The sequence below is a fragment of the Zosterops lateralis genome, assembly GCF_965231275.1.
Source record: "Zosterops lateralis genome assembly, chromosome: Z".
NCBI classification, from domain to species: Eukaryota; Metazoa; Chordata; class Aves; order Passeriformes; family Zosteropidae; genus Zosterops; species Zosterops lateralis.
Window position 1 is genome coordinate 37,511,652 of NC_139800.1, and position 126,609 is coordinate 37,638,260.

A 126,609-nucleotide genomic window follows, 5' to 3' on the forward strand; every position below is an offset into this window, starting at 1 on the left:
GAGGAGCTTTTTCTGTGGTAGTTGCACACATTGGCATCTCCATTTTGCAGCTGAAAGTCATGTAGGTATAAACAAGACACAGACCATAAAATTTTAGAATCACAGAATGGTTTGGGTCAGAAGGAACCCTTCAATATCTGTTATGTACTGTCTTGGCAGTCCCACTGGTGCTCAAAGGTGCTCAAAGCCCTGTTCAACCTAACCTTGAACACACTTCAGGGAATGGGACATCCAAAACTTACTGTTATTCAAAACCTATTTCCAACCTGTTTGTTTTCTTAAATTCTATTCAGATTTTTTTGCATTTAAGAGCTTTATATTGTTGGGACTATTTCTGTACATTCAGTCCAATACTGAAGTAGTTTAAAAAAATCCATATTTTCTCAGTTTTAAGAGACGTTCCTTTAAAGCGGCAGTATGACAAGAATGGAGTCCTGTACTTTGTTGTATTTTCTCCTATTACATACAACTGAAATAGGAAATCTGATTCATCACCAGGAAGAAAAGATTTGTTTGTTAATAATTACACGGTACTGTCATTCACCCCAGTGGCTAAGGAAAATTGATTTCTTTCCCTGTTTTCAGTCTGTGTTACCATTGTCTAGACAGTATCTAAAGCAAAATCCAAAAAATTTCCACTAGAAATTAGCACTAACAAAATCCAGTAAAGCAGTATAGAATTATTTAAAATTATTTTATTACTATTTTTATTCACTTCTTAAAGTACACTGAGGAGACTGACAGATTGGGAGTTCTCTGATACTTCAAAAAGTACTTTTACTTGTAATTAGTAAAGACATGAACTTTGTTAACAGCTGTTTTCACTTGAATTCTTCAGAAGCAAGTTCTGCTTCCTCTTGACGAGATAACAACACCAACACTGTTAACTAAAATGAAATTTATCAGCAGATAAATAGCTAAAAGTTACAACTTTTCTGAGTACCTGACATACATAAGCAACATGGTTTTACAGCATCAGCAGCTTGCAGCATGAACATGGTAAAAAGTTATCAGCACCTCACATTTTGCCCTTTCCATTCAAAAAGTTCACCATCTACAGAAACATCAGAGCTACTTGCTTTACTCTCATCTGAGCAGGTGCTGTTAATACAAGGCTCACCGTTCTAACTGGTCATGTATCCTAGTAAGCAGTCTAAAAACAACTGAATCATGACAAAAATGAAATCACTCACATATTGAAAAACAGTCAGCAACTATACTAGTACAACACACAACAGACATTCTACAAATTTAACTGCAAACAGGGATTTTATTATTTCTAAAGCTCAGTAACAAATTATGTTTTTATTGCATTGTATAGCAACACATTTCAGAATGTGCTAAAAAGAAAAATAACCAAATGCAGAGTATTTATTTTAAAACTTACAAATATATGCATTGGAAAAAGTTGGAAATTCAGAGGAGTCTTCTCTCTTCCTCCCACTGCTACAATTTGCCAGGGATAGGGTTTCCCGATATAGATACATATCCTAAACTGCACGCTTCATATATTAGACACAGAATAATCTTTCCAACACTCATTTATAATCCAGTCTCTAGAATATTCATGTTCACAGTTTGATAGTGTATTTTATAGTAACAAATGTGTAGGCTCGTTATCTTGCCTACACAAACGTGTAGGCTCATTATCTTTCCCTATCAGGGAAAGGGCTGAGCCCTAATTCACTCTGGGAGTAGAGGTATCAGCATCTCTCTGTAGGAAGGCATGACACTGAGCAGAAAGAAATAGAAGCATCTGTTCAGAGGAAGAGCCAGTCTTGCTGACCCTTAAAAAGAAACAACAGGCCAAGAAGGCTGTATTGTGCATGTGAGGTATTGTGGTGGCATTGAGAGGTATGAAACAACAGAAGCAGTGATGAAACTGAATCTTCTCTTCTCCTCCACGTGAATAGTTCTGTTGTACATCTGGATTCTGGCAAGAAGGACATGGAACCATTAAAAACTTCTACTAAGAGTTGTTGGTTTTTATTTGTTCAGTTGGTTGGAGGTTTTTTAAGTAAAAGCACAACATGGCAATAGAGACCACTTCTTTTTCCCCTTCAAGTGTGTAAATGCTCTCTTTCAGCTTTCCTAAAGTAAGTAACTGAAAGTGTGGCATTTTCATTGACAATCTCCCCGAAACTTTTAAATCAAATGCATGGCATATAACAAAGCTGTTTGTTACAAGACCATTCAGATGTTTTCAGACAGCAAAATTCCTTTGTCTTAACTATAACAGTTTGAGGTTGTAGATGCTGAAATTATGTTACAATACAAAGAAAACAGAACAAGAATTTAAAGTGCTGGCACGCCACTGCTACAGCTATAAACAAATGTCTCTCATTTGAAATGGGGGTAGAGGTAGAATATATTCCTGAAGAACAGTTAATGCAATAAAATGATGATGTTTTACAGCTATTGGAATAGGTCTGTGTAGTCACCACTCTTCAAATGGTCTACTTACAATTGCATAAGCGATACAAGATAATATGCTTACATTTAGTGAATGACAGTAATTACTCAGATGACTCTCCAAGAAGGCCCTTCAGTTTCTTCTTCAGCTCTCTGCTCGTTTTCTTATAGAAAAATAAATCTTTTTCCAGTTGCTGGATTTTTATTTCATACCCTTTCAGGGTTTCTGTAATATCTTCACTACTGTTTTGTTCTAGGAGAAATAAAACTAGTTTAAGAACTAAATATCTGTGTCAAAAATCAAGGGGCGAACTATACCGAGTATCTTGATGGCATTTTGCTTGCAATGTGCTTGTTTTAACTAACATGAAATAAGATCAAAAAGGCTGTGCCAATCCCACCTTTTAGTTGTAATAGTATTTAGAAGATCAAAGTCAACAGAACCAGCATCTTATGACTTTTCAATATCAGTAAATTCAATATGAAAATACAACAATTCTGATAATGCTTTAAAAAAATATTTCATTTTACATTCATACAGGCACCATGTGTCTATTCCTAGACATCTTACATAGCGATAGAATTAGTGATAGCCAAAATATATCTCTGAACCTTATTCTTTTTTTTCAGATGGAATACAGTATTCCTCTGTTAATAACCAAAGAAAATACTTGGTGTATAATCCCTGCCCAAGATGAAAATACCTTTGAAATGATTCAATATAAACTGTATTTTTTTCTCATGTTCTTGGCGCTGGTGAGTCAGCTGTCTGTCACACTGCAATTTGATGTGTTCAAGTGCAGATTCTAATTCACGCATCATGTTTTTCTGGTGTATGGACTTCATTTCGTGTTCTTCAATCTGCACTTGTAGTTTTCGTTCAGACTCACGTAGGCAAACAATCTTAAAAAGAAACACACTTATTTTGATTTATCAAACCATTTTAAGAAAATATTTTACCCTTCAGCCTAATGGATTAAAACATACAAAACCACTGGATGTCTACAAGTAAGTAAGCTTATCCTGGAAATAGACTTGCCACTACCACAAGCTGGCACTTCAGAACTGGACTGCATACATTTTGATCACATGGACTAGTGGATTTTTTTAATACATTGTGCGAAGTTTAAACTGAAAGAACATTGCTTTCTGGATTCTGAAAAACTTCCAACTTGCATCCCACAGACAACTTTTTTTACAAAATTACCAAAGGTTTACCAAAGGTGACGGACACCATGCCATAATGTATTTAATATTTATGTTTCCAGATGTCAGTATGATTCCTAAACATGTAGCTGCACACATGCAGAGAGTGTATGCAAAATCTGTTTATACTGGTGTTGTGGTTTGACACTGGCTAAAAGTCAGGCACTCATGAAGAACAATTCACTCATTTTCCCCTACTGTAGTTTAGCAGAAGAGGGGGAAAGAAAAACTAAAGGGCTCATGAGTTGAGATAAGGGCCTGGAGGGAAATACTCTAAGGGCAAAACAGGCTCAAATTTAAATGGTATGATGAAAAAAATATTAACATAATTAAAAGAGGATAATGAGAACTAAAACAAAACCTTCAGCACACCCTCTTTCCCTGCCCCCAGCCCCTCCTTCCTTCCCACAGACAGTGCAGGGAGGCAGGGTGTGAGAGCTTTGCTCAGTTTTTTCACTTGAAATCTTTCTTCAGTTCACTTTGAGAGAAGATTTTCTTTTGCTATATGGTGGAGTTCTTCCCACGGGAGACAGTTCTCGCTGAACTTTTCTAGCATGGTTCTAATTTTGACAAGTAGCAGTCCCACCTGACCTACTGTAACGTGAGTCCCTCCCACGGACAACGCAGTCTTCCCAAAACTGCATAGTGTGGGTCATTCGGTTCATGGGGTGTAGTCTTTTAAGGATAAGCTGTTCTAGTTTCGAAGCAAGGGCTCTCCATCTTCTCTCTCTGTTCGAGTTTCCCACTAAATTACAGCTTTTCAGCATCCACTCACTCCAGCATGAGCATGGACACTTTTCTCATGGCCTGTGAGTGGATGTGTGGATCTCTGCCACGGCAGCCATGTGGCTGCCACAGCGCCCTCCCCAGTCCTCGGAAAAGAACGGCACACGATTTTTTTTCCTTCTTAAATATGTCATCATCACAAAGGCATTACAAACTTCTCTAATTGGGCCAGCAACATGTCCATCGTCAGAGCCTTCAGAGATTGGCTCTGCTGTATATAGTAGAAACTTCGAGCAGCTGTCTCTCAGAATCCACTTCGGTGGCTTCCTCCTCCTCCTTCCTCTATTCCTTCCTCCTCCCCCACTAGAAGCTGGGTTGTGTCAAACCAACACAACCAGATTTAGGCAAAAGGCAATAGGAATAGCAGCCTGAGATTTATGAAGCTTTTTGAAAGGCTGCAATTAGGAAGAATTTGAACACAACACCACTATTTAAACATGTTGTTTCTCCAAAAATTAGCAACACAGAGCACTGGAAAGGGGCAAATTTTCAGATTTGCAGCACCCTTCTAGCTAATGACAGCAAAACAAAATATACAAAGTTAACCTGCAAGTGTCCTATTCAAGTTAACATAAAAATAATTTAATAACAGCTATGTAACCTGAAGATATATTTACCAAAAGCTTCTTAAATTTATTTTTATTTCGTGTCGCTATCTCAGTATCTAGAATAGCAATAGCAAATGGAATAAAATATTATTGATTAGCCAAAACAAACCTTGTTGAAATAACTGATGATGATAGCTCTGAGCTCAGCAGCAGACAGGGAAACTAGTTTCCCTATTACATTATGCTTGCTCTGTGAAAGACTCTGAGAAGATGACCTAAGTAAGTGCTGGCGATTATGAATACTTTCATTCTTGTAATCAATTGCAGCTACAAGGGCTTCGATTCCTTCTTCTAGCTGGAAAAGAATATGTTCTTCCTACAGAGAAACACGAGTGAGATCTTAAAAAAAAATCCTCTGAATTAATCTTTCAAGACGTCTTTAACATTATTCTCAAGAACAAACCTAAACTTAATGGTAACATGAACTAGTTGTACCACTGAGAGTGGAGTGGAGAAAATAAGAGGTAGAGTGCAAATCTAGAACATTTGTCTTTTCCTGCTATAGCACTCTTACCACAATACAGAAGTTGATCAAGTGGCTCATCACAAAACTAGAAGTCATGTTTCTCTTTTTATCCTTCCCTCATCCTCACCACAGTTTGACTTCTCTTATTATTATTTTTTTTCTTTTTCAATGTATTAGTTTTCTGTTGGATTAATAAACTAATCAGTAAATAAGGAGTTTGGTGACCATGACTTGTGTAGGGAAGTGGCAGAAATGCCTGGCCTGAAGCACTGCAGATTTTGATGACTGAGGCAAGGGGGGATCTTTCTGGAACATTATCACCTCAGCCATAGTGTCATGTGGCTTCTCAAGACCTGAAAGTAATCTGTGCATTTTATGTGCATTTATCTTCAATATAATGATACTGATCAACTCCAAGTAATGTGCCATCCATGTAATATGACTTATTTTCACTGTAAAAATATCTAGTCTTTCAGGTAAAATTTGCTTTTTCACAAGATTCTACAAAAAAATCAAGGGGCATCACAATGTGAATACATTGCTTGTTCTGTATACTGACATTAAAATACCTGCTTGTGATAAACTGATAAATTTCTAGTTCCCTTACTTCTCATTATATGACTCTTAGACCAACAGTTTGGCAAGGCACTATCTGACTTACGTTCTTCTGATCTTAAACTTCATTCACCAGTACATAATTGATGCTACCATAGCAGTATTCTAAAATTGCTATTTATAAAAGTATCCAACTTCTCTTTATTTCTAGCTTATCTGATATTTGGAGATATTTTAGGTCCTGACTGGAATTCTTTATTATTAAACAATACCTAAAACCTGTATTTATCTCAGAGGTTCTTACTTACTTCAGCTGACAACACGTTACCATCTTTCAGTTTCTCATCCATACTATTTCTCCTTCTGAGCAGTTGATCCCTTTCCATTTGGAGTGCCTGAATTTTTTCCAAAATGTCTGACTTGTCTTCAGTGGTGCTGCTCTGGAGCTGCATACTTTTATCACACAGCTCCTGATCCAGCATACTTAAGCGGGTAGACAATTTCATACTATCTTTGCTTAAAGCCTAAAAAAAACCACCACAGCAACCACAGATATAAAAATGAGATATTCCTTTCCAGTAAGAGAAAAGTAGGTCACACTGTCACATTCTGAAGTGAAAAAATTGCTTGTTTCTTGCAATGAGACCTCATTTACTTTGAGTGGACAGATACCATTAAAAAAAAGCAAACCAAAAATTCTCAATGTGCAGTTTTCTACATAATAAAAATTAAAGGCGCTAGTCATTATACGTAACAATGATACTTTGTTCTCACTCTTTCTACTGAAAAGTAAATATTTCAAGATATTTCCCTGCTGTGTTCTCTATATTGCAGAAGGACTTAGTCATATTCATAAATAATGTATCATAGATATAATATCATTCAGTGCTCTGCAATAACAGAATTCCACAGTTCAGAATTGTTTTGTTGTTGCAATTTTGGGGAGACAAAGTGAATAAAAATTATTGTGTTAATTACATTTTAAATGTCAATTGGTCAAGCTATATAATATCTACATCACAGTGGTATAGGCAGAGGAGGTCCCTTGAGCCCCCTCTGCTATCTTATCTGCCCTCCCCCACCACCAGTCTTTCAGGTAGCCTTTTGACTGTGGTGAGTTTTATGGGTGTTTTTGAATCACCTGGCTGGACCTCAGTTTCTTGATTTCCAGGTAGCTTTTCTCTTGCAATAACGCTTCTTTTTTTGCTACAATGGCTTCTCTTTTCTTTAAATCTTCTTCTAGTTCTGCTAACTGTTTGTGCTGTTGAAGAATTCTTTCCATTTCTTCATCCAGCCACTTCTTCTGCTCTTCTAATTTCTGAAGTTTCCAGAGAGACCCAGAGAGCATTAACCAGAACATTTTGAATCAGAATGTTATGATTATGTTTTACCTTTCTTCGGAATTACTGATAAAACTGTAGAAGACATTAACTTTTCTAATATCAGTATTAATGCTGCAACAGAATCCTTACTCAGAATAAGACAGAAACTGGACTTAAAAGGGGCCTTAGCAATGTTACAGTGCTACATCTCATATAAACAAACTTGTGTCAGATGTAATATCTTTTCTAAAGAATATCTTTTTTAAAACTAGCTATATAAGTAGTATCTACCCAAGCACAGCAACTAAGTTTAGATAGGTTTAGAACCAGGAGAATTCAGCTAGCCTGTCCTCATTGCGTTTTAGTTGCCAAAAAACAGCTCTTTGTGCAAAAACACTAAGTGGCAAGAAATAATGATGTTGTTGAAAGAATAAAAGACACCAAAGACAGCTCTGATCCTGCAAGCATGGTCCATTATAAATTAATTCTGAAGCCAGTTTATCAGTGGATATATTCCTGTTAAGACTAAAATTTTTATTTAACTTTTAAAATTTCTTTTCACCTTTGAAGACTTAGGCTAATTCATATTCCAGTGTCTACATCTGAAATAATGTAGTTGGTACTGCTACACAGGATACATACTTTTCTAACTCTTATCAACAACCAAAACCAGAAACTGCTGTAATTTATGGCAGAGTATAAACCAAAACAAAATTAAAATGCCTGAACAACCCATGGAACACTTAAAACACAGCACATCAAGGTCACCCTCAAACCTACCAGACAACCAAACTTGCTGAAATCACAGACTTCTGAATCAGTATTTTTGATAAATTATAGGAAAAAAAAAAAAAAAAAAAAAAAAAAAATCAACCAACCAACCAAACCCCCCCCCCAAAAAAAAAACCTATGATGGAATTTTCTTTTCCAAACAGTTTACAAAAATAGATGACTAGGGATGAAGAAAGATTTTTTTTTTTTATTTCAGAGGTCATACATATTTGGAACAGATTAACTACCTGTAGTTTCTGTGGCGTTCCCACTGAGTTATTTTTCTTCTTTTTAAAAGCAGCAATTTCTTTATCCTTAAGTTTAAGGATCTTCTGTTGTTGCTCCATCTTAAGTTGAAGTTCCTGTGAACAAACAAAAAGCACCATTCTTCCTACATCAGTTAGTCAAATACATTTCATGTGAGAGGCCCCACAAGCTATAATCTGAAATACTGACCCTTAATTTATTTATAAAACTGCAATTCAGAACTAGACATCAGGTAATAAAATGAAAAGGAAAAAAAAAAGCTGAAAGGTAAAATGAAGATTAATGCAAAATGTTTATAGACAATTTCTTTGGTGCAGTTATCAAGAAATTCATTAAGTCATTATTGAAAATTAGGGAAAGCCTGGTGGTGTAGTTTACTGGGGAGCAGGGGCAAAAATTATTCATCCTAATCTTTGTCATAGGGAAAAAGGAAAAATCCTACTTTAATTTGTTGCTGGTCCTGCTGAAGCTCTGCTTCTAGTTGCTTCTTCTTTTCACTCTCCTCACACAGTCTCTTCTGTATCTGGGATTGCTGATGTTTCATCTGAGCCACTTTCTGCTCAAGTTCTCTTGCTTCTCTCTCACTTTGGTTAGATAATGAAGCCAAATTCTTGGTGTCTTGCTGCTTCTTCTGTAAGGTCTGAATGTTCATGTCGAATTTCAGTTTAAGAGCAGGAAAGCTTGTAACTAATGACTTGTAACTCTATGACTTAGCTTCATTCTTTATTTCACAGAATTCTTAGGGTCAGCAAGATTTACTAACTTCTGCCCAAAAAATCACTTGCTATTGCTGTAATTTCTGAGCTATCTGGTAAAGTTGGCATAGGCAGAATTAAACATGAAAAGGTATGGTTCATGTTTTGCAATACCCTGAAAGTACTAAAACCTAGCAAAAACTCCAGTTCTGGAAAATTTGTAGAGACACAATGTCAGAATGCCGGTGCCAGAATGCTGGTTCTGAGCTCAAGTCAGTAAGCAAACTACCTCTTTCTGTATGGAACTTCTCTGACCTGCCATTCTAGGACTGAGAGGCACAGAGCACCCAAGCTGGCCCTATACAGAATACTAACTTAGATGTAGCAGAACTTAGAAGGTCAGTGTCAAACAAATAAACCTGTGTTGGGCCTCATCTTGGAAAGCATCACAGGGATTTGCTTAGAGCTAGAATTTATATAGTATTTTCATGAAACATGAATTTTATTTCCAGCAGGTAATAAATTTGTAATGCCCTCTCTTGGATAAGTTCATCTATTGGACTATATACAATGATGTATATAGTCTATTGGACTATATACAGTGACAGCTCATATTTCCTAATAATTTTTTAGCTTCTTACATACCAAGAATCTATTTTCTGTATCTAAAGTAGATATTATCCAGTGCTTTAAGTATAATAGTATTAAGTTTCTCACTAGCTACTTCAATCCAACCAGCTTCCAGTGTGTAAAACAGGTAAAAATTTTACAAGCAGAGTGTTAAAGTTCAGACAGTGAGACAGAGATTTGCAAATCTTAATAATCAGATCAGAAATACCTGCACTTTCAGCTTAGCTGCCTCTATCTTCTTCTGGCACTCTTTCTGTAACATGACTTTCTCAGAAATGTCTCTCAGCTCTTTACTGTCCAGCTCCTGAAGCTGCTTTTGTGTTTCAGCCAGTTCTCTTTTGGCCTGCTCAATTTCTTGCTCAAGTTTACTTATCTTCAGAGAATACTGCCTGCTTACAGACTGAGCATCCTTACCTTAAAGACAGCATACATAAATAGTTTAAAACCAACATGATAATCAGTTGAAATATAATACTCATTTTTGGAGTTGAAACATTACTTACTTTGTTCTGACTAAGTCAGTAATTTCTGATACGTTTTCCAACACTAAAGGACCCTGCAGTTCCCTTCTAACTCTGAAATGGAGATAAAGAGAGTCCTAAATCTGAACATTTCAGGAGTCACCTTATGCCACAAAATAAAGTGCCATCTGAATGCCAGAGTTAAATTCTTCTGCCTACTGTAGATTTTGGCAAAATGGGTATCCTGTATTTAATAATTTTGTTTGTTTGGTTTTCTCAGAAGAATATGCCATTTATTTATTACTCAACTTTCAGCTTAATAATTATTAAATGATCTTGGATTGTGTTTCTATTCTGTGACTTGTCCTGTTTGGTCAATCTGGTATGGCACAGAATCTCAGACCACCTCAAGAGAGGGTAAACAAAAAGGAGAAGACAGTGATTGAAGGGGCTGAGGAAAGAGATCCTTCCTGTCATCACAAGGCTAGTTTCTGTATCAGTACAGATGTGTAAGGGATGTGGGCTACCAGAGACACTTGATCTTTTCCTTCATCTACTTCTGACTCCTATTTCTCTACTGTTATAGAATATAGAAGATACAGTGATCTTTTCTCCTATCCCAGACACTATGTCACAAATACATGTCTACAAAGAGATCAGTAGCATGGACCATACATTAGAAATTACACTATTGTTGGATAAAAGCAATAACCAACAAAGTACAAAAAATATTTAACAATTAATTGTCCTATCATAGTAGAGTAGGCTGTAATCAAAATTGTCAGTGCAATCATAGCAAGTAATTAGCAAAATTTATGGATTTTTAGGTTGTTAAAAATATTCTTGTCTAAGACAGTTATGTAAAAACTAAGACATACAGGACTTCAGGTTTTCTGTGCCTTTTCTTTTCTTTCTGAACATCTTCATTCCCTACAGTATCCCATATCCCTACAGCAGCCAGTTACCTGTTCTTACTAATTCCTTAATAAGTTCCTCTTTCTTTTTGATATTAAGTGCAAGTTCTCTTATTTTTTGCTCAGCCTCAGCAAGTCTCAACTCTGAATTCTTTAACTTCTGCATGTTAAAAACATGGATTTTCCGTAGGCTGTCAATCTCTTCACCTTAAAAAAAACAAAGCAAAATAGAGTTATAAAATCTGGAATAGATCCTGTATTCAAAAGGTAGTGCTCTGCGACACTAACTGTCTGCACTTCTTTTATATGAAGTACAAGAATCAAAAGGAGAGAAGAGAGCAGGGTATTTTTCCCTGCCATGTGTCTAAACAGGAAAAAAAGGATAGTATGCACTTGTACTTCAAGACCCTAAGTCTGAAAAATATTCCAGAAACCACTTCAGTATTTCTGGTGAGACAATAGCATCCATTTTCTTTCATTGAAGCAGTACTAAAGATTTATATCTAACTAGCTTTTTGATGAGTGAACTGCTTTCTGGCTAGTAGGTATTACTTAGAGGTTACTAACATCAGTTTCAGAATGGGAAAGAAAAACAGGAACTGGAAAACCTACATTGAATTATAGCCAAAAAATATTTGCAACAAATACACATATTTTTCTGGGAAAACTAATTATGTGTGCTAAAGACATTACTGCATATTCTGACACTGTAGTAAGATTTGCTCTAATGACTTCCATTATACCTGTGGTTGTGTCAGTTTGTAGCGCAGATTTATTGGACAAACCAGACTTGTCTACTTGACATTTCATGTCACTTACATCAGGAAGGAAGCACAGAGAAGTGTGATTTGTTGTCCATGTTTGGTTTATGGAATGCCTATGGAAGAATGATAAACATGCTACTCTGCAAATACATAGGGATTTTTATTTTGTATTTAAGCATGCAAAATAGATGATCTTAACAGAGAAGAATCTCAAACTACCTTCTTTCTCATCCACACCACTTCCACACACATCATCACCCAATGCCCCAATCTTCAAGGTAGATTCTGACCCCCAAGCAAGGATTATGCAATCTTTGCTAAACCTACATATATTAAATTTATTTTGCAGTATGCCCAGTTGGTCCCACAGGTTTACTGTAAGTATCATTACAGATGGTCTCATATCATCGAAGGATTTGGCAGTAATATTACCTTTGCTATACATTTTTCTGCAACAAAAGTCAAAGAACAAAAAATTACTTATATGAGGTTTTCTCTTCACTGCCTGTATTGTCTTCCTCTTCACTCTGATCAAGGAGGTGGTGGTGAAGGACTTTATCTTGATCTTCTAATTTGCTCAGTATAATCTGTCTGCGAGCATGGAATTCTGCCATTATCTGGGCCAGGGATGAGACAGGGGGGCTGGTATACCCCTGTCAAAAAGCACATGAAAATAGTGATGGGTAAAAATACTTGCAACAATTTAGCAATTCGTTACTCGTATTTTAAAAAATATTTCACCACCTGAGCTTGTAAGCAAAATTACATAGGTTTGCTGTAATAACTCTGAATACCTTTGTAACAAAAGGTTTTGCAAGAGCCCAGAGGAGTTGTTCCATATATGAAAGAGGGCACTGTTAGCAATTCATTATCCCTTGTACTCAACATATTGGTAAGAATAATAATTCATTTTTATAATGCTTCATACTTGAAGAAACCTCCAGAAAACCAGCTGGGGGGGTGAAAACATGAGAGCCACAGCATTTGTAAGTGGGAATTTTAAGCCTAAATATTTTGGATAATTGTGGCATAAACAAATGTTACAAAACTAATTTTTCAGAGTCTTCAGTGGGAAGCTAAGCAGCAGTATCTGAGGAAGCCAACCTATGTTGTCATGTTATGTCTAATCATTGGCCTGTAATCATTACAAAGTAGAAGGGGGAAAATTTGGGTAGACCTTACCTTTTGGATCTCTGTCCCTGAAGGCAGGTGAAGGGGGCGTAGCAGGTTTTTTGTGACTGGGACACTGTAGGGCCTCCTAGAAAATGCCATGACAGCTGGCCCATCTTCATAAGCATTTGGGAAATCTAAAGCTTTCACATCCTTAAATTTCTCTAATTTCAGTTTTAACTGATCAATGAGCATTTGCTGTTCCACCATTTTCTCAGTCTCATGGGGAAAAAAAAAAAAGCAAAAGCAAAACTGAACTCTACATCATATTCACTTCCAATTCCTCACAAAGGTCATGAATCTTGTAAATCACCCACTGACCCTAATTTATTTTGCAAGGCAGCAAACTGAGAATTCTATGACATATAGTCAGTCTCAGCACACCACCCCCCAGTCCAGTAAAGTTTAGACACACTTCTTTTCGGAAAGACCTACCCCAGTGTCCTAAGTTACAGAAAGAGTACCAATGTGGGGTGTAACCAAACTTAGTATTTTAGGCCATTTCTGACAACTGTTAATGATTTGTCATTTGCAGTAGATGCCCAGAGAACACCTGGCACCTCAGGCTACAAGCTCAGATGAGATAAAGGAGAAGAACCAAACCGTGTGAGGAGGGGAGTGTTTCTTTTTCTTCATGAATGACTCTGCAGTGCTAACTCCTCATGGAGAAGCACCAGCACAGTCCCACTGATCCTGAGGGGGTAATTTCTGCCAATGGGACCATAATTGCTCAACAGCACCACTATAATGGGCAGCTGTAACAACTTAGACCATCAAAGATTCCAAAAAATATCACATTACTTACAGGATTACATCATTCCCACCGTGCAACTGTGTGCCCTGGGGGAGGTGCTGAATACTCTCTCCTGAACCTCAGCATGTATAACTGGGGACTTGGGACCCCCACCACCCCTGGGTGGATCCAGAGGAGGACCACCACTCTTCACTGCAACCATCACTTCAACAGGACTGCAGTAACCACTTGATAAGACCTACAGGTTTGTAGGTCTAAGCCAGTTTTAACATGTATCATTAGATTTATTTTAACCTTTCTATTAAATCGTAACTCTGACCTGAAATCTCTCTCAAAGTAATTGTGTGGGTTTCATTTTTCCCATTGGTTTGCTTTCAAACCAGCACACCCAGTTTAGTTACATTAGCCTATCTAGGCATCTAGTGAGAAGTGGATGACATAATTAGGAGCTCATGCTTGCTTTATATGTGTGTTTATGGAAAAATAAAATGAGAATTAAACAAATATTTTCAAATAAAACTTATGGTCTGAATCTTATTAATTAAAAATGCATATGGACTTCCTCTTCCACTTTGAACAGTTCTACTTTAAAGATTACTTGTATTAATGAACTAAACATATACGTGATCTCAGGATCACTTGCTGCTTTTTCTTCCATGCAGCCTCAGGTTTATTGATAATGCTAGTTTGGAAACCTTATCTGTTTCTACTACAGCATTCTCCATACATTGTTCAAAATATTTATGTTATCTAAACTGATTCATCCATAAAGCCAAGATTATATCCATTTTCAGCTCACTCTATTGTTTTTGATTCATTTAGAAGTATGGTTAAAAACTGGCCTAGCAACAACAAGGAAGTTGAAAAATAGCTGTTGAAAAATGATACATTCTGCATTCTTCTATTTCAAATGCATGCTTTTATTCACTCTTTGTGTTGTTGTCTTAGATTGCAAGTTCCTTCCAAACAAAAATATACAATGCCTTACAAGTCATTGTAATGTACATTGACATTGTGTTGGAATACAATATATATTATTCGTGTGTCACAGAAAAGAGAATATATGTATGAATATCATATTTGTTATCTTTTTGGAAGAAGCAACAGCCACTTTGAAGCTATTTGTCCCTGATACAATTGCACATACAACTCCACAGTGTAACACCCATTGCATGTGGTATAAACTTTTATATATACATGTGTATAAACTTTTACTACCTCCTACCTCATACCTGCTATTCTAAAAGTCCTTATTCTATAATGTATCATTAAATTATATATTCCTGTGAATATCATGTAAAATGTGTGACAGAAGCACCTGCTTTTCATTATCCTACCTACATTGTATGTTTTTTAATAGAAGCGGCAGTTTAGTGAACTAAATGCCAAAATGGTGCCTGAAAGCTCTCAAGCTTCCTTTCTGTCTCTGATACTGAAATAACCTTCTATCTACACTGTGACAGCTACCTTGTATCCTCCAAAATTTATATAAGCATTATCACAGTGTAAGTTGACGCTATGGTGTGCAGGCTAAAAAAACATCTAGACAGAAATGACATAAAAGAAAGAAAGTGACAGAAAAAAGATCATGACTAGTTTACTTACCTTTCATGTACTGACTCTCCCCAAGCCATTGACAAAGAAAAGGAAAAATGAGAAAAAGTGTAATAAGGAGAAGAGCACTAGCTATCCATGTTTATGCTTTTCTTTTCTTTTTTCAAAATCCATATACTAACTTATCTGTCATCCACGTACCAGGCAACACCAGCAGAATATTAACTATTTTATTTGCAGTCTTCTCAACTGTGAAATGTTATGCACATACTAGCAACCATAATTTCACTAGCAATCTCAAGATCTACAGAAGAAAAGAGGCAAGCAGCCTCTTTGTCACTACCTCACTTTCCATTGTGTCACTCAGTTTCCTCTAATGGCTAATGATCAGAAAGTTAGGATGGAATTCTCTCATATAAAGTCAAAAGGGGACAATACTATAATGCTTAATAAAGCTATAACAAAATAAGTTTCTATACAACTTTTCAATGAAAGTATTCCATAGGATTGGTAAAGAAAGATTGAAAGATTCTAAAGAATCTTTCAAAGGCTTTCAAATCCTAAGCTATTAATTGCCCTGAAACTCCTTAACAATGATACAAATCTGAAAAGAGTGCTATGTGTTATGCTTCAGGAAGCATGGAGAGCATGAATAGTTCACTTCAAATTATGCAGGAGGCTTCTGGCAGAGCTCGGCTCATGCAGTCTCCAAGGAATCACATTACTGTGGTACATCCACTAGATGAACCCAACTCTCTCAGTGAAACAGCTCTAATTAAAACAAAATGTCCCTAATATTCACCAGTAATTATGTAAAAAAAATAATTCTGAGGGACATGTGAATGCATTCACATGGTAGAAGGATGGTTCAATACAGATAAACGTGTACCAGTGGAAAAATACCTGTAATCTTTGTGTTTCTTGAGCCTCCTTTAAAAATTTCTGTTGTTCTTCCTTTTCCCGCAGTAATGTCTTTATCTGATTCTGCAGTATCTGCACTTCATGATTCTTCTGGCTAAATAGTTCTTCATCCATAACTAGTACTTGCTAGATAATAAAAGAAAAGCTCAGCTGGGCAAAAGGGACATTATTATTCCTGCAACTAGAAAATCAAACCTCATTTGTTGTTAAAAGACATGACCATACCTGCAAAGTCTTGAGGTATGTATAGCAAATTATCTAAGTAGTTATAAGCAGCTTCTAGCAGCTATTTCTTCACTTCTGTTTCATCTATTGATTTTGTTCTGACAAGTTTCATTCTTCCAAAGGAGATAATGTACTCACAACCAAACCTAATTTATTGAAGTATATATTAAATTCAATTATTCATTTAGGTATGCTGTTACATGTAGCAACAAGATCACAGCATCTTATGATTAATGCACTTCTCAAATGAAAACAATATGAACAGTTGTCCTCAATCTGCAACTTGGATAACAGTTTAAAGATTAAAGAAGCCATAAGAATGCTTCTTCATATGTTCTTGTGAATGAACTGATACTTATTGATGGAGACTTCCAAATGTTGTTACTCTTCCAGAAAGCCTGAAGAAGCCAAATACAAAGTATTGAAACATGACATCAACCCACAAACCTTCTCATTCCTGCTCTTCCTTTTTTTTTTTTTTTTTTTTTTTCTCTCCAACAGTCCTGGTGGTGGACATATGAATGACTTTGGGGGTTAGCTACAGCCAATCCACTATGCCAATATTTTAATATCATGTAAGACAGCATTATTCAGGCAATAACAGCTGCTAGTGAAGAAATGTGTATCTACAGACAAGAATAGGTCCACTACTAGTTATTAAATCTGTCCATATGCAAACCCTGTTCTAGAGTCTGTAGCGTCTCATTTATCTTAGCCTTTCTCTAACCATCTCTTCCTGGCTGTAGATGGCATACTCACCTGGGGAAGCAAGTTTAAGCTAAGTTAAGTTTAAGCTCAGCTTTTACACTGTTTAGAATCTGTGAAACAGAGGTTTGAAACAAGCCACAGAAGAAAATCAAGAAGGAAGAAAAGAAGCTGATTGTTTGAGAACAAAGAAAAGACAAAATTCCTTTATGCAATTGCCTGATCACAATCTATAAGTTTATCAGTTTGGTTGCAAACTAAAAATGGGTTGATGTTACAAATTTTAACTTATTGGAACACTGCTTCCTTCCACACACAACAAACTCAAATTAGTTTCTCTGAGGTGTTCATCTGGCATCAGAACTTCACTCAGTTTCCAATTAGTGTACAATTGTTTTAAGTCATAAAATTAATTTTGATTTGAGTTTTTCACTGTACAATATTTTCACTGTACAATAATCTGCATTTCTTTTCTTTTGATGTTCACAATCAATATTTTAACTCAGGACATCCAATATATGTACTTCCTAAATTTATATGGGGATGTTTCCAAAAAGAATTATTTATTTGATCATATGTCATTTCTGTTAGGACACATGCTCTCAGAAGGCTGAGCACTTTTCTCCCCATAGATCATCTCTAGGACTATTATCTGCTGTGAGAGAAACAGCTAATCAGCACTACCAATACGACAGGATCCTCATGGGACATCTGCATGCTAAGACTCCCAGATTGTTTTGAAATTTTCACCACATTTGGAAAACCACAAAGAAGTATGATGTCACCAAAAAGCAAATGTTGATGTTTAACATAAAAGCAAATGTTAAAAAGTGGTTAGACAAAGAAATCTGCAAATAGTTTAGAAACTCAGTCACATGAAGGCATGGCAATGGAAAAGGAAATACAGGAGGTTTTGTGAGACCATATCTGAAGAAATACAGTTTATGAAATTGCTAAGAGATAAGAGACAAGACTGTAACTTTGTAATATTAGACATATTACATAGATCGTATTAGATAATATTAGACAAAAGTTGCAAAACTTAGTCCCTGGGTTATCTGTAAATATCTGTCATCTGTATCTTTGAAAATATCTGTATTGTAATTATATCTGTTATGCTTCTGACATATATATTTGCAGGATTCAAAATAATTTCTGGATTCACAGGACAACTGCTGAGGGTATGCAACTAAATACACACTTCCAAGAGAAGAGGAAATTCTCTTTCTCTCTTTTCCTCTTTCTCTTCTTTTTCCCTCAACTAAGTATATTCCCTCACTTCTAAGCCCCCAGTCCCAAGGAAGAGTAAAAGAAAGAAAACTTGTCAGTCAAGACAGAAATTGTTCAGTAAGTGAAGGTGAAGTGAAGGTGAAGGTCAAAGCATCTTAGGCCTAGGTAGTAATGGATAACACTGGGACAGCATTCACAGAAGAGCTAAGCCCAGCAGGTTCAAGGTGGAGGCCACAGCCCCAGGCTTATCTGTTGCCAGGCTTGCACAAACTCCCCCTAAACCAAAGGGTAAGGGAGGAGGGTTTTGGGTGCACGTGATATCCATTGGATACTATGCTTTTGGCAGGGAACCCTCACCACCAAGAAGACCAGAGAGAGAGGATCAATGAGACATCATTAAGATCCATGGAGGGGTGGTATGTTTCTACTTAATCTGTCTCTGTGACTTTTCCTTTTCCTTTTCCTTTTCCTTTTCCTTTTCCTTTTCCTTTTCCTTTTCCTTTTCCTTTTCCTTTTCTTCCCTTCCCTTCCTCCCCCTTCCCTCCCCTTTCTTTCTCTTTGCCTCTTTTACTGTTAAATAAAATATATCAATTTTTTGGTATCAACATATAACCTTATTTGGTTTTAATCTCATTTCAGGGAATAATCAAACCTCAGAGTTCTTTTCATTTTACTCAGAGAGTGTTTTCTTTGCTCCTTTATAGTTAGAGCAGATTGTAACACATGGTAGAAGCATGGGGTTCAAACCCAGAGGGCTGTAAGTCCACTGAATCAGTATCAGAAAGAGGTCAGCTGCATCTCAGGAATTGGTTGGCAGCAACTGGAACAGTAATCTTTCTGGAAGACCCTTTTTAACCACTGCCTCTTCCCCCTTTACGTACAGAATGCCTTATGTGTAAACTTCCAGGACCAAATAGGTGCACTGCCCCACTTCTCATATCTTTTTCACAGTCATGCAGATAAAACTGTAGAGTGAGATTTGTCACTGGCCCATGGTTCCCTTTCCCTTAAGCAGAGGAATTCCTGCTCATGGTAGCCAATATGCTGGCCTGCCCAAGCAAAGAGCTAAAGAGATTATCCACATTATCTTTTGAGTTGTTTGTGTAACAGTCTTTCCACAGCTGAGATGCAGGCCCATAGCAAGGAGAGGGAATAGAGCTTTTGAGTAAATCAGTAGGGCTGGCAAACTGTTCTGTACAAAGCTGGTGCCACAGTCAGCCTAATTCAGCCTTACTAGGTTGCTGTCGTATGATGTCTGTGAGTTCCATACAGACTTCTGCCATTCAGATCATGTGCACTGTATATTGTCTGGGTCTTTTGAGGCCTGATTATTGTCCATGTCACTGAAGACCATCTCCACCACCTCAAACATTAAATATATTTCTCTGTGGCAGTCCACATGCCTCACTGGATGACAATATCTTCCTTAAGAGAGTACTTTGTATTCATGCTCAATAGGAGTCATCTCTGGAACCTGGAGGTTACTGACCCTCTTCCAATCCCTCTGTCAATCCCACAGTCCCTAACAAAGAATCCCACCCGATATGTTCCCCTTCCTCTTAGCCCATTATTCCATGTCTGGAGCAACCAGGTAGCAATTAGCTCATTTTGTCAGGCAAAACCTTTACACATTATCTTGCAACTAGGTCTGGATAGGGACCAGGTAGCTTCCGCCTCATAAAATTTCTGTCTCTTTCCTTTCCTATCCTTCTGTGGAACAGGCTGCCTTTTCTGATTCTTCCTCTCATCTCCTCTGAGCAGGAGCTACTTCTCTTATTAACTTGATCTCTGCTTCAATTGTTTCTTCTTTACTACAAGATCAGCTATTACAGTTGAGAGTTCAGTCTCTGGTTTAGCGTATCTTTGGCCTCAGACCAAGAGACCTTCTCAGTCTCAGACCACCACAATCCTGTTTGTGGGCTTTTACACTAGAAGGTCTTGCATTTCTAAGGGCACTGGATACTGACTTTATAGGCATGGGGCAGATCCAACACAGCTACAGAAGTCACTGTGTTTCACCTTTGCTCCTTCAAATGACATATTAGTTTTTTTGGGTTAACAAGCCTGTTCAGACATGAAATCACAAGTTGTCATAACCCCTGTGCTCCTGCCCAGCTCCTCCCATACATACTGACATCCCAGTGATCAATCACCTTAGAGCATGTTCCTGTGTGGCAACTCCAAACAGCTGTTTAACCTTATGAACAATAATCAAAGCTGGAATCACAACACATCAGTATGAACAGTCTGATTAGCACCAGATTAGGCTGACAGCCAGTGGTTTTGACATAGCTCTCCCAAGCAAAGGAAAACAAAGTGATAAAAAGCAAACAAAACAGCAAAATATGAAAATAGTAATTCATGACTCTTAGAGGCTGCCGTACAGCTAGAAAGGAATCGAGCATCTAAATATTCAAGGACACATACAAATCGGCACCCAAAGCAAATATGCAGCTTCATGACCTGCAACAGTTATTCAACATCTTAACTAAACAGTATTAATAGCTATAAATTTAATCTTGTACATTATAATCAAATTAACATCTTAACTAAACAGTATTAATAGCTATAAATTTAATCTTGTACATTATAATCAAATCTGGTATTATCTTGACAGCCTTGAGCCACAGGCTGAGTTCCAAAAGAGACTGTTGTGGGTTACCCCAGTAGGTAGCGATGGAGCTATGAATTCACACAGAGCTATTGATTCACTTCCCCCCACCCCCATCTCCTAGGAAGACAGAGGAAGAGCAAAGGGAAAGTGAAAGCGAGAAAATTTGCGGGTCAAGATAGATGATCAGTAAGTGACGATGAAGTGGAAGACAGAAAGAAAACAAAACAAAACAGATGATGCAAAAGCTATGGCTCACCACCTTCCAAGGCTGACTAATGCTCAGTTTGCTCAGTTCTGGGCAAAATACAGCTAATCTCCCTAAACTTCCTCCTTTTCCTTTTTATTCCTGAGCATCACATTATGTAGTACAAAATCTCTCTTTGATTAGTTCAGGTCCTCTGCTTTGTTGCATGTTTGTGTCTCTAACTATTCATTCACCTTCCAATCTATTTACTGGGGGGCACAGGCAGAACAACAGAAGGCCTGTCGCTGTATAAAACACTGTTCAGCAAGAGCAAAAACATTACTGTGATATGGTCATAAATCTAAAACACAGCACCCTCAGAGATGCTATACAGAAAACTAACTCCCTCCCAGCCAGATCTAGCATACTAGCATAGCTAAAACCAAAAATCTAACAGACAAAACAGCTCAGCCTCAAAAGTCATCTTGTAACTGAGAAAATATAACATTACATCACTTATCTCTGTTGTCAGTGATTATATATTCAAATACCCATTAAAATAAACTTATGTCCCAGGGATTAGCCAAATTATATTGTACAAAATTGTAAATTGAATTTAATTCTCAAGGTACAGGTGACAATTTTACCCATCTTTCAAAACTGAGTTTAAATTTTGGCAGGTTGCTTTTCCACTTTGTCATTTAAATAAACAGCTTATAATTAAATACCTGGCATTTCTTTAGTTCCCTCTTCAGCTGAAGAATTGTGATGTGATGGGGTACTGGGCTGGCCTCAGTCCCTGTGTCAGTTTCCTGGATGGTGAGAGCTTCCCTCCTTACTTTCTGTACCATAGTGATCCAGCTCTGCAACCTGTCTCTCTGACTTCTTCTTAAGCTGACATCATCATTCAAATCAACCAGAAAGGGGAAGGCTTCATCTACACAATTTCTGTAACTGAAATATTGAACCTGAAGGCGAGTGAGCTGCTCCTCAAGTGAACTGATACGGGCTTTTTCTTCATTTAAGTCATGTAAATGCTGATTACTGACTTGCTGGCTCTGCAAAGCTTCCCGAAGCAATCTGATTTCAAGTTCCATTTCATCAATTCGGTCTTTTTCTGGGTTGTAATTTACTACTGGTTTATTTCTAATGTTTTTGGCTCTGTTGGCATATTTGAGGGAATTTAAAGATTCATCGAAGTCCAGTGAGGATGGACTTATACATGTTATCATAACAGTCTTGGCATTTCCTCCAAGGGAGTCTTTCAGAATACGAGTGATTTTAGCATCCCTGTACGGGATATGTACACTTTTCCTTTTCGGGTCTCCAAGGGCACTGATGACATTTCCCAAGGCCAAGAGACCACTATTGATCTGAACTGATTCTTTGAAACGTTCACCAGTATTTCCAGTCTTCGCTACCCTCTCTGATCCTGCCAAATCCACAAAATGAAACTTTGAAGAGATCCAATCCTGCTCCACATCAGTATTTTTCTGGTACTTTGCAGACTGCTTCTGACAAATACTGATGGTAAAAATGGCATGAGATCGACTAGAGTGCTCATTCTTCTGTGTTGTGCCTGTGTGACGAGCTGCATTGCCACTTTCCAGCAGGCTTATCACTTCATCTGCACATTCTACCTGGAATTCCTTAGCACCGACAATCACTTCAAACACCAAACCAGGTGAAAGTAAGAATAATTTAATTAATTCTAAACTCTTCAGCAAAAGTTTACAGCAATAACTATAAACATACTGTATTAGAGAAACATACAAGCCTGTGTTATTATGAGGTCATACCATATAGCTATAGAAACAGAAGACACAATATGTGAAAAGCATGAGGTATAACACATCTGAAACCTGCAGATATTTAATGTGTGGGTGTATTGTGCCATAACATTTGAAACAATATCTCAGACACAAGACATGACTCATTTACACATTACACACTGCACATTACCTTTACAATGTACAGTGTAGTGCTAGCTAGAAAAAGTATCAGCAAAGTCAGCTCAAAGGATATTTTGCCAGTTAAGAAAAAAATATTAAAACTATAAAGTTTTTTGTAAAAATTATTCCCAGCCTGTACTAAGAAAATAATTTCTATTTTGAATAGTGCAGCTAGTTAGGCTTTGAGACAAGTACCTGTTAGTAATCTACTAAAGTGTAAGTGTACTTCTACAAGTGGTCTTACTAATCATATTGCTTATCATATTTTTCTTTCAATGAGAGATGGAAAATATCCTAGCACAATTTACTGAAGCTGACTCTAACTGTACTGAAGAAAATAAATAATTTAAAATATATTGTGGTTTCCTTTTAAAGCAACTATATTGTCTGTGATATTTGTGCTATACTAGTGCTTTCTCCCAGCTACAGCCAAAAAACCCATGATAGCTTAATATAACAGTATAATAATACTAGAATAAACACAACTATTAGAATATAAAGAAAAAAAAAAAGCCAAACCTAAGACAAATTAGATACTTCCAGAATAAAATACCTCCAATGCAGATTCTTCTAGTGTTTTCATAAGGTGAACAGGATATCTATAGGGCAAGTGTTAATCTTGAAGCCTCTAAAATATCTACTCTCCCTCCTCTGAATGAAGTGGTCCCTTCCACTCATTTCATTGTAAAAGGGGAGCAGGTATTTACCATATAATTGACTTAACAATTACCATTTTGAAGGAAAAAGCAATGGTTTAATCTTAAAATATTTATTCAAGTGAAGAATCACATACTATTTTGTTTCTACACAGAATTTGCAAAAACAATAACTGTGTATTTACCGTTTGTTGCCATTTCCATCCATATAGTTGAACATCTATATTGCTCACAGCCATCTAAAACCCAAACTGTTTCCAAACAGCCAAAACTAGTTTGTATTCTGAAACTAACTTTTTCTCCCCTTTTATTCATTAGTAGTGAATAAGCACTTTCAAGAGAAGGCAAGAATAATTTGGACACAAAATGAAACCCAAAACACCAAGAGAGCTGGAATCCTACCAGTATTTCCCTTCTCATCTTCTCGGATATGTAGTTCTTTTACAGAGGTCTCCAAATCCAACAAATCTCGAAGTTCTTCCTTGTAAACCTCTATATAAGATACCTTCACACAGAAGTTAATATTACGATGTTCAGAAATATGATGAAATAATTCCTGAATAGCCCGTGGGATTATGCCCCTTTCATCCACTGCAACTGATGCTAAAATACAAGCACAAATGCCACACAGACTTGCAGTCATTCTGTCACATAAATTACAAAGACTGAAATTTGAGAGAAGCTTGTGATACTTGGTATGCAACACATTAAGGAATCTGAAGAGCTCATTGTTCACAAGGATTTTTGTAAATTTTTTTGCGTGTGTGTGTCAGAAATATTTGCATCCAATACTAGGATTCAAATTTAAGTTCTAAATTACATAATTTTATCATCATGAAAGTTATGAAAAATATGGATTCTGCTTTAAAACTATACTCCTCAGAGTACAGATTTCTTCTTTATTCCTACTCAATATGGTTAGCAATGATATCTCAAGGGTCTGAGAAACTATAAATTCTAATTATATAAAGCAAAATCATCAGTAAGTTAGAGAGACAAGATTTATGATCAACATTAACAGTAATTTCCTATTTTTTCATAGACATAGAACACTGGTGCCAAACTCTACCTTTTTTTTTTTTTTTTTTTTTTTTAATATTCAGCATAGGACAATGCTTCCATTAATAATCTGTGTTCTTTATCCAAGAATATGGAAGCTGTTTGCCTATGAGACAATACCAAGAACCTTTTTTAACTAATGGGTTGCTCACATCTAACAATTAATTTAGTAAATATATCCATTAAACTAAAAAGTTTTACAATTACAGTTGCAGAACTATGACCAGCCTCAGATTGCTACATCCACTACCAAAACAATTTAGCTAGCAATGGTACTTACAGGAACATTAAGTAACATTAATGAAGGGAACAGAAGTGAAACTACAACAATAGGCAGAAGAGGCCAATGGCATGAGGTTCAACAAAGCTAAGTGTGTGGCCCTGCCCTTGAGTCACCATAGTCCCATTAAGCACTACAGGTTGGCTGGGGGCAGAGTGGCTGGAAAGATGCTCAGCTAGAAAGGACCTGGGGTTGCTGGCTGACAGTGGCTGAACACGAGCTGGCTGTGCCCAGGTGGCCAAGGCCAATCCTTGTAAAAGCCTGTAAATCCATCCTGTAAAAGCCACAGCGTGGGCAGCAGGACCAGGGCAGTGACTGTCCTCTGTGCTGGGCACTGGTGAGGCCTCACTTCAAGTGCTGTGTTCAATTCTGCACCCATCACTGTAAGAAGGACAAGGAGGAGCAGGAGTGTGTCCAGAAAAGGGCAACAGAGCTGGTGAAGGATCTGAAGCACAGGTCCTGTGAGGAGCAGCTGAGGGAGCTGGGGCTGTTTAAGCTGGAGAAAAGCAGACTCAGGACAGACCATATTGCTCTCTATTACCACCTGACAGGAGGGTGTAACCAGGAGGGGTCAGTTCCCTCACCCCAGTAAAAAGTGACAGGACAAGAAGAAATGACCTGAGGTTATATCTGGGAGGTTTAGATTGGATATCAGGAAAAATTTCTTCACTAGTGGTCAACCAATGGAATGGGCTTAGCTGCGGACCTGGAAATGCAGGGTTAACGGTTGGACTATATGATCTTAGGGGTCTTCTCCAACCTAAACAATTCTCTGGTCCTATGATTCTAAATAAAAGTAAGACTACCAAGTCCACTATCTATATCCATTGGAAGAATTAAATCATGAATTTCTTTGATGTCACAGAAATTTCTCTCAAAAGCCCCCAAAAAGCAAACAAATCCAACACAGAATACGCAAGCATACAATTAAGTACCTAATTTTCAAGACAAGATAAACATCTTGAAAAAATTTTCAAAACCACTGCATTTCAGAAAAGTTCTAACATAAGTTGCATATTAAAATGTGGAATGTGAAAGAACACTTAACAAATTGTATTTTTCTTTGATATTTTTGGTATAATTTATGGAGAAGTTTTTAGAACTTTAATTGTCACATAAATTTTGGAAGTTTGGGGGTTTTTTACTACAGGTTTTTTCCTTAGTCCTTAAAATTCTGCAGCATCATCTACTATGTAACAAATATCTAACTTGCACAAATGTACCCTTTATCAATTAAAAAAACCCCAAAAGCCTTTCTATAACCTACCAATATGGTCACCACCGATGGTGTAAGTCTTCCCAGAACCAGTCTGTCCATACGCAAACACCGTAGCATTGTATCCTTCAGTCAGAGACACGAGGAGAGGCTTAATGCAAACAGCATAAACTTCTTCTTGGGTTGAGTTTTTGCCAAATACAAAATCAAAAGTGAAGACATGGTCCTTTCCGATGATAACTTGTTTAGCATTTGGAACTAATCTGACACACGCTTGGTGGTTATGAAGTATTTCTTTGGAAAGCAGAGGTCTGACTCGGACTGCAACTTTAACTGGGATCTCCTCCATGCCAGACTCCACCCTTGTGCTTCCCACTCAGTACTAATATAGTCAAGAAGAAATCTGTTACCACTGCTCTGTTCACCTCATTCAATGTTGTCTGCAACTAAGAAAAAAAGTTTTCCATGTTATATAATACAAAAGAATTAATGTCCTGAAGTGGAAAGTTGAGATTTCCTAAGGAACATATAAGTACCGTTACAACCTTGAAAAGCACCTGATATAAATGCAGCTCTATTAATAACTATATAATCAATTAATAAGTTAATTTTGCATCTATTAATTTCCAAGCTAGCAGACTTAAGTCTGAAAGTTGCCTGATTTCCTATTTGAATATAACACAGTCATACAAAGCAACAATAATGTAAGAACTTCTTAATAAACACTGTTGATAAACCAAAGGCTTACAATGGATCTTCTCATTTTCCTCTTCCTGCATTGATATTGCATAGGCAACACAAATCGGTCACACAAAACCTTTTTCTCCAAAAGTTGCAGAAGTTTCAATACCCTCTTCCCCTTATCAAGCACCAAACACTTCTAACTCAATGAGCACAAAGAAGTATGCTTTTAAATGTATCTATTTACTACATGTAAAGCAGTCCTCTGATTTTGATTTTGAAACTTTAACCACATATGTAATTATTTTTCAGTAATTACAATTTTTAGCATGCACGGCTCCTTATACTGCCTGGTGAATACCCATTCTTACAGCATAAGCATTGCACAGTAGCACACTTGTAAATATTAAGGAATTGCCTTTCTTTAAGGCTATTTTTCACTAGAATTAAAAAAAAATCTGCATGGGATTCCACACACATCTTTTCTGTTGTTGTTGTGGCTAATTCTGAGAAACTTTGTCATGCAAGGTAAAGTTTGCTGAACTTCCTGCTCTCACACACAGTGTCTTCAAGAAAGCTGTATTACTGAACTTGCAGAAATCAGCTAAGCCCCCAAAATTCAAGATTGTTGAAAACTAATAGCTTTAAACAGTGTTGTCTCACAGCTGCAGAGAGAAGAGCTTTTGCATTTCATTTTATTCCTTCTAGTTTGAGGACTTGGCTATCCACAGCTGAAGTTTGAAAACAGAAAAGCTCCATTTTATTGACTGATCATAAGTAAGCAAAGCATGAGAATGATCTAAAACTTGCATCACCAGGGACACGGCAATCAGAAAGAGAGGCATAAACATACTAATAAAAACACATTGCGATTAAAAACACATTTTGATTGGTAACTGAGTGTAGTTACCTGGTTACATTGTTATTTTACCCCCCAGCTGTGGCACTCCTAAGTGCCAACATTTCCTACTCTCTTTTTAAAAGTTATAGACTACACAAACAAACAAATTAACAAATCATGTCCCAGGTATGGGAGGGAAGCCCTGTTTCCTAAGAATCTATTTTGTAAAAGAATGTGGGAATATGGGATATTCCCAAAACGCCAAGGCTAGAGATACTTGTGTGCCGACGCCCGCGGCTGCCATAACGGCGGGGCCAACATACTGGAAACCTTTTCGCTCGCAGGGATGTTGCGAGGGCGGCCCACCAGACTTTCCGTGTTTGCAACGTCTCCAAACCTGAAGAGTAGCCGGGATGGCACCACGCGAGTGTCGGGAGCCGCCGTGTGCCGTGCCCCGGAGCCGCCTGCCCTGTGCCGCGGGCCCGGTCCCCGAGCCGCCCTGTGCCGCGGGCCCGGTCCCGGAGCCGCCCTGTGCCGCGGGCCCGGTCCCCGAGCCGCCCTGTGCCGCGGGCCCGGTCCCGGAGCCGCCCTGTGCCGCGGGCCCGGCTTGGAGCGGGGGCAGCGGCGGGCGGTGTTTGCGGCCCCGCGCCTGGCAACGGCCGCCATGGCCGCCCCACAGCGCCCCCAGCGGCGGGCCGGGCCGGGCCCGCGGGCCCACAGCGCTCCGTCCCGCCCGGCCCGGGTCTCGGCCCCTCGTCCGGCAAGGACAGCGAGGAGCGTTTCCAGAGAAGCGCAACGGAGCTGCGCAAGGGTCTGGAGCACACGTCCTGTGAGGAGAGGCTGAGGAAGCTGCGGGTGTTTAGCCCGAAGGAGGCTCAGGGGGACCTCACTGCTCTCTACAACTGCCTGAAAGGAAGAAGTAGCAAGATGGCGTTTGGCCTCTTCCCACAGGCAACAGGCGCCAGTACAAAAGGAAATAGCCTGAAGCTGTGATAGACAATGTTCAGGTTGGACATCAGGAAAAATTTTTTCACACAGAGAGTGATTAAATATTGGAACAGGCTGCCCAGTCAGGTGGTGGAAACACTGTCCCTGGAGGTACTTAAGGAAAGACTGGATGTGGCACCCAGCGCCATGGTCTAGGTGACAAGGTGGTGTTGAGTCATAGGTTGCTTTCACTCAGTGCCATGGTCTAGTAGACAAAGTCATGTTCAGTCACAGGTTGGATTCGATCTCAAAGATCTTTTCCAACCTAAGTAATTCTGTGGTTCCCCCCCTCCCTTCCTCCCTCCCTCCCTGTGTGGGCTGAGCTCCCCCATCCCACCGCCAGCAGCAGAAACACAGATACACCCCCACGGCAGGTCTGTCACCGCACTGTTTATTGGATGAATGCACAGGTTACACTTCCATCTCTGAGCAGTAAAGCAGCTGCCAAGCACCTGTCACCTCCGTGCAGGTGTGAGAGGGGGACAAACAGAAGCGGGGAGGGGCTGAGGAGGAAGGTACACCACTGGATCTGCACACACATCTGGCTATGCACGTAGGCAGCCATGTACACCAATACAAAAGTCAAAGAGCAGGAGTAACAAACCCTACCTTAGCACAAATTGCCCACAATTAATTCCAATGAGTTAATAGTTAATAATGGATTGCTGTTAATTCCAGACAGGGCAAGCAAATGATTAAAAGATAAGGTAATAAAACAAGGAGGGGAAAAAAGGAATGTTGTTACTAAATCACCAGAAAACAAGCATTTGATTTAACAGTTCCAAATTAGCGCATGATAAACCACCATATGAAAAGCAAAATTTCAGTTCAAAAGATAAGGCAGCAATAAAAGAGCTATCTGACTGGACTTAGTAATATATACACCGTACTCGGTGGAACGGGATATCTTTCATATCTTCCCTGTGATCCCGGGCATAGTCCCAAAGATAATAATCGAGTAAAACCGCATTGATCTTTTCATGCATGTCCTGACCCTTCTTCTGATAGAGCTCCTGCAGGTGCTTACAAATCAATGCACAACACCAAATAGAACAGCCACGGATCTCTACCTCTTCTTTGTCTCCAGATTGGAAAAGTTTGCCTGCAGACATAAGAGACAGCAATCCATTTATATTCAACAGACAGAAGGCCAAGGACTGCCTAAATTTGCTAATTTTTTTCCCCTTCACATTTATTCTGCCACAGGACTCCAGTTCTCATTACTCAGCCTGCAACTGTTAACAATGTTGCTATACATTTTCTAATGGTTACTTTAATTTTACCACATTGCACTTAGAAGCTTCCCTCTCATTCAATTCAAACAACATCCTGTATTCTAAAAAACTGCTTTAGGAGCAGGCTGTACTTCAACTCATATGATCATTTTTTGCTTGTGGAAACAAAAAAGATAGTCCTTTATTGTAGTATACTTTTTAGTATATAATTATTATACTTCATTGTGTATTTTCTGGTGGGATGACTGAAGTAAAAGATTTTAATATTAAAAACAAACAGTACCCCAAAAGAACTGAATGTAAAGAGAAACAGTGGAATTATTTAAATGGGAATGTTCTCATTAGGACTCATGGAAGGATAAAATGTCTGTGAGATCTATTATATATATAGATATGCATAAAGACATAAACACGCACGGCCATTCTTTGAAAATTCATGAGTGACTGCATTTATCTGTTTATCTTCCTGAGTATTTCTAAATTACATAATAGGAGCCCTACATCTAAATACAGTCATTTTACAGTGCAAAAGAGATTGGCTTATTTTTATTCACTAAAATTCATGGTTAGTAAGTATTGGGAAGATGAAACCATGCTTAAAAAATGAGATCCTAGTCATATGCAATTAATTTCATTTAAAGCAATATTTTTTAATAGATGCTTATTATATTACTTTGCTTATTATCTAACAGTTGAGCACAAATATAGAGGAATTGCCATCCTTTTATATCATATTTGAATTAATGACAAAATCATTGTTTCTTTTATATAAACCTCAAAAATCGTAACTATTCTCATGTTGAAAAGTGGTTTTGCAACAGCAGCTTTTCAGAAACCCATTCAGAAACTCAATTTATATTCAAGTCTCTTTAATCCCTCCCTTATCAATGTTTAATCCACAAAACAGTTAGGTCTTTATAAAAAATTAACCTTAATAACTCACTCAAGATCACGGTTAGAGAAAAAGTTCCTTCCTGTTACCTCATCATTACATAAGAAATTCTTGTTCCCTGGAGGAAAAAAACTGACACAAAACCCTTACATGGACAACATATTGCATATTATAACTAGCCTTAGTCTACAATATCAGGCAGTAAGATTACTTGATATTAGCAAGGACAGAACAAACCTTCACGAAGTTTCTTCATTAATTCTTCAGAATACTTCATTGCTTTTAAGTGAACAAGAACTTGTGGAATTCTGTAGTCAGCGAATATTGTCAGACTGGAAATATCATCAAAAGAGCCATCTCCTTTGCCTTCCAAAACACTCCATGTGTCAGCCACAAGTATTTGTGCCCGTTTGTAGAAAGACACCTTCTTTTTCTGAAGAAAGAAATTTACTGATTATTTAAGTGCCTGATCAATAAATATAGCAAATAAAACATCAAGCATATCATACTGTTAAGCAAACACTAGTTAATTAGAATAGAATAAAAGTGCAACACACTTAAAATAACTTTAAAAATATCTTAAAATCTAAACAATATCAAACCACAAACTTGGATTATGTGAATGCTCATAAATAAACTGAAATAAAAGAATAACATAATAAAAGTTATTGCAGCAAATAAAATTGTTTAGAATATGCCTGGATCTCAGAACACATTCATAGCTGTTTACTGCCACTTGGCAAACACTGTAATTGAATGTCCAGCAACATTAATTTTCAGAAATGCTACAGTACATCCAACCTTTTAATTTGACAAGAGAATCATAATAGGCATGTATTGTACTAGACAATTAAAACACTTTGTTAATCCATTTATCTGTACTGCTAAAGAAATAGAATTCTGGTGAAAACTCTAATGAATGCTCCTCTTTGTTTACTGCCAAGATGCTGTAACTATTCCTGACAACAAATTAAATTTTTTGTCCTTGAATGTTATTCTCCAAAAACACTGAGAAGTTCAACTACATTTCAAAGAACAACTTCTGCAAACATCCTCAAAACTCCTGCCTTGCTTGTGCCTTATTCTATATTGATAAAGACGCACAAACTTAGTTCTAGAGAGCATACGTGATTTTGTATGTTAAATAACAAAACACAACACTGAGCATCACACACGGAGTGGTAACACGAAGTAAATAATTCACAGACCAAACTTTATCATAGTTCCTACTGTCCCAAAGCAAGGGTGTCATTCTTTCATAGCATTAATAATTTTCCAGTAGTAAAGAACTCATGTGTCTCTAGCACCACACCATTTCACAAGAGCAGAGGAAGGCAGAATTAGAATGGAACTTTTCATTTCATGCTGCAGTTTAATTACAAAGAAAAACATTGTCTGGGACTCATCACTGAGCAGATAAATTGATCATTTCATTGTTTCAATTGTTAACTTTTATGTTGCACAGAACTTATTAAGTTTATACAAAAATCTCAATATGAAAAAGACTACAAAGCATTTTGAGTAAATTTTCCCACTATTTATCAGAAAGCACTAGGTGGACCTTAAGAACTTTTTTACTGTGCAAGTGACTGCACTGGCACAGATTTTCTAGAGAGGTTGTGGAGTCTCCCTCATGGAATATACTCAGGAACTGTCTGGACGCAATCCAGTGCCATGTGCTCTGGGATGACCCTGCTCGAGCAGGGAGGTTGGAGGGACTATACCTCTTTTGGTATGATCCCTTAAACCCTTACTCAGGCTCTGATCCTGTCTGTTAAAGACAGTAAAAACAGTAAAATTTATCAAAAATTGAACTTTTTTCAACATGGCAATATAATTATATTTCTTTTATCTTTTCTGCAACACCCTGCCTTTCCAGGAAAGAGTACCACATACAGGAACATTTGGATCTTCTCTGCAGTATAATATGCTAATATTAAGAAATATATCTAATTATGACCTACTGACATTAAAACAAAGGAGGAGTATCGTGTTGGCAAAATGCAAAATGTGACAGCACAGTCATTAAAAAAAACAGCAAAGAATAGGATCATGAGAATTTTGCAGCCTCGGTCCCAGGTGACGAATGGTAAGTAAAAGATGAATATATGCAATATATGGGAAGATCAGAAAGAACTTCACTAAGTCTCTGTCAAAACACAAAAACCCTGATATTTGAGTACAATATACTCTAAAACTTCAACTGCTGTTGGGAATCAAATGCAGCACAGCATCTAAATACGAATTATCCACCAAGAAGAAAAAATTGTTTTTGAGATTTTAGTCTTGGTTGTGTTTTCTTTTTCAGAAAAACTAACACTGGCAATTTCTGTGATTACATGTGTAATTAAAAAGTATTTTGTCAATGTATTTGGAAAAACATACAGTCAAATAATTGTGCTAATTTTAGAAGCTTCTCTAGAAGGTCAGCTGTTGCAGTCTGCGATAGTACGATTCTAATGTAGGACTTATCTTATAATCATATATATTCCTCCTTTGGAGAGTTACTGAAAAGCACTGTTTTGCTGCTGGATATTTCACTATCTTTCCATTTCCCTCCTAACCCTTTATAAGCCTTACTTGTGACAGCTCAACCGGCTACCATAAAAATAATGTGATCCTTGTCACCACCTTCAAAATACACATCTTGCTTAGTGAAAGCAGAGAAAAAGCTTCCATATTCATGCAACAGGCTTTATTACTAAGTCAGTGCTTACGGTCTGAGATCATTTTTGGAACACCTTTTCATTCTGTAGTCTGCTGCTGCTTTTAAGGAGGCTTGCTTTATAAAGCACTCATCATCATCTCATGAAAGACATAACGTCAATGAGTACAGTCACTATAAAGATAAGAAAATATCACTTTACTTAGAAAATATTCTCTTTTTGACCATAAAAATTGTCAAAATATTACTTTATATGTTAAAAAGACCCCAAATAAACCCGTAGCTTGAAAGATTAATTCAAAAGAATCTGATTTTTTTATGTAAATATACTTTGCTTCACAGCAGGAGACAAATGAAAATAAAATGACACCTCCTACTGAAGGGCAATAAATGCAATAGATTCAAAGCTTCAGTGACTGGTATTCCAAGAAGCTGAAAAGACTGCACAGACTAGTACTATAGGCTGTGTTGTCACTAAACAAAGTCTTCTGGATTTAATAATTAAACAGCTGAGAGTACTGCACATGCAACTGAGCACAAGAGCTGCTACATAAGTCACAGGTGGTAAATGAAAATCATGGCTGTATAGCTGGAAACTGGGACACAAAAAAACCCCAGATGATCACTGTTTAATTCCCATCAGTTTCTTTCAGGAAAAACTTCAGTATACTGTCAACATTTGTTCATTTGTTACTTCTAATCTGTAATCATTTGAGTAATGTCTGTTGAATCAACAGCCGTTAAAGGGTGGAGTCCCAGTAGCTGTGAATTAATTCTACCAGAGCTTCACTTCCTTCATTAGCTGCAGAGAGCCTCAAAGTAAAAGAAAAAGAAGATGCCAGGAAGAGGTTTGTCAGCAATTCAAGGGAAGCAAAAAAAAAAAAAAAAAAAAAAAAAAAAAAGGCAAAAAAAAAAGAAAAAAGAATTCCCATTTTTCAGGCAGGAATTATCTCAAATATTGCGCATTTTTAAGGAGTACAAAGGAGGTGTGATCTAATTGGGAACTCAGAGTATACCAAAATAAATTACATTAAAGTGATGAAGAGACAGAGTATGAAAACAAAAGGTAGTCAGTCCTCTGGAGGGAAAAAAAAAGTGACTCTTGTCCTGACCAGTTGTAAACTATGAAGAGTCTTTTACTGTTACTAAATAGTAGGAATTTTTTTCAGTGTTTTAGAATTAGCTTACCTCAAATACAGCTTCATCTCTGTAAGAAGGAAAATTTTCCAATATGAGATGTAGCAGTTTCTGAGCACTCTTCTCACACATTTTAACACAGGTGAGGAAAGACCCACCAAACTTCTCTAACAGAATTATTCCACTTTCGTTCAGCACCCGATGTCTTTCTTCAATCAAAGGCAAAGGAACTTCTGTGTCAGAGCGAAATACGTGCCTAACTTGGTCAAGCGTCATAGTGGCAAAATAGGATGCACTGGTGATAGGTATTCCTTGAGAAAAGTGAAAATAAGGTATTTAGGCTATCACATAAACACAGACCTAATACAGTGGTCTGCTAAAGGAAAGCATTTCTATAGGAAGATCTAAGAAATCCATCAACTCTTAACCCCACCTTTGTTTTCATCAATAACTGCACCCACAGAGCTCCTCATAACTAAATTTTTGCGTGTACACGGTGTTTTTCTTCTACAGCAAATTTCCAACATACAACCACAGAACCATTGTTACTTTTTGTATGCAATTTGTATGCAACCGAATGCAATTTTTTGTATGCTGCTTAGTTTTCGTATTTTAAGTGTGATGTTTACATACCACACTGGGAAATATAGTGAGTATATAACTAGTTTAGTCAGAATAGGTCTGTTTTCACATGGATCCTAATCACACTGTGCATTCACAGAAAGTGCCTTAATGCTAATACCATCTTAATTTACAAATAACTACGCAGAAAATTAATTATAACTTTAATCCATACCTACTAACAGTTGGTTTTATGTTTTGGTGGGGGTTTTGTTTGTTTGTTTGTTTGTTTTGGGTTTTTTTGGGGTTTTTTTGAGAACAGCAAAAAGAGTGAGTGCTAAAGTACTGGTCTGAGGAGCATATACCCATATATATTTTCAGACTTACTTCAGACGCCCTGGTATTTGATTACTCCAGAGGACTCTTGGTTTATTTGCCTCATTTTTTCATTTGCCATGTAAATACGCAACGTATCTTAAGAATACATGTGAAATAACCCAAGTCACGAACAGCTGACTACTGGCAATCCTTAAAGTTTTTCGAATCGAAGGGATAACCCAGTTGGAGCCGCGAGTTAGTTTCAGTACAAGGGTATTTTGAAAGCACCTCCAGTTCCCTTCCCCAGGCTCTAAGGAACGCCTGCATATACCGAGCTACCGACACAGCGAGCAGCAGCCCCCGAGAGCGTGTCCCACTTGCCAGGCGCCGCCTTTATTTAATAGGCGACGCTCGGCTTCCGACGGCCCCCGCCCGCAGCCCCGGCCCGGCCCCGCTTCCCCGGCGTTCACTGACCCTCGTCCAGGGCCCTGTTGACGGCGGCGCACAGCGACCAGTAGCCACTGTAGGTTTTATTCTTGTACTTCACAAGGTACTTGCGCTCCTCCTGCTCGGACCAGAAGGAGAAGTTGAGGGTGTCCACCAGGAACACCCAGTCTACAGCCTCCTTGTCGGCGGCCCGGGGATTCAGCTCGTGGAGGCTTTTCCACCCCGCCAGCCCGAACTCCGCCGCCGAGGCTTTGTCGAACAGGCTCTCCGCCACCCGCCGCGCCCCCTCCTCGTCCACGGAGACATCTTTGCTGTGCTCGGCTATGAACTTGGCCGACTCCAGCGGGGACGGGAACACCTCCATGCTTGGCAGGAAACACGCACGCCGCCGCCGAGGCCGCCCCTGCGCCGCGCTGGCCGCGCAGGGGAAAGCGCCCCGCTCCCCCGGCACCGCCCCGCGCCCCGCCCCGCCGGGCCGCCCTGCCCTGCCCTGCCCTGCCCTGCGCGCAGGCGCGGGCGAGCTCAGAGCCCAGGCCCGGGCAGCGCCTGCACGCCTACAGTCATACTGAGTCGCCCCCTCAAACGTTGCCAGGCTTCTCGGCAGTGAAGCTTTCCAGAAGATTCCCATCATTGAGAAAGAGAGGGATAAAAAACCCCGAAAAGGAACGAACAAAAATATGAGCCTGCAGTTGTTGAGCTCTTTTCCCCAATCAAAACAGAAAAGAACCGAACAAGAAAGTCAACAACCTCTTTGCACACATACTCAATTTGGAACTACATAGAAATTCAGCACTTGGTTTAGTTCACCTGCATTTTTCCCAAAACCTTAGCCTCAACTGCAGACCTCTCTAATTTAGATAGTACTCTGCCTTACAACCGACTAGAGAAAACTGACATTTTCTACAGAATTCACTATCGATCTGCCAAGGAGCCAGCCTTGTGCACAATGTTTCAGGCTCCTTGCCTTTAGCGTGCCATTTTAAAGAGCAGCGGCATTAAAAACGCCAAGCTGATGTGCTACAAATCATGGGGGGGATGGGACATGAACCAACCACAAAAATCCACAATAAAAGAATACTCACTTAGTCTGTACCCATCACAGCTGCAGGTGCCACACACCTTTACACTTTTTCATGTTTTTATTCAGGAAGTGAAATTAAAACTTTTAACTATAAATACAAATGCCAAGGTATTACATGAGATATCCAGAGCCTTTATATTTTTTTAAATTTCTCACAAATAATTCTTACGGAACTCAACATACATCTGGGAAAGAAGGTGAAGTTTTGCATACAATGAAAAACAAGTTACATAGTTTTATTGTTGATCTGCCAATTTGCAATTCCTACTTGATACAAACAAAAGCTCAGGAAACAGGTGTAATTTATTCAGTAATGGTAGAGCAACTCTGCATTAAGCAAGCTGTCTAAAACCGGGAGTACTTTACCACTGTTTACTCAGTGACATCACAAAGTTTTAAAATATTTTATTTATATACTGTCACCAATATATATATGTATTGCCATATTGCCAAAGAGGGCCAAACACTTGCAAAAATGTCAAGTTTTACACAACATTTGCGTGAGTATTTTCATCTTTTTCTCACCCAAACAGCAAAGCAGGCATTGTTTTCACACAATCTCTTTAATTTGTCAAAAACCCCCACATAACTTCATCTATATATCAAGGAAACTGAAGAGCAAGCTTAACAGCAACTTTTAATTTATATGGGGAAAAAACAAACTAGGTGTACCCATTTTAGTTATGACCTTATGCAGACCTGAAGAAAAATGACCACCAAGAATAGGTTCACTAAATTTATTTAAAAACCCTAAAATGTTTCTTACAAAAAAGCATTACATTCTGCACACTGCTCTCAAATGCCAGGGACATGTGGCCTACCATATTCTCCCCCTTCAAAGTAAGATACAGTGTACATAAAGCAAGGTGTTCACAACAATTACAGAAAAACAGTACAATTTACCACCAACGATGAACAAAAATAGAATTCACTCTCTCTGCCGCTTCAAAATTTCAATGTTAGTCTCGTGCGCCCTTTTCCCCCCCAAGTATTTGTAAGGAACTAAAACATTACATCTGGTGTACAGCAAAGATTCCACTACACCTCAAATGCAGAACACCTATGAAGCAGAGGAATGTTGGCTTTTTTAACAGAAGCAGATTAAAAAAAAAAAAGGGGTGCAGGACTCCTTCAGTTCTTCACTAGTCTTAGAAAAACTTTCCAGAATACTGCTTCACACTATAAAAAAGAAAAAATAATCTTGCATTAGAATCCTTCAACATCTGCATACTGCTTCACACTATAAAAGAAAAAGAAAAAAGCATGTATTAGAATGATGGACCATACATCTTGCATCAACATTCATAAAGCATATTAAATTACAAATTTCTAACACTTTTTAAAGTACATAATTTAAAAATGTCAATGGCTAACAATTGTATTAGTGTATTTCAGGCACAGTTAAATATTAGTAATCTAATAAAGCCAAACATTCCAGTTAAGACATTAAAATCTGCTATAGCAGCCAGAATATTAATACAGCAAATGCTATCTGTAGCTGTTAGTATTTGGCAGAAAAGGCAAAGAACTGTCAGCAAGGTGTGAAATGCTGCATTAACAGCCCCAAATCGATTTCAACTTGTCCTGTAGAGGCATGGTCTGTGCCATATGGCAGACTGTGATTTGTTGTCAATTTAGTTATCTAAAAACAACAAAATCACTAGTCTTCCACACAGAACTAGGCCAACATCCACTGAAATCTTCTATATTTTCTACAGGCTCTATGTAATTTATTACAAGTAGTTTTTTGCAGCAGTTTTCACCAGAGAAAGGAGAGGACTGCTTGGTTAAGATGTCTTCCAGCAAGATTAGTTTTGAGGGTGTCTTCATTTTAATTAGAATGGAGAACAGAAGAGAATCAAGGCAGAACTACCACTAGAGAAGTTAGGTTCAAATAGTTACTTAAAACCTGCCTTCTTAAAAAATTGCCTCACAGAGGAGAGCAGTTTTATAATATACACGTTAATCTGACAGTAAGGACATAATAAACTTTAACTTGCCTGTTCTGCAGCAAATACTGTGCATTTTGTATCTGGTCCTGTGTTCCTGTAATAGTTATTATCCGATCTTCTGAGCCTTCTAGTGGTTCATCAATTTTGATCGAAGCTCCTGACTCATGACGTATTTGTTTGATTCTCTGGCCTCCCTTTCCAATAATAGATCCTGCCAACTAGGGAGGAAAGCAAAAACATTCATTTCCTGACACAATGGTCTTTCCAAAAAGTTAGAAAATTACAACAGCACTTGAGTAGTTTCCACAAGTTCAGTTTTAAGGGTTGCAATGGGAGCTTATTTCTTTATAGCCTAAAGATACCCCTTGCAGTATTAATTGTATGAACACAGGTGGGATTAAACTGGGAGAACCAGCTCTCATTTGCAAAATATGAGTTACAAGGACCATCTATATTACTGAGTATTAACCACAAGTAAAACTGTTTCATGTGTCTGAAGACAGAAACCAAACAGTCAAACAATACACTGTTGGTGATTTAGAAACACGTTTCATACTTATCAAGCACTTTAAGTACTTCTGATTTACTTAAACAGTCTGAGAAATGGTTGTGACTTTTTGTTTTTACAAGAAAGTATGAGTTGAAAGCAAATCAACTTTACTTACGTCTTTGGGAATCGTTACTTGTGTTGTGATGATGGGTCCACCAAGATCTCCGTATGAACCACGTCCCCCTGCGTAAGAATAATCTGATTTAAGTGTATGCATCAAGTCCTTTAGTAAGTACATAATGAACTACATGCAAAGGTTCTATATGAACACTTACCATAACCAGAGCCACCCTCAAACTGCAAGAGAAAGAAAAAAAACGTTAAAGTGAACAGTCATGCTTCATTAAGACATTTTTATCTTAAACATTATATTGCTAACTTTAAGCCCATTTAATCAAACATCACAACCCTCAACCTGATATAAATACAAGTGTTGTGCCATCAAGAGGCCAAGAGGGAAGACCAGAAACAAAAAGAGCTCTTTAATCTCTGTTCATTTGCATCAGAGGCCACCTTGTGCAGGACCACAAGTTGGATGAGATGATTCTTGTAGGTCCCATCCAACTCCAGATATTCTGTGATTCTCATCCTGCTCTATCAAAACTCTAAGAATAATGCATAGAAGGACAAAGGATTCAGCCATGCCAGTTTACCAAGGCAATCTCTCTATCTCAAGACAGACTCTGGTCTCCAGCTCTGGGGCAAGAAGTCTGTCCAGTAAATCATCCTACTACACCTTTGATTCTGACTGTGCTACAACTCTTTACATCTTTGAATAAACAATCATGACATGAGTTACATAGATTACATTTAAACCACCATATACCAAATGCAAATCACTGCAATGAGCATTCATGGCCCTTTTATTTTTGCCATTTATAAACTTGCATTTGCTATCAAGTTCTTATTTCATATAATGTGTTCTAAGTGTGCAAGACCCCATATTTATACTTTTGTACAGAAGCAGAGGTTACATACATCGTTCTCTCAAATTCAGCTTCTGAACAGACTCCTGGGGTCTGTGAGAGGAGACTGGAGGCTCCTAAGGCTGAAACTGACAGTCAAGCTAGTGCCATCTCAGTCATAGTATTTAAGAGAAGAGTAAAAATTCCCAATGTCTACTGACTAGAGAGTGAGCAAAGATGAAAAAAGTGCTCCAGGCACGGGAATGGAGTCTGCCCTGCAGCCCATGGAGAGAACCACAGTTCACTATACTGTAGGCCATTGAGGGATGCTATCCTGAGGAGAGGCGGATGTGCCCTGAAGGAAGCTGCACAGACAGACACCTGTGGCCTATGAGGGGACCAACACCAAATTAAGTCTGTTCTTGAAGGACTGTACCCCATGAAGAGGACTCACACTGGAACAGTTCTTAAAAACTGCAGTTCACTGGAAAGAGATAATTTGAGCAGTTCACAAACAGCTATATCATCCCATGGACGGTACCCTACACTGGAACAGGGGAACAGTGCAGCAAGAAACGAGCAGCGACAAGTGTGACTTGGAACACGCCACTCCCTAACCCTGCACCATTCATGGCAGTGGAAATAGAAAAGCAACGAATGAAGCAGCAGATGGTGAGAAGAACTGGAAGATGGCTAAAGGTGTTTTCATGTTTCTCACCATGCTATTATAAGTGGCAGTAAACCTACCCCAAGCCAACTCTGTTTTGCCTATGATGTTAATTAGTAAGTGATCTGCCTGTCTTAATCCTGAGCCACAGACATTTCTGTCTTATTTTCTCCTATCGCTCCACTAAGGAACGGGCGTAAGAGCAGCTGGATGCACCTCTGGCAGCCACTCAAGTTCAACCACTCACAATTACTGGCCCAGAGAAGTTACAATGTTACGATTCACCAAAAATATTCCTTACCATCTTTCTTTTTACATCAAAACAGAAGCTATTCAGATCAAACTTTGTTGAGCTTATCCTCTGTCTCTAAGCAACCTGTACTGTCTAACCATGTTACTAAGCAATACATATTGTAAGACAACATAACAGAGCTCACAGTGGAGTCCAAACTACAAGACAAGGAAGGACTCCGCTTAAGGTTTAATTGAAAATTGATCACATAGCATACTGCAGACAGAGATATATTGCTGCTGGTATTTGTCATAGGATTCATTTTTGGCCTAATATATTTTAAAGAAAAAACCTTTCCTTCATTACATCTGCCTCTCCAGACTACAAAACAATAGAATTTGACAGCAGTTGCTGTGCATATAAACTAAGAACTGACTTTTCATATATTAATTTGGTAGCATTTCACCATCATCAAGACATTGCCAACACTTGATGTACTCCATCATTTCTACAATGGAGTGACTAGATCAGTGAACAGGACAAGGGCTACAGGTATTATGTACCTGGACTTCTGTAATGGCTTTGACATAGTCCCCACATCCTTCCCTCCAAACTGGAGAGGGATGGATTCCATGGGTAGCCTGTATATTCAATAGGGATAGCTGCATCCAGAGGGCAGTGTCCATGGCTCAGAGTTTTAATGGACATGAGAAGTGTCCCTCAGGGCTTGGCCTTCACTGGGAACAGTGCTATTCAATATCTTAATTAGTGACACAAACAGATTAGGCGCACCTGCAGCAAGTTTGCAAGCTGTGTGGTGCTGGTGACAGACCTGAAGAACTGGACACCATCCAGAGGAACCTGGACAAGCTCAAAAAGGGAGCCCATGGGTATCTCATTCAATTAACAAGACAAAGAAGAAAGGTGCTGCACTTGAGCTGGTTCAACTCCCAGTATTAACGCAGGCTGGGGGATGAACAGATAGAGGGGTAGCCCTGCCAAGAACAACTTGGGGGTGCTGGTGGGTGGAGCAGGACATGACCAAGCAATGAGCATTGGTAGCCAGAGTGGCAACCACGTCCCAGGCTGCATCAAAAGGTCAAGGGAAGCGATTCTGCCCTGCTAGTCTACTCCTTTGAGACCCTAACATGAATACTGCATCCAGCTCTGGGCCCCCCGACATTAAGAGCATGGACCTACTGGATTACGTCTCCTGGAGGACTATGAAGATTATTAGAGGGATGCAACACGTCTCCTGTAAGAAAGCCTGAGAGCTGGGATTGTTCAACTTGGAGAACAGAAGTGTCCAGGAGGACCTTATTGTAGCCTTACAGCTCCAGAAGGCAGCCTACAAAAAGGCTGGACACAAGTTTTCACACTGACATGTAGAGCAAGGACAAGAGGCAAGAGCATTAAATTGAAAAAGACTGGTTTAGTTTAGGTATTAGAATAAAATTCTTCACTGTGAGGGTGGTGAGGCACTGGAAGAGGTTGCCCAGAAAAGCTGCAGATGCCCAATTACTGCAAGTGTCCAAAGCCAGGTTCAATGGAACCCTGAGCATCCCGGTCTAGTTCAAGGTTCTCTACCCATGGCAGGTTGGAACTAGATGATCTTTAAGTTTACTTCCAACCAAAACTATGATTCTGTGTAACATCCCAAAACCCATCTTACCAAATGATATATTTTCAAATAGACTGATACGTAAATATAGCTTATTCACAAATATAAGCGAGAAGCTACTTTAAATATTTGCTGCTTGAAATAAAATCCACAACATTAAGTAACACAAAATATAAACTGTAAATGAATGCATCTACAATGCATCAGTTATGAAGAAAGTTACCATTTAACAAAATGAAAATAGTGTGTAGAAGAAGCAAAGAAAAGCTCCTCTGTTTTTACCAGGCTGCTGTGTAATTCCACTTTTCTACTAACATTACTTGCCTTCACAGGACACTATTAAGTCTGCCACTAAATTCAAAGTTAGAAAAATGGCTTTATAAATTTTAATAGGTGCAACTTGCCATAGACTACACTCAAGATCTCTTAAAAATTTTGCTTCATCATTTAACCTACTCAGTAAAGCAGTTTTCAAAACACAGGGAGAAAATACTCACCAACTCTGGTGGTTGCATGTCATCACAGGCATCCACATGACACTGCATCATCTTCCAGACGCAACATAAGAGGAAGAAAGGAAATCCAGGTCATACAGACTTTTAGAGACTGTCGCAACCAAACAGAATGCATAGTGGTACAAAGAAACCTTTATACTATTAACGAAGACTTAAAATTATGTGATTTAGACTACTTTCAAGACTCGTTGGGCTTTTAATTTTATTTTCGGACAACTCTAAATGGGCAACTTATGTTTTCTTTCTCTTTCTGTGGTATTAGCAGATTTTTCCCCTAAGAAGCTCAAAAACTAATGGCAAGGCAAAACTTAACCAAGTCTTATTTTTCTTTAAAAAAAAACATTTTTACATGTAAAATATTTTATCAATCTTTTATTTCTGCTAGAAAAAGATTTAGTAAGATTGAAAAAACGTAACTACAAGTAATTATACCAACTGCAGGTTAAGCAGGAAGAAAACTGCTTCTGATATTCTACTATCCAAATACCTCATCTAGCCAGTAAGTAAACTAACAATCTACCACTGCTTAAATACATTATAAATTTAATTTTATTTCTAAACCATATGATATACGGATTTTTTATTTTCAGAATTTTACAATTCCAGCAATTGATGTTTATTTGTGCAAAATGAGTTTTTGAAACAGGGTGTCTTAGCATACATAATGTTTTATACTGCAGACTAATGTGTGCTAGTCACTACTCAGAAGTGGAACAGAAACCAGATGACAAGACAGGCTGGATAAGGCAAAGAGCTAATCTAATAAAAAACTCTGCATGCAGTCCTAACTGATATCAAATTCTTTTGTCGTAAGTTTTTCTGATTTTTAAGAGTGACCTAGGAAAGTGGAATTTTGTTATTTCCTTCTAGCATCTGCATGAATAAATAGCACAGTTGTCATACATTCTCCCTTTACTAATTTTTTACATGCTCCTAAGAATGAGGGTGCTAAAAAATACAGAAAACTCGGGATCTTTCAGATTACAACAGTCATTATGGTCCCCAGGATTTGATCTGGAGTAGTTACACACTGAAATATAAACTTCCATATGCAGATAAATCTGTACTTTGGAGAAAAAACTTCAAAACAGATTGTAAGTCAAATGAGCATTTAAACAGCAGTACATAGGACTTTAAGCCTAGCTAACAGACAAGTATCATCTTGCGATAATACTTAAGTGATTAACTTTGTACAGCCAAGAGGAATTTATCTATCTTTTAAAATAAAAATGGGTTTTTCTCATCTCAGCATTTACAAGGCTGTCAATATTGTTCTATCTCTGGAACTCATGAAAGACCACAGTTCAGCATCCAATCTTAAAGGCTGCCAACTGTTCAATCTTTCTGCCTTCAAATTTTTTGCCAGTTCTCCTTTTCTTTAGTTTTGTACATTCAATTTTTCCACTGTTTTTGAGATGTTAATCAATTGTTGCCTTTTACTACACCTATGTAGGATAGAATCCATGTGAAAAGAGCACTTCTACCCTTTAAAAGCATTTTTTTCCATCATTAGATCACGAACCATAGTAATATTGGTTTAAACTTTTAGCTATAGAAGAGTTTCTATTTGAAACAAAGGGGTAGTACAAGAAGACTTTACCATTTGGCATGATACTTGAAGGTGTGATGTCACACTCAGTGTGAAGATTACACAATTTAGGATACTAGGATCATGATTAACTAAAACTAGAAATTAAATACTATCTTTGTTAGGATATAATATCTGGTCACAAGGGAGCCAAAATCATGAGCAGTTTCACTATGAAAATGGAATTAAATTGCTTCTTATTTCATGAAAGAAACCAAACTAGCAGACATTACTCCACTTGCACATAGAAACTCATGTCAATGAAGTGAAGGTCAACCTGACAGGCTAAACCTAAGTCAAAATGGATTTTCTATTCTAGCTGGACTGGAATAAAAATAGAACAAAAATTAGAACACACTATTGCTCAAGAGTCAAGCTAAGTAAGACTGTGCTCAACCAAATACCCAAAGAAGGGCAGGCTGCTCAGTTTATGTACTCTAGCACACGCTTCATAAGCTGCAAATAGAAGAACACAAAACCTAAGCTCTGATAACACAAATAAGGAACCTTGGAGGTGTACTTCTCCGTTCTTCCTGCTCCTTAGCTTGTAGAGTAGCATGGGAAAAGTTTCTTTGTAACTGCAAACATTTGTAACTACAAATATTTCCTTTTATTATTTCTAATAAGCACATGACATTCTTGCAATTTGTAGTTTCAGTAACTCTTATTGCCAAGGAGGAATGTGAAGCTCAGCTAGGTAGCCCATTTCATAGCTCTTTTTCATTTTTATCTTTTACATTAATTTAGAAGAAAAAAACCAATGCACCACCTGTCATCTTAAAGAAGGTACCAAACAAAGCCAGACTATAAAAGAAGATTGTTATACAGCTCTGTTGTGGTTTAAGACCAGCTGGCAACTAAGAACTACACAGCTGCTTGCCCACAACCCCTCACCCAACCCCCAGTGGAAGGGGGACAAGAATCAAAAGTAAAACTTATAGCTTGAGATAAGAACAGTTTAATAACTGAGAAAAAGTTAAAAAACAAAACAAAGAAAACCAAAAGAAAATTAAGCAACCAACACTATTACACCCCAAAACAATAAAAAAAAAATAAAATCAAACGGACATGAAACAGCTGCTCACCACTTTGCTGACCACTGCCAGGCCCCACCCTCAAACCCTTATGGTCCCCCATTCTGGGTAACTGCCCCAGTTTATATACTGCGTATGATGCTCTATGGTGTGGAGTATCTCTTTGGCCAGTTCAGGTCACTTGTACTGATTACGATCCCTCCCAGCTTCTTTTGTGTATCTACTCACTGTCAGGGCATGAGACACTAAGTGCTTGACTTAGGATAAATACTACTTAGGAAAAACAAAAACATTAGCATGTTATCAACATTATTCTCATACTGAATTGAAAATGTAGCACTGGACCAGCTCCTGAGAAGAAAGTAACTATTCCAGCTGAAACCAGGACAACCTCCTTTCTACTGAGGAAACAGTAATCTTGTCTCAGAACAGCAGATGGCTGCTGGGGCATTGCAGCTCAGAATACAACATAGAAGACTACCTGTTACTCTTTTGTTTTAAGCCACACACTATGAGATTTTTTCTCCTCCCAGAAAGAACTGATGCAGGATTCAACTAAGCAGCTGTTCTACTTCCAAAACATTTGGAATTAAGAATGGATTTTCTGCAGAGAAATGAAAGAATATAGAAGCACTGATTCAAAAGAGCCATCACCTTCCATCAACTAGAGCTCTTCTCAGATACAGTTCCATAATCTGTACTACTGTATCAATGCTCATGTTTTCCAACCTTCAGTGTTAAGAATGTTTGTGTATAACACTCATCAGAGAACATTGTTCTGACATGCCTTTCTCTATCTGAAAAATCTACCACTTTCTATTTCTGTCATGCTGATTAAAAAAATCCAAGAGATGGGCAGTGCAAGAAAACCTACAGGGCTGAGCACAGTAAAATTCTCTGAATCTTTCTGATGACAGAGAGAAAGAAAGAAAACATAAGAGTACCATTCACACCTCAAATATTCATCCACAGGAGGACCACTTGTATGAACAAGTATTTTGGCTTTACTATCAGAAATGTGTATGTCCCAAATTAATGTGCATGTGGTCCAGCAACAAGAGGTCAGCATGCTAACTGTGCTTAGGGACACAACAGAGCAAATTTTAAACTCATACCATGCCATCGTAACGGTCTCCCGGTCTGCCCCTTCGGTCATAGGACATCAGATCTCTAAAACAAAAAAGGCAGCAGCATGTTAATTGTGTTATGTGTATTATGAGCTAGCTTGCTTATTTTAATTCTGGATTTTCCCATTCATGGTTCACATATAATTTAGTATCAAACTACCCTACCCAAGTACTAAAAAATGAAAATTCCAGAACTACTGACCATAGTCCTGGCAACTCACTACAGCACAGCAGGTAACTAAATTTCAGTAAATTTCAAAATACTCCTGTCTAATACACACATAATTTTGCATAATCACTACCAACATGGAAGCATAGAAAAATCACTGAAAATATGAAAGTGACACAGATATATGTGAGTTTTTGTATAATGTATTTATAAAACAACTCACCCGCCACGAGGAGGTGGTGGAGGAGGAAGAGGAAGATTACGAGCTCTGCTGCCACCTCTCCCCCCACGACCTGGTGGAGGTGGTGGAGGTCCTCTGCGAGGGCTCATATCATCATAATCTCTTCTCGAGGGAGGCATAGGTCGTCCACCACGGGGCATTCGATCAAAACCTCCTCTTCCACGCATTGGAAAACCCACTGGCCGCCCCCTTCTATCATCAAACATCATCGTGAAGCCACCATAGTCATATGTTTCATCATAGAAATTTGGATCGTAAGGCTGGGCTCGTCCTTTAATTGGAGACTAATACAAACAAACAAAACAATTCCACAAATCAGATGGTTCTATTACAACTGGCATATTTAATTAACACATTTATGTATTTGGAACACATTCTTAATTTCATAATGCTGCTAAGAAGGGAGATGTTGATGTGCTTCCTGTGAACTTAACTATGACAGTAAAACTACTTGGATGTAGCAGATACATTTTGTTTTCCTTCCTCTTCAAATTTTCCATTCTGATGCCATGTTAAGTATAAATAGCCCACAAGTACCAAAAATTGCTTTCCTCCTTCATAAGGGGTATCCCAATTCTAAACAACAGAAACAGTTCCCAAGGTTCCTAACTGTCCATCACTTTGCTGTTGGGAAAGTAGGAGGTACTGAATTTAAACTAGAAACTGAAAGACACCATTTTTCATCCAAGTAATGGCTAAAACACTCCAATGAAATGAATGCCAATGAAAGAATAAAATAAATGTAATAAACATTACCTCAGAGATAAGATCCAAGATAATCTTGATGCACTCAACAACTCTATCAGGTTTTCCACCGATAAGCACCACTCTGTCAGTTGAATGAGGACAACACTCTTGAAAGAGCTTAATGGTGGTCTGAGTGTTCTGTAGAAGAAAAAGCATTCCAAGATTATCAAATTATTTTAAACAAGTTTATAAAACCATTAAAATATTTTAAAAATAGATTTCAAAGGCAATTAAGTTCCCACCCAATTAAATCTGCACGCTTGCTTCTCAGTTATCATACAAAATTAGAAGATCACATATTTTAAAGACCTTGCTGCTGTAAGTTTTGTACGAAGATAAAAAAAATCCTCAATTTTTTCCTATTTCAATTATGACTCATCTACAACACATCATTTAGTTAAGTATTAGGAAAAGGATCACATAATCATTGTGAGCTTACAGGCTGTATTAGCTTTCAAATTAAACATGCTTTGGATGCTTAGACAGCAACATTGCTAGGATTATGTCTAGTTACCTTGCCTTTCTTAATCCATACAAACACATATTAGCTAATACCTGAACTGACCTGAAACTGACTTTGACACAACACCAAGAAACTCAACCATGTGTTTCCAGTTCATAGAGACCATGAAGTTTTTAAAATCTTAGTCTTGCACTTAAAAAAAAAAAAAAAAAAAAAAGGTCTTCCAGGAGTTAGAATTAAAAAATACAAAACGAAATCCTAAGTCCTTTCACAGTACGTCTACTGTGAAGATGCTTTCATTCTAAACTGTTTTTTGTGTCCAACCACACAAATAATTCTACAGTATGCAACTGTCTGTTCTAAAAAGAGCAATACAGTTTTTATAAAATGAAGTAAAAATATTTTATTTGCGGCTGAACACTTTTTTTAAGGAATGCTTAACCAAGTCCTGGCTCTGCCACCAACATTATTTCTGAGGGTCTGCAAGGAAGTTTGAACTCCCAGCTCCATCTCACGTCATCAAAAGCATGTACACAACATGTTCAGAAGAAATTACTGCACAGTAGATACCTACACATGCCCCTTAAGAACAGAAAACATTGCTTATTGAATAAAATCAAATCTCAGAAGAACAGAAAGCAAGTACCTCTCTGAGTTCTTTAATTTTAGCACCCTTGACACCAATAATGCCTCCTGCCAGACTCTGGTGAATGAGAAGTCGAAGCTCGCAGTCGAAGTCGCTGCCTTTGTAGTGTTGATACTGCAAATAAGATGCATATAGGGAGAAGCAATAAAGATTAATTACAAATATTCAAAATACTTGGGGTTTTAAGCTTTTTCTTCAAACACAATGGGATGATTTAATTTATTGCTGAATTGTAGTGCTGTATTTCTTTTGATTCAACTGAAACAATTTAAACACCTCACCTAACCATGACTTATCAGCTTTCCCTATTTACATTACTTATTAAATTACACTGCACCACTTGCTATAAAGATCTAAGACGGTATTAAACAGTGCAACACTTATTTGAAAGACAGGAAGGCTGTTAAAATGTTAATTTAATAAACAATGACAGACTCTGCCCTCTACCCAAAAAATGCCAACATGCAGCGTTGACAGCCACAATCCTTCTTTAAAAGGCTTTCGGGATTTTTCACTTTTCTAATTTCCTGTACTTGAGAAGTAGCAAATACTCTAGAACCATCTCATTCAAATGCTAATCTTTTCATCCCAAACAGAAAGAAAATTTAAAGATAAATACCTCTTCTAAAGTAGGGATAATCTTCTTCAAGATTTCTCCAATTGTCTCTATATCTGCACTTATACTCAAGATGCTGTTGGAAGCCAAGATGACAGACAATATGGAGAAGGTAGAAAAGAAAAAGCAGAAGTAAATTTTTTTTATCCTCACACAAAATTTTAACAAGATTTACTACAAAGAAGAGTTTATAAATATTCCCCATTTAAAGTAAGCCTGTTTGCTCAATTTACAACACATGCATCTTTGTTTATGCCCAGTATATATGCATGAGAAGTTTAAGATTAGGTAGGTCTTGCAGAGAGAGAAGACAGAATGGGCTTTTGGAAGGGCTCAAATTAAGTGGGCAAGAAACTGATGCAGAACTGAAAAGTAGAAGTGAATATTCATGTTCCCCGCCACCACTAATTAGGATACCCTCGCTATTACATTTGTAGAACTGGCACACCTTCTCATATTAAAAGTGAGGATATGCAAGTGGTGAACGTTGTATCTGGAATAAGGTTATGGAACTCAGATTACTAATGGGCTCTCCAAGAAAACAAATACAAATGCAAGACAAAAAAAAGACGAAACAAATGAGAAGTGAAGGAAAGCGAACCGGAATTAGCATTTCATCAGAAATAATTATGAACAGGCAATGTTGAGGGGAGCAAGGTGGGCCACAAAGACAGAGCGAGAGACTATTTTGAACCAATTTGATTTACAATGCAGCAAATATGCAACACTTGAAGCTGTGCTCCTTCCATCGAAATAAAATTAGTGGATTGTTTGGGTGGGCAACTCACGTAAAAGTTCAGTGACAAAAAGACTTAATGGGGAAAATAAGACAGAAAACTTGAAAAAAAACAATACACCGTCTATAAGGGGATACTATTTAATTATATCAAAGGCAGGTAATAAAATACATTTCTCTCTTTCTATTCAGGCAGTGAGGCATAAACTGTTGGGACATACCGCTCGGGGCCACTGCTGTCTGGGACTGAAACACTGGCATTGTACTGCATTGGTCATTGGCGTTCGTGGATGTTGGCATTGGGCATGGGTATTCAATCGGAAGTTGTCAAGTATGGTACCCGTTTGGCAACGAGCACATTTTTGGGCATAGCCAACCAGGGTTTTCACATGGGCGTTCAGGGGCGGATGGGCCAACGTCATGGTGGGCAACGCAGGGGCAAGTCGATCCAGTACATGGGCAACGGAGATATATGGCCAAAAAAACAAGGAGAGGGAAAAGGGGGAAAAGCAATAAATTTTAATTTAATACAAACTATACTCATTACTCTCAATTAATGAAACAAGCTTAAGTTGTTCTGAAGACTAACACAATAACTGATTGCTACACCGACTGTGGCCTAACAGAACGGACTTTAAAAATGAGTCACTTGATCTGACTAAACTACTTTTTACTTTTAACAAATGATGTTTCAGTAGCAGGCTGGCTCATGAGGGTAGACGCAAAACCTGTCGAGACTGAAAACACTAGAACCTTGGGCAAATTGGGAAAGTTCATGCTCCAGACAAAACTAAATTACCTGGACTTAGGTGACATACTGATTTACTCAAAAAAGCAAATTAAAAAAAAAAAACCAAACAAAAAACACCTGATAAAAAAGAAACCCTAAAAAGAGAGGAACAACTAACTGCCAAAGTTAGTGAGCTTATGTATGATTCCTGACCATTTCAACTAAAATCTCAACTGTAGTTGCGGTAGTTTATGAACTTAGTTGGAACTGATTTGTAACGGTATATTGCAAAATCTTGTGCTGAACAGAGTCTTGATTGGAAAAACCATTGAAATTGTAGCAGATGTTAAGTACAGGAGTGTAAACAAATGGAATTTAAGAAGCGTTGCCAAGTTTTATAAATACACGACATTAATGCTGAGCATGTGTCTAATCACCGGAGTCAACCCCCTGTAAAATGTGAACAGGCATTAAGTCACGACCATTTAAAAATGCTTCCAAGTAACAGAACAGTGTTCCTTCAGTGTTTTATACTCATATTTAAAGCAAGAAACCTTAATATCAATGCCTTTGTGCTTCATATACAAGCTGTTAAGGAACAGATGGATGATTTAATTTTGCTTTTTTAAAGAAGTTTAAGCATTCCTCTATCACTGGGTTAAGCCAGCCACCTGCAAGGGTTTCAGCAGTACTATAATTGATGCACATATATGGGGAATGGTATTATTAAGGGGTTTAAGCTTTGTCAATATTTTTAATTAGGATGGTAACTCACTTCAAGTGTGTAATTTAGCAGAATCCTATTGAAAAGTGAAGAGATTTAATATAAACCTCTCCTCCCATGCATCAAGCTGGGTTTTAACGGAAATAGAAATTGAAGAACTGTTATCTACTCTGACAATTGGTAGAAATGGCTTGTAACTTGGATGTCTATAGAGTTGAATTGCTCCCATGCCTAGAAATGCACGCAATCAAGATTTTGATGTAGTGCTCTGAAAGAAGCAGTGTTAAATTAGTTCAAACTCATATATACTCACGTCTGTACGAAGTGCTTTAATATTTTTGCCACCTTTTCCAATCACTGCTCCAGCGTTCTGGAAAATAGTTTTCAGAAGTTACATTATGACAACACAGCACAGATGAAGTTTTTGAATTCAAGACTAAAAACAATAGATCTATTTTTGCTGGCCCAGTGGTGGGGGCAGGCACTACTTTGGAAAGATTCAAACCAAACTGAAATCAACTGAAAGTCTGTCCACATAAAGCTCTTATAATCATGGAACAGAGCAGAGAGATAAAGATATCTCAGCTTTGCCACTAATATTTCAATTCCAAAGAGAAGTTTCTAAGCAACTCTGCCTATATTGAACTTCTCATAGACTAGATCTATTAAGAAACCAAACTAAATGAGTGTAATGTAGGTAAATTATTTTCTCAATTCTCTGATCAGCTTTTTTTTTTCCCCCCTTATGGAATATGTTTATTCTACTTTTGTTCTCCAAACATTTGATAATTTCAAGTGATAATATTGTTTTGCACATCTGTAAAGTAACTAATTTCTCACAGCAATATGAACTGAAAAAGGCTGAAATGAATGTTAATAGCCATCACCTTAATTCAAGCCAACACCATCAACAGGAAAAAACTGACAAACAGTAAAAAATAGTTACTGCAAAACTACACATCTGCCAGGTTCTTTCAAGAATTCTATGGGAAGTATTGCTTTTATTACACACATACGTTATGCTAACAGCATGCCAAGCATTTCATGATACTCCATGTAAGTTGGCTATTGGTCAGAAATGCCACATGGAGTTATGACAACATTCTTTCACACCAACACAAAAAACTGAAATGCTTCAGAAAGCATAACATCTGTAGCAACTAGAAACACCAGAGGAAATTCATATAAAGCAACTTTAACTATTTACACTTGTCAACAAAATCACTGCAATTCCTGAAGTGCTAGCTGTACACTTCTTCCTGTTGATATAGTTGAACAAGTTTAGTACCTCTCTTGGGAGATTTCCTAAAATCCTAAGTTCCTGTCTCACATATTTTATTTGAAATCATTAATTTATAATCCTCTAAACACCTTCTTTTCCAGAGACTCATATACAGTATTTCCCCTCTACCTTCCACTCAAATGTAAAAGTATCTTAGAATCTTTATTGCTCTACTTCTCAGCAAGTATATCTTTTTAATAAACCCTATACTGATCTTTAAGGACTTACCCTTTTAAGAGAATCCCAAGGACAATTCCATTCCAATACACATACAACTACCATTCCTACATACTGAAAATTACTCTGGTAAGTTATCTCATTTCAAAAAAGGACATAATCTCTCTACACTTATATCCATCCCAACATATACTTTGTCACCACCATTTCAAACAGTGCTACACACAAAACCAGTAAAAAGAAAAACACATACTTTGCTCTGAAGCAAGATGCGCAATTCGACCATCTCATCAGTGTTCCGAGATCTTTTGAAGGCCTGCTCTTCCTCCATATCTTCTGCAGGACGTTTGCCTGTAGAGAGGTCCATAGGGAGGAAACATAAACATTTATTTAACTTTCTAAGTCATAATAAAGTGGAATTTGTGCCGAATTTATGCTCTGTACTGTTAATACCTTCTCTCCTATTAGCAGAAAACTAATTACTACAGACATCTATTCTGAGCATCCGCAGCATAGAAACAAGTCTTCATTTTAACAGCTTTCTTACTAATTAACAACTGAAAATACATTTAAAAATCTATGGACTATGGCTTACATGAGATTGTTGCACACAGGCAGTAAGAAATTCACCATGTGTTGTCTAAAGGAGGGCAGCATCACCCACTTAGTAATTCCTTAAAATTTATAACTGGAGAAAACCTTCCAGGCACATAAAGCTCAAATGACGTTTATCCAACACTGAAATGCTGGTGAAATAATAGTAAAATAGCAGTTCAGATGCTGTTTGGGAAAAACTTAGGCAAATCAACAAGAATAATGCCCAAAGTTCCCCAGTAATTATTCCCAAGAAATTTTCCATTAAGCTCTTTAGCAGTATTTCACATATTCATACTCCTGCATGCAACAATTGCAAGGAACAAAATGCAATTAACAGATATGCCCTATAGCATTCATATACATATTCACATTCTCCATACAGTTATGAAATATTTTTCAGTATTTGGTCATAACTTTCAGTTCTCATGTCTAAAACATGCCAACAGAAAAATGATGTTTTTATGCTTTAAAGTTGTGTAATAACACATTAATTAAAACTGAAGGTATTTAATGCAGAGCACAAAGTTACTGCTAATGCAAACATATGGTAAAGTTAAATCATTAGAAAATTCCTTGAAATAATTTTTTTAAGATGTTCTTTCTAAAAAGGAATAGTCCTTTAAAAAATTTACCATTTGTCTCCGTGTTGGTAAAGGTCTCCTCCTGTTGTTCAGTCTCCATTGCCTTTTTTTCTTACGTGGACGAGCAAAACCTGTTGAAAAATAAAGATGGTACATTTTTTTGTCAAAAGACAAACTGCACCTCACGCTCAAGTGAAAAAAATAACAAAAATAAATGCCTGCTGCTAGAACTTACCGCTATTATATATCCTTGCTGACAAAAACTCAAGTATTCTGGGCGGGATCAAAATCCAACAGCCTATTGCTTCAAGAGCCTATGAAAACAGCATATATCAGTTGTGAGTCTCCTCGCGTCATGAGTCTGTTGCTACAGCCAGAAAACAAAGGTCTGACCTAAGCTATTGCTGCAAATATTTTCTTTATACAAGAAAAAGCGTAGCCAAGCCAAACACACTACTAAGAGAAGATAAAGGCCAAATCTGTGGACTTACATAAACTCTAAATGTCTGAATTACAGGTTTTGGGGACACACTAGTTTTAAGTGACAACATAATCTCAACATAATATGACATGTGCCTTGGTTTTACTTTCTAAAGGACACAGCACCAGAATCTGGTCCTGCTATTTAGGTTAACACTATTTACACTTAATAAAAAGTCTTGTTAGGTTAATTGTCAGCATTTGTTCTACAAATTCTCAACCAATGTACTAGCACACATTTGAGAATGTACTCCTCTCAATTATAATTGATGAATAAAATAAAAATAAACTTCCAACTACACTGGAATAACCTCTTTTAAAAAATACCATCCTCTGTAGTTACATACAATCCACTGCACGCACACCCCCCAAAAACCTCCAAAAGCACCTGTACCTCTTTTCAGAAATAGATTGTGACCTGCCTTTAGCTACTAAGTCACAGTAGCGAGAAGTGTAGATAAAAGAAACAATTGTGCAACTTACTATCATTAAAAATGTGATCTACAAACACAGCGAAACAACCACATATTTCCCCTTGCACCGCTTTAACTTTCATTGCCCCAACAAAAAGCAGACACTCACACTTGTATCGATTACAGGAGGATGGCGAAGAAGCCGATTCTAACTTACTAAACTCTCAGACTTCCTGTACTCTCACACAATCATGTAGTTGTTGCCCCGCTTGTAGGGGCTAAGAGCAGGCTCTGCCTTCCCAACACATGCCGGCACTTCCAGGCACTTGAAGTGGGCTAACGAACACGCACCAGTGTGGTAAGAGCGGGATCTCAGGCAGACACTGCCAAAATCGCGCTGTTACGCGGACGGGCAGTAAGGAAGATACCGACGAAGAGTAACAGCCCTTTCAGACACCGGTTAATCTATTTCCAACTACCCCAAAAATTTAAGGCAGCGGGGAGCGAACTGTTATCAGTTAAGTTATAATTCATACTTATTTAGCCTCCCCTACTCAAACCTCCCCACGTGTCATGTGTTCTCAGTAATCTCGTTCAGCTACGTAAATCAAGGACATTCACATTACTAATAAACTCAGGTTCCTTATTAACACCGAAGGACTAAAGCGGACACGGGAGGTGGGACCAACGACCACTGATCTAAGAACTGAGGGACGCCAGAGCTACGCCAGGGTGCAGCGGCATTTCTCGCCTGCCTCTCTCTTCTCCCCCTCCCCTGCGTCTCCGGCCGCCCGCCCACCGCGGCGGGGACGGGGGCGAGAGGGCGGCGCCGCAGCGCCCCCGCGGAGCAGGAGAAATGGCGCCCTCCGAAATGGCGCCCGCCCGCCCGCTGCGAGGCGGAGCCGGGCGGGGAAAGGCCGCCGCCACCACCACGCGGCCACGGGGAGCGCTACCCGGCTCTGCCCGGGCGGACACAAAGGAGGTGCCCGGCGGCTCCAAGCCCGGCGCGGCGGGCGGAGCGGGTCAGCCCTGGAGCCACGCGCACTCCGCGCGTCCCCGAAAGCGGCTGGGCCGCGACGCGCAGCGTCCGCCCCCCGATCGGCCTCTGCGGCGGCTGCCGCGCAGGCCGCGGCCCGGAGCGCCCTCCCTGCGCTCGCCATAATCCTCAGCAGAAGCTCGCCCTGGGCACACTTGCCACGGGCAGGCCCGGGAAGGCGGCGGGGGTCGCCGCGCCCCCGCCCTTGGGGCGCACCCGCCGGCGCGGCGGAAACCGCGCTGTCCTCGCGGGGCAACGGGGAGAGCGGCCATCTAAGGGCCCTCAGCAATACACACCAACGCGTGTCCTTCACGCAGCGCTTTCCCCGTTCTATCGCCAGCCCCTGGGACCTCCATGGAAACCTTGGGGCCCACGACAGCCCTCGGCGGTTGAGGCCCCGACAGCAGACACAGGCCCTCTCGCACCGCTGTGTCACGCAGCGTCGCCGAGCGGGGAACAGCGGCGGCTCCACCAGCCTGGGCGAGGCCCGGACCGGCCTGTGCCTTTTTCCCGCCCCCCTCCCCTCCTCGCCTTCCCCGGCCGCGCGGCGCCGCGGGTTGCGCGTACCTGCGCCCGCCGCCGGCCCCACCGCGCACGGGAGAGAAAGGGGAGCAGCCCCGGCCTCCGACGCGCACATCCACCAGAGCCGACCGCGATTGGCCCCGCCACCGCCCCCCGCGCGGCGCCTCCGCCGACTCGTTGGGTGAGGCCGCTGCCCGTCAGCGCAGGAGGCGGCGACGCGACTGCACCGCCCTCCGTGAGGGAAGGGACGAGACGGGCCCAGGGAAAGGGCAGCGCCGTTAGGCCCGTGCCGCGGCTGGCCGACCGGCCTTCCCTACCTGGGCTGCGGGAGCCGCGTTGGGAGCGGCGCGGGCAGTGAGGGGGCGGCCCAGGAAAGCGGGAGCGGCTGCGGCCGGGAGGCGAGAAAATGGCGGCCGCTAAAACCCCGCCTTGTGCGTGCAGCCCGGCGCGGCTGTGGCTAGACTCTCGCGATGATTCAACGCGCGCCTCCCATTGGCTGGTAGGTGTGCGCGCGGCGGCTTTGGGAGCGCGGGCTCGGGCCGCGTCCCGTCCCTCAGGCCGCGGGAGCCGGGACCGCCCGCCCGCCCCGGTGAGTCGGAGCTCTGGGCCCTGCGAGGTGCTGCCTGTGCTCATTCAGATCTTCTTCCTCCCCCCTCCACTGCCTCTCTCTCGCTCCTTTAACCTCCCCTGTTGAAAACTGGCGCTTTACTTGGGTTAAGTAACTAGGCGGTATCTTCCGAGCGGTGCATCTTTGGGGAGAGCTTGGAGGCAGTGTTGTTTGTTCTGAAGGCTGTAATGGCAAAAAACAAACAAACAAACAAGAAACCCAGCAAAACCCACACCGGGTGTTTCTTTAATATTCTTACTGTAGGTTTTGTTTTCGTTGTGTTCTATAGAGAAATTGAGCTCCTCGGTCTTCTAAGGAATTGAATGCGATCCATGTACGGTTAGGCAACCTAATCTCTTTTCCATCTTTGTAGAGTGACATCAGTGCAGGAGTTGAATGCACCCTTAGCAGGTGTGCTAGCGATACCGGATTGGGAGGTGCTGCTGACTCTCTCTCGAGGGACAAGAGCCTTGCAGGGGGATCTGAAATAGGTTGAAGCACTGGGTAACTATCGGTGGCATGAAATTTAACAAGAACAAATACAGATTCTGCCGCTGGGATGGAGGGCACAAGTAAGAGCTGGCAGAGGAGTGTGTGTAGAGCAGCCCTGCAGAGAGGGATCTGGGGGTGCTGGTGGGCAGCAGCTCAGGGTGAGTCAGCAGTGTGTGCCCGGGCAGCCAGGAGGGCAAACCCCATCCCAGGCTGCATCAGACACAGCAGCACCAGCTGTGCTTGGGATCATCCTGCTGGATTCAGCCGTGGTGTGGCCTCACCCTGAGTCCTGTGTGCAGTGCTGGGCCCCACGGGTTGAGAAGGGTGGGAAGGTCCTTGAATGGTCCAGAGGAGGAGAACAGAGCTGTTGGAAGGGTTGGAAGGCACATCCTGTGAGGAGTGGCTGAGAGCTCTGGGTTTGTCTGGTTTGGAGAGAAGGAGGCTCAGGAGTGACCTCTTTGTTGTCTACGGCTTCCTTAGGGGGGACCTGGAGAGGGAGTGCTGCTGGTCTTTTCCTGGCATCCAGGAACATGGAATAGGAATGGTTCAAAGCTGTATCAGGAGAGGTTCAGACTTGACAATGGGAATAATTTCTTTACTAAGTACAACAAAGCTGGTGAAAGGCCTAGAGAGTAAGTGGTGTTAGGTGTGGTTGAGGGCTGGAGAAAAGGAGGCTTAGGGGAGACATTCTTGCTGTCTACATCTACTCGAAATCGTTGCAAGGTGGAGCTCAGTCTCTGAGACTCACCTCAAGGTGTACCAAGGGACGTTCAGGTTCAAAAAGTGATTGGACATGTTTCTTGGTGCCATGATCTAGTTGACATGGTGGTCTTCAGTCAAAGCTTGGACTCAATGATCTTTTCCAACCTGAGTTATTTTAATTCTAAGAGTATAATCAAACAGTGAAACAAGCTTCCTGTAGAGGTGGCTGACGGCCTAAACCTGTTAGTGTTTAAGCTCTATCTGGACAATGCCCTTAGTAATGTGATTTTACTTTTGGTCAGCCTTGAGTTGGTCAGGTGGTTGGACTAGATGATCATTCAAAGTCCTTTCCAACTGAAATACTTCTATTCTGTGCTCTGTTTGTGCAGAGCTACTTCCTAAGCTATCAAGTTAGAGTAATTACCAACTGATGCTCTTGAAATGATAGCTGCCGAGACTTGGTGCTGTCGCTGCCTGCGCTGGGTCTGTAGATAATAATGTTATGAGCCAGCTTTCTGCTGTGGGGAACAAAGCTTTCAGTCACAGACTGAAAGTCACCCCTCTGATATAAGTGTTGATAGACCACAGCTGGGTTCTATAGATCCTGTTACTTCTATCTGTATCAGTGCTGGTGAATTGGGAGAATAACATCTCAGGTCATTTTGTAAAGTAAACTGTGTTAACAGAAAGAGCACCGTAAAAAAAGAGGAAATATATTTTAAAACCTGCTGTTTTGGTTTGGGTTTTTTGTTCATTCACTTTCAACCTATAAGAAAAGGGGTTCAGTTATATGTTTCTAATTAAATCAAAAGAAAAAAGCATGATTGCTTGTCTAAGTCTCCATACTTTTATTTTGCACATACCTTTTCTGCTGATTGAAGTGCTAACTGTTGGAAGCGCCTGTGAATATTGTCTGCAGAAATGTTTTTAAATTATTTTATATAATATGAGTGAGAAACTTGTAATAATTTCAGTTTTTCTCTGGATATTAAATATGTCTTTTTGAACTCCATTTTAGGGAATTCAGTCTTTTACCGTAAAAGAAAATGTCTACACCTAGCATTGTAACAAGAGTGGAAACCTGGCTGTCATCCACATGGCATGTTAAAGTTCCTTTAACATGGCTGGAAGCATGTATTAATTGGATCCAGGAAGAAAATAGTGGTAGTAATTTAAGTCAAGCTCAGATTAACAAGCAGGTATTTGAGCAATGGCTTCTTACCGATCTGAGAGACTTGGAGTATCCCATTTTGCCTAACTGTATCTTAGATACTCCCAAGGGAGAGTTATCAGGCTGCTACTCCATACAGATTGATTCACTGGTGGATGTTAGCCAGCCAGCATATTCTCAGTTGCAGAGGCTAAGAGGGAAAAGCACTGTAAATGAAGAAGTTACAGCAGGCACTCAGGCATTTCAGAAGCCCTGGGAAGCAAAGCCTACTCGAATGCTGATGCTACAACTAACAGATGGCATACATCAAATTCAGGGCATGGAGTATCAACCAGTGCCTGTTCTCTGCAGTAATCTTCCTCCTGGAACAAAAATCACTGTGCAGGGCAATATTGCATATCGTCTTGGAGTTCTTCTGCTTAAACCAGAAAATGTGAAATTGCTGGGGGGTGAAGTTGATGTTCTTCTTGAGGATTACTGTCAGGAAAGAGTCCTTGCTAGATTAATTGGAGAAACTGAAAACCCTAATTCTGTTGGAGAAGCTGGACGTGAACAGATTTTTTCAAGGCCTGCAGATGAATTAGAACAAACTCCTGGCCCTTCAGATGAAGAGCTTTTAGCCAGCCTTGATGAAAATAGTGAATTTACTTTAAACAACAGAACATCTTTGGAAAGTGGATACTGCAGTAGAAGCAACAATTTTAATACAGCCTTCAGTTCAGTGACTGCACACAATGGAAATATTTTGCTGCAAAAATCTGTAAGTCCTTTCCCTCACTCAGATGAACAAGTTTCTCCTCCCACAGAACACGCTGATGGCTTTTTAAATGACTTCCCTTTAGAAGATGACTTTCTTCTGGAAGAAGAGATGCAAAGAGAGATGGAAGAAGTGCCACCAGTGGACATGAACAGAAACCTAGGTTTAATTGCTGGCAGACTTCCACATACATCTAGAAGCTCCTGCAATTCATCTTTAAATGGCACTGGTGAAGAAGATAATGTGAATGAAAGAGATCAGTCGAGGGAAGCTGTCAGCAAGGAAAAGAACATGCGAAGAACGATATTTGATGAAGATGGAAATAGTGTGAGTAACTTATTGCAGCACGAGGGCTTACGTCAGACCTGCACTTCATCAGATTTTTCTTTGGCAAATCCTCCTGAGGAAGAGCAGAATTATACACACCTACATGACAGCAGTTGTAAATACCAATACCCTTCTGACAGCAGGGTATTAAATGATGATCCTGTATTTTCCTTAAAAATGGATCCAGAAGGAGATCGGCAGGAACGTGATTCACAGGTTTTTCCTTGCAAGGCAGTAGAAGCACCTTTAGATTTAGATTCTCCACCTTTTACATATATTTCCCTTCTCCTTGCAAAAAAACCAGAAACTGTTACAATTGTGAAAGCTAAATGTTTTATTGTCACTCTCATGGGAAACCTCACAAAAAGCAATGGGTCCTGGGGTATCAAGGCTAAAATTTCTGATGGCTCTGCTTATCTTGAAGTAGATTTTGCCGATGATATTCTAACAAGTTTGATTGGCTTTTCAGTGCCTGAAATGAATAAGCTGAAAAAGGATCCAGCTTTACGTCTAAAACTTAAGGCTGGTTTAGAGAAATGTCAGAAACAGCTGATAGATCTCTGTTGTTTGATGACTATTGAGTTTGATCCATTTCAGTCTAAAGCCACTGTATTAATTCTCCAGGATGCTGATGCTGGGCATCTGGAACAATTGAAGAAACGTTTGAATAAATAACATGTGCAAACTTGCAGACTATATATTAGGATATGTTTAAATCAGATTTGCCATGGAGAATTCTTGGAAGTTAAAGTTAAGTGATGTATCTTTGATCAGGAATTATACTGTAAAAGTGAGACAAGGAGATAACATGTTGGACCAAAACTAGGCAGTTTGTTTCTTATGGTGACAGTATTGGAATAAGATTTCAAATATTTGTGTCCTGATTTTTTTCATTCTGCATAATCCTGCATGTTCTAGACTGGTAATCTAGAGTAGTGGTAATCCAGAGTAGCACAATTTCAGGAAATGTATAAAAATGAACAGACCATCTTGTTATTCTACTTTTTCAGGTACCTGATTTTTAAAAGAAAGGTACATGAATTTCTCAGCTTTTTCTTGGAAAAAATCAGTTTAATAAATTTAAATAACAAATTATTGTTCAAATACAGTCTCTTTTGACTATGCCAATCTGAAGACTCAAATCTGCATTCACTGTGCAAAAACCTAAAGTATAGAAAAATAAAATATTGTCTTCTAAGTATTCAGGTGTGAGGAAAAAAATCCAATCTATACAAAAAGGAGATTTTAAAAAACTGTAATTTTATGAATAATTTAAAAGAAAGCCAAGTGTTTTAAAGTGTTTATTAGCAGAAAATTATAATATATGGAGATTCTATTTTTTTGTCACATTAATGTTAATCATTGCTAGTAGTTTTGACACTAGAGGTAAATTCATTAATTTACTCTTATGGTTACTTGACTAACCTTTTTAAAGAGTAGTCAAATACTTGTGCTTCACACATGTCGTATAGCATATTTAATGTTGGTCTTAATTTTAATTGATTTTTTAAAAATAATAAAGTTTTCACTTAAATTTGGTGGATGCTGCTTAGTCACTTTGAAAGAAAAATATATATTTTCATGAGTGTATAGAGTATGAGAAATTATTTTGTTAAGTTTTTAATTCTTTTTTCTTCTTCCCATCCTTTCCCCTTTGCTTGTTTTTTTGTTGATTTTTTTGTTGTTGTTTTTGCTTTTGGTTCGGTTTGGTTTTTGCTTTGTTTTGGGTTTTTTTTGTCTGTTTTTTCCTTTGGTTGATTGGTTTGTTTCCCTGTGAATTTAGAAGAATTAATATTCTGGCAGGAGTAGGGGAACCAGTTTGCCCAGGAGCAGTCTGCCCAGTGTTTGTAGTGTTTGCAAAGAATGTAAAACTGATGGCTAGAAGAGGGATTTTTTTTTTTAATTGACCTGCCAGTATCTTTCTTCAAAGCCTTTTCTTTCTCTGAACAATGTCTGTTAGACCATTGAGATCTGCTGTGACAGATTGTCGGTATAAATACTCAATGTCAGTATATATACTCTATCTCAAATTGAGAACCATGCTTGAAGACTCCAAGGAAAACTAAAGGTAATTTCCCAAGTAAAGTAAAAATGGAGGAAGGTGGAGTGTGGGACATCTTGAGGGTTTTTATGCTTGAGGTGTGAGGGGTTTTAGGCTTTATTTCATACAGTTTATAAACACAAACATCTCTGTGTCCCTTTCTTTCCTTGCCCTTCGTACTGTGAAGAGAACCCGAGGAAATTATAACCCTGTGAGCCACCTCTGGGTTTATTTTCTGAGGCTTTTGGGAACAGTACATTGTTTAGAACTGTAACAGCAAAAGCTTTTGCCTGTCTGGAACGTACATTACTGGACCCTGAGCTACAGTTTCAGAAAAAATTGCTTGTTAGTAGGATGTAATCCTTATAGAAGTTAATAGAGCTGGCTGTAAACCTTCAGTGCCATTTTATGAAAATATTTCTCCTATAATGAGTTAGAAAACATCCTTTGAAGTTTTTGCCTTAGCATGTAAAAGGATAGGAGTTTTTAAACTTCAGATGACATGAATAATCCACAGGTTTTATTCTGCTTGTACAGAGCAAGAGTCATGTTATTCAAACTGCAAAATCAAATTAAATGTTGCGTTTGGTTTAGATGATGAAGTCACACCTGCTCCTTCTTTTTTGCATTTGCATTAATGTTTAGCCATCTCTGCTACAATAATTGCATGTGTCTCCCATTCTCTTCTTCCCTCCCACCTCCAAGTTGATGTTACTTGTCTGACTCTTTCTTCTCCCCCACCCCACATTGTCCTTGTCTTCATTTTCAACATGTGCTCTCTGGAAAGCCACTTGCATGCCTGTGGTCCAGTGCCAGCAGAAAGATCTCAAAAAAGCTGTTTACAGCATGGCTGCCCTGCAGATAATTCAGGGCAATTTTCTGGTGTATAAGGCAGATCTGTGTTCAAGCTTTTAGAATTAATGAGAAATATTGCATAGTTTTTTCAATAAGGCAAAGGAATAGTGGTATTGAGAAAGCATCCTTAGTTAAGAGCTGATGTCAAACAGAAAATGGTTTATGTGGCTATGTATACCAGTCATTGGTTCTTGCCTTACCCACTTTGTTTGCTCTTAGGATCAACTTTTAACAGTCTTAATGTTTTGATGCTCTCTGTGTGCATGGTGTGCATATATTGCCTCAGTGTACTGGCAGTGGTGTGTGTCAGAGCCCTTCAGATAGCTGCTGTTCTTACAGGCTGAATTCACAACACAGGTTGCAACTCCAGCAGAGGTATGGCCACATTTCTGGAGGGTGCAACAGCACTCCTGTAGTAGCTGCTGAAAGGCATTTGTCACGGCAGCTGCTCTCACACCTCACATGTAGCTTTCTGGCAGAAGGCAGGTTTTGCACTTCCTGTCATCTCTTGCCTACAGTATATCACAAACTGACTTCTTGTTGTTATCTTTGTTTCAGGTGCTAAGTAGACTTCTGCTCTTGTGGTGTATCTGACTGCAGTTTCAGAATCCATGTTCTTCAAGAATGTTTTCCTTTTAATGGGGAAAATAAGCAGGGTTTTTTTGTTGTTTGTTTCTGGTCACAGTGAAAACTTCCAATTAATTTGGTGTCAGTATATGAAACCGACAATATTCTCATACAAAGACATGGATGTTACTCTTGTTAACAATGAAAGTTGGCTCTTGCCTTATGGTTATTCAAGAGAATGAAACCAAAGAATGTGCTATGCCAGTGCCAGGTACCTGCATCAGAATATCCTTTAAAAGCTCTGTCATTAAGGCAAGCTAGAGAAAACAGAAGGCTCTCAGAAACTTTGCTGTGCCCTAGTTCTTTTCAAGATATTCACTCAAACTGTAGAACAAGGCCATGGCTAGTCCAAGAAATATGGCAGGCTTCCAAAAATACTAGGCTGGCAAGAATAGCTTGAGGAATAGTCTAATTCTACTGGATATTAGTTTGGCCACAAATATGCACATCATAACCCGGCAACCTCCTTCTCCCTGAATGTAGGCTGTGTTCTCAGGAAGTAACAGCTAGTTGAGATAATGTAATTTCAAAGTATGGGTGAAGAATGTTAAGGGATTTCCTAAAAGGTATTCTGGACTGGTCAGTAATGCGAGTTCACAGTAGAAGAATTATTTATTTCAGGTCATATCAAAAGCAGAAATTTTCACAGTAATGGAACAGTACACAACATTTGGTTCTAAATGTAAAAATCTATTTCTTGATGTCTCAATGTAATAATGTCAAACATTTCTTTTCTGAATAAGAAGGTGATAACTCTAAGCTTTTTATTTTAGGGGAGGAAAGAATGACTTATAGTACAATGTTTCTGAATTATCTGGTGGCAAGGAAAATTAAATTTATTTATCTGACAGGAAAAGGCAGAAAGGACTTTAAAAATATAACACCTCTCATTTCAGATCCAATTAGCTGGTGTTATGATCCTAGAAGGGACAGAATACCAATAGTAATAAAAACAAATGAGAGGATAAAGGTAAAGTGACATTGCAACTCTGAATTCAACAGAAGAGGCACGTTTATTACAAATCAGCTGCTCATCTAAATGTGTGTGGATGACAGACTTTTGTATCAGTCTGTCATTTTTACTCTTTTCCTTAAGGACTTTTTTCCTTATTGTGCTGAGTCTTCTAACAGAGTGAAATTGCAGTGTGTGGCTGTTAGAATTTGTCCAGCTTCTGATTCTTTTCTTAAGGCTAAAAAATTTGGTTCTCTCATTCTTTCCAGCAAATGGCATGTGCACCATCTCCCTGACCACCTTGGCAGTGTCTGCTGGCCACATACTTCACTGTCAGTGGCTTTCTTGTGCTAGAGAATGCTAAATAGAACACAACATTCCACATGCAGTCTCACAAGTGCTGAAAGCAGAAAGCAGCTTGCTCTCAGGGACCTGCTTGCTGACTCTGATGGTCATTCCCACCACAAGGTCACATGGCTGACTTCTGTTAAGCTGCACACAAGTGCACATAGCTCTTACTCTGAAGTTTCTTAACCAGCTGGTTCCCAACCCATACTGCTGCATGGAGTTATTTCTGCAAGGATGAAGGAATTTGCATTTGTCTTTGTCAAACTTATATTTCTACAAGTTGTTTAACATGGCGCAGTGGTCTATACCAGCTAAATTAACTGTATTGAGTATCTTAAAGTTTATACAGGGACTCTCTAAAGTCTGTACAGGGAATTCAACTAAAATATCCAAGTGTCATTTTACTAAGAAGCAGCAAGTATGAAATGCCTCCCAGCTCTAATCTCCACTCATAAAGGTGCTCAACAGGTCTGTAGGTGCTCTGTCAATTGGATTGGAATTCCTACTGCTTTTTGAATAGTGACAGAATTGAGGCAAATTTCCTTTGAGGGTGAAAGCTCCCATGGTAAATAGGAAAATACCCTTATGCAGAAAGGCCTGTAATCTGTAACTCTTTCTGTGGAAATCCCTTGGTTCACCCAACTCAGCTCACCTCTCTGCTTTATGCTGTATTACTAATTCAGATGTTATTTGTGAAGCCTGCATTTTGCCCTTTTTTATATTAACAGAACTTTGCTGAAATCAGTCTTTTCTATAAGGGAGAAATAAAAGGTCTATGAAGAGACCTGAAGAGGCTCAATGAATGGGCGAAGGACAACTTCTTGAGACTCAATAAGGCAAAGTGCTGAGTCCTGCACTCGGGGCACAGCCACCCCCATGCAGTGCTACAGGCTGGGGGAGGAGTGGCTGGAGAGCTCTTCTGCAGAAGGGGACTTGGGGGTGCTGGCTGGCAGCTGGCTGAACATGAATCAGTATGTCCAGGTGACCAAGAAGCCCTGTGGCATCCTGGCCTGTATCAAGAATAGTGTAGCCAGCAGGACCAGGGCAGTGATTTTCCCCCTGCACTTGGCACTTGTGAGGTCACACTTCAAATCTTGTGTTCAGTTTTGAGCCTCTCACTTCAAAAAGAACTTTGAGGTGCTGAAGAGTGTCCAGAGAAGGACAACAAGGCTCATGAAAGGACTAGAGACATATCATCTGAAGAATGGCTGAGGGATCTGGATTTGCTTAGTCTGGAGAAGAGGAGGCTCAGGGGTGACCTCATCACTCTCCACAACTCCCTGAAAGGAGGATGCAGTGAGGTGGGGGCTGGTCTCCTCTACTGTGCCTGCAGGAGAGGACCAAAGGAAATGGCCTTAAGATGAGACAGTTGAGAGATTCAGATTAGATATTAGAAAAAGTCTTTTTCACTGTTAGAGTGGTCAGAAAATAGGTTTTCCTGGGAGGTGGTAGACTCACAATCCCTGGAGGTGCTTAAGAAGAGTCTCGATCTGTTGCTGGGTGGTGTGGTTTAGGGATTCAGGGTTACAGTGGTAATGCTGAACAGTGGGACTGGATGGTCTTAAAAGTTTCTTGCAACCTTAACAATTCTATGATTATTCTATGAAAAGCAGATTATTATTTCTGCTTAAAGGCTCAAGGATTTCTTTTATTGATGTTGATAATCACAGTCCGAGAATGAGGCAATGGTAGCACTAACTGCAGAAGATGAAAATCTGATCTCACTTTTTAAGTATTGACAGAATAACAACCTTCACAAAACATTCTTTCAAATTAAAAAAACTTAAAAATGCTAAGGTGAAAATATACCTATGTTGAACACAAAGAATCTGTGATGGAAAAGATTGTGATTTGTGGTAATTATGAGGAAGTGTTGTTCTCCACTACCAGCATTAAGGAAATAAATGTAATTTCAATCTAAATATTCAACCTGACTTTCCTGCTCCTAGGACAATCTCTTTTTATATTTACAAGTACAGTACGATCATCATTTAACAGATGTGTACTATATATAAAATTGGGGCAAATATTATTGCTATTAAACAACAAATCTATCATTTACCTTAAATAAAAACAGCAGCCCCTAATGCTGCTGGCTGCCTAAGCACATGCTTAACTTATTCCCTTATACTAACTGTTAATGTAATTCCCTCATACAGTTTCTCCAAACTAGAAAGTGCCATTAAGTTGAAAGTATAAATAAGGATCTACTTATAACTTAAAACATTCAAATTATCTTTTATTAGATACCTTTTTATGAAAACACATCGTTTTTCTTAAACCTTTCATTTACAAATGGTTAGCTGAAATGCAAATATTGAAAAATTTGTTTGAGCTGCCTAGAATATTCTGCCAAGCATATGCACAGTAAGGGCCTGTATAAATATTATATTACTTTAAAATAAATGTTAGTGTATGGAAGAGCACTGAAATAGATTTTGGGGTTTTTTGGAGGTGGTCAGATAGAAAAGCAAGCATCAGCTGTCAAGTGCTATGGAATCACGTTGACTAGTGTAGGCAAAGACAAAATAGGAGATAAGCAGATGTCTTCCTTACAGGGCCCATTGCTATTCATGAAAGAACATGAGGATAATTCTCACAATATTTTTAAAATCAACATTGTCTTTTATCTATGACCTTCTTATTTTCTAATACCAGTATTGTAATATATGAATTAATATAATCTTTTAATGTAAAATAAGAAAGGACAGTGTGAAATACTCCTCTATCTCTAGCAAAGTACTTTATCTACTGTCTAATGTTGGTGATGGTTGATGACTAATCAAGAGACCAAAAAACCCTATAAGTCTGTTTTTTTTCTACAAGGTGGCACTGGTTAGGTGACTGTCATTTTCCCAATTGCATTTAAAACTCTTGATTCAGTGACCATTCTTCCATTTCTATTATTTGAAAATAAAATTGGGAGTTAGTTTGATCTAATGATATCTTCATAATGGCCTTTATAGCAATCAGTAAATTAGGCCCTGGTTACAAAAATAAAGAGGTAGCATAATTGTGAATATTGACAGCTCTGTACTATTTCTCTATACATGAGTATTGATTTTTAATCACACTGCAAAGACAGAAAGTATACAAAATGCAGCATGTCTACTTTTAGTAGTAAGTTATCCATGTGACACAGAATCTGGTACGTTTCACCTGTATGCTATGTATTGATGGAGCTTTTACCAAACCATTATCTTGTAGATAGAAATTAAATATTAAGGCCTCTGTTGCTGCTTCTTTGTAAAGGGAAGCTTTCTTTGTAGAAGTTTTTTTCTCATCTGAAGATACATGAAAGTGTGCTAAGGAAAAATATTAATGTTCTGATAATCTTAACAAACTGATTTAAATCCACAGTTTATGTTATTTATGAAGACTCATTATTTTGTGAAGTGAATAGTTTTGAATCTAAGAATCCAATAGTATGTCTTCAGTGTAATTTACAGCTTTACATCTTCCTGAGAAATACTTCCAATACTTTCATATTGTATTATGCCAAGGATTTAAATGTTTAAGAAAGATATTTTGTGATGGAAGAAGGCAAAACAATTTTTTATCATGACAGAAGTATATTCTAATATTGGGAAATGGTGTGACTTTCTGACTTCATTTTGAGAGTGTTAGGGACTGTTAGAGGAGGAGAATTTTTTAGTGGAAAAGGACAGGGTGGTTGGAGGGAAAGTCAAGTATCTTAAAGGCAGTGTATTTTAACAAGATCTTTCCTTACTTGATTGGAGGAGGAAAAAGCAAAAGCTCAAATAAAACTTTTTAAAAACCCAAGCATCATATACTGGTTTTCATTTAATTTGGTTTCTGTAGAAAAATGTATTTAAATAAACTAAGGTTGCTGTGCTAGCCAAGGAAACAATGTTCTTTACGCACAACATTGTATGGTGTGCTTGATGTTGCTCTAGTGGTATGCATAGAGCAATCAGTAGCAAAACTTTTATTGGACACTCTTATTGCAGAACTCGTCTGCCAAAAGTTTCATGCTGCTTTATGTTTTTTTTTTACCATTCTGTCTCATTTGGAATGTTGTTGAAAGCAAAAACTTGTATATTAATTCTACAGAAGAAGTCTGCAAACCTCTCAGGTGCCTTGGGTAACCTAATGCTTTTCAAGCAGGGGAGGTGAATTTGTTTGGGTTTTATGGGGAACATGTTCAGTGCAATTAATTATTTGTGGTAAGATTGACACAGAATGACAATTGTTGGACATTGTGGTATTGGTATAAAGATGTGTAAGCTGATATAATTTGTGCCATTTTGCTGGAAGTTGTGTAATAACCCCAGTTAATTAAATAACGTCCATGTTGCACCTAAGATTTTAGGTAGGATTTGGCTGACTGAAAATAGATTAAGGACTTGATCACTTCATAGTTTAGATTAGCTTTGGATCTGTACAAACCATGCTACACTAAGAAGGTATTAAACCTTTCCTTGGCCCTGTTTTCATGCTTGCGTAGCAGCTGTGTTAAAAACAATCAAAATCATCACCATTAGCTGCTGGGTTAAAAATTCTCAGTAGTTGTTGGGCTGGATTTTAGCTTGAATCAGTTCCCTGAGGTACAAAGGAGGAAATGCTGCAGGAGTGAAAAGAAGCAGGGGGAGAGACACGGAGAGTGCATATGCCAGTTTATTGTGTATAGAGCTATAGCCACTGTTCTGCTGAAGGATAGCAACAGCATCCTTTGGAATCAGCAGGAGGAAATTAGGATGAAAATATAACAAGAGGAAAGTCAAGAACAGAAGGGAAGGAAGCTGAGGTGGAGCTATGAATATCAAAATGAGAGAAAGATTACTGTATCCTTTGTTTTCTTTCATGACCCAAATAATGTCTTTATTAGGAGCAGTAAAGAATAATAAAAAAGAAGGATGGAAAAAGGGAAAATCAAAGCTTTCTGTGATGTTGAAAACTGTATGTGATTGTAGAAAGCCCAATTCAACTGCAGAAGCAGCTGAAAATTAAAATCATACATATTAATACTGATTAAAGCTAACAATGAAGATATACAAAATAATTGGAATTAATTGCTTAATTTGAGGGAGCTTAGTATCTACCATATGTTTCTTGTTAAAATTTTCATATCAAAAGAGAAAGGAAGGCACAGTGAATCATTATTTTCTCCTAAGTATTCAACTGAACTCTAATTTCTTACATCTGGAAGTGTTAAAGTATATACTGTACTTCTGTGAATGAGTACAAAAATAATGTAACAATAACAATAACGTGATCATCTTTTTGAGAGGTGGTAACACAGAATCATTGAATTGTTCAGGTTGGAAAAAGTCTCTGAAGTCATCAGTCCAACTGTTAATGTAATAGAACATTTCCTTTAAACAGTCTTGAATCATCATGCTAACTTCATTTTTTCCTGTCAGAATTCAGAGAGTCATGCAATATAGGTATCACACAAGCAAAAGGAATTGTATATTTAGGACTTTGCTCCCAAAGAAAAACAAAATGCGTCTTAATATATTTTGAACCCTGCAGTGGATCGGCTTTTCCAATGGGTGCAGTTCCGGCCAGCCCTGCCGCCACTACATCCAGGGGCTCACTTTGCCAGAGGCGTGGGCAAACTCGACCACGGTGCGGATAGTGCGCAGAATAGAAAGGCGGGACTCTCAGGGTGTGCAACCAAGGGGTGCGTGGTCCCAAGGCAGCGCTCCGGAGAGAGACGCTGGCCTCGAAATGGCACGGCTTTTTATTGAGTAGGTTCGGGGGTGGGATCGCGTGGGACCAATTAAAACTCTTTGCCAACGTATAATGAGGGGATGCACAACTTTTGAACCAATAATAGGTAACTTGGGGAGGAGGAATACATGATGAGGGGGTGGGGAAGTTATATAACTTAAAGATTGACAGGTAACCGAAAAGCGGTAAACAACTATTATGGGATGGGGTTACCAGGACAACCAAGATTTTGGCGGGAAGGTTTGAGGGGGGGGGAAGGAAAGTCTGAGGGAAGGAGAGAAGGAGAGGGAAGGAGAGGCCATCTTAAACAATAGAAATAAATACAAAATTATAAAACACAAATTATAAAACCAAACCGGAGCAGTGAAAACCCAATTGGAATTGAATTTAAGCACCACCACAGAACCCAATTCTACACCATCCTGTTCACTCACTGGATTAAATTCAATGCAGTGAGTGCATGGTCTGTTGCAGCACTTCACCCATCCTTCCGTTGGTTAGGAGCCTAACTTTCTTCTATCAATATCAGTACCAATATCCCAATTCCTCTAGATTGCATAAGTAAAGGACGAACTGGTTCTAATTAGAATATAAACAAGCCATGCTGAATTTCATAGCACTATTTACAGCAGTGAAGGGGAGTGTGGGTGAAGGTCAAGGAAGGATTCTTGATACTGACTTTTCCCCTGATGTTTTTTAAACAGTACATTTATCTTTTCTTTATTTCTCAAAGTATCTTCTCCAGCTGTGCAGTTGTAATTCAGCAGTGTCATGTGTTGTCTATTCTGCATTAGTAAATAGGTAGGACCTATTTATTGAGTAATTATGAAATAAACTCATAATGAAATGCAGGGAAGGGTTCTAATTAAATCTTAAAGTTGCTAAACATCTATTCAACTTTAAATGAGAATTTTCAATCCATGTATCCTAATGAGTTCTCAGAATGCATTACTAAAGTATATAAATGAAACGATAAACACCAAATGTGATTTTCCACATTTTCAATGTATAAAAAACCATTTGTAAACAAAATATACTCATACACAAGAATTGAAATATTAACTTATGGTGGAATAGTAGGGCAACCACATGAAATTTTTAATACTTTTTTATATATAACCAACAATAAAGGAAGCCTATAAACATTGATATCAATAACCCATGTAGTTCAGTATTTTGTCTGAAAATGTCTAGTACTAGGTGTGAAGGGTAGCATGGCAAGGATAAAGTGTTACCTCCTGGATTCTTTCAGCAATCTTGGGCTTGTGGACATACTCAGCCAAAGGTTGTATCTTTGCACTTAATAGTTCCTCATTGGAAATCAAGAAAATGAGGTAATAAGTCTATGCCAGATAGTCAGAGGTTTTAGTGAATATAAAATATTGTTAAAATTTAGTTCTTGTCTACCATCTCTGATTCAGGTAATGCAACACTTATATTCAAAAAAAACCTATTTTTTTCGTTATAGGATCTATCCCTAGTTTTCTTAAATTCTTACCTCTTTCTGTTACCACACAAACCTTAGTCAGGGTAATCTCTTTTTAAAAAATCTGGTATGTGCACAGTCTAATACACTAGGGACAGTTAATGTCATAATCCACATATCATTAGTATTACTTAAACTGTAAAAACAACACCAAAAAACTCAGCCAGCAAAGATCTCTGCACAAGTTTTATCTAATTATGAAAACTGATTTAAAACACTAACCGAACATTTGTAAGTAGCATTACTCATCACAATATTAATTAATAATCATTTGGAATTGATAGCAAAGCTACATGAAATGACAATTATAGTATTATTTGAAAGATCTTTTTGATAACTGATAAATTCAGTGAGGATAGATAGACCTGGTCTAAGGAAAATCTTCCTTAGGTTAGAGAAATAAATACACAGAACTAGTTATGTTGCTAAGAACAAGTCTCTCAATCACACACAAGCCTTACCAATAATGTAATCCTGTTTTCCAGTTTCTGACTTTACTGTTGTGTGTGATGCTCATAATACTTTTTCTCATATTCTTTTTGTTTTTTTAATTATAAATTCATTATCATTTGTACTATTTTTGTAATTGCATTTTTTTAACTGAAGTGTATTATCAGTATAAGACACTTTCTCTACACTCACTTGGAACTTTTAAGTAGGTAATGGTAAAAACATAAAACAAAATACAAGGAAACATAAACCAACCCTAATAACCCCAAATACTAAACTGTAACACCCTAAACCAAACTCCATAATCCCTAACTCTTAATCCTAACACTCAGATATAAAATAATACTTTACTTAGAATCATAGACTCATTCCAGTTGGAAAAGATCATTAAGATCATTGGGTCCAACCATTCATCCACCATTGCCAAGTCCACCACTAACCCATGTACCTAAGTTCCATATCTACACATGTTTTAAATGCATCCAAGGATGGTGACCCAACCATTTCTTTGGGTAACCTGTTCAGTGCTTGACAACCCATTCAGGCAAGAAATTTTTACTGACATCCAACCTAAACTTCTTCTGGAGCAATTTGAGGCCATTACCTCTTGTCCTGTCACTGGTTGCCTGAGAGAACAGGCCGATCCCCACCTGGCTGCGATCTCCTGTCAGGGAGTTGAAGAGAGTGATAAGGTCACCCCTGAGCCTCCTTTGCTCCAGGCTAAACAACCTCAGTTCCCTCAGCCACTCCTCAAGTTCTGGACTTGTTTTCCAGACCCTTCCCCAGCTCTGTTGCCCTTCTCTGGACACACTCCAGCCCCTCAATATCCGTGTTGTGAGGGGCCCAAAGCAAGGTGCAGCTTCATCAGGGCAAAATACAGGGGGATGATCCCTTTCCTAGTCCTGCGGGCCACACTGTTGCTGATACAGGCCAGGATGCTACTGACATTCTTGGTCACCTGGGAACACACTGGCTTGTGTTCATTTACTGTCAACAAGCACCCCCAGGTCCTCTGCACCAAGCAGCTTTCCAGCTACTCTGCCCCAAGTCTGTAGGGCTGCCTGGGGCTGTTGTGACTCAAGTGCAGGACCCCACAGTTGATTTGTTGAACCTCATGCTGTTGTTCTCAGCCTCAGCCCAGATTCCTCTGCAGGGCCTTCCTACACTACAGCAGATCAACACTCCACCCAACTTTGTGTCACCTGCAGACTTACTGAATGCTCTCAATCCCCTCATCTGGATCCTTGATCAAGATATTAAAGAGCATGGTCCCAATACTGCTCCCTGGAGAACCTGTAGTTACTGGCCACCAACTGGATCTAACTCCATTCACCAGCACTCTCAGCCCAGTCACCCAGCCAGTTTTTAACCCAGTGAACAGTGGACCCATCCAAGACATGAACACCCAGATTCTCTGGGAGAATGCTGTAAGAATGCTGTTGTCAAAGGCTTTATTAATGTCCCAGTAGACAATATTCAGAGCCTTTCCCCCATCTGTTAAGTGGATCACCCACTTCATAGGGTGATAACAGGATGAGATCAGGTTGTTCAAGCAGGACTTGCCTTCCACAAACCCCTCCTGGTTGGGCTGTCCTGCATATAGCATGTGATGACACTCAAAATTATCTGCTCTATGACTTTCCCTGATATCAAGGTCAGACTGACTGCCCACAGTTATCTCGATCCTCCTGACCCTTCTGTAAATGGACATCATGTTGGCCAACCTTCAGTGATCTAAGATCCCCCATTTGACAAGGGCTGATGATAAATGAGACAATGTGGCTCAGACAGCACTTTCAAGACCTCCCTTAGTATCCCCAGGTGGATTCCATCCAACCACATAGACTTGTGTGGGTCTAAGCAATCTAGTAAATCATTGACCATTTCTCCTTGGACTATAGGAGGTTCATTCTACTCCCTATCCCTGTCCCAGCTCAAGAGGCTGAGTACCCCAGTAACTTATTGCTGTCTCCAACTTATTGCCCTTTCAGATACAGGAAACCAAGTAGAATAAATTCTTTGTCTAGAAAAATCTGGTTTTCTATTTTTTGGTTTACAGTCTTGAACACCGTTTTGGGTGGTTGTTTTACAAGGTGAAGATTATCACAATGCAGCAGTTTTCCATCGTGTTTCCTTCTTGTTCTAGTATTTTAAGTGATGAATAAGAAGTCAATAGAGAAACAATAACAGGAGTAGAGTAGGTGTCTCTGCTCCAAGAAGCAGGAGGCTTGTGGAACTACTTTTTCATATTACATTTCAAAAATATTAAGTTTTTTGTTTACTTACTGATATTCAAGTCTGAGGACGCATACTCTCAACATTTTTCTCCACACTCACTTTCCTACAGAGTCAAGGATTCTGGGTTTTATTTGATTTCAGGTAATGACATAACAGCTGGAAGAGAGGCAGCACTACCATCTTACTCTGCTATACACTATGTTATAGAAAATCTACTGAAAGTAGGGTCTATGTTGGTAACCACTTCATACACACAAATTCTCCCTGTAAAGGCACCCTTCTTTAACTAGACTGTATGATGTGTGCTGCCTCTTAAACTGAAATGACTGCTGAGGACTTTCTTTATAATTGCTGTCACTGGCACCAGTGGCACTCTTGCACTTAGCACAACAGCTAAGAGGAGAGGAGTTTTTCCTGCACTGCAGACCTCAACTTCTGAAAGAGAGAAATGGGCAAATGAAGTGGAGATGACTGAGTCTTCGGAAGACAGAAAACAAGGAAAAGGCAGAGGCTAGAGGAAAAGAAAGCATGAAAGCTACAACATAGATATATATTTTTGAAAGGGTTGTCCAGGTGCAGAGGACAGTCCTGAATTCTGAGTACCTGGACAGAACACTAGGAAGTAAAAGCTGGATATGTAAGAGGCAAGCAAGGCCCAGATAGGGAAAAGGAAATTTGGTAATGTGAAGGCCTGCAGAAGAAAAAGAGAAGAACAACTAGGGTGAGAAACTTGAAGAGTTATGGGAAAGGGTCTTCATATGAACTGTAAGATGATGGTTGTTGGAAAAGATAGGACAGGAAGGGTTTGCAGATATGATTGCCTGGTGAGAAATACTGGAGCTGTAAAACCTGTGAGTGAAATAGAAATGAAGGCCAGCTTTGAGATGTGATCGTGGCAGGCAGGAAGACAGTGGTTAGCTGGAGTTAGGTTGAGGGATAGAAAACAAAAGGACCCAAGAATGTAGCCCCTCTCCACCCTGCCAAGGCATCAGGGAAAAAATAGATAAGAAAAGTAGTCTTTAGAGTTTAGAATATAAGATGATATGGTAATATCGTAGTTCTCATGGGCTGTATGCAAAGTTTGTAAGTTTTGTATCTTGCACCAGTTGGTCACTGTAACTTAGAATATTCAACACAAAAGGAGATATAATGTATTGTAACAAGGTCCTCTCTAACTGCTCCCTCTCTTACCGCTCTTACTCTGACCTCTCTCTTACTCTTGCTCTTGCTCTTGCTCTTACCTCTCTCTTACCTCTCTTACCCCTCAGCTTTTTTACCTCCCTTACCTCATACCCGGTCTCTCTCTCCCTCTCTCTTTGGGGCTTCACTTCAGCCGAGGCTGGTGGCTGAAGGCAGGCGCTCTTTACCCACAACCCTTGCAATAAAGCCACGTGTTTCTAGAATATCTCAGGTCTGCAGAGTTCCTTCTCCCTACTGTTCACATTTGCTCCTACAATGGTAAATGGGCATGCTAAAAGTTAGAAGACTAGAAGCTGGCAAGGCTGGAAATAAATAGATGTTTGGTGGTGTAGCAGAAAAGGACAGGCAGGCAGGCTGAATATGCAGTGCCTATGAGCACAGAGATAAGAGAGAATAATAAAAAAAGTAAAATCTGACAGATCCCTTCAAACACATTTCTCCATTACTATAAAATTATCATTTTTTAGGGTCTGAATACAGAATGTTTTCCTTTTGAAGGATATCAGCACTTGAGATATCCCTAAAGCTATCCCTGGGTGGATGCAGTTAGTCCTACAGAAAGGGTTTTTTTTATCCTAACAAAAGTGGACTATGACCTACAAATGTGCCGATTTTGGTAATCCACAGCTGTGTAATTTTTGTATCTATTATCTATTATGTAGAATCACCAAGGCACTTTTTGCCAGTGGAGTCCTATTTATGCTGGGAACTTCTTCTGGCCCATCTTCTGTCCCTTAGTAACCATATCTTAAGGCATTTCTGGTATAAAATGAGCTTCTCTGCATGGTTCTAATTTTAGGTCTGCAACCTGTGCAATTCATTAGCATGGAATGGAAAAGAAGATATAGTTACAGTAGCAGAAAGGGAAACTTTTATGAAATCAAGAATTGAATTCACAGACATTAAGTGCTGACAACTACCTCCAGTACTAAAAAAATGGAGGTTTTCCGGACTTCAAAGTCACCATGTAATTTTAAGATATAGTATCTCTTAGTTTGCAAAAGTTGCTTCTTTAGTAAATTGGCTTTAAATGTCAGTGTATATTGATCTAGATCTAGATCCATCTCTATCTATGTATATATCTACATTGCCTAAATCGGAAACCTTGTTTATCAGAATCTCTTTTTACATTAAAATTCATTTTTGTTCTTGCTTGACAAGAATTTTGCTAATCCAGTTCCTGCTGTTCAAATAGGACATCATACCCTATTTTTTCCTGGTTCCTTGGTTTTTCTGGAGTGGATAATGAGCTCTGTGTGGTTTGAAGAAGTCTTACTCCTTTCTAGTTATTTACTTAGCTCATTTTATCTAAATCATCAGTAAATCCTTTATATGTAGTGGGATTACCAGCACATGCAGGAGGCAGATCAAAACTACCGACCCTTTTTGAGATCCTAATTATTTTTAAAAAATTACGCCCCATGTACGTCTAATATGTTAATTAAAATGTGCCTTTGTAAAATTTATATTTACTAACTTGTTTTTGTTTTCCTTAACATCCCAACCAGGAATTGTGAGACCTGTTTTAAAAACCTAGGTACTGCTGAAATATCCATAAATACTATAATGCTGATGTACTATGCTAACCTTGCTCTTACAATATCTAAATAATGCATTCAAATCAGTATTTAGACAAGTAGCTGATATTTAACATTGGTTTTGAATTACTGCAGTTAAGATTAATACATATTTCAGGAAGTTGCAGGTTCCTCTCATGTTTTAAAACAGAGTATTGTGCAATGAGAATGTTGTTAGCTATATTAATGGTTTATAAGTAGAGCTGCTGTAAAAATAAATAAGCTGGCATTTTCAGTTCTTCTGTTTTCTCTGTACAGATCTTAATCATTCTACCATAAAAGCTGTAACAGTTTTTCCACATTTTTGGGGGCCTTTGTATGTGTAATGCAGAATTCAAGCAGTTATTCCTGGATAAAATCTTTAATTTGGTCTTGCTATAACATAGAAAATATTTTGAAGTGTCACAACACATTTTATTTATTGCATACATTCATCAGAAGATCAGAAAACAATGTATAAAAGTATTTCAGATTCCTAGGGAACCTGACACTGCTAGTTATGGTGTTTGTTTTCAGTATGAAATAATGAAGAATATTTACTTTGAATATGTTTGCATTTTCCTTCTGAGTATTTTTGAAAATACCTTTTAGAACAAGTTCTTATTTCAATAAAAGAACCTTAAAAGCATTGCACAGAATCAACTTCTGCTCTTGGGGTTGTTTTTACTGATGTTATTCTTTTTAATGCAGTTCCAGCAATTAATAGACATGGTCCTGAGAGGAGACATCTGGAACATAAAGATAATTATTCTGTGTACTGTGACTTGATGCAATGAATGGAGTTAAGGATATACTTTCTATCTCTCCAGCAACAAAAAGCTATCTATTATCACATGAACAGTACTAAAAGAAAAGAAATCATACCATGATTTAAATAGGACTCTATTTCCTGTTACAAAACCCCAAACTCTCAGTCAATACTAAAAACAAAATTTGCAGATCCCAGGACAACCACAGAGTAAATAATCAGAAGAGAATAGTATCTAGTTTTTGTTCCAAAGGAAATACAAGAAATGTTCTTTCCTGCTCCTGAAGATGAGAATTTATTAGACCTCTTAGCAAATAATTTAGTTTTACAGTAGATTACCAGGAATTAGTGAAATTGGTTATGTCTCTAATGATGTTTTTTTTTTAAATGCCCTTAGTCTACTTTGAAAGATTTTGAAGTGGAACTTCATTATGCTTACAGATTTGTTTAAAGGAGCACAGCACTCTCAAAATAAGGGTCACAGGTGGAATGTAGCAAAGCTAATATAAAAGGTAATGGAAAAATCCACTACTTCTCTTCACTGCTTAAATTACGTGATTGGGTAAATGGATTTCTCTACTTTCTAGGTGTGTGCTTCTACATTAGTCTAGCAGCCATTAGAGAGAAGAGGTTGCTCTGCAAATTGTCTCCATGAATCCTGTAGTTTATCTTTTCATTGTGTAAAACATAAAAAATTGCTCCTAATCAATCCACTTCAATTTTCCATCTCAAAATCATTTATCATCCCTTTTTGGCCTAGAGTACTTCTGAGATGTTTTCCTGAAATTAAGTAAAAGGAGGTGGTATTTGTATCAGTGACAGATTAAGGCTATGTGTGGTAAGTCTTACTGCGGCAACAACAGAGACTCTATATTTTTACCTTAAAGTTCTTAACAAATTGATCAATGCTTTTAGAATAATTACTCCACATTTTAGATGTAATAGTGGTCTCTTATTTAATAAATAAAAGATGCATCTCTCGGTTACAATAATAGACTCATAGAAGAGAATCATAAAATACCCAGACTTGGAAGGGACCCAGAAGGTTCATAAAATTCAACTGCCATCGCTGCACAGCACCATCCCCAAGAGTCACACAATATTCCTAAGAGCATTGTCTGAATTCTTGAACTCTGTCAGGCTGGTGCTGTGACCACTTCCTTGGGGAGCCTGTTCCAGTGCCCAACCACAACTGGGGTAAAAAACCTTTCCTAATATCCAGCCTAAACCTCCCTTGAAACAGCTTCAGGCCATTCCCTCAGGTCCTCTCACTGATCACCACAGAGGAGAGGTCAGTGCTTGCTCCTCCTCTTCCCCTCATGAGGAAGTTGAAACTGCAGTGAGGTCTGTCCGCAGTCTCCTGTGGGCTGAACAAAGCAGGTGCCCTCAGCTGCTCCTCATATGGATTACCTCAAGGCTATTAACCATCTTTGTTACCCTCTTTTGGACACCATCTAATAGGTTTAGATCCTTCTCATATTGTGACCCAAACCAGCCCCCAGCACTGGAGGTGAGGCTGCCCCAGCTCAGAGCAGAGCAAGACAATCCCCTCCCTTGCCCGGCTGGTGATGCTGTGCCTGATACCCCCCCAGGACAGGGCTGGTCCTCCTGGCTGCCAGGGCACTGCTGACTCATGTTCAACTTGCCACTGACCAGGACCCCCAGGTCCCTTTCCATGGCTCTGCTTTCCATGTCTCATTCCCTGGTCTGTCCATACACCCAGGGTTACCCCATCCCAGATGCAGAATTCAGCACTTTCCCTTGTTGAAATTCATATGATTGGTGATTGCCCAGACCCCTGATTTGTCAAAGTCTCTCTGCAGGGCCTCCCTCCCCTCGGGGGAGTCAACAGCTCCTCCCAGTTTTGTATCATCTGTGAACTTGCTCAGCATCCCTTCCAGTTCAGTGTCCAGGTCATTTATGAAGATGTTGAAGAGCAGAGGGCCAAGGATGGGGCCCTGTGGAACTCCTTTAGTGACAGATTCTCAGTCTGATGTCACCCCATTCTCTATAACCCTGACCCATGAGAGCTAGTTGCTCCCACCCCATGATGTGTGTATCCAGCTGTGGCTAGATATTTTGTTCAGAAGGATCCTGTGAGATTTACTGAAATCCAGAAACATCACAACTGGATTCCCTTGGTCTCTTTCTGTGCTCTTCAGAGGAAATTCTTAAAAGGTGACCAGCACTGATGGACTTCAGCACCTTCAAAAATATTTTCCCCACAGGGCCTTTCTCACTATTACTCTGAGCAGCCTGACATCTGCTCTGCCCCTGTCCAGGGTTAAAGTTTTGCTGGCACTTTTCCAATTGACAACAGAGATTTTAAACTTGATCACTTTATGGTCACTGTGACCAAGGCAGAACCAATCAGTGCTTCTCTCAAAAGACCTTCTCTGTTAACAAGCAGCACATCAAGAAGGGTTGATCAGCTCCTTTAGTACATGTACCCTGAAGTTATCATTGTAGCAGGACTTCTGCCCTCGCCACAGGAGAGCTTATCTGTTGTTTGTTAGCTGGTGCAATAACTCAGGGCATCTTTTATCTAAGCCTCAGATGAGCCTTGGTGAAGTAATTCAATCAGGATAGTTTGCCTTACTGTGAGTTATTTCAGTGTCACACGATTGATGTGGAAGCAGATGTAGAAAGAGAAGCTGGCATTTCTGACTGACAGACACCTCACTTCATAAACTATAAAAGCTACACCATACTTTCACAAAGAAAAGGTCTATACATTCCCTAAAATGAGTGGAATTTTGTCCCTGAAATCAGGATGCTTACTTCATGATTATTCTCCTGGGGGCTGAGAGAAAGGACTATCGTCACTCTTGTACACTATTATCAATGGTAAGTAACATTGACTTCCAAGCTATACTATTTCATGGCTAGCTATAATAGAGGTACCTTTATGTCATGCACTGTTTTATGTAATCTACTAGTTTTATCCTGTCTAGTAAATACCTCTATTTAAAGCCTTTTGTCTGTTAATCTCCTTTTTTTTCAGCAAATAACTCATTTTATAATACACCTGATTGGCCATCCTTAAGAACTTGCAAGCCAGAGTGATTTAGGTCCGGGGATTTAGAGCTGCTGCCAAAGATCTGATGCTAAGGCAGGGCTTGTCTAAAGCTCTCACTCAACCCATAACAATCATTCAGGTGTTCAGGAATCTACTGGACGTGTTTGTGTTATCTGTGTGGTTTCTCCAGTTAACATCTGCCAAGCTGAAGTGCCCTGTCAGGACAAGGACAGTTGATTTACAGGTGTCTCTTAGTTCCTAGAAGAATAATTCATTGGGATTATCATCCTGGCCAGGAGGTCTATAGTAAATTCTCACACTGACATCCGCATTATTTGTTTGTCCCTCAATCTTTCCCCAAAGGCTCTCAGCTGTGCTAGTGACAACTGCAATCTCCATACATTCCAGCCCTCCATTATATACTATGTCACCCACCTACATCACTTGCCTATTCCTCCTAAAGATCCTGTAATCATCTGACATGGCACAACACTGACATAGCTCATCCCACTAGGATTCACTTACGCCAGTGATGTCATGCCTCTGGGACTGGACCAATGTTTGAGCTCCTTTTGCTCACTCTTTAGGCTGCATGTGTTTGTGTAGAAATATTTCAAGTGTGGTTCACTGTAGTTAACACCTCCTGGAGCAGACTAAAGGATGTCTCTAGCACTCAGTTCCTTATGTTTTGGCATGCCATCCCATTCCCTACCACTGGCAAGCCTGGTTTTGTCCCTTCCCCACTTCAAAACTTGTTTAAAGTTCTACCAGTGAGCGCTGCTAGCTCCTGTGCTAGAACCCTTTTCTTTCTCTGAGAAAGGTACATCCCATCAGATGTTGGCTGACCAGGTGTTAAATACACCATCCAACAGTCAAAAAGCTCAAAAGTTTTCCAGTTACATCAGACTTGTATCCATGTGTTTGACTGATCAGTCTGCCTGTTCCTTTTGTTATTCTTTCTCACTACTGGAATGACCAAGAAAAACACTACCTGTGCTCCTGATCCTTAAACCAATCATCTAAGATGATAAATCAATACTGAACTGTCTTATTTTTTAAAAAAGAAACTAAATTATTTTGAACTTTCCTACTTACAGATAGCAAGTCACTTACAAAATAAGGGTTCTTTTTGACTTATATTCCTCTGAGACTTACAGAGACTCCTTTTGTGACCAAGAGTGTTTTCTATTGGCTTACTGATAGTCATTAGTGAGGCATAGATTTAAGAAATCTCAACTGATCCTTTATACTAGATTAAAGAGCATGTTAGAATATATTTCAAGTAGTATTTTAGAATATATGCGATACCATTTAGTAACACTGTACCTATTACCCTTTTGCATATATTTAAACATTACAAGTATAAAACCTTCAGCATAATTAGAAGATGAACTAGAAGAACTAGCCTAAACAACAAAATAACAGAGTTAAGGGCACGGATAAAGAGAAGAACATAGACTCTAAGATTATATGTTCTCTTAAAATTGTGCCAAGAAGGCCAAAGCACACATAGAAGAAATAAAGGTGAAGAGGTGAATAAAAGAAGACCACGACCACAGCCTGGAGACCACCACCACTAAGGACTGAGCATGCCCAGAAGGGTGTAGAGTAATTACCATACCAAGCGAGAGTGGGCAAGATCTAGAAATGAATATGTAAGACCTCAGAGAATAAGAAAGGAGGCAAATCCCCTGGGAGGATAAGCGTGTCTTTAGTAAAATTATTCCCCACGCATCCTGGCGTCAATAAATAATACCACTCTAACAACTAATAATAATTGTAAAGTTTTTATTCCACAACATTTCAATTAGCTCCTAGAGTATGATATTCATTATGTTCAGGTTAAAGAACATTTAGGAGATATGATGGTAGGCTACTAGTTTGTCAGGAAATTATTAAATCTCTGTATTTTCTGTAGTATGCACGTGTGGTGTTCATGGCTAGAATATTGCAAGGCTTAATTAATTGCTCTAGACATGTCTTGGCAGAAGATGTTCTAAAAAGTACTGTTGTCTGAATAAATATTTTGAGTCTAGTTTTGTAGTTCTCTGGAAAACAATGATATTATTATAGCTGGTAAAAAGCTAGAATTCCATTTCACTGTAACAGTCAAACTCCTCAAGTTTATTTCTCTTCTTTGCTGGAGTAGAACCAAGACTTTTAAAGATTTTTTACAAGGAAAATTGCATTGTAATAGCATTTTCTGAATAAATTATTCAGATTTTCAATTTCATCTTCTCTCAGTGCAAATAACTGCCTGACTTAGGATGTTTAAAACCTTTCCAACAAAAAAAATCTCCACAGAGCTAACAACATCTTACATATACTTCAGCTTGGACAATCAGGGGTTTTTCTCAAAAATGTGATTTTTGAAAATGCTTCAATCAGATTTACTAATTTAATAGATCTCACTTGTGATGTACCTGTACACAGAAACTATGATTGAAATTATTAAAATTTTACTTCCATATCCATTTTTAATTTTTCTGAAAGTAGTGACACCACAAATAAATCATATTTATAATGATTATGTCATATCAATGTCATAATGTTCTTATTGGTATGTAATAATGACACTTGAAAGTTCATTACGATAGCTAGAAGCCTTCTCTAATTGTTTAAGTTAATCAGTGCAATCATTCTGTGCAGTATGTGAAACTTTAATGCCCATAACATATTATGGCACCTGACACCAGAGAACTGAGCAGTGAGAAGGTTCAATTCGGACTCATAGATGGGTATGTGCATCCAAAATTCATGTTTCAGTGTATTCTGACTTGTGAATGGCTATGTGCAAACCAAAATTCACATGGTTTACTTGGCCAACAGCATGCAAGTACTGGGAAAGAAAGTTCAAATTCAAAAATTCCAGGTTGAAGTTTAAGGCTAAAAGATAAACTGGAAGTCTCTTGGACCCAATCTAAGTTTGTGCTGGGTCAAATTTCTAATTAGAATGCTGCTTTAAGGTGAGTTAATCTTTTTAGGTGAAGGTGTCCCAGAACAACAGCGGGAATTTCTACATGCTTCCAAAATTACCTTCACAGCCAGTGAAAGCTGTCTTGGAAAAAGTAAATTCTTATCTCTGGAGACCTAATATCTATTACTGATATAAGTATAATTATAGTGCTCAACAGGATTCTTGATATTTGCTGTGGCCAGCGAATGTGTCTGTCTGATTCTTCAGAACCAGAGGAGGGGTGTGGGCTGTGCTACAAAAAACTTCTCATGGTGCTTGCTCATTGTATCACACAGCCTCCCAATTTGGGTTTCAAAGAACAGATGAGAAATAGCATTTATTGTCCTTCAACGAGTGTACACACAGCTCCAGATAGGATACTATATTGCATGTAAGTGTGGGAAGAGATTTTTCAGAAATATTTGGAAAAATTTGGTGCTTCTGAGTGCAGATAAAAGGTTGGTTGGAACAGAAACGGAACTTAGAATGTAAACAGTAAGGTGATAATTCCATTACTGGCACTAAAGTGGAAGATTGCAGGTTCATATTATCTTGGACCTGCCTATTATTAGCTACTTCAAGAAGAGCAAATAGGTAGATATAAGAAATTAGAACTTGATTCAGCATTACAGGCATTTTGAAGGATATTTCTAGATCTTTTGAAACCTCCTGTTGGAGATGTAGACTTAGCTTATCTGCTACCATGCTTATCATCATGAAAGTGTGCTTATCATCATGAAAGTTTCTGTACATGAAAACATGAAAGTATATAGGTATGGAGACTTCTATATGAATACAGATATGTAATTTTTTTCATTTTTTCCAGAAAACCAGGAGAGGCATGGAAATGAGTTATTTACCTGTTTGTTGATATGTGATTCTGAGAAGTGTGACATACTTTGTTTTTTAAAGACTGCAGCCACAGCCTCAAGTTAATATCACCTTGTAAACAGAATCAACAGCTTTTTTCCATGCACTTCAGTATACTGTCCCTGAGACCAATCTACAGTCCATGTAGCTTCCACTCAGAAGTGATGGCAAATGTGATTTTGTGTCTGTTTATCTGCTTCCCAAACCTCAAAATTAACTAAGGCTTGGCTGGAGATTCAAGCTTGGAGGTGCTGATTTTTGAACTTCTGTCATACGCTTCTATACATTTCTAGTCTTCTTCACTGGTCTTACAGGCAGAAGTATAGCAATACTTGCTAGATTTACATCTTCCTAGGGATTCCTGAAAAAGTAGGAATCGAAAAGGACTGTATTTTCTCGCTCTTACACAAAGAGCAGATGAGGAGCACATTGGTAAATTCTGCCTTCAGAAAATTATTATCCAAACAATTAAGTAGACAGACTTTTTGAGAAAAGGTCTGGAATTCCCTGTGAGTTACTCTTGTACCCTAAAGGATAAGTAATTCAGCTTAGGGTCAGGCAGCAGAAGTCTCTGGCAGATCTGTGACAAAGAACTCAGATTCTGATTATGGAAAATGGGAATGGAAATCTAAGGTGGCCAGAATGTGATCATATGATTTTTCTGTGCAAATAAAACTTAATATGTCATCAGGATCTTCCTCTATGGTATGATCCTCAACATGGGGCTAGATACATAGGTGTTGGGGTGCAGGACAATAAAACTGTTGTGGTTTAGGAATGGTATTTCCCAATTTAGTAGTTGTGCTAAAACCACACCAACCCTCACTTCCCCTCCCTACACCCCAATGAAATGCACAAAAGACAGAGATCATGGGTTGAGATAAGAACAATTTCCTAGAAAGAGCAATGAGACAAGAAAATGAGCAGTAACAGCAACAACATTAATAGAAAAAGTGTACAAAGAGAGGGCAATGATGTGAGGTGGTATAGAACAACCTTCCAGCCATGCTGACAGGGCTCCACTCCCTCATGGCTATGGCAGAAATTAACTTTGTCATGGCTGGAACTAGGGCTATATCCGCCCTATATCCTGTACCATTTACATCATGCCCAGATCCTACACCTTCCAAATATATGCACACACATTTATATAAATATACACCAAGTCAGAAATAATTCACCCTCACGTTGCCAGTCCAGACCCTCTGTGACATTTTAATCTTGGCAGCTCAATCCACCTGTCCCTTGTTGCACTGTTCTTCAGTAGCCCAACTCTTGGGCACATGTTCATTTCATCATGTACTTTTACAGCCAACTTCTCTATCCAGTTATATTGTAATCCCTCTCTATCATGTGATACAGAACAAGGATAATTTAATGATTTTATTTGTATTCAAAACATATTATTTAGATGTCTTTTTTTTCCTTCCTCAGTAGTCTCTAATAAGAATTTCTTTTTATTTCCTTCTCTGTCCATTCATTTTTGAAAAGTATTCCAGGTTGCTTGGACATAAATGGGTCTGATGCCTTGAGAGGCTACCTGGACCAGAGGCTAGACAGTGTTAAAGGAATAAAGTATTTATTAAAGAGGCTTTCAAAGGATACACCTTGGGCAGTACAAGAGCCTGGCTGAGGCTACACCCAAGACGGACACAAGTTCTCACACTTTCATAAGTTCTGGTCCATTTATATATTGGGGTCAATTGTCCAATTATAGCTTCAGGTTATGAAGTCCCATCCTCCCAGATTGTTCTCCTCAATTTGCTGTTGTTTATACTTTTTGGGCCTGAAGCTGGAATCGTGTCCTTGTTTTTGGGTTGGAAAATGATTGTTTTGTCTAACTAAACTGTGAAGAGAACTTGCTAACACTTCACATGAAGTTCAGAGTTATATACCACTACAGTACAGAATCTGGAAAATATGAAAGCTAAAACTTAAGGCATCAGGTCAAAAGTTCAATGTTCTTGATAAACATACTACTTGGTATGTAAATGTTGCATTGCTTTTAGTAAACCATCCAGAAGCTCATTCAATGCTGAGAAAAACATAGCCCTGAACATACTAAAGAAAAATAATCTACAAATTTGTGCATTATCTTCCTTTATTCCATGAATACTAATCTAACTAATCTTTATTAATTAGTATTTTCATCTTCATCACTTGTTTTATTTGCAGTCTTAGATGTGAATTTATGGAGGTTCTTATGGCTGTTCTGAACAAATAATCTATTCCTCTTAATTTTGTTCAACATTACACTTCTCTATAAGTTTCTGGTGATTTGCAAACATGACAAGTCCATATGTTTATTTCAAATTTCTAGTCTTCAGGTTAAAATAGAAATGTGTTAAATTTAGGGGCCAAAGACATAGAACAAATCAACAGCCAGCAGAAGTCAAACAAATGTTATCAGGATTTCATAACTGCAATTTACAGGAGAGGCTGTTTTGTTGGGTTTTTTCTAACTATATTTGAAAATCAGCATGATTCAACTCTACTGGATAACATCAGCTAGACAAAACAAAATTATTTTTATCTAGCTATACTCTCCTGCAGTGTTATACCTCTTGACCTTGTTATTCTATAAACTTGAAATAAACTGACCTTTCACAATGTTTGTTCAGCTTGCTTCAAGTCCATTAAAAATCTCATATAAATTATATTTTTAAAATAGGTACATTTACTTTAAATATAACATTTAAATCTGTGGCTCTTAATATTAGTTAAATTATTTTTGTTTTACTTTAAGCAGGTGTAAGTGGCATGCTCACTGGTGCCTGCTGGAAATCAACATCGATACAGATGGTAAGTAAATAGGCATCTCATCTTCCCCATGCCAGATGTTCACTAATTATAGAACTGAATAATGGATAATAACACGTCCTAATGTATTTATCAATCCACATATCTTTTTTTCAATGCAAAAGAGGTAATCTGAGATTTTTGTAGGTTTTTTCAGCTCTTACTATGCATGAACAAGGAGCTGCCTGAAAAGGCCGCCATGTGAAAGAGAAGCCACATTACCTGGAAACAATAACAGAGTGTGATACCACATGAAATAGAAATTCACTTTTTCCATGGCTGGGATATGGTTGCTATCATCAGTATCACTCAGAATTAAAGTTATACTTACAAAAGGATATGAGGTGAGTTTGATTTAACAGTGACCAAGCTAGCTTGTTTCCCATGAACTCCAAACCTTTGAAAGAAGACGAGGGAAAAAAACAGTGAGATGATCACCATATTGTTAACACCATAGTTAACAGCCTTATTGGGTGAGAAAAAAATGCACTGCCATTTTTAGTTATCTTTAAAGGGAGCAATAACAGGATAATTATCTTCAGAACACATAGACCACTGTATTGCTCACTAGGACTTCAAGGTTAAAACCAAAGTTAAACAGTAAAACCATTTTTTAATCCCTTCAGTAACTTCACAGAGAAAACTAGAATAATTCCTGTGAAAAATGGAATCTTAATTCGGAAAGAACTACAGTGTAGTGTTATAATAATCAAGTAGGAGTGTGAGTTTAGTATGAAAGCAGTTAACAGACAGAAAAGCTGTTGAGCTATCCAGCTTTGCCATGGCAAACTAGCTGTCCATTGCTGTTTGAAGATTTTGTGCTGCTTCTCGTCCCTGATTTTCCACTAAAGCAATAAAAACTTTCCTGTTTTTCAGTGGTAGAAAACCAGCTATTCAGCATATCCTAGAGTAAGCTTTGTGAATATTTTTAAAGATCCTTAATCAGAAACAGTAGACTCCTAAAATTTCTGGTGGAAGGCTAAGAGAGAAAAGAAAATGAAACGTATTTCAGTGGAACTATTGTATCAAGAGTTATTACATTACACCTGGCATCTGTTTGTCTCTTTTCTTTCTCTTTTCCAGTCTCCTTGCCAAATGGCTGCTAATAAATAGATTTAACCTGTGCCATCTGTTCTTTTACTGTAGACTTATGTGCTGCAGCCTCCTGTTTACTATAGCATTACATTTAATCATTTTTTTTTTGCCAACAACATTTAAAATATACACATATCCAGATTAACCAGACAACCACTGGTAAGAAGCAAAGAGAACCTCCTCAAGCACATGTTATACTACATTCTCTTTCATTAACTAGACTTAGTCCTGGAGTGCACTTGGAATGCATCTTAGTTGTGTTTCTTTAAAGGTTGCTATTTATTAATGCACCATACTGGAAAGGGCAGAGGAATCCCTGTATAGTATATTGTATAGCTGATTAAACAACTGAAGAATTGATCATCAGGGAGTGTTGACTCTTTGGTTATTTTCCACTATTAGATTTCTTTCTTGCTTTGCAGCATTTTTCTCTGCAAGGGACAAAGTACTGCTGTCACTTCAGTTCATGATAAAATAATTTTGACTTTCACAAAAATAGGAACTGGCAGCACTGCAGTTTCTTTGGCTAAGCACAACAGTAGATTGTAACTCTAATACCTTTTTCTTGTTATCATAGGAGCAGGTACCCGGCCAATAGAAGTCTATCAAAGTTGGTGTGCAAGCACTGAAAATGGATCTATCTTCTTGTCATACACAAGAGAGATTAGGCACAAGTCAACAAATACTCAAAATTTACACTTTTTTCTTTTCTGAAGATTTTTAGAGCTATATCTACCTGTGCCATGAGATACAGCTATGTTCCTGTCTGGTAAAAAGATGAAACACTTCAGATAGACCATTTGGGCAAGGTATTGCCATTATAACATGAAAAACTTTAAAATCATTTTAATGTGGTCAATATCTTAAAGTCTGTGTGTCTGGGGAGTGCTCAAATAGTTAGTTTTTTTTCCCTTCTGTAAAAGACTAAGTAAAGGTGGCCTGTGTTTAAGAAGTTCTAAATACATGGAGGTATTGTATGAGTGAACTGAAAGGGAGCTGTAAGTACTAAGTGCTATTAAACAGTGAAAACCAAGAGACGAAGTTGCAAACACTGTTTTCCCCATCTTTTTAATGAAAGTCCTTTGAAGAAGTGATGCTTCTTAATTCTTGCTCATTTCAGGGCTCAAAACTGATCATAAAGAGATTTGGCAAAGGATCTTTAAAGCAGGTGGCCAGAATGAGTAATGCCCTTAAGCAACAGAAGATTTTTCTGTGGTATTTCTGAGCTCATGGAAGCAGAGACCTTAGCAAATCCTAATGCTATTTAATTGTAAATAATTACCTTCTTTATGTAAAATGTAGGCTTCTCTTAAAGATGTTGTTGTTCTCCAGATATTCTTCAAAATTGTACTTCCAAAGATAATATCAATTCAATGTGTGAATTGTACTTACAGCACAAAAAATAAAAAAAGGAAATTGGTACTTAATGATATCTCAAAAATATAGTTACATCATTAAATACTTGTTTAAATTGAAAATTCCACATATTATCTTTCCCTGTTTACAATTTTTTCAACATCATGGGTGTCCTAGTATTTAAATTCAACTAGGAGTGACATAAAAACTTCATCTATCTTGTTCTTGTTCTTTTATTGATATTACACTATGAATTATAGATTTTTTAAAGTTGGAAAAGACCTCTAAGACCATTAAGTCCAACTGTCAACTTAGCAGCACCACCATATTCACTGCTAAACTGTATCCTCAAATGCAACATCCACACATCTTTTAAACAGTTCCGGGTATGGTAACTCAATGCTTCCTTGAGCAGCCCGTTCCAATGCTTGACAACATTTCCCTAATATTCAATCTAAACCTCCATTGGTGCAACTTGAGGTAATTTTCTCTTGTTCTGTCCTTGTTACCTGGGAGAAGAAAGCAACTCCTACCTGGCCAGGCCTTCCTTTCATGCAATTGTAGAGAATTGAAAACATTTAATTTAATTTCTTTGCCAATAACAGAATATTCTGAGTCGAAGTGATAAGGTCTCCCCTGAACCTCCTTTCTTCAGGCTAAAACACCCCCAGCTCCCTCAGCAGTTCTTCCTCACAGGACTTGTGCTCCAGACCCTTTACCTGCCTCGTTGCCCTTCTCTGGACTCACTCCAGCTTTTCAATGACCTTCCTGAAGGGATGAGCAGTGAGGTGTGCAGGCTCACCAGCAGGAGTAGAGGGGAATACCCCCTTCTCTGGTCTTGTTGGTCACACTATTGCTGATACAAGCAAGGATGCCATTGGCCTTCTTGGGCACCTGGGCACACACTGGATCCTGTTCAGCCCATGCTGATCAGCAACTCCAGGTCCTTTTCACTGGCCACTGGCCAGCCTTTCTGCCCCAAGCCTGTAGCAGTAAATATGGTTGTTGTGACCAAGGACAGGACCTCACATTTCACCTTGTTGAACCTCAAACAATTGGCCTCAGCTCATCGATCCAGGCTGTCCAGATCCCTCTGCAGAGCCTTCCTGCCCTCCAGCAGATCAACACTCCCATACAGCTTAGTGTCACTTGTAGACTTGTTGAGGGTACACTCCCACCCATGTCATTGATGAAGATACTAAACAGGGTTAGTCCAACACTGAGCTTTGGGGAAAACCAGGACTCGGGAAGGAAACTTTTTATTTATTTATTGCTTGATTAATGTATTTTACTAGTAAATGGCAACTTTACAAGGTTCAAAATACTTCAGAAACTTAAAAGATGAAATCTTCCAATCTTTAAATTTTAAAAAATGTGCAAAAATATTAAGCTAAGAGCAACTAAGCCTGCATCATGTAAAAAAAAAAAAAAACAAATCCTGAAATGCAGACCTTTTTTTCTGTTTTAATAGGGATATGGATAATAATTTTGCTAGTGTTCAAATGCCATGACCATTTTCTCTTTTTCCTTTATTTAAAATTAAAAAGAAGACTAAGTGCAAGGTAACTACAACAGCAAAATGTGCAGGAATGGAATTAGGAAAGCCAAACCCCTGCTGTTCCTTGGCTTTGGTCTTTATTGGTAGAGCTCATCTTCAGGAATGCTAGGTCCTGAGGCCTGTGCAAAAATCTGAAGTGATGAAGACTTACCTTTGGTGCAGAGAATCATCTTAGAGAGTGTTTGAACAGAGTAGACACATACAAGTCCATGAGGTTGCACCCACAAGTGTGGTGAGAGCTGGCAGATGTCATTATGAGACCATTCAGTTCCCTTTTAAAGGGTGTGGCAGGGGAGATAAGTTACTGGAGACTAGGAAAGAGAAAGTGTCATTCCTGTCTTCAGAAAGGGCAAGATGGAGGAGTCAGGGCACTAGAGGACTCTGAGCCTCACCTCTGTCCCTGGAAACCTGATGGAGGACATAATCCTGGAAATAATTTCCATGTGTAAGAAGGACAAGAAGATAACTTGAAGTAGTTAGCATGGACTTGTGTAGGGGAATCATGTGTGGCCATCCTGGAAGCCTTCTAAACCAAAATGACTAGCTCAATGGGCAAGAGAGGAGCAAAGAAGATTGGGAAGCAGTCTTCTCAGTGATACCAGGGAAAAGGAGAATATATTTATTGCAAAGGACAATAAATTTATTGCAAAGGGAAATATATTTCTGTATATTTAAATACAGAAATTTCCTTTTAAACAAAAGAAAATGCTGCTTTTTTTTTTAGTTTTTGTTTTTATTTTTTCTTTATGGTAAGAGTTGTCAACATTGGAAAAGGTTTCAAGAAATGTTGTAGCATCTGCATCTCTTGCCTCATTCCAATCTCAACTGGACAGAACTGTTGGGCAATCTGTGCTAGCAGTCCAGCTCTTTCAGCAGGGGGTTAGACTGCACAGTCTGCTGAGCTGCCTTACAACAGATAATGTGATTATTAAAATTATGTATACTTTGCAACATAACCGGCATTAAGACCCATGCAAGAATAAACAACAGCGAGGTATGGTATTGGTGATGCCTTGTGGTATGGAATGGAAATACCTGTTTGCAGACAAGATCCTCTATTGATGGCAATTTGTTACCTTCCTGGGACCTAAATGTCCCAGGGGATGTCATCACAAGGCTGAAGAACGTTGCATGACTTTTAGAGAGGGATCTAGAATAGGTTGGAACACTGGGTAATTATCAGTGGCATGAAATTTAACAAGAACAAATACAGATTCTGCCCCTGGGATGCAGTAAAGCTGGGCACAAGTAAGAGCTGGCAGAGGAGCATGTGTAGAGCAGCCCTGCAGAGAGGGATCTGGGGGTGCTGGTGGGCAGCAGCTCAGGGTGAGTCAGCAGTGTGTGCCCGGGCAGCCAGGAGGGCAAACCCCATCCCAGGCTGCACCAGACACAGCAGTACCAGCCAGCCAAAAGAAAGGCTGTCCTATGAGGAGCAGCTGAAGACTTTGCCTTTGGAGAGAAGGAGGCTGAGGGGATGTGGAGGTCTGTACAACTTCCTAATGAGGGGATGTGGAAAGTGCCATGCTGACCTCTTCTGCCTGGGATGGTGTCCTGGGTTGCAGTGTAGGATGTACACAAAGTATTTATTCTATCACCATCTTCATGAACTGTTGAAACCAGGTGGGCTAGTGTTTTCCCAAGCCCCTGCCTCTTCCGCTAATGACCTTTGGGGTGTCTTCTGCTAATGGCCCATTAACGCCTGGCCCATGAGTCACAGGTAACTCCCTCCAGGGGTTATCTCTGTTAATGGGCCATCAAGGACCCATTTCACACTTCTCATGCTATTGTGAGATGCTCTGCCCAGGGGGAGGAGCCAAGCATTCTCACCTGGATATAAGCTGGTATGTGGGACAGTGCAAGGGCACTTACCCACTGGATTCCCAGAGGACCAGAGCTCCCAGACCTTTCTACAGGATCACTGCTTCAGGAAGAGCACCTCACCTGGAGCTTCCACCATCCTGCTCAGATTGTATTCTGACCCTGTCAGTGATCCTTTGTGTTATTGCATTTATCTTATTTTATTTTTACCTTTTTACCTCTCTTCTTATTAAATTATATCTCTGACTTGGAGCCTCTCATTCGTTTTGCTTTCAAACCACAACAGATGGTTACAAGGTGCATGGGAAGCCATGTCAGGGTAGATCTGAACCTATATTAGAAAGTGTTTATTTACCAAGAACGTAGTCAAACATTGAAACAAATTTGTAAAGAGGTGGTTGATGGCCCAAAACTCTCAGTGTTTAGGAGTGTCCTGGTTTGAAAGACAGGTGTCTGCTAAGGAAGGCAGGAGCCTCCCTTAGAATGGACCTCTTCTTGTGAATTATTATAATTTTGAAATTAAGGGGCTCTCAGGCAAAGATATGACAATAGGAATTACAGTACTTTACTAGTATGTATAAATAAAAATGAAAGAAGAACTACAGCTTAATAGGAAAATTAAAAATAAAATGCACTATTACAAAAACACTGACAGAGTCAGAAGACAACCTGACACCCTGTTGGTCAGGGTGTTGGTAGCAGCCCAATTAAATGGTGGCTGCAGTCCTCCTGGAGTGACAGATGAGGTTCTGTTGAAGCAATGATCCTGTAGAAGGATGTAGTTTTCCTCTGAAGGTCCAGTGGTGGTGTAGATGGGTCCAGTCTTCCTCTGGGAATCCAGTGAAAAAATCACCTCATCAGATGCTATGCAAGAAAAAACTTTTTTCACCAGCTTTGGGGTTGGAATTTCATAATTTCTTGCATATATAAATGCTAAACTTCTAAAGAAAAGCATTGTTAATGTTGCTCAAGTATTTCGGAACAACACAGCTCAGTTCAGAAAAGTCAGTACTTAGCCATCTGAAGTGCCTGAACTAGAAGTGGCTGCTGAGCTGGTTTCCACCATACCCTGGCACCATCTAAATTAACAACTTAAAAGAGAGCCAGTAAAGCGAGAAAGCCTGTGAAATTGTAGAAGACAAAACTAATTTTGAGTCCCTTTTTCTGAGGATGTGGTCTTTTCAATATTAACAATATTCAGCATTTAAACATGCTACTAAACATGAAGATCTATCTCTGCATGCATTTGAATGCATACAGATTTACTGCTCCCAAAATATCACTGCCCTCAGAAACACCAGATACTCCTATCTGGACAATTTCTATCCCCTTTTGCAAGCATTCAACACAGTGAGGATATAGCACACCTGGGAAATTTGACAGCAAGGTGATTTGTTACACTCACAAATGTTTATGTGCAAAAGTGGATAGATTAAACATTATGTGATGGGATATAGATCTGATCCCCTCCATATGTGTCCTGAATCTAGTACAACCTGCCTGGAGTTGAGCTTGGGGGTGGCTGTCTAATGGAAAAAAAACTGAGGCAGTCTTATTTGAAGTTCTAATGACAAATACATCTTCTAGAAGTAGCAAGCCATCCTCTCTAGAGTAGGCTGGCTATGCTAGGAGTTGTTCTGCACAGGGTTGGAAAGTGGAGTGAGGTGAAAGTGAGCCAGTGAAGGCACATTTCTGAATCTCAGTGAGAAAAGCCCAACAAGTGGCTTAATAAAGCATCTGCTTTAATAAGACAAAATAAGAAGAGGAATATAGATAGTGAGAAGCATCTTACATCCTCTCAGATGCTAGGCACCCCATATTTGTGCAGCATCAGGCAGGGTCCTATGGGTTTTCTGAGGGCTAGAGCAGATCCCGTCCTTCAGGAGAAACTCTCCTTTTCTGTCATTTACAGTCACGTATAACTTCCTTACAAGTAAACAATTCTGGGAATAATGATAAAATTATTTAGCTGCAGGATTCTGTCTATCCTGCTGCTCTCAAGCTTTCCCTGGCGAGTGATTATTGATATGACAGAAAAATTCTTGATTTTGTATTCCAAAGCTATACCACAACACTGTTAGACACCTGAAACACAATGTCATGTCCCAAGGCAGAAGAAGGGGCTTGTTGTTGTAAATAACCAAGATGTAATTGCTAAACATTGTCAGCAACAAGTATGTGGCTCTTCCACTCCAGGTAAACTCTAATTAATTTCTAATAATGATTCATGCTGAAAGACCACTGTGTTGACTTTCAAATTTTCATCTCTCTTACAGGTCATAGATTTGTAATATATTTGGGGCAATACAGCCAAAAGAAATTAAAAACAAATTGGCTGGGAATCTTGTACTTGCATTTGTAAGAGTAAAACAGTATTATATTCCAGGAAAAATTTACATACTAGGTAAAAGACAATAATAACTTTTAATTCTGACAGGCACACCAACAGCAATGGCATGAAAATTTTGTAATTAAATTACAAATCTTGCAACTAAAGGCCTTACTTGATGGTCATCTTCCAAACTAATCTTTTATATATAAAAAAAAAAAAATCTAAGAGTAGTAATTGTCAAAATTATAGATAGTTAGTTATAGATGAAACATAGTGCTGCAACTTGGATTTCTGGGTTTTTTTCCTTTTTTTTAGGCTATGAACTGGAATCCTGCCAGGCCCAACAGTCCCTATACAAAGGGTGATTTGCAGGGACACCATAAGCATGTCCTGTGAGTGAAGGTAGGGATGGACAAGGCTGACTGCTCTTTATAGAAAGAGAAGGTCAAGGGTCCTTGTGAAGAGTAGGGAGGAGAGGAAGAATGTAAGTTAAACAGATACAGTCTAGTGAGGTACTGCATGGGATCATTTTTCGGCTGCTTCACAGGAGCCAATTTAAACTGGCATTAGGCCACTCTCTGCTGAGCACAGCAAATTTGCTAGGTCACTCATGCCACACAGGAGTGGTTGAGATAGTTCACAAGAATATTACTAGATTTCCTGTCAGATTTTTGGGCAAGAAAGAATTTTGCTGATGCCTCTGTAGCGATTGAAGGACCATGCTATGAAAGCAAAAGTCACTTTATTACACTAATCACCCATATTTATAGTTCTCTAACTTCTGAACAAAATTTTCCACTTGGACCCCTTTGCCCCTGTTCCCTTAGCAACACAATCTTTTCTGTTATCAAGTCCCTGTTACATTCTTTTGCTCCAGCAATGTCCTTGTTACATCTCCTCTCCTCACAGTGGTCAGAGTGACCAGACATGATAGCTTCACTTTTGGTTTTGCCTTGAGTTTATCTCTCCCATGGCTTCCACTGTACCAGGGCCAACTGAGATCAACTGAGTCTCAATTCTTTGTAGTCTCATTCTGTGAAAGAATCTGTTTTCTTCTTGCACGAGTAAAATCGTAGGATTTGTAACAGTTAAAATAAACATGATGAGAACCCCTTCTTTCTCCCTTCATACATTCCTTCTGTGAGCATGCCCTTCTCCCTGGGGCAAAATGTGGGCTCTCACCCTTGAAAAGTCTCTCAGTCTGCTGTAATTGCACTGGTCTTCATCCTCCATCCTACCCTCAGTTTCCTCTTCTCCCATGACATGTTACAACTCAGAGATGAGCTCTCGCTCTTTGGTATCCACCATTGCATCCTGCTCTCCTGTCACCAGGAGGTCCTGGTGATGACGTTACTTGCCACAGACTTGGGTGATCTCTGCCCTTCTTTATCTCACCCCAAAAGAAATGGCCCAGCAAGTTTAGAGGTCAGTCACCAAGGACAGCTAATGTTCCAGCTTTGTCTCCACGTGGTGCCCTCTGTGGCAGCTGTCAAGTCACTCTGGATTGTTTTCATAACAGAATCATATGGCACCTCCTCATAGCTATTGTCTTAAAAGGCTCAGTCCCAGGCATCTTTAAAGACACTATCAGTTATTCCCACGCTTAACTGAAAGAGCCAAAAGGAGATAACAGAGTCTTCTTGATTACCAGCAAAAGCCTCCCCTGTCACTTCGGAGAAAAAAGAGTCCAAGCTGCCAAAGGTTGCAGAGCTACACTCTATAACCTCCTTTGTAAAAATTGGCTTTGAGGTCACAGACAGAAGGAGAAAACATGGAGAAATGTATCCCCTAGAAACTCTTTCAAGAGCCAGCTGGCAATATTTGTTGAGTTGCGCTTCAATGCACTTGGGTGCCATTATATTATTTATCACCGAGCCCCTCTTTTGGGAGTGCTCTCCCAAGCCTGCCTTGCTGGCCCTGGCGCCAGTGACAAGTTCCAGTACAGCCTGGTAGGCTGGGCACCGAGCTGATCCGACGGGTCCTGGACGGCGACAGCCCGGGCGCCGGTGTGACACGATGGTGGCGAGCAGAGAAAGGAGGACTCTGCGGAGGGGTTGCCACTGGAGTTTATTGGGGTCCCCGAAGGGAGCAGCCTCACCTCAGGGAATCTGCCTCAGCAGAGCGCAGACTGCCCTGTGACAGTAGCTTTTATCCGGGAGGGGAGCAGGGGGAAGGGTTAGGGAAGGAACCGACTGGGAAGGGCTTGGGAGTGGTCCTGGGGATGAGGGATTTCTTTCCAAGGAGAAGGAGGGAATGTCTCAGAGCCCATCCAACCACTCGACGCTCTCCCTGGAACTTTCTAGGCCCAGGGAGAGGCCTCGATGTGATTGACAGGTCCTGGGGGTAAGGGAACAGAAGATTGACACATAACTAAAACAGGTACAAGCCAAATATGAATGAGATGGGGGTACATGGAATGAACCATTAATACATTAACAAAGGAACCAAAACACACCACTAAAATTATTACCATTTCTTTTTGCACTACTGAAATAAGGTAGGCTGCATACAGGACTGCTTCACTAGAATTAATTTCCCTTATTTTTCCCATTCTACAATCCTGCTACAGGTTGTACAGAGGAAGTATGGGATTACTGTAATGTAAGAGCAGTTAAAAATATTGAGAATTATTTAGTCTTTCAAAATTCTCTTTGCTAGAATTTTCAGAACTTGCCTAAATATTGTGGCCTATACAACAAGAACCACACTTAAAAGATAGCCAACAGTGATACAACAAAAAATTTCAGGGAGATGCAGACTCATTATTCCAAAATTATTAATTATTTAATTGATTAGCTGCTGGAGCACTAAAAGGCTCTTTGAAAAGCTGTTATAGCTCCTGCCCAAACTTAATATGATTTGAGAAATCATGAAGTTCTGCTTTACTTTTACCAGAAGAGTAATTTATTAAGCCTTGAATTATTTCAGTGAGCAATGAGGAACAGCCTTCTACTAAAAATTTTAAACATTTCAAAAGAAAATAGTTTTCTTATCTTCCTTTTTTCACAGACTACATAAATTCCAGGGTTGGATTTGAATGTATTGGAAGCTAAACAGCTATTAAGTAGTTTGTCATTGCAATTTACTTATTTAACTTCTATGTCTACAAGAAATATGAAAAAAATCTAGACTTCATAACATGTAAACAGGAACATTGTGCCTCCTGGCAACAGTGCATGCAAATGGTAAGAACAGGCTGCCAATGTACAATTATTACCTCTGCAGGTAATTTTTGTCTTCCTTTATAAATAAGAGAGAATAAGAGTTTATGAATGATGGTACCTTCAGATCACATGCACCTTCTGTGGTTTGAATGTGCAATAAAATATTTAAATTAATGCACACTCAGGTAAACATACTGTATACAGGTAACTACTAAGGTATTTACTTAAGAACCACTGATTGCCTTCAATGCATTTCTACTTTTAATATTAGCCTGACTCTCAGGCCAATTAATACTGATCAATAATCAATACCTTGAGAGTGTGAGAACTCTCTTGGCTAATGGCTTTTTCTAGTGTATGACACACTCAGACTGGCTTGAAACACCTAATATATAAATAAATACAGATAAACTGATGCTGATATACCACATCCCTGGGCACTACTCCTTCAGGTCAGAAGGAGTTTCCAAAGTGTTGTTTCCTCCTCTTCAAGCCCTGAAAACCTTACACCCTAATGCCAGGTAGTCAAACACCTAACAGACCTTGTATCACACTCTAGCTCTTATATTTCAGTCTCTTCAGGGGTCATGACAGAACCCTCAGTTCAAATCAATTAATTTTCTTTATGAGAAGACCCAGCACCTTCAGCCTGGAAAGTGTCATCATCAGGTTACAAAAGTCACCCCACCAGTAGCTTGGTTTAATTTCATTAAGCCTGAGTCTCATGTTTCTGGTCTTGATTGCCTCAGACTTGTTTTCAGTTGGATGGATGCATAATAAGGTTAAACATTATGCAGCTACTAGCTTTGCATTAAGCTGAAGCTGCAAAACACAATTTTTTAGTATAGTGCTCAGAAAAATAACACAAGGATTTTGATTGTAGTCTAGATGCACATTTATCCATTACTGAGGATAAGGAGAATTGACCAAAGCAAGGCAAGATGAGCAATTGTGTAAGAGCATGTTATAGACCCTGAGGTACATTAAAGTGCACTTTAGAAAACCATAGAGATCTGGTAATTACAGAGATATGAGGGTTTTTTTCTTCTCTCTGCCTCATTTATCTAGAAAACAAACTGGTATACATTTTGTTTGAGAGGTTTACCTTATTTCATGCAGTCCAGCTTTTGTTTCTGAACTTTAAAACAAAATATAGAGACAGGTTAGTTCCCTCTGGTGGAGTTTACCAGGTTCTGAGTGTCGGTCAGCTCAGAAGCTGAAAGAGCTAATGGCCAAAAGAAAAGTACAAGCCTAAACAGCTCCAGTGTGGCAATGTCACACTGCAGCACTCCAGGCTGAGCTTCAATGTGTTGGTCTTTTGGAGAACAAGCATTTGACCATGTGCTACTGACACAATCCTTTCAAACAAAAAGGTTTTTTGAGCAAATTACACAACCTTTGCCTGCAGGAAACTTGGGAGCTGAAGACCTGAAGCAAACTCTTTACTATCAATTTCTTTTATTTCATGGTAAGTATTTTTTAATACAGAAGAATTTATAATGTACCTTTGCCTTGCCCATTTGCATTTTATTTCCATCGATGCCACCACTTGTGTAGATTGGACAATTAATAGTTTAGAATCCCAGAGCAGTCAATATTAATTAGGCACTTAAATGGTTGTTTTAAAACAGCTTTTGTGACATGGAAGACAAGTTTTTCTGTCATCTGCTCAATATTTATTTTAAGCATTTTAAACTACCTTAGGAATATTCAGTGCACAAAAACCTTTCTATGTTTGAATGGATTAAATTTTCAAGTCAAACTTAAAGATTTAGATTGCATTTACATAGTTCATTCTCCACAAAGGAGAATGTGTTTTGCATGCGTAGCTTTTAATATATGCAAATGAAGATGGAAATACAACACACATTGCTAATTTGGACAAAGCAGAGTTTTTAGACCATTTCAACCCCAGGCAGATGATCTTTCTTTCAGTAGCTATGTTTCACAATTATGCAGCATGTACTTGTGTCCTCACATAAAAAGGGTCGTGTTAAGTAAACTCAAACAGACCCCGCTTTGGCTTTTAGAAATATAATAATGCTTCAAAAGGTATGATTATTATTGTGGCTTTTAGCATAAATAGGAAAAGGCAGCATAACTGAATAGAGGGTTAGGCACTACTGTCTTTCCTTGTCAGTTTGAGACATCTGCAGGAAAAACAAATCCAAGATCAAATACTAGTTAGTATTAGATTTGATTTTAAAAACCCAAAAAGTTTCCTAGAGTTACCCAAAGCACTTAACCATTTTGCCATGCTTGAAATTGGTAGAATCTATGTGGATAAATCCATCTGTCATTTTGAAGTCACAAATCCCACTATGATTTTGAAACTATGAGGCAACTTGTACATTTGGAATGGTTGATGTTAGCAATTTGTTTTGCACAATAGAAAAGCTTTAATATACCCTACTGCTTAGTTTTAGAAAACTTGCCTTGTATCATACTAACAACAAATAGTATTCATAAGTATAAAGTATGGGCACTTAATAAGGTGTTTGATGGACCAATCTTAAGTGATTTGTGTTCATTCAGATGTATTTAAGAAATCAGACTCTTTTTTTTTTTTTCTCTTGGTAGCCAGTGCTAGCTTTCAAAGGACTCATTGAAATTATCTTCTTCCTTCTGCCTTTAACATGTTTTTTCATTGATTAAGAAGGGAAACCAAATCCAAAAGTGCCTGCAAGCACCTACCTGGCAGTCACATAAAATAATTGATGCCTAGGCATTATTTGAGTGAATTTGAAAGCAATACTTAATCCAGCTCATTTTTTTTTTTTAAGTTTGGTGTCTCTTTCAGCACAACATATGTACACAAATTCAGTAATTTGAAGAGAAAATTGTGCCACCTTCTTACTTATTGATTTATGAAATCTTACTGATTTATGTCTGATTAACTCACACAGACACATAAATAAAACTTAAGATGTAAGTGGTCAAAATTTATTGAACTGTAATTACTATTAGTATTATTATTTGTTACCTGGGTACATATTTCTAGACCTGAATACTCCTGCATTGCCTTGCTTCAGTAATGGGTCAGCTTTCATTTATTAGTGGCATCTCATTATATGTTATTTCAGCTTTCACTCCAAAAACTCCAATAATGATCATGTCCCACTAAAATTAATGCAAATTCATGCCAAATTTATAAAAGAAAACAAGATTAGACTAACAGTACAGTGAGGATACAGGCTAGTACTTTAGCACAAAATTTTGTATCCTTGAATGCCCTTACACAACACCTCAATGGTCCATGTTACTGGGGCCCTTCTTGCAATGATGCTTACCCATTGGTCCTCATGGGAAACAGCCCTCATGTTTAAACACGTTTCCACCCATGGCTGCTCCAGTCAGCAACTATGTTCTCTTCTGAGTTTTGTCATGTTTGGAAAGCAGCCATGGGGACGACACTGATAAAGTGTGCAGACATTGGCAGCCTGGGGTCATCTCAGAAAAGATGCTATGCTAAACAGAAAATAGATGTGCTTAGTGGCTGTTAGACTGTTCAGCAATGCCTGCCTTATGTCAGAGCCTACCTCCTCCAGGGAATGACATGGTGCTTTCTGAGTCTGGAGGAAATATTATCAGCAGAAACCACATTTCAGTTTAAGTTTTTTTGAGCTGATCAGGGGCAGCTGAGGGTTCATTCACTGTTCTCTAATCCCTCACCCTCTGTGGAACTGTTAGCAGCTCTGAGTATGGTGTGGGATTTACTGTTCATGGGCTTGGTCTTGTGGAAAGTGCAGAGCTTGTGCCATACTTCTGGAGGGGCCAAAGCAGTTTTGTATTGCAATCCCCTCGCAGAAAACATGATGGTGTCTCGTTTTTCAGCTATGGAAAATCAGTCAAGGAAATTTGCAGTGGAGATAATAAAAAAAAACCCCAAGACTACTGAGTCTGGTTGGGATATAGTTAATTGTCTTGTAGCAGCTTGTACAGTGCTGTGTTCTAGATTTGTGGCCAATACAACAATGATAACACAGCTGTCTTGCCTGTCTTGCTGAACAGTATTTTCCCAGCATCCAGGGCTTCTCTATTTCTCCTGCTGCCACCCCAGTGAGGGGGCTGGGGGTGGGCAGGATGTTGAGAGGGGACAAAACAAGGCAGATGAGCTGAGTTACCAAGGAGATATTCCACATCGTATCATGCCACAGGCAGAAATGAAACAAAGCAAAGAGGAGGGGGTTTAGAGAGGTTGGCTGTGTTTTGCTTCAGTCTGCTTGTGAGAGGCGGTGAGTGGTTTTGCACCACTTGTTTTGTTTCAATGTATTTCTGTCTTCTTCCACTCCTTTTCACTTAATGAACAATTTTTAGCTGGATCTGACAGGTTTTTTGCCAGTACACTTCCTTTGCTGCTCCCCCATTCTACTGGGGGAAGGGGCAAAGTGAGAAAACAGCTGTCTGATACTTAACTGCCTGCCAGAGTTAATTCATATGATGGCAATTAATGTTTGAAGGGCTGAAGTTTCTCTTATTACTGAGAAGAGTTCACTACTAACAGCATGAGTTACGAGAAATAAAAATGTTAAACCAATCCTACTCACATAGAGTAATTTTATTCAATTCTTTTTTCTTTCTGTTAATTATATAGAAATTATCTCTTTTTTTCTCATAAATACTTGCAATGTGGAGTGTATGAAAGTTGTTTGAAAGACTTTAATGATTTTGATTACAATAATTTTATAATAATCACTGCAGAAAAGTCAAGGTACTCCCCCCACCCCACTTCTGGAAACATTTTCTCTGGTAATGAAAAAGACTGAGATCTCACTAATGTTGCACAGAGCTGTGTAGAGTGTCCTAACTTGACAGACTTTAATGTCAAGTGGAGTGTCCTCACTGCAGAGTCAAGCAAGAGTTTTTTTCTAATTCACTTGGCCACTGGCATTTGTAAATCATATGTTCTGACGCTTTAATAAACTCAGATGTTTTGTTGTTCCTCCATGCTGACTCATAAAAGAACATGCTTCTTCTTTGGATGTGATGTGGGAGGAGCCAGAGGGCTACCCACATCTGACTGACATCAGCTGCAACCTCACTGCAGCATGGAAGACTTACAGAGCTGAGCCCAAAACCTCATGCAGGGTTTTAATATCTAGTCTAGAGAGCAAGCTAGCACATCTAGAGGGGCACAGAGAGGATGGGCAAGGTTTTAGCTGGTAGAGAGGAAGATTTATGTCAACCATGCAGTAAATGCTCGATTTAATTCTCTAGTAAATGTATTTGCACTATCTATTGGTGGGAAGTTTTGCTGCTGTTCAGACAGAGAGAAGTGGACTTGGAAAGTACATCTAGGTCAGAAAATGGGAAGTGTTGTGAGCACATTGTGCTGAAGTCTGGCTCTGAGAAAAATGCAACATGGGGCTAACACACAGAGCAGGATCTTCCAGCATGTCATAGGCCCTCATCAGAGAGATTTGTAAGGTCTCTCTACAGCTGCTTGAAAGGAGGATGCAGCCAAGTGGGGGCCAGTCTCTTCTTCCAGAGAACCACTGCCAGGATAAGAGGACACAGGCTTAAGCTGCATCCTCTTTCGTAACATAAAAAAGTTAGGAAAGTTATGAAAAAGTTCTTCAAAGAGAGATTGACTGGGCATTGGAATGGGCTGCCCAGGTAGGAGGGAGTCACCATCCCCGGAGGTATTTAAGGAAAGACTGGCCATGGCTCTCAGTGCCGTGGTCTAGGTGACAAGGGAGTACTGGGCCATAGGCTGAGGCAGTGATCCCAGATACCTTTTCCAACCTAGTTAATTCTGTGATTCTGTCTTCCTCCTTCACTCCTGAATTGAACTGTTTGACTGAAACTGGAGCTCCTCAAGGTCTTATTTAACAATCTGTAACTAATAAGCGCATCTTTTACATTTTTAGAGCACAAAAATGGCCCAATGGATAAAAGATGGTTACCAACAAATTCATGCTTTCGTTCAACTTGTGCTGTCTCTCAAACTGCACCAAAAACACTGGCTGTGCTCTGAATGCCATTTGGTTCTCTGATCCCCATGTCCTGCTGATGCACTGCTCTCTTTCTCTGTGCTGTAATTTCAGATGGCTTTCACCCTTAGAAAAACTGCTGGCAGTCAGCCATTTGGAATAGACAGCCACAGCTTGAAGAGAGAGTCTTGCTCAGCTTAGTAAATGGATTTTATTGGACAAAGAATCATCATAAGCTGGAATTTTCCTGGGAAGTGGAGTATTTAAGGTGGTAATTTCCTCCTTTTTTTTTTTCTTTTATTTTTCAAGGTACTATTTGTTTAGTAATCTATTTTTCAGTCCCTTCTCAGTTTCCAAAACTAAATAGAGCTTCACCCGCACCATGGTTGTTACAAAATACTTATATTGCAGAGAGAGTGGTCCCCTGTTTGACAAATAAACAGATAGACAAAGGATAAGCTTTCAGTCCTACAGTTCTCATAACAGGGAATGAACTATGTCAATATTAGTACTGGATGCAGCTCAGAGTAGTATTTGAAAAAGAAGAAAATCAGTGAGTGTAGAAACACTGGACTCTCAGGAAATAGTTAGAGATTTACTCTTTGTTCTGTGTGATTTACATCCTGCAGTAAACTTTCAGAAGCACAAGTAGCAAAAGCAAGTAAATTCACCAGGGAAAACTCAGTTCAGCATAACGGCTGCAGGAACTATTGTCCTAGAAACAGCCCTCAGCAACAGATATTAATGGATAGTTTTTATTAGAGTGAAGCAAATATATTTGAGTGCAAAAGTGTGATTTTCCTGAATGTAATCACTAAGTTCAGTTTACCAAACATCCTCATTTCTTTCATTTGCTGTATCTAGGGCTGACATTGCTCATCAACTGCTTTCTATTCCAGAACATGTTAAATCATTCAAAGTAAAGAAATACGACCATGAAATAAATTATTTAAGCTGGATCTTCCAAGTCTCTCAGGCTTCAAAAAAGGACTTTTGTTTTTGGAATCTCTGGACCCAGTTAGCCATATTTTCAGCAGCTGTTTTCAAATCAAGGATTTAAACTGAAAAAAAAAGAAAATTTTTTCCCATCCCTCTACCTTTCATTTTTGGTTTTGTTTTGGATTTTTTTTCAGTCATTTAGTTGTTTTTTTTTTTTTTTTTTTTTGGTCAGTGTATCAGCTTTCATTTGAAAACTTCTGTTCCTTCGTGTATCTGTCTCTCAGGCCAGCCCAGCGTTCGGCTGGACCACCCTGCTAGCTCTGATACACCCCAACAGGACCTTTGCGTGGGTCTTTGGCTCCGCAGCACCTTTGCCTTGGCTGTCACAGCCGTGGTTCGAAAGAGGGGACGCTCTTGAGGCTCGAAGAACAAAGGTTTTATTCGGGGATCACAGGGGCAGTCCCTGGTCCCAGGCCTGTGCCTCTGGAGAGTGACCCAGGGCCTGGTCAGCAGGGGGTTTTTGTTGAACAGAAGTCTCAGGGGTGGGTACAAATTGTAAACCAATGAAACAAAGCAAGGTGGCTAATGCCAAATGCAATACACAACATTAACAAATCAGGTAAATTGGGGTGGGGACTCTGGGGGATCCACCAACCACTGTCCAACATCTCTCAGAATGTCTTGGGCCTGGGAGATTGATGGACAGGAAGGAGGAGAAGATACATTGGGATGGGGGAAAAGACAATGGGAAGGCCAGTCTCCTGGCAGAGATTTAGGTTGTCTTGGAAACTCTTATCAACTTCTGATAAGAACATTCCAAGACAGGAGCTTTACCTAGCTGGGGCCAAAGTCCAAGCCATACCAAACTTATAACTAAAAACCTATAAAACAATTCCAGCATCCCCACAACTTCCAATTGAACATTTGTAGCTTGAGTAAGTAAATAGAAATGCCAAGTAACTTAAAGCTGCATCTAAAAAGATAGTGAAAGGAGTCAAATATCAGAAAATAGCACACGTATTGCATTGGTATACTACAGACATAATGAGAAAGGTCTATTTAAAGGATTTTTGCTGAAATAATGTGGTTCAAACAAATAACAAGCTTTTTTCTCTACAACTGCTTTTCCTTACTCTGCTATTGTTGTATAATAACCGTGATCCAAAATCCTCAGCTCCCCATCTGACCCAGGTAAACCTCTTTTCCCCTTTAATCCCACAAATGAACCTCTGCAGTCTTCTTCTTAGGTGCTGTGCATGGACAGTAGACAACCACATCTGCATTTTCTGTTCCAGTCCTAGTACTGCAGCCAAAGTACTTGTGCTGCTTTCAGTTTGAAAGTATGTTCATGTAGCCCTGCATGTGGGAGAAAATAACACACCACAGTGTTACTAACATTTTCAGGGCATTCTCAGGTCTACTTACAGGGATTTTTAAGTGCTTTAAGTTCCTGAAACACAGGTTGTTATAGAGATGCTGACAATTATTGATCCATCTCAAATTGTGATTTGTGAAAACTAAAAAGGACACATTATTGCGGTGGAGGGACAAATCTTTTACAGCTTTTACAGAAAACATTGTCTCCAGTCCCAATGTAGAATATGCTGTACGTTAGCATTTAAGAGAGCAGCACTAGAAAATAGAAAACAGAAAATGATAAATATCTGAAATGTACGCTTAGAAAATAAATCAACAATAATAAATCAAGGTCCATTTAAATTCAAGATAAAGGGAAATAACTTGACGTAAACAAAGAGATAAAGCCTTTAGGCAGGTCTCTGATGATATATACTTGAAAAATAACTACTCTGATGCACATAAAAACAAAATTAATCCACTCCTTAACAGCCTCCAAGTGTCCCACATGCCTACGTACACAAAGGGCTGATGTAGAAAAGGCATTTGTTGAGGAGACCATTATTTCACTGAATTATGGGAAAATAGCTGGATTGGATATTTCCCCATATAAAATCTATAGACTCTTTAATGAAATTCTGAATTACATTTACTGTGCAACATTCACCACAGTCTTGAACGTGATGACAAGCCAAGACATTTGACACGATCCTGGTTGAGACAATACATATCCAACATCCTGTCATCTGTCTGCAAAGGCATTTCCAGAGGACTAAAATCTGTATTTCCCCATTACTGAGAACCACAAGTGTCATGGTTTGAAAGCAAAACAAGTGACAGGCTCCAAGTCAGAAATACAATTTAATAAGAAGAACGGAAAAAAATGTAAAATAAAATAAATGCAATAATACAAGAGACCACTGACAGAGTCAGAATACAACCTGAGCAGGATGGTGGAAGCAGTCCAGATGAGGTGGTCTTCCTGAAGCAGTGATCCTGTAGAAAGGTCTGGTAGCTCTGGTCCTCTGGGAATCCAGTGGGTAAGGGCTGCTTGTACTGTCCCAAATCCCAGCTTATATCCAGGTGAGAATGTTTGGCTCCTCCCCCTGGGCAGAGCATCTCCCAATGGGATGATGAGTTGTGAAGTGGATCCTTGATGGTCCATTAAACAGAGATAACTCCTGGAGGGAGTTACCTGTGAGTCGTGGGCAAGGCATTGATGGGCCATTAGCAGAAGATAGCCCAGAGGGAGGGGGCCTGGGAAACACTGCTCCAACAATTGGATTCAACAGTTCATGAAGATGGTGATAGAATACTTTGTGTACATCCTATACTACAACCCAGGATAATAAGTAGGTAACTTTTTAAATGGACTTTATTTGTTGAATAATAAACATATTTATGGCTTTCCTGTGTTAATCAGAGTAACAAGAATCACTACTCATGAAGTCTACAAAGTATTTGGTTACAAAGTCTTCACTTTGGAACAGTGGCAATTATAGTGGCAGTTCTAATAGGTTGTTGGAAGTACGTCAAAGAAATGCTTTAATGGACCTTAATCACTGTATTTTCCAGTTAACAGTTTGGACAGATACCTCTGTTATTCTGAGACAAGCAGCTCCTTCTGGCTTTCTGACTCAGCAGATCTATGGATTGCTCACAGTAAGGGGTTGAAGGTTTTTATCCACTTTGTGTAGGCTAGAATTGGCCCAAGATTTTCTTAATCTGGATCATCTGCTATACTTTTGTAATTTTTTTCCTCACCTGGAAATATATCATAGAAAGAGGTTTAATGCATAGGGAAATATAATTGGCAATTGTAATTGTGGCTTGCATTTGTTTTCCTGGGGTTTTGAATTTTATTTTTATTAATGTCCTTATAGTTTCTTCTCTAATTTTTATTTCCACTTTGTCATCCTGGTCCTATAAATGTAATGCTCCTACTTGATTCTGCTACCTTTCTTTCACTCTCTCCACTTTGTTTCTTCCACTCACCCCTTTCTTTCTAATCCCTGCCCAAATGACAGAAGATTGTTCAGTTTCTTTGGCAAGCAGAATTAAAAATGAAAGCAAAACCAAATTACTGTAACACAAATGAATCAATGTATGGAAATTATATCAACAGCTCACATTCTCATATTAGAGGGAAGAAGGGCAATGTGGTTTTAGGCACAAGTGAAAATTAAGCACTACACTGACACTCCCTCAACCTCTGCTCTTCACTCTCACTCTGTAAAATAGAGAGGAGAATCAAGGTAAAATTTGTAGGTTGAGATAAGAACAGTTTAATGTTTGAAAAAAATATATTGAAAATAAAATCAAGTAATAATGCAAATAATATTAGTAAAAAGGAAAAACCAAGTGATGCACAATGCAATTGCTCACTGCCCACTGAACGATGCCAGGCCCTGTTCCCACACGCAGATCAGCTGCCCTTCCAGGTAACTCCCACCAGTTTATACACTGGGCATGATGTTCTCTGGTGTGGAATATCACTTTGGCCAGTTAGGCTTGATACTGCTATGTATCCATAGGCAAACCACCAGAGTGGCTGGCCCTTGGATACATACTAGTTTCAAGCCTTTCTTTCTGGAGTGTTTAAGTCATCTATCCTAGCTGTGCTCCCTCCCAATTTCTTTTGTGCTCCACTCACTCTCAGAGCATGAGACACCGAATAAATCCTTGACTCAGGATGAACACAACTTAGTAGAAAACCAAAACATCAGTGTGTTATCTATGCCATTCTTATTCTGAATCCAAAACACAGCACTGTAACAGCTACTGAGAAGAAATTAACTCTATCCCAGCTGAAACCAAAACAGAAGAGTATTTCTTTTTAAAGGATTACAAAACCCGCCAATCTGTGAACTGCACTGCCACTGAGGGTAGTAACAAGCATTCAGCCTCTCAGGGTTCCAATGTGGCAAGTTGCTTGAGAGTTACTTATGATTGCCATGTCATCAACTCCTCAATATAATTTTACATTACTACAGCTTTCAGTAATAATTTTTCTCTTTCAATAAAATATTACTAACCCTCTGAAAAAAATTCCATTTCAAAATCCTTAGATAGAGATCCCTTTACTTAAGCTTCAAAAGCTTCATTGTTCAGATATTGATGTCATTCTTTGAGTGTCTTCAGGGAAAAAGAGACAAAACTCAAAAGTTTTATTCATTAATTTGGATGTAAATCAATAAGAGAATATCTTAGTTGTTTAGTCCTGTATAAGCACATATTTACTGTGGATGTTTTCAATCTCACTTCAGAGTGACCTTGAAAAGACTGTATCGAACATCTAAGCCCACACAGTACCTGTTACATGCAATCTCCTTCCCATCATCTCTTCCCTGACAGTGGCATCTCAAGAACCCACGTACATTATTTTTCTTTCATGTGCTTGCAGTTATAAAATGACAGGTAACTGAATCAATGTTTTTCATATACAGATCTATTACTTCATCATTTTACAATAACACATCACACCTCAGCTACAGTCAAACTCAAAAATTCTCTGAAATTATTGTGACTTCTCTGGCTCTGCTTGCATTTGGAACACTGCTGTGACTCTCTCACGGAGCAGTAGACAGGAAAACTTCCTTCCAAGTGCTTGGCATGGCTTCTCCCCTTTTTGTGGTCAGATATTAGTTACATGGACATTTAATTACATATATTTACAGCTGCTCCCTATTCAAAAATAGACTAGAAAAACAGGAGAAGGATGAAATTCAGCAGTGAGTTAGAGAAGACAAAAACCTAAGAATGACTGTGACTAGATGATCCCAATGTGCTTAATTGTCAGAAAGGCTGAACTGTTCAACAGGTTTGTGAGAAGGAACTAGAAAATAGAATGCAATGTAGCTGATAGGCTCAGAAGAGCATTTTTTAAAGTGGGGAACTACAGAAACAGCACACAGCTGAGTCAGTAGGACAAGAGTAGAACAAAGTCAGCTCAAATCCAGGGAAGAGGAGCAAGGAAACAATAGTTTTTAAAAAGAGGAAATTTTAGAAGGTGGCAGAAGTTTCTAAAGTCAATGAATTTCCCATTATTGTCAGAGAATGGAGAGGTTGGAGATGACTTTTCAATCAGCCAGAGATGATGAGGTGACAAAAGAGCAAGTGTGCCTCTGTGAAATTCTATGCAAAATCTGGAGTGCTGGAATACTCCATTTTCACATTGAAGCTTAGAGTTTTTTAGAGATGCGTTTTAAGTAAAAGGCCTCTTTTGGCTCAAGAATGATAACTGCAGAAAACACACTTGATGAAAAGTGAGTGCACTTACTATTCTATCATCTTCTCTCAAATGTTGTGCTTGTACTTCTCTGATGCTTTGCAAACCTGAGCTTGGAAAACTTAAAATTAAATAACAGGAAGCTCAAAGTGAGATCAGTCATTCCCATAAAGTGGTTGGCCCATGGACAAATACCAGTTTCAAGCCTTTCTTTCTAGAGTGTTTCTCATCACAGTAAGTACACTCTAGCTGTGTGAAGAAATATTGTGGTAGATAAAACAAACAAACAAACAGACAAACACCCATTCAGGAGGTTAAGAAGTTGACAAAGTTAAAATTAATTCCAACTCTGAAAAAAATTTCCAGTCATCTCTCTGTTTTTAATTATTTAAAATTTAAAATTATTTTTTGGAAACCAGGTGACACAAGAACTGGGGAAAATATCAGACAACAAAATTAAATATATACATCTATGAAAGATTCACAATGAGAGATGGAGGAGTCGAATTTTCAACATTGATGGGAGTTATTACACATTTTTCTGGATATGCATATCGTTAAAATGATGTCAGAAAGCTAGTTTTAAAATTCGGCCTTTGCCACCTTCTATATCAGGAGAAAGTGTAGCTTTAAATAAATTGGTTGATTAGCAGCAACAAACCTGTCATATATCAGTTGTGTAACACATAATAATTGCAGCAGGTTGGAAAGTCCAAACTCAAAAGACTAACAAAAATGAGTGATGGTCTCAGCCATCATATGGTAAACCAAGGTGTGTTCTGAAAAATCTATCTCAGAAAATAATAGTTGCATGGAACTATAGTACAGTACAGAGGTTTTAATTTCCCACTGTTTTGAGTTTTGTTTTTCAGGTCCACTTTCCAGGTTTTCTTAACTGCTGTTGTCTTTTACCTTTGGGCTGATGAGAAATTTTAGATATTCCTGTGTATTCCCAGGGGACACAGTACTGAAAATCCTATTGGAGTACGACAGTCCTGAGCTCATGGACGATGTTTAGGTTCTTGTTTTGCAAAGACAGCTTTGAAATTGGGTGCTCCACATGTGATCAAAGCCCTCACTTCCATCCCACCTCACCCTGTGTGTCCCATAGTTTCTTTCCCTACATTCCTCCCTCCTTGTGGCACCCCTTTGCCCTCCTTCTTGTCCCCCAGAGGGAAAAGCAGTCAGCTGGGAGGAGCAACACACTCTGGCCTCTGAAAAGAGAGACAAGGAAACAGAGAAGCACAGAGGAGAGAACAGAAAAGAGACAGAAAAGTATCAGAGGGAGATTGGAGAGAGGAACATGGAAGTCCCCATTCCATGGATGCTAGGGAGAGCTGTGAGCCCATTGATCTTTGGCAAGCTCCTTCACAGAAAGTTCAGAGCAGATATGAAGGACAGAAAAGAGGTTTGGAAATCTTAAAAAGGTGCCATAGTCTTAAAGAAGTATCTGCCAAAACTACAAACACTCAAGTACGAGAAGGCATACACCATGCTTGGAGGTGCACATTCTTCCCTGCCTCTCCACCTTCTTACTCCTCAGGAGAAGACTGAGGCTCAGAAGCTTTCACAACATATGCTACAACATATGTCAGTATGTCACCAGTGCCATATGGATCATTACAATCTCACAGTGTAAACAGCATGAAGGAGATTTTTTAGATGTTAGTAGTAAATGATGACTAGAAACAGCTTAAAAGCATACATATGATGGATTAGTGGTTAGGATTCTCCAGTCTGAAGATTTCAAACTTCTTTTCAATTGTAGCATTCATCTCTTGAGAGCATATCATTACAATAAATTCCATGGCATAAAGCTTTACATTTCTCCCAGAAATCCTGTGAATTGCTGCTTTGTCATTGACTATAGCTGAAATCCAGAGGAATTGGCAGTACTCTCTGCCCAGAGCAGTAGGCATACCTTGGGATACTTCTGGATACTTTATTAATAATGGATGAGAGGTACAAACTGTCACATGAGCCTCCCAACCCGGGGAATGTTTCTCATTCAGTCCGGCTTGCCCCATGCCATCCATCATTGCTGGTTGTTTGCTATTCTCTAAAATTATTTTCTTTCCTGACATATGTTTATGGAAGAATCACAGGATTCCAATGCTCTGGCAGACTGAAGAACACATTGAAACTCAGGTGGCTGAAATGAAAAAAATTAACTTTATCATTAAAAACTCTTAGAGTTTATATGAGAAAAAAATAGAACAGAATAGATCACACTAACTAGAAGGGTCAGATTGGTTCATTTAGCCCCTTTTTGTTAAATAATATTGTTAAACTGGCTTGTTCTGTATTTCTAATGATATAGGGAGCTAGTATAAAGTGCAATATTTACATTAGTATTGTTTATGTTATTAGTAATGCTTTATTAACAGCATTACTTGGAACTTGTTTACTGTTTTCTTTTTCATGTCCAGTCTGATGGGACATTCAGACCAATTTCATAACCTGAATATTTTCCATAGCTGCACATAGACAGTCTGTGGAGGTATTTTCATATACAAAATATGTGGACTTCAATGGTGGGTCCATTTTGGAGCTTGTTGTGTCTGACATGGGGACAGCCCTTGTTCTCTCCTCGCTGAGGTCAAACATTCAGCTCCTCACTACCAAAACCTTGCCACATAAAAGCAATACACCAATTCCTGTGTGCTTGTGTGCTGAAGTGCTCCAGGAAGAGCAGCTCCATAACTTCTGACCTTGATTTCAGAAGAGCTCTAATGGCAGCACCTATATTGGCTTACAGTAGAGATCTAGCACAGGGCCATCTACACCTTATCAGCCAGTCCTAGACCCAATGTAGCACACAACTGAACAATATAATGCAAAATCAATATATTCTTTCACTTTTAGTCATTATCAAGCTAGCTAGTAATAAACTAAGCAAACAAAGCCTCCAAATGAAATTGCCTCACATCCTCTCCCTCTATAAACATTTATTAAAAATTTGTCTTTGTTGACAGTTTTTCAGCCGCACAGGTGTTGCCAGCAGCATCATGAGACACATAGATATTCAGTCCTGGTCTATCTAGACTTGAGGTGAAGAGACCAGGGCTAAGACTGGTTAAAGCAAAATACTCACCCTGAATGATCTCACTGATTCTACAGCAATATATGAGTCTCTTCAGAAGGCATATGTATGTAAAACTCACGTATCAACCCAACAAGAAGCAGTGTTTTCCTGTGGTGCAAACAAAGCCCATGGACCCATCTCTGATAATAAAAGAGACCTCTGTCTCTTATCCATTGTCTCTCAGTTTCTTTTGTCCCAACAGGCAGAGCATGAGACAAGAAAAAAAGAAAAAAAAAATTCTTGACTCAGGGTAAGCATGGCTTAGCAGAAACCCAAAACATCGGTGTGTTATCTACACCATTCTTATTCTGAATCCAAAACACAGCACTGTAACAGCTACTGAGAAGAAATTAGAAATTAGCTCTACCCAAGCTGAAACCACATCAGATATGTAAGTGTAAGAGGATCTTCCAAGAATTCTAGATGAGATCATTTTTACAGGAACAACACTAGAGATTCCCAATGTCACCATTATAGTTCCTCAGCCACTTGTATCAGCATGTTAGGATCCTATCTTCTCTCTCTGAAATGTCTGTATTTGCAAAAATAATCCTCAAGTGAAAGATTTCTTGCATTTTGAAAACTGGTTTCTTCCATCTCCCCCAGCAAAATAAACCAGGAGAAGAATTATCAGTCTTCTTTTTCCTCCAGAAAGCATTATCAAGTTTGGTTGAACAGAAGCTTTCTATGATAGATTTGTGCTTGTCAGATAATGTGCTTGTTGGGGATTTTTTTTCCTTGATTACTAGTGCAGCTAAGTCAAATAGTTCTCAGGTATTAGGCTAGGTCTCTCTTTGATGGCTAATAAGTAAATTACCTGACTGGATTTGTGTTGAACTATAACAAGTATAATGGAGAAAGCATAAAGCATGAAAAGAATGCAGTTCGCCAGCTGCAGCCACCTTAAGCAGTCTTAATTGGGAGTGAAAGAGATTGAAAAATACTTTTTGCCTAAGCACATGCAAGGAAATGAAGCCTTATCTGAAATCTCAGTCTGGGCTCTGCTATGTTTTTTTAATGGCACTTAAGTAGCGTAAGGGGCAAAGTGATAGTTATGGGGAGATCTCTTTTTCCCTATATGTGGTTTCAGGTGAAGCCAGGTCCCATAATCACTTATGAATGGAGAATATGCATAGTACAGAGAGTACCTTAGCTGACTTCAGCTGAGCTGTTCTGCAAGAATAGCACATAGCTGCAAGGATCAGTTCCTTTTTTGAAATGCCTGAGCATGATTATTCCAAAAACTGTGGAGGATGGATGTCTTCTGTGTGGTACTCCTGAATAGAAAATAGAGAAAGGCCTTTTTTTAGTGGCTCCTTTGGGAAGTAAGTGAGCCTAGTGCAGAAGGCATTTTTGCATGATGTTTGCATTGTAGGATTCTGGGAGATGTTTGCATAGACCAAAGACCTTGTCTCAGAGAAGAAATAAATCCAGATGCAGCTGAAAGCACATATTGCTATTGTAAGGATTATTTAAAGAATAAAGAGGGATTGAAGGTACCTTTTAATGCAGAAACAAATTTGATACATTTTTAGCATCCTACTGAATCCGTAAAGGACAAGGTCTTTATGGATCAGAATAGCAATGGTTAGATAAAAATTTATATTTTTATAGTTACTGCAAATATACTCAGAAGTGGAAAAGAAAGTTTTTCCCTTTGGCATGAATATTTTGAAGGAACTTTAGGACGCAAGCTTTATGGAAAGTAAAGCTACTTCTATTTAAAATCTAGCATTTCTGTGTTTAAAAAATAGAGAAAATACTATGGTAGATAAGACCAACATTTTGGTTTTTGCCTTTTGACCATTATTTGACAAAGTCTTATTTGGAAACAGCCAGGCTGAGGTCTCCAGGACAGAAATACACTTTTTGGAACTAGTTGAAATTATCTTTGGAGAATATGCTCTCTTTCATGTCCAAGTGTAAATGTTTTAATGAACAATTTTCCATAAGAGGGGACATTTTGAAAGCTGGGGATTGCCAGTAAGAGCAAACCCACCACCTATCCTGTACTGCTCCTGAGGTCTTCAGTTCATTCTGTTGACAAACATACACCAGGCTTTATAGAATGATGTAAGGAATTATGAAGAAAAGCTAATGCAAGAAATCTATCTAAGCTCTCAACAGTACATTGTTGTTGAAGGGTTTTGAGCTCTTCGAGTCTTTTGAGAGCATTTTGTGGATCATTCCTGAAGGATAGGTCCTCATACCTTGTGTATGCCTTTCCTGAATTTCCCATTAACACAGTCATAGATCTGAGAGATGAAGAACAGCTCAAAGTCAGTAGCTGCTGTCTCATGTTGTTAGATGAAACATTTCACAGTTGGAGTAAAAGTAATGGTACCTTCTTATTTAGGTATTGAGAATACTGTACCAATCCAATCTCTTTTAAGGAGCCTTTTAAATTCTGTTGAAGCTCTTGCAACTCACTGTGAGTAGGTAACTGCTCTGCTAAGTGGATTACTTTGCTGTTTTTAGAAGAAAGCATTTAAGCTCTTGAATAGTGGCTCTAGTACATCTGGAAGGCAAGGAAGGCTCATTGCTCTTCCCTCTTCCTTGCGAATAAAGAGTTTGCCAGACACTGCAACAATCAATACTCCAGAAACAAACCATTTACTTGAGTGCTTATCATAGGGATATCTTGTCATTGTTTTATCCACAATGAGTTTCCCTCTCCTTTTTCCAAGACTACTGTTTTCTAGGACTTTTACTCAAGGTTATATCCTTACTAGTAAGTTTGTTTTAATAACCCTCTCTTCCACAGTGAGGTGATTCCTCCTGCTCCCCCTTACCTCTGCAAGGCAACTAAGGAAAACGATATTGTTACCTAGAATAAAACACATATTTTTCTCAAACAGCATTAAATTGAAAATATATAAGCAAATCCTTAATTGAGAGGCTTTCAAGGTGCACAATATGATGATATACACACATGATAGAATGTTTCTGCAATTTTTATAAGGTTAGTTGATTAGTATACCTATTAAATATTGTCCAGTTAGAATAACAGTCGCTTAGGTAATTTCCCCCCATGTTCTGCCCCACTCTAGTTATTCCAGGGGCTTTCTTGTTGTGCCCTTGAAGTTCTAGTGGAAAATAAAGTGTCCTTGATGGCCTAAAAAGCAAGACTAAGCAGAATTCCAAGAAGCTAGCATAATGTCTAGGAAAGTGCTGCTACTATGCTAAAGTGACAAGGAGTTAGAAACTATACAGCTATATATTGAAATCTATAAAACTACAAATATACACCAAACACAAAAATCTTTAGGCATCAATATCAGCTTGTGAAGAGCCTTATTGTGTCCAGCAATCCTGAAGGCAGAGCAAAAGTTGAGAGGTGGACTGGTGGTGGGGATTACAATAAAACTGACTTTGGTACTATTATTGCTGTTGTAATTCCAGGCCATGCATAATTTTTAGCCCCATATTACCTGCAGGTAAATAGAATGAGCAGGATACACAAGTGCCCTCTTCACACCTCCATCTATTGTGAGTTTTTTCAGCATCTAAATTTTATGTATTCCATAATTCATTCTACTACTTTCTTTAAAGTTACTACAGACACTAATGCTTCACCACAACATTCAATGATGATTAGAAAAGAAGGGGAACCAGCAGACATAATTTTAGGAAAAGATGATCTTCAGGAATACCTATTCCTGGAGGAGGCACTCTGGGAAGTGGAGCCGTATGATGCCCAGAGTGGCTCCTTAAAAGCAAACCACCTTAACCAAAGAATATTGCATTTTTTATATGAAAAAATATTCCTGAAAACAGAGTGAAAAAAGTATTTAACAAGAAATTTTGATTAACAAAACCACAAGTAGACCGCATAATAAGTAAAAAGGCTAGATACTTGTATTCCTACCTATTTTCTGGGGAAGAGCTTTTACTGAGTCTCTTCTGCCATCTAGTGATCCAACAAAGGAAAAATTCCAGCACCCCGTGATGGTGTGTGAAATCAAAATAAAGGTGATAAAAATTACAGAAAGCAAGATGGAAGTAGTGCTTCTGTAAAGTCATGAAATGATCAGAGGAAAAAAGGATGAAGAGAGGGAAGTAAGATGCTTGGGAATTCAACAGTTACCTGGGAAATGAAGCCTTATCTGAAATCTCAGTCTGGACTCTGCTGCGGTTTTATTATGGCACTTAAGTAGCATAAGGGGCAAAGTGATAGTTATCTCTTATTTTTTCCTACATCTGGTTTCAGGTGAAGCCAGGTCCCATAATCACTTATGAATGGAAAATATGCATAGTACAGAAAGTACCTTAGCTGACTTCAGCTGAGCTGTTCTTTTTTGAAATGCTTGAGCATGATTATTCAAAAAACTGTAGAGGATGGATGTCTTTTATGTGGTACTCCTGAATAGAAAATAGAGAAAAGTCTTTTTTTACTGGCTCCTTTGGGAAGTGCCTGTACTAAAGAAGGTATTCCAAATAAAGAGATAAGATACTTCAGAGACTTTACCTACATCATTATTATTGTAATATGACCACATAGCCAGCTAGAGTCAAAGGAGAGTTTTGTAAGACAATTTCAGTGAGCGGTTAATGAAACTTGGATTATTTAAGGCTATAAGCAACCGTGGAAGATGTTATAAATGCAATGGCAAATATCGGATAAATAAAAGACAATTTATTAATAACAAAATATCGAGCACAAGAAAAATGAGAAAGCCACAAAAATAGGAAATGGTCAGCGCCGCGCTGGGTGGATAGGGGTCTGCACCGGGGTACAAGACTCCCCAATCCACGCCGATGCAGCTTTCAGTCCAGCATTTTATAGGGTTTTTCTGCCCTTGGGCAGTCCAGGTGTCCAGGATGGGCTGAATAGTCCGAATTTCTTTTCGATGGCCTTCCCGGATCTCATCAGGTCTCATTGTCTCATTCCGGGAAAAACTCTTTCTTATGTCAATTTCATGTGTTAGTCTTATGCTGGTTTCATTTTGCTTGTTTTGCCGGAGAGCTGATGAGATCACCAGTGGGTTGATGAGATTGGTATCGTTGTCATGAAGGAATTTCTTCCTTGCATTGGCAAGGAAGTGATTCTTATCGAGGTTGGCCAGTGTCTTTGTCTAGCTTGATGATGTTCATCCTGTCTTTGCAACTGAGACTGGCAGGCTGGGAGGGAAACGATTAGCCCTATACTGGATTTCACAATTTTATTAACCTTATTCCCCATTCCACATCAGGTTATTATTCTATACCCGAATTTTTACCCAAAATTTATCACAGAAGATAAGTGGGATTGTGTGATGGAACAGTAATGGTTTGGTATGGACAGTAAACTTGTGTCCCTGCTGTTGCTTGAGCTAAGATGCTGCAGCAGTGCGAGTTTTTCTTCAGAGAGAGGAAATAACATTGGTACGAACATATCCATAGTCTTGAACAAGAAACCAGAGCTGTTAGCTCAGGCAAAGTAACATGCTGGTGAAGTTATAACTGTTTCAATCCATGTATAAGAGACAGAAGCTAGGCATGTAATGTAGATTTTCTCCTTGCTTTCCAGCACAGAATCAGACAGATGGATTTCATGAGTCCATAATTGCACACCTGCAAAAGTCTCACGCTCTCATTTCTGCTAAGAACTTTTATTGTAACACAACTTCCAACAACACACTCATGAAATGAAGGTTATCGCTTCATTTTACAGATCAGGAACAGAGATGAGAAACTTTCCCAAGTGAACATGGGGTATAAAACTCACAACTGGACACAAATCCAGGGTTATTATACTAGATCTGGGGCTATTTTCCCCTAACATGGGGACTCCAAACATTGTAAAGCAATTGGTGCTGAGGTAGGAACACTTCCCTAGCAGGTGGAGAAAAAGTAAACAAGGAAACCCAAATTTGATGTTTCTTACCTATGTTTAATTCTGGTAACAAGCAAGATTTTACATGTAAAAATTCAAAATTGTCTCATTTCATCTAGACAAATGTGATCCTTAGCTGCCATCTATATTTGCAGTCAGGGAAAAAGCAGGATGTCATGTAGGGTGCTCCTATCTTCCTCATATTTCTAGCCACCTGACATCAAAGGCATCAATCAATATAGCAAAAATAAAATATTCACTATGGCAACCATGGCAACACACGCATTCTGATCAGTGCCTTATGACGTAATGCACTGGTTGCTATAGTGAATCCCTATGCCACCCAATACCATAGCAACAGGAAAATGCTTTGATTTTTTTCCCCTCTGTAAAACCATTAAGAGCTAAAGAGTGAACTAGTTTTCACCAGACAGTTTTCTAGTTTTGTATTTTCGTGTTTCAGGTTCGTAGCTTCACAAAACAAAACAGAAACGTGTACAGTTGTACATGTATAATACAAAAAATATTTTATTAAATTAAGTACTTGCATTGGTTTCTATTGGTGCAATGATAGACTTTAAAATCAGCCTAAAGTCAAAATCAAACCCAAGAAAACTACTCCTGTCTGATTTACATTATCACAAATGTATGATAATATGGTCCTTTCAAGCTTGTCTCTCCAGCTGGCTCTGCTCTTCAGATACCATACAAACGAGTTAATCCTTTGGGTTCAGATTTCAGACAGAGACGTGGCCTTGCTTGGAAGAATGGAGCGGCTCACACTTGGTGTTACTTAGGAAGGTGTTTATTCAGGGCGAAGGCCCAGGTGATCAAAGCGTGAGAGTTCTCAATTGCCCTTATCAACATGGGCGTTACAGATGGAAATGAAGGGGAGTGGTTTAGGTACAGGGGGGCTGACTTTGCTAAATAGGTATAAAAGGGGTGTGGAAATACATGAGGCCTCAGCAGAGCCACCTGGCTTAGCCAGAGCCATCAAGTATCCGGGAGTGTCTGAGATAACATACAATAGGTCTACAATGGCCTAGGCCAAGGCTGTTAAGAAGATACAATGGGCAAGGCCAGGCTTATTATGCGAGTTAATGACAGTCATCAAGGGAAGCGGCATGCGGGGTATGTGGAGGTAGATGAACATTTACAGAAACTAGGAAACAAAGTTATACAAAAATTAAAAAAAAAAACAATTCCACACCACTACATGATAACTCCAGCTTTGGTGAAGACCCACCAAGTTTAGACTGGTGCAAATGGGAAGAGAATTTGATTCAGCCTCTCAAATATGAAACTTTTGGGGTTTTGTTGATGCTAGAAAACAGCCTAGGATTGCAGCAGACCTACTTATTTTGTGGGTCTGCTCACAGAATTGTGATGGTCCCACATGGATGAATTGTCCATAATTGTCAAACTTATGGCTTCACACCAGCTGCTCCCAAGGCAAATCCAGCTTGTGACTGCCAAGAGGGCTGTGCTCCCCATGCAATGTATCTCACAAAGAGGGAGAGCTTTCCTTGCCCTGCACCAATGCCCTTAACACACATTTGTCTTCTACAACTGCTGGGGTCAAAGTTCAGGTACACCTTCACACCTATATGGCGCTGCTAAACATTTAGTGCAAGCTGCTCCTAGCTGAAATTTGGAAATCTGTCAGTGATCCACAGACTAGCAACTTCTGTGAAAAATGAATTTATGGCACTGCATAGTGAGAAGTAGACTGACCATAGCAAAAAACAGTAGGAGAATTGGGATTAATATTCTGTGTCCTTGGCATCTTGCCTCTCTCTATTCATGCCTTTTGTAAGAAACAGGTGGTACCTGGTTTGGAGAACACTGATTTGGCTCCATAACTTGCTGTGTATGACATGCCTCTTTGCCTATGTCCTTGTTTTGACTGGGTTAGAATTATTTCTCTGCCTAGAAGGTGGTTAAGCGCTGTGTTTTGGATTGAGGATGAAAATTATATTAATAACACACTGATGTTTTGATTGTTGTTAAGTAGTGCTTACCCTAAGTCAAGGACTTTAGCTTCTCACACCACCCCAGGAGTGAATGACCTAGGGAGGAGCCCAAGAATTTGTGAGAAATCAGTCCTGGTTCCAGACAGGAGAGCATTCATTTTTGCTGTAGATATGAGAGGGTGTGGCCAGGACCTGGAGGTTACTCTATACCAAATTATTATTCCATACCACCTCATTATTTGATACCACCTCACATCACTGCTGAAGGACAGAGGAAGGGAGTCTCTGCTGAGGTGAAGGGGTTCCTTTGGGTTGAGTAAGCGTGTAAGTGAGGAGCAGTAGGGTAATGCTGATTTCCACATAGAGGGAAAAGTTGGGTGATTCTGGAGCAGTTGGGGTAGTGCCATTGCAAGTCAGGTTGAGCTCTCTGGTGACAGCTCTCTCTCTTTTGTACATTTTTGCTCTTCATATAGCTGCCCTTACTGTTTGTTTTCTTATCTCATTGCTGTTTCCAGTAAGTTATTCTTATCTCAATCTGTGATCTTCACCTTTTGTGCCTCCAATTCTCCTCTCCAGCCACTCACAGGGGGAAGGGGGAGCCAGAGGGAAGTGAGTGATTTGCAGTGTGATTTGGAGGGTCTCAGTGAGAGCACTACATTGGGGAGTACCATTCCTAAACCATGACACACTCAGAGTCAGAACAGCTGACACAAAATGTTCTAAAGGATAACCATGTCCTGTGGTGTCATGCTCAGTTTATAAACTTGGGGGGAAAGGCTGGCTGGGTGCTGCAGCCTAGGGACTGAGTGTTCAGTATTCAGTGGATAGAAAACAATTGCCTCAAACTGTCTTTACCTCATTTACTTAAAAAATTTTTTTTTTTCTTAGAATTCCCTCCCCTGTCCCAGGTTGCAGCAGTGAGTGAGCAAGTGACTGGGTGGTGTTTAGCTGCCTGCCAGATAAATCACGACATATAGTCAACTACTCACTTGTTCACAAAGGTATATGGATTGCAATGGCTGCTGTGATATGTAGAATTGGAAAAAGTTTGTTTCTAAAATGTCCTTGTTTTTTCCACCTGCTTCTCATCTCAGCCAATTAAAATAGAAAAATTCCTATTACCTGCCAGACTTTCCTAATTTACATATTTCAGTACTTTTCCAAATTGGATAGAGAGAGAATTTTATCTTATTTTAAGGGTAATTTTCATTGATGGTACATGTTCTGAGTGTGATAAAGGCTATATCGTAGATTTCCTGGAACTCTTGCACACAAAACTGCGTAAAAGTTTTCCTGGAATTATTACCATTGACTTTTAGTGACTAATGCCCTGCAGAAGCTACAGCACAAAGCTATTAGATATGTACTGACATCCAGTGGGTAGCTTGTGAGGGTGAGAAATTGAGTCATGCCACTAATGTTTCATTCACTTGTCACCTTCATTAGTTCTAACCTATTGTGCACTGCCATTCCAATAACTTTAAAGTCAATTTTTAATTTTTTTGCAAGACCTTTGAAACATAGCTACCTCCACATAGACTTCATCTGTTATTTATCAATTGAAAAAAATGTTCACTTTCATCTTTGAGTCTATAGGTATAGGGTGTGTACTGGGTTTATGTCACCAGGTTTTGGTAATGGAATGGGAGAGGGGAGTGTGCTACAAGGTGGCTTGAGAAGTTACTGGAAACTTCCTCCATGTCCAATGGAGCTAATTGGAAGATGGACTTGTCGCTGGTTGAAGCTGAGCCCACCAATGACAGTGGTAGTGCCTCTGTGATAACTACTCGAGAAATGGGAAAAAACCTGCTGCAGAAGCAGATGAAAGAGAAGAGTGAGAAAATGTGAGAGGAAGGTCAGTGGAGAAGGAGGGGCAGGTACAGAGCTGAGATTCCCCTGCAGCCAGTGGTGCAGCCCATGGCAAGACAGCTGTGCCCCTGCAGCCCATGGAGGTCCATGGGGATGCAAAGATCCACCTGCAGCATGTGGATAAGACCCACCCAAGACCAGGTGGATGCTCAAAGGAAGCTGTGACCCTGTGGGAAGCCCACATTGGAACAGGCTTCTGGCAAGAGCCATGGCCCCACGGAAAGAGGACCTGGTGCTGGAGCAGGGTCTTGGTAGGCCTATGGAGAGAGAAGCCCACACTGGAGCAGGTTTGCTAGCAGGACTTGTGACCAGTCGGAGACTAACGCTGAAACATCCTGTTCCTGAAGGACTGCACCCCATGCAAGGGACACATAATGGAGCAGTTCATGAAAAACTGCAGCTCATGTAAGGACTCAAAAGACTCACAGTGGAGAACTGCCTGCTACAGCAGGGATCCCACAATGGAACAGGGGAGGACTGTGAGGATTCCTCTTCCTGAGGAGGAAGGAGAGGTCAAGACAATATGTCATAAGCTGACCACAACCCCAGTACCTCATCACTCTGGGCTGCTGGGTGGTGGGGATGGAGGCAGAGAA

At 39.1% G+C, this 126,609-nt stretch overlaps 4 protein-coding genes across 18 annotated transcripts; 1 reads left to right on the forward strand and 3 right to left on the reverse strand.

Moving 5' to 3' along the window:
- Positions 1-680: 680 nt before the first annotated feature.
- KIF27 (kinesin family member 27) lies at positions 681-28,324 on the reverse strand. Of its 6 annotated transcripts, XM_083883328.1 has the most exons (18): positions 28,297-28,324; positions 26,429-26,823; positions 24,225-24,425; positions 21,943-22,880; positions 16,239-16,382; positions 13,040-13,246; positions 12,338-12,510; positions 11,837-11,970; positions 11,145-11,300; positions 9,927-10,132; positions 8,836-9,033; positions 8,375-8,488; positions 7,175-7,351; positions 6,342-6,557; positions 5,122-5,328; positions 3,117-3,315; positions 2,498-2,665; positions 681-1,933 (listed from the first exon to the last, which is right to left on the reverse strand). In XM_083883328.1, exons 2-17 carry the CDS (start codon positions 26,724-26,726, stop codon positions 2,517-2,519), a joined length of 3,717 nt encoding a protein of 1,238 aa, XP_083739454.1. In that variant the 5' UTR covers positions 26,727-26,823; positions 28,297-28,324; the 3' UTR covers positions 681-1,933; positions 2,498-2,516. The 6 variants fall into 6 exon arrangements, with proteins under 6 accessions (XP_083739454.1, XP_083739455.1, XP_083739456.1 ...); XM_083883329.1 differs by lacking the exons at positions 13,040-13,246; positions 28,297-28,324 and having other exon boundaries at positions 26,429-27,456; XM_083883330.1 differs by lacking the exons at positions 5,122-5,328; positions 28,297-28,324 and having other exon boundaries at positions 26,429-27,456.
- A 937-nt stretch (positions 28,325-29,261) lies between these two features.
- On the reverse strand, positions 29,262-36,565 carry QNG1 (Q-nucleotide N-glycosylase 1). The gene is made up of 4 exons (XM_083883390.1): positions 36,169-36,565; positions 34,867-35,126; positions 31,251-31,446; positions 29,262-29,988 (listed from the first exon to the last, which is right to left on the reverse strand). Exons 1-4 carry the CDS (start codon positions 36,503-36,505, stop codon positions 29,756-29,758), a joined length of 1,026 nt encoding a protein of 341 aa, XP_083739516.1. The 5' UTR covers positions 36,506-36,565; the 3' UTR covers positions 29,262-29,755.
- A 714-nt stretch (positions 36,566-37,279) lies between these two features.
- HNRNPK (heterogeneous nuclear ribonucleoprotein K) lies at positions 37,280-58,005 on the reverse strand. 9 transcript variants are annotated; one of them, XM_083883937.1, is made up of 16 exons: positions 57,891-58,005; positions 55,358-55,436; positions 55,174-55,253; positions 54,198-54,307; positions 52,799-52,855; positions 51,253-51,296; positions 50,298-50,371; positions 49,680-49,807; positions 48,580-48,708; positions 47,806-48,107; positions 47,402-47,456; positions 43,647-43,697; positions 40,000-40,021; positions 39,840-39,922; positions 39,223-39,392; positions 37,280-38,462 (listed from the first exon to the last, which is right to left on the reverse strand). In XM_083883937.1, exons 3-16 carry the CDS (start codon positions 55,220-55,222, stop codon positions 38,429-38,431), a joined length of 1,308 nt encoding a protein of 435 aa, XP_083740063.1. In that variant the 5' UTR covers positions 55,223-55,253; positions 55,358-55,436; positions 57,891-58,005; the 3' UTR covers positions 37,280-38,428. The 9 variants fall into 9 exon arrangements, with proteins under 9 accessions (XP_083740063.1, XP_083740065.1, XP_083740062.1 ...); XM_083883939.1 differs by lacking the exon at positions 57,891-58,005 and adding an exon at positions 57,619-57,714 and having other exon boundaries at positions 37,280-38,401; XM_083883936.1 differs by lacking the exon at positions 57,891-58,005 and adding an exon at positions 57,619-57,714.
- Positions 58,006-58,098: 93 nt separating this feature from the next.
- RMI1 (RecQ mediated genome instability 1) lies at positions 58,099-63,535 on the forward strand. Of its 2 annotated transcripts, none has more exons than XM_083883814.1 (2): positions 58,099-58,162; positions 60,393-63,535. In XM_083883814.1, exon 2 carries the CDS (start codon positions 60,421-60,423, stop codon positions 62,302-62,304), a length of 1,884 nt encoding a protein of 627 aa, XP_083739940.1. In that variant the 5' UTR covers positions 58,099-58,162; positions 60,393-60,420; the 3' UTR covers positions 62,305-63,535. The 2 variants fall into 2 exon arrangements, with proteins under 2 accessions (XP_083739940.1, XP_083739941.1); XM_083883815.1 differs by having other exon boundaries at positions 58,117-58,189.
- The last annotated feature ends 63,074 nt before the right edge of the window (positions 63,536-126,609 follow it).

Coding starts and splice junctions, on each gene's coding strand:
- HNRNPK (XM_083883937.1), bottom strand. CDS start 55,222: ATGGAGACTGAACAACAGGAGGAGACCTTTACCAACACGGAGACAAAT. Junction 48,709..49,679: donor AAATTAAAGAACTCAGAGAG/GTACTTGCTTTC, acceptor TTTCTTCTACAG/AACACTCAGACCACCATTAA. Junction 48,108..48,579: donor TCTTGGATCTTATCTCTGAG/GTAATGTTTATT, acceptor TGTTTGTATTAG/TCTCCAATTAAAGGACGAGC.
- RMI1 (XM_083883814.1), top strand. CDS start 60,421: ATGTCTACACCTAGCATTGTAACAAGAGTGGAAACCTGGCTGTCATCC.
- QNG1 (XM_083883390.1), bottom strand. CDS start 36,505: ATGGAGGTGTTCCCGTCCCCGCTGGAGTCGGCCAAGTTCATAGCCGAG. Junction 31,447..34,866: donor GAGATGAAGCTGTATTTGAG/GTAAGCTAATTC, acceptor TTCTTTCTTCAG/AAAAAGAAGGTGTCTTTCTA. Junction 29,989..31,250: donor AATGAAGAAACTTCGTGAAG/GTTTGTTCTGTC, acceptor TTATGTCTGCAG/GCAAACTTTTCCAATCTGGA.
- KIF27 (XM_083883328.1), bottom strand. CDS start 26,726: ATGGAGGAGATCCCAGTTAAAGTTGCAGTCCGAGTCAGACCTCTGCTT. Junction 12,511..13,039: donor CAGGGACAGAGATCCAAAAG/GTAAGGTCTACC, acceptor GCTTTTTGACAG/GGGTATACCAGCCCCCCTGT. Junction 8,489..8,835: donor AGGACCAGCAACAAATTAAA/GTAGGATTTTTC, acceptor GTTTGTTCACAG/GAACTTCAACTTAAGATGGA.